The 144179-nt window shown below is 45.7% G+C and overlaps 1 protein-coding gene across 3 annotated transcripts; it reads right to left on the bottom strand.

Annotated features, from left to right (window-relative positions):
• Window positions 1-28905: 28905 nt before the first annotated feature.
• COL6A3 (collagen type VI alpha 3 chain) lies at window positions 28906-98050 on the bottom strand. Of its 3 annotated transcripts, XM_060301431.2 has the most exons (44): window positions 97963-98050; window positions 95829-96446; window positions 90002-90604; window positions 85801-86385; window positions 83523-84122; window positions 81669-82241; window positions 79634-80242; window positions 76297-76902; window positions 74347-74961; window positions 72513-73112; window positions 71533-71870; window positions 70370-70448; window positions 69224-69369; window positions 67565-67657; window positions 67000-67053; window positions 65946-66017; window positions 64775-64801; window positions 64640-64684; window positions 64467-64520; window positions 63951-64013; window positions 63287-63352; window positions 62799-62852; window positions 60565-60600; window positions 59905-59967; window positions 59346-59408; window positions 57958-58020; window positions 57007-57069; window positions 55516-55566; window positions 55291-55326; window positions 54748-54810; window positions 53432-53494; window positions 52135-52167; window positions 52017-52053; window positions 51902-51913; window positions 51311-51804; window positions 49608-49704; window positions 48289-48987; window positions 46999-47101; window positions 44422-44509; window positions 43968-44277; window positions 42309-42572; window positions 41177-41275; window positions 30280-30444; window positions 28906-29524 (listed from the first exon to the last, which is right to left on the bottom strand). In XM_060301431.2, the coding sequence occupies exons 1-44, from the start codon at window positions 98048-98050 to the stop codon at window positions 29484-29486; spliced, it is 9531 nt and encodes a 3176-aa protein (XP_060157414.1). In that variant the 3' UTR covers window positions 28906-29483. The 3 variants fall into 3 exon arrangements, with proteins under 3 accessions (XP_060157414.1, XP_060157415.1, XP_060157416.1); XM_060301432.2 differs by lacking the exon at window positions 95829-96446; XM_060301433.2 differs by lacking the exons at window positions 83523-84122; window positions 90002-90604; window positions 95829-96446.
• Window positions 98051-144179: the final 46129 nt, after the last annotated feature.

Raw genomic sequence — 144179 nt, 5'->3', positions numbered from 1 at the left:
TGACAACATTTCCCAGCTAAACTCTTATGAAAGAAAGAAATGAGATCTGGGTAGTGGACCCTGTACATCGAGTAGCTATTTTCCCCAGATCTTCCAGTGAATGACATGCAGTTGTAGAAATATTTTCAAACCAGTCACCTTACACAAAATTACAAGTATCTTTTTTTAATATTGTGGAAATTATAGAATCAAAGAGCAGAGTCATATAACCAAGTCTCCCTTCGATGCCTTTGGACATGTCAGTGTTCTGTCAATGAAACGAACGTAGTATCTGCTGTGCCTGTCTACCTGGGCTGTGGTGACTATCAATTTAGCCAAGATAATGAACCTGCACTGTGAAAGCCACAGCACTATGCATTTAAGGTGACCTTGACATCATCCGAGAACACCTTTCACGGCCCTGCCTCATTATCCTCAACCAGCTTGGGAACGCCATACATATGGGTGCAAACCTCAGGTGAATTGTAGTAGCAATAATTTCCTTAAAAATGCATCTACTACGGATGGACAGTTTGAGTGTTAAGAACAATTCATGTATTTTATGTTTTATTATATGAATTGCTCTTAACTTCCAAACTGTTCATATGTAGTAGGTGCAGTTTTAAGGAACTTATTGAAACTAGAACTACTGTATATAAAATAGATAAACAACAAGGACACAGGGAACTCTATTCAATATCTTGTAATAACCTAAATGGATAAGAATTTGAAAAAGAATATATATATATATATATATATATATATATCTGAATCACTTTGCTGTACACGTGAAACTAACACAACATTGTAAATTAACTATACATCAATTAAAAAAAAACAATTCATATAGCCCAAAACTTTAATAGTACTAATCCCAAGAGAAAGGTAATCCTTTTAATAGAACAATTTCTAATTCACAACCGAATTTGTATTTGTGAAAGTGCTTAAGCCGTAGTTGTGGCATCCTTGGGTTGGTTTGTCCAAAGAAAAGAGTTAGCCAATCACATTGAAAGGATACCTTTCATACATGTGTGGTCACACCTGCTAGTTTAGCACCATTCAATAACCAGAGAGATGACCAACACAGAGAATGAGGGTGTGTTTTCTCCAACTCTCATCTAAACACACAGAGCAGGGACCTGAGGTGTGTGAAATGTGGTGAAACAAACATAATAGGCAAAAGACCAGCACTCTTCATTCATCAAGTGTGTGACCTTGATGGGGCCACTCCAAGTCTCAGAACTTAATTTCCTCATCTGTAAAATAGGTTCATTGTGCATTCTCCACACTGCACCTTCTTTATAGAGCTTTTGTGAGGGTTAAGTGAAATAATGTATATGAAATTGCCAACGCCAACGCCAGGCTAGACCACAGGATTTTCCAAGACTAACACGGCAACAAATGTTTTCCTTGAGATGAACCATGGCTAATTCATACAAGACCAACTTCCACAGACGACTTCCACAGAGGAACATTGCCTTTGATCTCCATCTTACCATTCATGGTGGTGTCAGAGATTTCAGTCAATATACCACAGTCCCAGCATACCCACTTTGGGCTAAAATAAAACCTTGTTTTTGTACTTGGAAGTATAAGCACTTCCAAATAAACTGACTTGTCTGCATTTGCACTAACAAAATCCCAAATGTAAGAAGTCGCTTAAAAGTAGGGAGCAGTGAGACCATTCACTCTTAACTAAGATCTGAAATAACAGACATGCAGAGTAGCTTCCAGCTTCAGTGGTGATGTTTGTAATATACCTTTTTGAGTTTTATTTATTTTTAAAAAATTTTTATTGGAGTCTAGTTGATTTACCATGCTGTGTTAGTTTCAGGTATACAGCAAAGTGAATCAGTTATACATATACATATATCCACTGTTTTATGGATTCTTTTCCCATATAGGTCATTACAGAGTACTGAGTAGAGTTCTCAGCAGGTTCTTATTAGTTATCTATTTTATACATAGTAGTGTGTATAATATCTTTTGATAACGAAGAAAAATAGTGTTCTGTAGTAGAATAGTAAATACTAAAGATTTAAAACAAAAGAATATATATTGATCTGTGCAATTTACTAAGAACATTCCACACACCTTAGCTCAGTGAACCCCTTCTGAAGATGAGAAAACGGAAGCTTAGAGAGGTTAGGAAGCTTCCTCAGTTCTACGCAGATGTTCAGTGCTCAAGCCGAAACCCGAATCCAATCTGTTCCACTCCAAAGCCCGTGCCTTTTTTCTCTGACAGCAGACACTTTCCTGTACACCAAGCTGCCTCCAAGCTCTTAAGTCACCTCTTGCCACTTTCTTCCCTATTACTTGATAAAAGCAATGTCCACGTATTGAGGTTTGGGGAAGTTGTTCTGGCTTATACACGAGCTAACTTGAATTTTATGCTAACTAAAGCAATCTATCAAACGTACATTGTACATCTGCTTCAATCATTAAAGAAAAGGGTGCATTGATCAGAAGTAAAGAATGTCCATGTTAAAAATAAAGATGAAATGCCTCCCTTCCTGGGACGCCGATGCCGGTTCTCCTTCAGTGATAAGACTCCCTTCCCAGGGCCAAGGCCATGCTGACTCTCTGTGTACATGCTGGTCTGTTTTTCTGAAACCTTGAAGAAATGTATCCCTGACATTGTTTTTTCTTTCTTTTTTTTCATATTCTTTTCCATTATGGTTTATCACAGGATATTGGCTATAGTTCCCTGTGCTATACAGTAGGACCTTGTTGTTTATTCATTCTCTATGTAATAGTTTGCATCTGCTCATCCCAAACTCCCAATCCATCCCTCCCCCGCCCCCCTCCCCCTTGGCAACCACAAGCCTGTTCTCTAGGTCTGTGAGTCTGTGTCATAGATAAGTTCATTTGTGTCTTATTTTAGATTCCACTTACAAGTGATATCATATGGTATTTGTTTTTCTCTTTCTGACTTAGTATGATAATCTCTAGGTCCGTCCAGGTAGCTGCAAATGACATTCTTTCTTTCTTTTTTAATGGCTGAGTAGTATTCCATTGTATGTATATGTGTGTGTGTGTGTGTGTGTGTGTGTGTGTGTGTGTGTGTGTGCCACATCTTCTTTATCCATTCATCTGTCAGTGGACGTTTAGGTGGTTCCCTGACTCGTCTGATGCTCTCTGTTCTGACAAGGTATGCAACTCTGCTGAAAACCGTGCTCTTCCAGAACAGCTCCTCAGAGTTACCTGGGAGGCTGTCTTCCGGGCTGTAGTCCTCAGCTTGGCTCAGATAAAAAACACTGCCCTACTTTTGTTATAGACAGCTTCCGATTATTTTCATCAACTTTTACTGAAAATGCCTCCCTGAGCTCTCTCCACTGATGTTTCCCTGTCTGGTTACGATGAAGAGTACTCGGACGTGAGAGATGAGGATACGGGTCACACAGGTTGTGGAGTTAGAGGGGAATAGGACATGGCTGGGGGAAGCCAGGAAGCCCCATGGCTCGTGTCCAAATGGGGAAAATGCATTCAGAGGTATCCAAATGAGGCCAATGAGGCTACCAAGGAAGAGCCATCAGGTTGCTTCGCATGTGGGTCCGCTCACATCCTGAACAGGAGGATCTCGAGCTCCTTGTGCACTGGGCTCAGGTCATCTGCAGCCAGGGTCTGGAGCAGAGGAACCAAGACCCAGCGCTCCTGGAGGGGGCGGGGTCAGGCAGGAGTCAAGACCTCAGCCAAGACAGGGGTTGAGGCTGAGTTCCAGACTCAGGGTGAATGGCAACATCAGGCAGGGAAACAGAGCAGCCACGGTCACTCCAAGTGCGTCTCACTAGGGGCTGGGGAAGCAGGCATGGGATACCAGGCAGAAGAATAAGTCAGGATCTTGCCAGGTTAGGAGCCAAGGATGCTGACGGAGTCCCTGCCCTGGTCAGAATTGGCCCAGAAAGCATGAGAACTGATCCACCCAAGGCAGGAGGTCAAAGTGAGCCCAGCTAGGAAGGGTCAAGAAAGAAGGAACTCAGAACTCATCCAACCTGCATCACCTCTTCACCTCTGCCCTGTGACCACTGTGCCTTATTATTATTGCTGTTGTTGTTATATTATTAATATTATCACTATTATTAAAGAATTATATGTCCATTTATCAATAATGATTCATTGAGTTCCTACAACAAGCTAAGGGTTGTACCAGGTGGTGTTTATACAATGGTAAGGGAAGCAGTCTGGTCTCTGCCACCACAGAAATGTACAGGCCGTGAAAGGACATTGGTGATGGGCAGAGGGAGGATGAGATCAGGGTGGGGCAGATGAGTCACTCACTTTGGTCACAAAATTTAAGGGAGAACCAAAAACCTCAGCAATCAAGATAAATAATATTTAAAAACAAAATAAATGCAAGAAAATCCATGATTAACAATATATGAAAATATCAAATAAAACAGAATCTTCCAAGAGAAACACGCAGGGAAGAAACGAAAATCCCCTACTTTCCTGAAACCAGGGACAGTACTGCAGTGAGCCTTTCCTTCCTGCTTTTAAGTATGTTTATTTGCATTTTCAAAGGGAGTCATGGCTCTACCCTTAATTTGATCCTTCAAGGTTGCATTTTAATCAGGATCTATCACTGGAAAGTGTTCTCAGTTTCGTAGTTTACTAGTTGAGCTTAAGTAGCAATTGATGCTTCCAAGCTGCAAATTAACTACAGCCACCATATTTCCTACTCATGCAATGTGTCTACCCAGGGAACTCTCCTAACCCTAGCCCTTGGGATCCAGGCTGATGGAGACCCATGTTGTATTTACTTCCTCAATTGTAGAGGCAGGAAAAAGGAGTCAGGCCATCGCGCCCTCTTCCAACTTCTGCTTCAAAGTGAGCTTGCCGATTCCATCCACCTTATCGTTGGCCAAAGCCAATGATGTGGCGACTCCCAGCCTACAAGTGTCAAAGAAGGTCAACTGTACCATGGCTTGTGATGGACTTTAGTGACATCACAGCCACCCTCTGACCAACCAGGACAGTGAGAAATTCTTGCCCCTTTTGGCCACCATGGAGGAAGGTGAGCACCAGGTTTGTTGTTCCAACAGCAAAGAAAGAAATGACTGTCTGGAAGAGCAGAGAATGCTGGGCAGTCCACAAACAACAACCATGCACTGCAGTAAGCTGTTCAGCTATGCACCGTCCATGCACCCTCGACAGGGGCCTTCTCCAAAGAACAACACTCCCAGTTAATGTTTTCCTATTTGGATGTCATTTGGTTTGGGGTTTTGGTTTTTCTGTTTGTTTGTTTTTTTTTAATTAGTAGACTTTATTTTTTAAAGCAGGTTTAGGTTTTAAAAAAATTGAGCAGAAAATATTGGGGAGAATTCTCTTGGATCCCTTCCCCAACACACACACACACACACACACACACACACACACACACACACACACACACTTCCCTTATTATTAACATGGTGCATTTGTTATAATGATGAACTCAGTTGGTTGAGGTTCTTAGCCAGGGAAGAGCCTTAGTTCTCCTGGCTGAGGAGTCTGAGCCCTTGGTGGTCCTGCCTCCATGGAAGAGCAATCGTCTTCAGTGGACCTCAATCACTGTACGTGGCGGTTCAATGAGTCACAGCAGAACATCCCGCGGGCTGCCTCCGTACTCCTCTCCACCTAAATGTAGCAAACAGCTTTTTACCCTTGAGGGTCAGGATCAATCACGTAGGCACTGTAACCCTTCTTTGCTTTAATCCAGTAGCATGAGGAGTCCTGAATGGCCAAGTGGCAGCAATATTTCCTACTCAGTGGATGTACCATTATTGAAAGAATGGAAAGCTTACTCAGTCCTTCCTAGGGTACTGAAATCTTTAACCCAGAATATCCCAGAGTCATGTAACACAAAGGAGAAAAAGGCAGTCAGGTTATCGGGGATACTTGTGGGAAACTGCACATCCCTTTTCACGTCATCGTTCTTAGATTCATATTTATTAACTGCAGAAGAAACAGCAGCATATATTGGTCTCTGGCTAAGAGAATTTAACACAGGCTGAAGGTCAGCTGTTCAAAATCACAAGCCAGGACAGATCTGATCTTCAGTAAGACATTTCTTTTAATCATTAGGTTGATCACATATATTCTGGTTCTCCTCTCCTTCCCGAAACCTAGTAGGAAGGTCCTTCCTCACGCCCTGGGAGTCAAGTTTAACCTTGTAACTTGATTTGATCAATGACATATAATGGGAAGAGATAACTCATGCCAGGGTGTGAGTTGCCTTATCTTTTTTTTCCCTACCTCGATAACTGTAGACACATTTGCCAAGATGAAACCTCTGTCAGCCTAAGTCCAGGTTGAGTTGAACCTGAAATGTGAGTGAGAAATAAACCATTGTTATGTTTGGGCTTGTTGATTATGTCACCATAACCTAACCCATTCTAATTGACTCACCATTTCCTCTCTAAAGGCCAGTTGTTATGGGCCATGGGGTACATGATGAAAGTAGTGAAACTTCATTTGCTATAAAGAGATTCCCTTAATTTTTTAATTATTATTATCTTTTTCAGAGGGGGGCATGCTGCATGGCTTGTGGGATCTTACTTCCCTGACCAGGGATTGAACCTGTGCCCCCTGCATTGGCAACACGGAGCCCTAACCACTGGACCGCCAGGGAATTCCCAAGAGCTCCCCTTTAGAAGCAAGCCTGTGTGGCATCCTGTGACAATGAATAAGGTATTTGATAAGCCCGTGGATGGTGGTGCTGGCAGAGCATGGTAACCAGGAAAAGCAAACCCAAATTCAGAACAAGTGTCTGTTCCTAGTAGGACAAATCACTGCTCCCTTGTGGTGGAGTGAGACCAGTGCTATCAACCCTCATGGAGTTGTAGGTTGGTCCCTCAAGATGCCACATCAGGAGATCGGGGTCAGCCTTCATTGGCTGGCAAGTAGACCACACAACAGCAGCAATGGCCAGACTTGATGAAGTGGAACCCACGCCACGGTTTCCACACGTAGGCTTTATCACAAGCTCCAGGGCCACTTGGTTTGTTCAGCCATTGATCGCTGGAGGAAAGAAGCTAACGAAGATGCCCCAGGGTCTTTGGGTGGGCTTTCAGACAGGATGTGAATAGTCTGAGCTTCTGGGCTCATCTCAAAAGGTCCAACCTTTTTCTCCAGGTGTCGTTGTCTCTAATCCTCCAGGCATGCTCATTTTGAGTTGATGACTCTCACTCTGTGGTCCATGGATCAGTGTAGAGCCTCATCTTTTGCCCTGTCTCCCCTCTGGTTACCATGAAAGAAGTAAATGTGAAGAGGACATGGTACCTAGCACATGACTGCTGGTAGTTACCTTCCTCCCTGCTAGGGTGACTTCATGCTAAGTGGATAAGGGAATGGTTCAGAGTTCTGCCTGTAGGAAGGTTTCCCTTCTCTGCTGAGGACACCCCAAATAAGAGCTTAACACAGCATCCACCCACTGTCACATGGCATTGACACTTCTTGCAGAAACATCTATACACCATGTTCTATTTTTCCTCTCCGTAAACTGTTATCGGTGCGGGTTGAAGAGGTGGTGCCGTTGTAGCAGAAGTAGGAACATGAGCTACTTGCTCACGCCAAGGTCCAGTGTCTGCAGACCTGCTTGTGTTGACCCAAATATTCCACTGAAGATGGAGTGATGCTGAGCACATCTGACTAGGTGGGTGGCTAGGTAGGCTGGGAAACAGCTGGTCCATGGCTGGGGACCCAGGTGGCATTGCCACCCTGCACTTACTACTATGACAGGAGCTGTTTCCAAAGGAGAGTCTTTACAATCGTCAAGGGGGTGGGGATGCCTCCAATCTCCATGGGATTCTGTGGTGACTCCATCCCCTGGGGGGTTGTCACTGGCTCTTCACAGTTCCCTCATGTCCACGGAGCGTTTGGGGAGGACAGGCTATGTTGGACCAAAGACACACATAAGGGCCTCACAGCTGGTCCCCATATGCTGGTTCCATGTGTTTGTCTTATGATAAACTCAAAAGTCTTTAAAGAAAATAAGCGAATAGCTGTAAAAATAAATTTAAAAGATCCAAGGCCTGAAGTTTACAAAGTAAATTTTGGAAGAAATGGAAAGAGTAAATAAACAACCTAAAAAGCTTTTACATTTGAAAAGGAAAAATGAAGCAGCATAAACTGAGATTATGAACAACAAAGATACTATTAAAAAGGACTTAAAAATGACACAAAGTTTTGAAATGATTCAAGAGGATTAAAATAAAAATAATTGAAAGATGGAGGATTAGGGAATAAAGCTGAAAAGGGCAGAAAGACAGTAATGAAATAAGATGGCAATTCAAACTCGAATGCTTTACTTGACAAAGATGAACCCACTGAAGGACCCTTCAAATGGTCTACATGGACCCTCTGACCTCCAGTTTAGAGGGGAGACCAGGCAATGTCCTCAAGTTGGCATCCAATCAAACACTTTGGCTCCCTGCCTTTGAATACGCAAGGGTTTGGAAGCTGGAAGCCTTGGTGGTTGAGGCAGTTTTGCCCTCAGCGGGACATTGGCACATAGCCGCATGTGTCCCGAGAGATGTCCTAATAGCCTTCACTGCCAAGCAGCCAGCATGCACACATGCATTCTCCATTCCATGCATACGCGTTGAGTAAGAGGTCCTGTGGGTCACGAGGGACACACACATGAACTAATCCAAACCTCACTCCCAAAGACTCATGGAATCATTAGGAACAAGAGTTATACACAAACATTCCTGGAACCCAAATGTCTGCTTTCTTCACCCCCACTGACCTCTGACCTTGAGCTTTTCCCATCTGCATGGGAAAAGGGTCTTTGCTTTGGGTCCACACCAACTTTGAACTGATATTCCTACGTTATAGTTTTACTCAAATGTTTTTGGCTCAGAAGAGGTAATGCATTACATACAGAGCATTTCACTGAAAAAGTCAGACACCTGCTCACCAGATCTCTTTCCTGGTACCCGACCACGGGGTGCTTCCTGACTGCCACAGATCAGGGACACCAGACCTGTATCTGAGGTGGAGATTTGCCAGCAGAAAGGTTATTTATTGGGACATGCTCTGAGGATCAACTCTGCCATCTCTGAGAGTGGTCACAGTTATTAGGACGGAGGAGACTGTGGTGAAGACAGTGATAAAGAGGTGGGCAGATGACAACAAATCAAATGGAAGGGAGGTGTTCTCGTGAGGTTGGGGGCAGGGCAGTAACAGCCCCGGGAGGTGGTGATGGGGAGCAAAGATAGCAAACTCATCCTCCGGCACCGGCATCAATGGGATTCAAAAAAAAAAAAAAAACAAACCCTTGAAAGAATGGAAGCAGAGAGCATTCCCCAGAGCAGAAAACCAGTCTTCAAGTAAGGCAAATAGGAGAAAAAAAAAATCACTCTGAAAACTTTATTGACATTACAAGGGGAGTTTGCTGATGGTAGCCATGATTCAGAAGACACAGGGGAAAGGTTTGGGAAGCAGGGAAGAAGCGGAGGATGAAGAGTCTAATTGGACGATGTAAAGAGCGTGTGGGAGGAGACTGTGCGCAGTGATGAATGAGAAAACCTCTCATGAACAAGCGATAAGATATAGCCTCACACTAGCTAGTCCGGAGCTTCTTCAGAAAGGCTTCTGGGCTGCTTGTGAAACTTACAAGCAGCCATGCTCCTGCATGTTTCAACCAAGTAAGGCACTCTTCCAGACCCTACCAAAAGGAAAAGAAACCAACACTCTGAGGTGTCAGAGTCAAGAAACAGAAGACGGACGAGGCACCACTTCTGCCATGCCCTGCATTAAGCAAAGAGGAAGATGTGCTCCTGGTCTGGGCATCCTGCCAGGAGAGGGGGGAGGCTGGGCAGCCACGTGATGCCATGGTGCTGCTGCTGCTGTGGCCCCATTTCCAGAGGACTCTCTTTCTCCACATGCAGGCCACTTAGAGCTGGGGTCAGACACTTGGTTCTCGGGCCCAAGGATGACCGAGATGCTGAGCGACCTAAGGCCTCTGTTCACGAGCCCTGGGTTTTCCCTGGCTACAGACCCTTGGTGAGCTGCCTCTCAACTTCCGTTTGTGGTACCTGTGGTGTCTGTGCCACGGCAGGACATCTCTGAGCCAGCCATTCTTAAGCCCCTGACTGCCTAACGCAACGATCAAAACCACTTTGCTTCTACTGGTTAACAGTTGGTCTGGGGGTTTTTCCCTTTGCTGTGGTTCCTTGAGTGAGATATGGCTTCTGACCCTGCGGCTGGGGGGATCAGGTCACAGAGCAGTTGTCATAGAAGGGGCCCAGGGCCTGGGCAGATGGCCAAGCAGCATCTAACGCACAGTTTTATAACCTGAAATAGAGATTTCATTTATAAGTATGGTAGCAAAGATGAAGTTTATAAGGGAAAATAAAGATAGATATGAGTTCAGAAAAGTGTAGAGCCTCATAAATGAAAGGAAGATGGTGAGTACTTTAAAAACTGGCAGCATCTGTGAAAGTCACTTAATACGTAAAGAAATCTTTCGAATAGAACAATAAATAGGCCAAAAGGAAAACAGGCAAAGAGGACAAGAAGTCAAGACAGACTTTCAGACCATGTTGAATTCAAAAGCCAGTTTGTCCACTAGCAGCTGTGTGGCTAAGGGTGATCACAAAACCTCTCTGAGCCTCCATTGCACTGCCTACAAAATGAAGAGCTGTTAATAGGCTCCTTTCCTACCTCCCTGCTCCCCTTGACATAAACCTAACAGTTCTCAACAACAGAAAGTGGGAGGAGATTGTGCAGCTGTGCTGAGATATAATCGTGTCATTTCCCTGCTTACATTTCAAGACAGTGTCCTCTGCCTTCAGAGGACACTGAAGGTATGAAACACACACTCTTTTGAGTGACAGCAGGGCCCTTGAAGACTTACTAGCTGGCTTTCAGTCCAGCCTCATCTCTACCATCTCAGGAAGGTCCAGCAATAACAAAGTTCACGTCCCCTGAACACTTACTTCTCTCCAAAGCCATCAAGTGTTTGCACACACTCCCGGACACACAGCGTTCTTACCTCCATTGGAACAAATATCTTGTATCTTGTCTGTACATTGGCCTCTAAATGCTATTTAAGAGCCATGGCCAAGGTGTTTCTTTTTCTCGTCCTACCGCCTTTCTCAGGGCCCGACGGCAGCGGTGTGTCCATCGCGTGCATGCCTTTATCAAAGCTCTTGCCCACAGGGAATTCTACTCAGTGTTCTGTGGTGACCTCAATGGGAAGGAAACCCAAAACAGAGGGGATATATGTATATATATAACTGATTCACTTTGCTGTACAGTAAAAAAAAAAAAAAATCTTTTGCCATATTGCACTGAGAATATTTTGTTTTTAATTTTTATTGGGGTACAGTTGATTTATGTTAGTTATGTTTAACAAACTAATGTTGTGTTAGTTTCAGGTGTACAGGACAGTGAATCTGTTATACATAAACATATACCCACTCTTTCTTAGATTCTTTTCCCAAATAGGCCATTACAGAGTATTGAGTAGAGTTCCCTGTGCTATACGGTAGGTCCTTATTAGTTATCTGTTTTATACATAGTAGTGTGTATGTGTCAATCCCAATTTATCCCTCCCCGCCCTTACCGCCCGTAACCATAAGTTTATTTTCTACGTCTGTAACTCTACTGCTGCTTTGTAGATAAGTTCATTTGCACTGCGATTATTGTGTGCGTGTCTGTCTCCCCTACGTGACCAGACAGAAGACGACTCCAGCGTTTCCACTGCTGTCAACACAGAGTCCAGCTGAGCGACGCACACACAGCCCCAGCCCTGAGGGTCTGACGGCACGCACCAAACCAGTTGTCAGACTCACACGTACCCCCATGCACGCCAGCATGACTGCTCTTAGAGCTGTTTGGATTTTGTAATTACTAGGTATGATGATGACCAAAAAGGGAAAAATCCCCAAGGCTGGAGTGAGAAGGAGGAGCAGGTCTGAGCTTCCCTTCCAGCAGCTTCTTCCTCGAGGCACTTCGTTTATGATAACATCTTAAGCATTTGGCTCATGTGACAGGTCGGCCTCCTCTTTCCTCGAGACCCTGAATGCCCTCCAGGACACTCCCTGCATTGTATCATGTACTCTGTTTGTTCTCTGTGAAAACAGCCTTGCTGAACATAAGGAATCTGCAGACAATTCTGACAACTCTCACGGTCAGGCATGCATTCACCATTAGACCTGCAGACCTTGTCATCTGCTCTGTCCTCCTGTTGGGGTCACATCCAATGATTCTGAGGTCAAGTTGGGGTGTATTTCCAGGCCACATCTCAACGTCTTGCATAGTCGTATAGAGCAGAACAGACACAGCAACAATGAATTTTAACTCAGTGCCTCCAAACAGGAGATTGCAAAGTGGTGGCCCGAGTTGACTTGGTATAGCAGCGTATTAAAGCTATAAACCCGAATGCCCGTAAGGTGGACATTCCCCCCTCCACACCCCAAGCCCTAGCAGTCCCTCCCCTGGCCTTGCTCACCTATGAAACCTGCCAGGCCTTGAAGGTATGTGTGCCCATGAGACCACCCACCCCACATACTGAATGAGCTCCAAACAGATATGGGGGCTGGGACTGAGGGTAGGTCTCTGATGCATCATGGTGGCTGCTTTGGCTGCTTTGAAAGGACACCTTTCCTCTGCACTGCCCCATTCTGTCCACTTTGAAGGGTGGGGACCCCAGGGCCCAGAAGCCTAGGAAGGCGTGAGCCTCACTGTCACGGCGATTACAAGAGGGCGTGGCCTGAGAGCCCCACGCTGGTGAAGCTCTTCTCTGAAAAGCAAAAATTAATTTGGGGTGGGGTTGGAGTAGCAACTTCTGCCAAACAAGGGAATCACAGAGTCCCAGCGAGACCCAGCAGTGGTTCCTATATTTTCACAACAGCTGAGAATGGCTGTCGCAGGGAAGCCTGCTTCACCCCGCCTGCTATTTTTAGCCTCCTCTCTGCCACGCTGGCGAGGCCGTGCTGCCACATGGCAGGGAATGGGATCCATGTGTGCAGACTGGACCACTTCCAGCGGCCGAGTGTTCCCTTAAAAGGCATGAGAATGTCAAATCCGACGGCTACAGGGACAGGAGCGTGGACTCCAAGTGGACGGCGAATTTCCATCTCAGAGAGCTCTTTGGGGACCAGGAAACTAACAAGAGCCTGCGTGTCAGCATCCTTTCAGTGAAGACGGGTTTTCATTTTGAAACTGAAATCAGGATGAGAATTTGAGCTGATATATATGTTGCATTCTGGTCGTCCAAGGAAAGACTGCCCCTGTGTGATTCATTTGTGGCAGAGACTTGAGAGCCGCTCATGTAAATTCCCTTCAGACATTTACTTTACAAATCAAAGCTGTTTGGCCATTTGGTTAGAGCTGGATGCTAAACAGACCCAGTCTCAGCTCAAGCCTTTCCCAGGGCAATCCCACAGAAGGAAACAGTTTTCTGAATGTATTCTAATATAGAATAAAATGAATAGAATAAAGTAGAAGACAATAAAACAGAATTAGAATATATTCTAATTTAGGACCCTTATTCTGAATAGTATAAAGCGTGCATAAGTGTTTGTTTCTGGAAATGATTAATACTTATTTTTATTATCCTGAAGTTGTGTCTTATCATGAGTAGCATAAATTCCCTTGATGAGGTGGGAAATCTAACCAACTATTTATTGTATATAAATAAGGGCCAAACACTCTAACACCGAATCCCTCTCTTACCTCACTAAAGTAGAGAAAAATAACGATGGAGAAATGTTTGAAGTCTTTTTTCACCTACTGTTTTCCAAGCATTGCCATGGGTCACGAGCATTAGGTCTGGTGCAGGGATGAGTTAAGGCCACCAGAAAAATTCAGAAGGTGGGGAATTAGGCACGGACCACTGACACCCACGGTGAGAGATGCAGCGAAGCAGCTGCCTTGCTGATACAGTTAAGTTGACAGTCATGACTTTTCCTGGACCACAGTGAGGGAACCACAATAGACAGGAAATGTCAGGAAGCGCCATTAGTTCAAGTGCTTTCCTTAATGAAAACTATATAACTTTGTTTCTGCTGCTCTGTTTTGCTTTGGAAACTATCAGGAGTTAATTTAGAAGAATAAAGATTACGGCATTGGGTGAAGTACACACGGTTTGTTAAATGGCACATTGCTCTGTCGTGGACACACACTCACAAACCTACGCACGCACAGCAATGAATACAGTCAACCCCCATCCCCCTGACCAGAGTCCCACTGACCTTCGTCACGGGCCTAAGGGAAGTGGGCTTGTTTGTCTGGGAGTAACGTCAGTCATCTTGCAAATGATTGGCTCAAGGAAGGGCACCTCAGCCAATTCTAAACATTGGAATTCGGGCGGGAGGGAGCTGCTGGGAAACACGCTGTCACTCCCGAGAGAGCCACAGAAAGAGATGGTCTTCCTTTTCCATTAAATATTGCTGTGTCCAAGTGAGGGGACCATCTCATTACCAACCTGAGGGTGGAGCCCACACTGAAAATAGCACAGAGAGATGAATAGCAGCTGGTCTTTGATGACATCATTCAACCATCTTATTGACTGACCCTACAGCCCATGCTCTGGATTTCCTGTGAGGTGGGGATAAAAAATATCTTTATAGGCAAAGCTAATATGATATGGGGATTCTGTTCCTGGCTGCTGAGGCCACCTAATACGCCTGTCAACATCTGCACGAATCTTCTCAAGATTTCCCCTGCCCTCATTTCAGCAGCATTCAACACAGCTGAACATGCTTATTTTCTTGAAATAGTTGCTTTTCATACTTTCCAAGATACCATATTCTCTCCTGGTTCTCTTCTATTTGTTCCAGATGTTCCTTCTCAGACTCTGCCTGGGCCCCTCTCCTCTGCTCACCATCTAACTGTCAGTGTGCTGAGAGGTCTATTCTAACCTCCTTTCCCTTCTCTGTGTACACTCGCAAGCTGGGTTATCTCCTTTGGACCCGTGGCTTAGAATATCCTATGCTCTCCCCAAGTGCCAGCTCTATACCCTCAGCCCCAGTCACTGCCCTGAACTTCAACTGCCTTCTTGACGTTTTGACTCAGACGTTCAACTGGCATCCCAAATTATGATGCATGTGAGGGAATTCTTGATTTTACACCCGTTTCTAAAAAGAAGCAAATGGCACACCCAAAACACCATTTCTCCCTCATTTGCCCTCATCACAGTAAAAGGCATCTCATCAGCCATTTATCGCCCTTTCCTTCCCCGTGTGTCTAATTCGTAAGCAAGTCTTATTGACTTTGCTCCCAAAATAAGTCCAAACCCACCCTCTCTTCTCCACGTCCTCTGTCTTCTCCAACCAGGGCTGCAATTCCGAATCACCCCTCCCCGGTGTGCTCCAGGCCCACTAGCCACCTTGCTCGTTCTCCAACATGCCAGACTCAATGTGTCAGACTCAGAAGACCCAGCTCTACTCCAAACCCAGAACCCTCCTCCCTCAGGTCTCCCTGTGCCTGGCTCCCTCTTGCCTTTGGGGTGTTAACTTGTAAATCAACTCTTCAGGGGGCAGAATCAAGAGGGCATACTAGGAAGATGTGGAATTCACATCTCCTCAAAACTAAGGCACCTACCAGGTACCAGTGGGGGACCATGGACGCTTAAGGGGACGGGAAGAACCCCCAGCAACCAACTTGCGAGATCTTGGTTCCCAGGCTGGAGGTCGGGCCCAAGATCCTGTGGTGGGAGCTCTGAATCTAGACCGCTGGACTAACAGAGAACCTCAGACCCCAGAGAATATCAATCGGAATGATTCATCCCAGAGGTCCTCATCTCAGCACCAAGACCCAGCTCTATCCAACTGCCTGCAAACTCCACTGCTGCACGTCTCAGGCCAAACAACCAGTAAGACAGGAATATAACACCACCCATCAAAAAGAAACAACAAAAAAATATATTACAGGCAAAGGAGCAAGGTAAAAACCTACAAGACTAAATAAATGAAGATGAAATAGGCAACCTGCCTGAAAAAGAATTCAGAGTAATGATAGTAAAGATGATCCAAAATCTCAGAAACAGAATGGAGAATATACAAGAAGCATTTAACAAGGATCTAGAAGAACTAAAGAGCAAACAAATAGTGATGAACAACACAATTACTGAAATTAAAAATACTCTAGAAGGAATTAATAGCAGAATAACTGAGGCAGAAGAATGGATAAGAGAGCTGGAAGATAAAATGGTGGATATAACTGCCAGGGAGCAGAATAAGAAAAAAGAATGAAAAGAATTGAGAACAGTCTCAGAGACCTCTGGGACAACATTAAATGCACCAACATTCAAATTATAGGGGTCCCAGAAGAAGAAGAGAAAAAGAAAAGGTCTGAGAAAATGTTTGAAGAGATTATAGTCAAAAACCTCCCTAACATGGGAAAGGAAATAGTCAAGTCCAGGAAGCACAGAGAGTACCATACAGGATAAATCCAAAGAGAAACATGCCGAGACACATATTAATGAAACTATCAAAATTAAATACAAAGAAAAAATATTAAAAACAGCAAGGGAAAAGCAACAAATAACATACAAGGGAATTGCCATAAGGTTAAAAGCTGATTTTTCAGTAGAAACCCTGCAAGCTAGAAGGGAGTGGCAGGACATATTTAAAGCGATGCAAGGGAAGAAACTACAACCAATATTATTCCACCCAGCAAGGATCTCATTCAGATTTGATGGAGATTACAACCATTACAGATAAGCAGAAGTTAAGAGAATTCAGCACCACCAAACCAGCTTTACAGCACATGCTAAAGGAACTTCTCTAGACAGGAAACACAAGAGAAGGAAAACCTACAATAACAAACACAAACCAATTAAGAAAATGGTAATAGGAACATACATATCTATAATTACCTTAAATGTAATTGGATTAAATGCTCCAACCAAAAGACATAGACAGGCTGAATGGACACAAAAACAAGACCCGTACATATGCTGTCTACAAGAGACCCACTTCAGACCTAGGAACACATACAGACTGAAAGTGAGGGGATGGAAAAAGATATTCCATGCAAATGGAAATCAAAAGAAAGCTGGAGTAGCAATTCTCACATCAGACAAAATAGACTTTAAAATAGGGCTTCCCTGGTGGCGCGGTGGTTGAGAGTCCGCCTGCCAATGCAGGGGAAACAGGTTCGTGCCCTGGTCCGGGAAGATCCCACATGCCTGTGAGCCATGGCCGCTGAGCCTGCACGTCCAGAGCCTGTGCTCCACAACGGGAGATGCCACAACAGTGAGAGGCCTGCGTACCGCAAAAATAAATAAATAAATAAATAAATAAATTAAATTAAATAAAGACTATTACAAGAGAAAAAGAAGGGCACTACATAATGATCAAGGGATCAATCCAAGAAGAAGATATAACAATTGTAAATATTTATGCACCCAACATAGGAGCACCTCCATATATAAGGCAAATGCTAACAACCATAAAATGGGAAATAAACAGTAACACAATTATAGTAGGGAACTTTAACACCCCACTTTTACCAATGGACAGATCATCCAAAATGAAAATAAATATGGAAACACAAGCCTAAAATGACACATTAAACAAGAGGGACTTATGATATTTATAGGACATTCCATCCAAAAACAACAGAATACACTTTCTTCTCAAGTGCTCATGGAACATTCCCCAGGATAGACCATATCTTGGGTCACAAATCAAACCTTGGTAAATTTAAGACAATTGAAATCATATCAAGAATCTTTTCCAACCACAATGTTATCAGACTAGATATCAATTACAGGAAAAAAAAACCTGCAAAAAATACAAACACATGGAGGCTACACAATACGCTACTAAATAACCAAAAGATCACTGAAGAAATCAAAGAGGAAATCAAAAAATACCTAGGAACAAATGACAATGAAATCACGACGACCCAAAACCTATGGAAAGCAGCAAAAGCAGTTCTAAGGGGGAAGTTAATAGCAATACAATCCTACCTCAAGAAACAAGAAAAATCTCAAATAAACAACCTAACCTTACACCTAAAGCAATTAGATAAAAAAGAACAAAAGCACCCAAATGTCAGCAGAAGGAAAGAAATCATAAACATCAGAGCAGAAATAAATGAAAAAGAAATGAAGGAAGCAATAGCAAACATCAATAAAACTAAAAGCTTGTTCTTTGAGAAGATAAACAAAATTGGTAAACCATTAGCCAGACTCATCAAGAAAAAAAGGGAGAAGACTGAAATCAATGGAATTGAAATTCATTTCTAATAGAAATGAAAAAGGAGAAGTAACAACTGACACAGCCGAAGTACAAAGGATCATGAGAGATTACTACAAGCAACTATATGACAATAAAATGGACAACCTGGAAGAAATGGACAAATTCTTAGAAGAGCAAAACCTTCTGAGACTGAACCAGGAAGAAATAGAAAATATAAATGGACCAATCACAAGCACTGAAATTGAAACTGTGATTTAAAATCTTCCAACAAACAAAAATGCAGGACCAGATGGCTTCACAGGCAAACTCTATCAAACATTTAGAGAAGAGCTAACACCTATCCTTCTCAAACTCTTCCAAAATATAGCAGAGGGAGGAACACTCCCAAACTCATTCTACGAGGCCACCATCACCCTGATACCAGACAAAGATGTCTCAAAAAAAGTAAACTACTGGCCAATGTCACTGATGAACATAGATGAAAAATCCTCAACAAAATACTAACAAACAGAATCCAACAGCACATTAAAAGGATCATACACCATGATCAAGTGGGGTTTATCCCAGGAATGCAAGGATTCTTCAATATATGCAAATCAATCAATTTGATAAACCATGTTAACAAACTGAAGGAAAAAAACCATATGATTATCTCAATAGATGCAGAAAAAGCTTTTGACAAAATTCAACACCTATCTATGACAAAAACCCTCCAGAAAGTAGGCATAGAGGGAACTTACTTCAGCATAATAAAGGCCTTATATGACAAACCCACAGTCAACATTGTTCTCAGTGGTGAAAAACTGAAACCATTTCCTCTAAGATCAGGAACAAGACAAGGTTGCCCACTCTCACCACTCTTATTCAACATAGTTTTGGAAGTTTTAGCCACAGCAATCAGAGAAGAAAAATAAATAAAAGGAATCCAAATCAGAAAAGAAGAAGTAAAGCTGTCACTGTTTGCAGATGATATGATACTATACATAGAGAATCCTAAAGACGCAACCAGAAAACTACTAGAGCTAATCAATGAATTTGGTAAAGTAGCAGGATACAAAATTAATGCACAGAAATCTCTTGCATTCCTATACACTTATGATGAAAAATCTGAAAGAGAAATCAAGGAAACATTCACATTTACCATTGCAACAAAAAGAATAAAATACCTAGGAATAAACCTACCTAAGGAGAAGAAAGACCTGTATGCAGAAAACTATAAGACACTGATGAAAGGAATTAAAGATGATACAAACAGATGGAGAGACATACCGTGTTCTTGGATTGGAAGAATCAGCATTGTGAAAGTGACTGTGCTACCCAAAGCAATCTACAGATTCAATACAATCCCTATCAAACTACCAATGGCATTTTTCACAGAATTAGAATAAAAAATCTCACAATTTGTATGGAAACACAAAAGACCCTGAATAGCCAAAGCAATCTTGAGAACGAAAAACGGAGCTGGAGGAATCAGGCTCCCTGACTTCAGACTATACTACAAAGCTACAGTAATCAAGACAGTATGGTATGGTATGGTACTGGCACAAAAACAGAAAGATAGATCAATGGAACAGGATAGAAAGCCCAGAGATAAACCCATGCACATATGGTCACCTTATCTTTGATAAAGGAGGCAAGAATATACAATGGATAAAAGACAACCTCTTCAATAAGTGGTGCTGGGAAAACTGGACAGCTACATGTAAAAGAATGAAATTAGAACACTCCCTAACACCATACAACATAAATTCAAAATAGATTAAAGACCTAAATGTAAGGCCAGACACTATAAAACTCTTAGAGGAAAACATAAGCAGAACACCCTTTGACATAAATCACAGCAAGATCCTTTCTGACCCACCTCCTAGAGAAATGGAAATAAAAACAAAAATAAACAAATGGGACCTAATGAAACTTAAAAGCTTTTGCACAGCAAAGGAAACCATAAACAAGACAAAAAGACAACCCTCAGAATGGGAGAAAATATTTGCAAATGAAGTAACTGACAAAGGATTAATCTCCAAAATTTACAAGCACCTCATGCAGCTCAGCATCAAAAAAACAAACAACCGAATCCAAAATTGGACAGAAGACCTAAATAGACATTTCTACAGAGAAGATGTACAGATTGCCACAAACACATGAAAGGATGCTCAGCATCACCAATCATTAGAGAAATGCAAATCAAAACTACACCTGTCAAAATGGCCATCATCAAAAAATCTACAAACAATAAATGCTGGAGAGGGTGTGGATAAAAGGGAACCCTCTTGCACTGTTGGTGGGAATGTAAACTGATACAGCCACTATGAGAACAGTATGGAGGTTCCTTAAAAAACTAAAAATAGAACTACCATACTGCCCAGTAATCCCACTACTGGGCATATACCCTGAGAAAACCTTAATTCAAAAAGAGTCATGTACCACAGTGTTCATTGCAGTACTATTTACAATAGCCAGGACATGGAAGCAACCTAAGTGTCCATCAACAGATGAATGGATAAAGAAGATGTGCCACATATATGCAATGGAATATTACTCAGCCATAAAAGGAATGAAACTGAGTTATTTGTAGTGAGGTGGATGGACCTAGAGACTGTCATACAGAGTGAAGTCAGAAAGAGAAAAATACATACCGTATGCTAACACATATATACGGAATCTAAAAAAAAAGTGGTTCTGAAGAACCTAGGAGCAGGACAGGAATAAAGACACAGACGTAAAGAATGGGCTTGAGGACACAGGGAGGGGGAAGGGTAAGCTGGGACGAAGTGAGAGAGTGGCATGGACTTATATATACTACCAAAAGTAACATAGATAGCTAGTGGGAACCAGCCATATAGCACAGGGAGATCGGCTGGGTGTTTTGTGACCACCTAGAGGGGTGGGATAGGGAGGGTGGGAGGGAGATGCAAGAGGGAGGAGATATGGGGATATATGTATATGTATAGCGGATTCACTTTGTTATAAAGCAGAAACTAGCACACCATTGTAAAGCAATTATACTCCAATAAAGATGTTTTAAAAAAAACTTGTTTGAACTAGTAAATAAATAGACTTTTTTTTTCCCTCGAATATATAGAGGCTCCACCAGTTTTTTCGTATTGTCTCACTATTTCTTTGTCTAACCTTTCCTGGAAAATTTGCGCAGACACTGGAACGTCTGCATTCCTCTTGAATTCGAACATGCTTGGCTGGTTTTCTCTGCAGCTCCCCGAATCCCTTCCACTAGATGACTTTTTGTACCAGTAGCCTGAAAGTTTTCATAGACACCTCTTATTTAAGGCAGGAAAATCGTACGTACTTTCCAGGTTGAGTCTTACTTGGAAAGTGTCACCCTTATGCAGAGTCCCTTTCTTCTTTGTTTCCCATTACCCTCTACCAGGTGTCTTTGGGCTGGAGCGACTGGGTTTTTAAACACTCCTTCTTCAGTGTTTCACTCTCGGGCAATTCTATGCCCACCACGTGAGTCGCAGAATCAGGAACAGTGCGGAAAGGGATCACTGAACTTGTTCACGCTGGGCCTCGGGACCTCTGAAGGACTGTCCAATTCTGAAGTCCTGACTCCAAACAAACAGGAAGACCCCCCTGGGAATCCGATGGCACTAAGAATAGCACTTCAGCTCCAGGGAGAGACAGGAGGCACACACAACATCAAAAGTCAGAACCCTGAACTAAAATCGGAGAAGGAGCAGACCCCTGGGCAGCCCCTGGACCGGGGCCTAGCAGCTCAGCACCATCAGCAGACCCCAATTTCCCCGGAAGCCACACCCAGAAGGCCGGACTCCGAGAACCTGACCAACAGCCAGGTCCAACTGGAAATGTGACAACGAGGGAAATTTGGCAGTGTAATCTGAACAATTCCCTAAAAATGAATCACCGTGGGGGAGAAATCTCAAACTGATGTTGAGGGTTCAGGATATTGGCTTCCTACAGGAAGACTGGTGCCCATTCACACTCCTTGTGATTTTTTAAAAATTATGTAGAATGTTGTAAAGGGGGTGGGGGTGGGGGGGAGGAGTAGAAGGCACTTATATTCACAGATCCAGCAAAGCTGACGAAAGGATCGAAATGTGCTGATAGTACAGTCCAAACAGATGTCTCAATGACCTGGCCTCGGAGAACCAGGCACAAGCCCAGAATGGCTAGCTTTTCTAAGTCCTCCCCTGAGCAGCTCCGGATAATGAAAAAGAGATGGGAAAACTGTCATTAAAGGAAAGGGAAAGGAGAGAGGGACTTTCTGCCCGCTGAGAGTTTCAGAAGGTCTTAGAAAGGGACTGGGTAGGCCGTGCTTTGTGCTGGACGAAGATACGGAGCTTGAGATTAGATCCAACTTTCAGGGAAACAGCCCCTGGGGAATGACAGCGAGGATCCCGCAGGAACCAGTACACCTTTGGGAGCTCAGGGAGCGCTTCTGGGTCATGCTGACTTTCTCAGATACAGTCTCCATTAGGTCGTAACTGGGTGAACTGGAACACTCTGACCCTCTGTTTCATCATCTAAAGAACTAGTATAGTGACCGCTACCAGACAGCACTGCCTGAGATAATGTGGGTGAGGCAGTTAGTACAGTGCCTGACACACAACTGCTACTGGGTAGAGGTAAATTGTGTTAAGATTACACCGTCTTCTAGAACAGCCCAAAAACTCAGTGCATTACCCGAGTAGAAGTTTAGTTTTGCTCACAAAATTCAAAACAGGTGTTCTTTTCTGGCAAGCCACCTCCGTGCACACAGCCAGGCTGGAAGCTGTCCAAGGTTGCCCCATAAAGCACTGGGTGGACCCTCGGGTCAGGGGCACGCTACAGCGCAGGCAAGGATGTGGAGACCGTGGCACCGTCTGACAAAGAACAGGCCTCAGAAAGAGGTCCACAGCTGTCTCAGGTCAGGAGTGCAGCTCAGACCACGCTTTGCTGAACACAAAGTCAGCACAGATGATCTAACATCTGTTTGGTTCTAGTTCCTTTGTGGAAATAATGGGTAAAAAACTGTACACAGACATTACCTCAATTCTTGCACATTTTAGACCAAAATATACCCAGAGTCCACACTTCATTTCCTCTGCTGTTGCTCTGGTCTTGGTCACCATCGCGTCTCACCTGAATTTCTTCCATGGCCTCACCACTGATGTCACCACCCCATCACTGGTGTCACCGCCTCATTGCCTGAGGTCTTGTCCCCACAGAGCAGCTAGTGGATCCTGTGGAGTTCAAGGACGTTCCTGTCGGTCCCTTGATGGAGCTGCTGAATCATGGCTCCAGGTCACTGAGTAAAAGCCGGTAGATCGACCCGGGCCACCAGTGGCCCCTGGGCCCCCGCCCTCACTTGACAGAACCCAGCCCAGGGCCTTCTCCTCCATCCGAGGAACACGCTGCTGTAGGGGTCCCATCTGCCCTGAGCTCTCTCCTCAGTTACCCCCTTGACTCACCTTCTTCAGGTGTTTCTCAAAGTCTCCTTCTCAGCGAGGCCCACGGTGATCGCGCTACTGAAACATGGTGGCTGCCCCAGCACAGCACCGCCTGCCCCTTACCCCACCTTCCCTGCCCCAGAGCCTCGTCACCTCCTGCAAAAGCACTTCTACCGTTTGCTTCTTCTTCATGGTCCTTGCATTCTCTCTGTCTCCCACCAGCAGCATGTAAGCCCCTCGGGGGCAGGGACCCTGTCTGGTTTGTTCAACACTTTATCCTAAAAGCCCAGAGGAACACATACAATGTGCTCAGGTGTCAAATGAATTAGTGTAACCAACTGTCTCCACTGAACAAGGCAGAATTATGTGGAAATGGGATCTTAGCGTGAGATGCAAAATCAGCCTGATTTTCCAGGGGTGGAATGAACCCACTAATGACTCTTCCACTCTATTTTATAACTAACATCGGGGTAAAATGCAACGTCAAGATTAGGGCCTAGACACTGGGAAGGGTAAGTGCTGTAGTTGGGTAGGGGACATGTCTGGTGGCCAAATGGGGTTTCTAGGACCACAGCCCTCCCTCCAGTGGTGTCTGATTCTGCACATCTGAGCACCCCTGGGTGTGGAGGTAAGCTGGGGCCACAGGTGATGTGTGTGCCCTCAAGCTCTCCTAAAGTCCACGTTTTCTCTTCCTGGGAACCACATGCTAAATGCACGAGGGCAGGGTAAGAAACCGAGGGAACTGGAAAGGCAGCTGCGGTTATTTTTCTCCTCAGCTCTTCCCACGTCTTCATGCTTTACAGATGCATTTGTGTTGCCTGGTTCCCCCAGTAGGTCAGTTCCAGCGGAACTGCATTTCCAGTGCCTAGACCTGGATCTAGCATGTGACACATGTTCAGTAAAGACTTGTGGAACAAAGGAATGAAGGAAGGAAGGAAGGATGAGTGGTTAGGTACATCCACACAACACAGATTCTAAAACAATTAAAATTTATGAATAGTGCAATTCGTATATAAAAATATGTTCAAGTTGAAAATAACTGTTTGATAAGGGTAATGCACAGGTTTATTTTAGAAACAAATTTAAGTGTAGGAATATTTAAAGAACACTTAAATCACCACGCCAGAAACAACCTCTGCTTAAATTTTGTTGTATTTGCTTTTGTTATTTTCCTTCACAAAAGGGAAATATAGGTGTGTGCATGTGCACATATATATGAAACTATCATATTAAATATACAGATTTCTATCTTTTTAACATCATATCGTATATATCAACTGATTAATGGCATTGACCATTTACCAGCATCATGATGTATTTTTTAATTAAATTTTATTGGAGTATAATTGCTTTACAATTTTGTGTTAGTTTCTGCTGTACAACAAAGTGAATCAGCTATCTGTATACATACATCCCCTCTTTTTTAGTTTTCCTTCCCATTTAGGTCACCACCGAGCACTGAGCAGAGTTCCCTGTGCTATACAGTAGGTTCTCATTAGTTATCTATTTAATACATAGTAGTGTATATATATCAATCACATTAATGGCTATGTTTTTCTTTTGTTGGTGAAGCAGGATGTATGTAAGCATCCTTTTCTTGTTGGTCATTCTGATGATCTCGCATTCACTTTTGTCATTGCAAATAAAGCCATATCCTTAAACATAAATTTTTGTGCATCTCCGATTGTTTCCTTAGGATAAATTTACTGGGAGAAAAGTCATGATAACTTTAAATGCTGTTCACTCGCACACGCAGCTGGATGGGGCTAAGGGAATGATGGCTATCACGAGTGTGGTGAGGGTTCTGTGCATGTATTCATTTGTCAAAACTCATCAAGCAGCACACAGAAGTGGATGCATTTTATTGTACGTAACGTTTTTTTTTTTTTTAATGTGATGGGGTGAACCGACCCCACGTGAACGGTGCAGGAAGCAAGATGCCCACCATTCCGCCCTCTCTCGGGCTTTGGTTTTCCCAGTCGAAGCGCCCCCACTGAGGGGAAGACCTGGAAACTGCTGTAAGGACGGAGGGGATTTCAAGCAGCAGGGGAAGGAAGAGGAGGGGAGACTTGAGGTCGTTGTTGGGCAGAGGAACTTTGGGGCTGAGAGAGCTTGTTAAAGGGTGTGTGTGAAGCCAAACCATGGACATGTGATGAGCCTTCTCCCTCATCCCCTCGAGGAGACTTCAGTCACTAACGTGTGGCGAGGCAGACTCACACACACCAGTGGGGTGCCTTGGGGTGCCAAGGCTCACTTCTAGGAAATCGAGGGGCAGAGGAGGAAAAGCAGTGTTCAGCCTGCACTAGAGATCTGGGGCTCAGAGCTCTCCACTCATCAAGTTCCTACAAGAGGCTGGTGGTGGGTGCCTGGTGGATCCTGTTTTCCCAGAGTTGACGGCTAAGGGCCCCAGCTTAGAGCACAGTAACCAGTCACTAATGAGGTAAAACAGGGCCGAGGGAGAGGTGGGGGGGGGACTTTCGAGAGCAACAAAGCGCTTATGAAGAGGCCACACTCTTCCCTCACTCCCTGCGGCATCAGGAAGGGGTGTCCACCGGACCCTGTCCCTGAAGACAAAGAAACACTCAAGACTTGGAGATGATGGTCTGAATCATTCCTTCCCACCACCACCAAGTCAGGGGCTGGAGACCAGCTCTCAACCGACCATGTTCCTGACCCCTGAACCCGCAGGACCCCTGACCCCTGGTCGAGTGGAAAGACGGATGTGGCAGTTGATGTGGCAAGGTCATGGGCATTTCCTATGGATTAAGTGACCCGAGAAGGTGGCTGGACTTGAGCCAACTGGCTTACACTGCTCTCCAAGGGGATGCTCTCCTGCACAAAGACACCAGCACCGAGGGTCTGTGAAGAGGATGACCCCCAGTAAGGGGCTGTGAGGGGCAGAAGAGGTTCACAGAACTGCCAGGCTAGGGCCCCTCAGCTTCCGCCAGAGAACCGACATACACCCCGAGAGAGTCAGCACGGGACCCTACCACAGAAAGGAGTCAAGGAGAGAACAGAAGCCAACAGATAGTCAGCTCCAAGTTCACCTATGGAGCCTGGGAAGGAGCTCCAGCCCAGAACTCCACTGGCTTGGGGAGAAAAAGGAAGGTGGGAGGGAACAAGCCATGGGCTTCTCCACTCTAATCATCCAGTACCTGCGCTGGTCTACAGGGAAAAGGGTCTGCACAGCATCTGGGATTTAAGTTTTGAAATGAATAAGACCCAGCCTGAAGATCCAGTAGTAATGGTTTCAGTAACCAATGCCAGTGAGGAAGTGACAGCATTCAACTGAAATCTCTTAACTACAGCTGCTACCTTGCTGTTAACAGTAGATCGACAGATCAGAGTTGGGAACTGGTATTGGAAACCCTAAAACTGTGTTATGTGTTGAATTGTGTCCTGCCCAAAAAAGAGGTGCTGAAGTCTTAACCCCCAGGACCTCAGGATGTGACCTTATTTGGAAATAGGGTCATTGCAGATATAGTTAGATAAGATGAGGTTATACCAGAGTATGGTGGATCCCTAATCCAGTTTGACTGGTGCCCTTATAAGGAGATGACCATGTGAAAACAGGCAGAGATTGGACTCACATGCCTATAAGTCAGGGAATCACGAGGAAGTAGGAAGAAGCAAGGAAGGACTGCCCTATGGGTTTCCGAGGCAGCATGGCACTGCCAACACCTTGATTTTGGACTTCCAGCCGCCTGAGCTGTGAGCGAATACATTTCTATTGTTTTAAGTCACCTGGATTGTGGCACTTGGTTATGGCAGCCCCAGGACAAATGCACACAGACTGTCCCATCCACTACACCAGTGAAGCTGCCTTTCCCAATCCCCCTGCAAATGTTTCTCTGCTCCAGTGGGATGGGATGCGCTTGGCTTGACTACCCACAGCCTGAGGGGAGGCACGCAGGCCTGTTTCTGTGGAAGGGGGCTGCTCCTGTGGGGCTGGAGAGAAAAATCTCTAAGAAAGTCATAGAAGGAACATTTCCCACCCAGGTTGAGTACCTGTTTGAAAGGGATTCATGGCCATCACGGGGCCCTTGGTAGTTCCATTGGCTTGGCCTCACGCTAAAAAGGGGGCCCTTCAAAGGTGGGGAGGCAGTCAGCATGGCCTAGAGGGCGGACGTGGTCCAGGGGCCCCCTGACTGTGAGAGCTTCTCAGGAGTCCTCAAAGCCATGCAATCTACCCCGGGCTACCCTGATATTCAACCAGGCTCTCTCCATCCCGACAAGGTGCCCAACGTCTTGGATTGTGAAGTGCTGAGTCCTCCCCCAGATTCCTGCAGATTCCAGCAGAGGGGTCCTTTGCCCACAGCATCTTCCTTCCATCTCTGCCTTTGGCTGCATTCTCTGACACACCGACTCGGGGACAAAGCTCAGTTCTTCCTCCAATTGCTTTGCAGATGTGCTCACTTTGAGCTCATTTGTGAATTTAGAAATTGCACCCAAAGATCTGGGCGGAAATCACAAGGAGTGGTCTCTGTGACTTCCCAGCCTCTCCCCACCCATCTCCGTGGCTCTACACACCCTCTCTCTCCTCCTCCCTACCTCTGATCAATAGATTAACTGACAGATCCTTCCCCATCTTACATAAAACCGTTCTGTCCACACCCAAGGTCCCTAGAGCTCAGCCGGAAGCACTTGTCAGAGTAGATGTGTTTTATCAAACAAATTCAGTTTCCTTCCCAAGTGGAGTTCAGGTACCACCTAAATATGTATTTATTTGTTTCTTGTGTTATTTCTGAAGACAGGAGCAAAAGGGTCTTTAAAGAAACAAGAAACTTTATGCTTCATCTTTGAGACTCCAGAAAGGGGACTGGGGATTCCTGGGCCAGTGACATCCCACCTCTCAGCCACTGTAGGCAGGAGCAAAGGGAACCCCCAGGAAACAATTATCTTAAAGGGGCAGGGAAGGAGGCCACATCTCTGGGACACAGCTAGAAGTTAAAGGAGAGCATGAAAGCCAGCCTGGTTCTTAAGACTAGGAAGACTCCAGGGGCCCTAAGCAAGGAACGTGACCCACCCGGCCATGGAGAGCTGGATCCACCGGGTTTCCCACTGTCGACAGAGCGCCCTTGCCCCTTCGCTGGAAATCAAAGGGTGGTACCCAAGACTGGGGGCTTGAACGGGCTCCAATTCCCCTGTCCTGGGGTGATTCTGACAACAGGTGCTAGGGAAACGACACAGCCAAGAACACCAAACCCACACCACTTTCAATATACTTTATTAAAAAGTTTCTTTGTATAAATTTCCTAAAAATTTTAAAATTAAAATTAACACCCCCCCCAAAAAAAACAACACAGACACAACATTAGAGGAATGCCAAAAAAATCTCTATTATGACTTTCTTTACATCCTTTAATTAAGGCATTGGTCCCACAACAGTGCACAAAGATTAGGGGGTTTTGCTTCCCTCTAACTACATTGTTTGTTAGAAGCTCTAGAAAAAGGAAAGTCGCTCAAAATCTAATCCAGGAAACTGGGGGGGAAATGGAAAAGTTAGACTCTTGTTTTTTCTCCATACACAGGCTTTCCATCTAAAGTCATGCTTAATTAAGAGGGGAAAAAAATGAACCAAGCAGAAGTATATAGAGTAGCTGTGAAATTGGGGGTTATTTTCTAGATCTTACACTTGCCTGTAACAGGCATAACGTGAAACTCCAGAGGGAATTTGAATTTATAGGAATGTTCACATAAACACCAGCAGTGGATAACTATTACACAACGTTCAAAGTATACAATGTAATTGCCCGGAGACAAAGAGGGTTGACTCCACAGACACATTTAGCACCATATTGATAGGTCATGCAGCAGACGTTTCCTCCCAAGTTCGAGTGTAAATCAAAGCATGAAATGGTACAGTGCAAGGGAATCGATACACAGAGCTTCTACAAAGACGACTGGCGATGGCGGACTCCTTCTTCTTCAAGAGGTATGTGTCACTGGTCGGCCGCGCTTAGGTCCCAATCGCAGCAATGACTCCGGGCTTGATGAGCACTGAGCATGGATGGCGGGGGCGGCGGGTGAGGGTGGAAAGGAAGAGGAGGGGAAAAGTCACATTACTGACCCAAAAGGACACTGTATTTCTCATGAAAATATCCATGGCCTCTGGCTTTCATCACCAATCTCACTTTTCAGTTCATTTCCTTCAGTGGCTCCCCTGGAGCTTCTTGGCCTGGGGTTTGGGGCTTTCTGTGCCATCTGAGCCCTTTCTCTCTCCTGGCATCACCTGCCTGGCCTTTAAGCAAACCCAGCGCTCCCATTCCGCCCCAGAATCTCTGTGTAGCTGTTCTGATTTTATTACCAATCACGTTGCCCAGCATAATGGAGATATCGCATGGCCTGGCGGTCCACATTATCATTTAGAGGAAGCAAGATTATTTAAAGTTGAATAGACTATATAGCAGTTATTATTAATTGTTCATTATATTATTTTCCTAATAACCATGTCTGTTACAGTATTTTATGAATAACAGAAACTTAGTAATATTTCTGAAGGGTGAGGCGTGGTCCACCGTATGTTTCCTCATCGGCAAAAATACAAGGATACAAGTATGTTTTTAGGAGACCATAATAACTCAGAAAATTAACCCCGTGTGTTTTATTTGTACACCTTCCTCATCTGAAAATTCAATTTATCTTCTTTTTCAAATCTATCATCATCATTATCATTCAAATATCTTTAAAAGGTGAATTATTGGCCTGGGTCCCTTACCTGCAAAAACCACCAACACAAAAGAAGAATCACTTACCAGGAGGGCAAACCTTTTCACATTCATCCTGCGAATCAAATCTGTTTTCATTTCCACCACAGCCTCCATACCAGAACCTGGCGCAGCTTTCAGTAACGGAGTCATAGTACCATTTCAATATAAAGTCCCTGCAAGTTCCTTCTTCTTTTGGCAACTTACATATATCTTGAAGAACAAGATGGGGAAAGAGGATTTATGAGAACGTGTAAGTTACTGTGCTCCCAGCGTGAGGGGCTGAAGCTCTAATCACAGTGCCGTCAGAGAGAGAAAACAGAAGAATTTCCAGGAGGAAAACTTCCTTTACCTCCCCAGTCTTCAGTTTCCTCACTGTCAGGTGGACATAATAATCACCTACAGATCTGAGAGCAATAAATACAATCTTATCGATGAAAGGACTTCATAAACTACACTTGGAATCCCAAATGTTGGCAATTATTATTGGATGATTTCAGATTAAATGAACTGTGTTTTCCCCTTTCCAATCACTGGGTCACTTAGTCTCCGGTTCTTTCAATGCTCAACCCCCGGAGAAGAAACCTAATTTTAAAACCTTGGAGTTTTCTACTCCTTGCAAAATAACAATTAAGTTCTGTCAGAATGTCATTCAAAAACAAGACTCTCCATTTCACTACAAGCCAGGTAGATTAAAAACAAAAGTCAAAGTGCAAAAAGAAAATCCTTTATGAATATGTGTGTAGGGACTTCCCTGGAGGCACAGTGGTCAAGAATCCACCTGCCAATGCAGGGGACATGGGTTTGAGCCCTGGTCTGGGAAGATCCCACATGCCATGGAGCGACTAAGCCCGTGCACCACAACTACTGAGCCTGCACTCTAGAGCCCACGAGCCACAGCTACTGAGCCCACGTTTCACAACTACTGAAGCCCAAGTGCCTAAAGCCCGCGCACCACAGCGAAGAGTAGCCCCCGCTTGTCGCAACTAGAGAAAGTGCACACACAGCAACAAAGACCCAATGCAGCCAAAAGTAAATAAATAAATAAAATTTTTAAATGTGTGTATATGCACACATGTGTTGTGTCTGTGTGTGTGTAGCTACTACCTTTGTGACCAGTCAAATTTAACAAGCCAAAAGAAGAGCTAACACTGATGCAAAATTCACAGAAGCAAAAATGTCACATAGCAAAGCTATTCTGAAGACAGCATTCTTTTTCCAGTTAAGGAAGTTTTTGTTTTAAATGCATGCTTCTGATGCAGTCCAGCTGCAGAGTAAAAGCTACATTCTCCACCACGCCTGGAAAAAAAGAAAACTTTACAGTTCACACACAGTAAAACTTCTGTTTACAGTGTTTTCTGGCAAACTCTAGATCTGGCTGGAAAAGAGAAACATTAATATCAACTGTTATCTGAAAGTTTGAAAAACGTAAAACAAACCCCTGGAGTGGACAATGTTACATGTTTATGTGCGTAACTAACACCCGTGAATCACCAGCCCTCCCCACACAGGGCTGACATTTCCGGGGGCCTTTCCCCCAGCTCCATGGATGGCAGGGGTGGTAGGCATCTTCAGGGATGGTGGGTAACAAGAAGTAAAAGGAAAATCTAGGTCTTCAGGTAGAAAACCAAAGCTCAGGTCGAAAACCAAAGCTCAGGTCAAGCATAATGGACCAGACTTCCAGGCACAGGATTGAGGCTCAGAATTGGTCTAAGACGCTACCTGGTGACTCTGGGGAGGCTGTCACCCCCGCCCCCAGGAGGAAAGTGGTCCCACACCTACAGCATCTCTGAGTTGCAGACACTTTCAGAGCCCCAGAAGGTCAGCAGTGCTACCAAGAGCTTTTGAAGACCCAAATGAGGCCAGGATAAAATGATGACAACTTACAAAAACAACTTGCTTCCTCTCAGATGTGCCAACACTAGAGGAGAAGGCCTGGTTTGAAGGAATGAGGGGACTGAGCCAGGCAAGATCGTTCAAGCACCAACACACATCCCTTGTTTGCCGGTGGGTCCCCTGTTAGCGTGGGAACTTGGCCAAATGGTCGCCTCATCCCCTCCCCTTTCTTCCCCAGAGCATCCCCCAGTGGCCCAGGTTGGTTCCACTTTGTCCCAAGTGCACCCCGTCCTGGCCATCTGTGTTCAGCTCTTTGGGTCCTACTCCCCTGTGCTCTTCTGAAGCAACAGAAGTCTTCCCAGACCCAAGGACACCGGAGGCAGCCCAGCAGCAGGACCCTGCTCCCTGACCAACTGGCTTTTCCAATTTCCCTTGATTTTCACCTTCAGTCTCCGGTACCAAAGTACGGCTCTTGCATTCTACATCCTTTATTCCAGCAGGAGTTACTGCCAAGACCTTTAAGGTTTACTAATGGAATATGAGGATGCTACTACTCTGGACACGTAAATTCTTGGAGAACCAAGAGAAATATGTTAATGTGGGCCTCAACTTTATGCAAAGACAAGAGCCTGGGGTTCTCCATTTTTAAAGCATGAAAATGGGAGGTTTTCTGTTCTTAAGAAGAGAAAGTTTTAAACTCCCGTCATTTGATCTCTGAGACCCATGCAGGCTGGACTCACCCAAGCTATGTCTGCCTATGCTAGAACAACGGTGTCAAAGTCTACAACATTAAAGTGTCCTATAGTCCAAAGAAGGATGGTTGGATCTCATTGAGTTTTTCCCTAGAACAAGTCTTTGGACATGAGAGCTATGTATGTTTCCCTCCAGAAAGAGTTTTCCCCTTGGGGCCCAGCCCTGGGGGAGCCTGGGGTCCTTGATCCAAGAGAAGTGTCTGGCTACATTCATTGATTTTCTCCTCCTCATACTGAGAACCCAACCAGAGCCTAAGAGACCATGGGGAGTGAGAATTATCACCAACCTTTCCTGGTTCACTTTTGCCTAGAATAACAATGTAAATAAGCTTCATTTTATTTATTTTTTATTTTTTTATAAGTTTCAGTTTAGGGCTTCCCTGGTGGCACAGTGGTTAAGAACCTGCCTGCCAACTCAGGGGACACTGGTTCGAGCCCTGCTCCAGGAAGATCCTGCTCCATATGCCGCGGAGCAACTAAGCCAGTGCGCCACAACTACTGAAGCCCGCGTGCCTAGAGCCAGTGCTCCAAAACAACAGAAGCCACCGCAATGAGAAGCCCGCGCACCGCAACAAAGAGTAGCCCCCGCTCGCCGTAACTAGAGAAAGCCCGCGCGCAGCAACGAAGACCCAACGCAGCCAAAAGTAAATAAATAAATTTATAAAAAATAATAATAAGTTTCATTTTAAAAGAGAGACTTGAAAGGCTGCCTGATTCAGATCCCCATCTGGTGAAACTTCCTGGTGAAATAGTCAACGGTTACTGGGCTTCAGTGAGCTTCCAAACATGAGAGGAAACTGATGCAAGCGTGGTGCCTGGAGAAACCCTGTCCGAGGAATCCCACGCTCACAGAAACCACAGGAGCCAACCTACATTCTGGAACAACAGCCATGGGGTGGAAGGCACCCAAGGAAACACAGCCTACTTTTGCAATAAAGACGTGTGTGTGTGCACGTGTAATATTCATGGGAAAAACCAGGAAAGCTATGCATTGGATCATTAATGGTGGCCATAAATGGCCATCAGTGTTTGATTATGGGAATCATATTTTCCTTACATTCTTCTGTATGTCCTGAATTCTTCACAATGAATATCTATTATGTTATTACTAGAAAAAGTGTTTGAAACCAAAAACATGTTGAATTGGAAAATCTTGCCTTTTTTATCAGTTGAGATTTGTATAGTGTCTAAAAGCAGCAGTTTTTTTTAGTTCTGTGATTCTAAAATTATCATTATTTATTTCTTTAAACTTCTTTTTTAAATTGGGGTACAGTAGCTTTACAATGTTGTGTTAGGTTCTACCGTACAGCGAAGTGGAGTTCCCTGTGCTATGTAGTAGGTTCTCATTGTTATCTATTTTACACATATTAGTTAGTGTATATATGTCAATCCCAATCTCCCAGTTCATCCCACCCCACTTTCCCCCCCTTGGTGTCCGTACGCTTATCCTCTATGTCTGTGTCTCTATTTCAAAGCAGCATTTTTAAAGGCATCAATTTGACATTTTCCAAACCAGCAAGTTATCAGTATTTAAGTTCTTTCTTAAGCAAAATCGTGGGAGCTGAGAGGAGGGGAAAGGGTTTAGGCTGCAGTTGTGAATATGTGTAAATATGTTCCTCGTTAGTTTAATGGTTTCAAAACAAGAAGAAGGTTTAATTGCCTTAGGATCAGACATTGTTGACATGATATAAAGTGCTTCCAAACCTCTGAAACAGATACAATTGGCAGGAATGAATAAAACTTTCCTGTGTCTACATTTTGAGTGTGGATTGGCTCAAAAATTACCAAAGAAACTTTTTTTGTACTTTTAACTTTATTTTAAATGTAGCTGTAGTTGCATTTTAAATGTAGTTTCAGGTCTTGACCAATAGACTTTTATTTCATAAGACTTTTATAGCTCACAATAAAAAAATACCAAATGCCCTTGGAGACCCGTCATAACCCAAACATGGTAGCTGACTTAGCTACATTCTCATACAGCAGTAAACACACAGCCTTGAAGACGGCTACGTCTCTTCAAAGTAGAGAAAATATTTGTAGCCATTGAATGTACCTCAACTTGTGGGGTTAAGTTAGTTCTTTAAATTATTATCAACATAAAGTCATATATTTTCCCCATCACATCGTCTTATGGCAGCCAACGCTGTATATTCATGGTGGAACACAGCCAAGCAAATACTGGATTTCATCAAAGCTAAGACATCTTAATTTTATAATGTACTATTGTTTTATAATCCACTAAGTAAGAGAAAATGCTGCCAATAAGCCATGACATGTCATCAATGTCAAGTCACATTTCAATTTCAGAGGCACTACAATGGGGAAAATTATACATCTTAGAATCAACAAAGTAAGTAAAACATTGCTGAACTCATTTCCTTCAGAGCTGTGTAACTGACCCAGGAATGCCTGATCAGACAAAATATGGTCATTTCTACAGATTGCTAATTTCTAGGGTGAGTAGAAAAGAATGTTACACGTTGTGTTAGTTATTTTTATTCTCTTCTGCATTGAAACATTTCTTCACACATGGGTGGGCCAATAATTTAGGATTCATTCTTTTCTGAGTTAAATTTTTTTTTTTTTTTGCTGTTTAGAAACTTCAGAGTCTTAGCTTTACTAATCATATGCGTGTAAAATATTCATCCAAGTCTTCTTTGGCCAAAAATGAGAAGGAGAAAGAGAGAGATGGTAACAAAAACCTAAAACCAACATTAGCAACAACACAGCATCCTCAAAACTAGCAGCCACAAAACATACTGCAAAAATGCCTAGCACAGTCAATACTTTTTTAAGACTGTGATAAGCACTGAAAGATTTGTTTAATTGCTGCTAACTGCCATTTTCAGGCAGCAAATGTATCTCAGAAAAGTGGGTGTGCTGCCCTTACGTGCTGAGGAAAGCAAAGAGTGGGGTGGGATTTTTCTTTTTGCAGGGCTTGTTTTGTTGAGGAAAATACAAGTATTAACCATTTAAAATGGAAGCATGTAGTATTGCAAAGTCTGGAATCCTGAATGGTTAGTAATGGTGCTATTGGTTTGCTGTAGTAATCAACCTTCATCTCAAGCTGAGGCCTTACTGCCACACCTCACACTCCATGTGACACAGGGCCAGGCCTCAGATGGGGGACAAAGAATCCCCCCGCTAGGCTATCCTCCCATTACATGCCTGTGTCAAATTTCTGGTAAAGAAGTACCTATTAAATGTGAATTTCAAAAGGGGCAAATATTAACATATGAAAACTCAAATATTAGTACTGCTCCATCTTCTCCCCCTTGGATGCCATGGACCAAAGACCTTTTATCTCACAGGATTTTTGCCCACAAATTCCTGCATAGATTCAAACACTGGTCACCATGTTTCCTAAACCCCAAGTGGTAAACTATGACAAAATTCAGTTCCTAAAGATAGAATCAAAACCCAGTAAATCTTTTATTCATAGAGGTAAAAAAGCAAAGAAGAGTGTCTAGGGAATTCCCTGGTGGTCCAGTGGTTAGGACTCGGTGCTTTCACTGCTGTGGGCCCAGGTTCGATCTCTGGCTGGGGAACTAAGATCCCGCAAGCCGCATGCCAAGGTCAAAAAACAAAAATAGTATCTAGCATTTAAAACTAAGAAAGGAACACATCTCTGTAAGCACAAACTGTGTTTGTGCTTACAGAGATGAACTGTAATGAACTGGTGCTGGAATTCAACTGCATTCACGTCCACATATAAAGCTAGTTTTAAACTTATTTTTGCCTGAATTGTCTAGAAAATACATCTTTGGAGAAATAATGCATATTGTGGCCATTGATATTTAGATGTGAAATATACCTGAAACTACTGAGCAAAAATATAGTTAGTATATTTTTAAAGTTTCTTATAAACAATGATTTGTTGTTACTCCTTTTCTATCTGCAAAAATAGGAATATATTAAAATGTTTCACCCCCTGGAAAAAATTTCTAAGATGCCTTGATTATATGCGGGAGGGGTTGGTAGGGAGGAGGGAAAACAAGCTTCCATCTCCTAATCCTGTTTACCCATTTTCAATTTATACATTTTAAAGTAAATATCCAACTAATTTCATTGAAGAAGAGCATTCAAAATGGTGTGTGTGTGTGTGTGTACACCTACATATGTTCATTTAGCAGATGTTTATTAAGCGACTTCTCCAGGCAAAGTGCTGGGTTTTTTTTTTTTCAAAGCGCTGTTTTGTTACTTGCAGGCTAGAGATGAATTATGCAGAAACTTGTTCTTAAGAAGAGCAAGTAAGGGACTACCCTGGTAGCCCAGTGGTTAAGAATCCACCTTCCACGGGCTTGATCCCTGGTCGGGGAACTAAGATCCCACGTGCCGCCGTAATTACTGAGCCCACACACCTCAACTAGTGAGAAGCCCGCATGCCACAACTAAGACCCGATGCGGCCAAAAATAAAAATAAAGAAAATAAAGAAAAATTAAAAAAAAAAAAGAAGAGCAAGTAATTTATATTTTCAGGCTGACTTGAATCACTAGGGGGAAATACACACACGTGTGTGCGCACACACTCGTGAAAGGAAGGGTGAAAGAACATTCAAGTCCTGGGTTTGAGGGCTCTGTACTGATCAGAAGGAAGGAGAAAGGTTTTGGACTCATCTGTATGTAACTACCACCCATCGCCTTGAAGGACACAAAAGCCCCGGTCTCAAAATCTCTTTTCTGTCTGTCACATGAAGAGAGGAGACCTAAGTTTTGAAGGTCTAGATTGAAAACACCTTCCTATGGCTGAATCTGTGACTCAGTCTTAAAAAACAAGACAGCCCAGCCAGATTCTTGCTTAAAGATTGTGTTGTTTATATTAACTCAACACTGTTTATATATTCTTATTCCCTGTGGACCATACATAAGAGAACCAAAAACATCCCCAAATCTCACGTGTAATTTATTCCTAATCATTTTCTCTCAGTGAAGCACTGAATTTTCTAGAAGTTGTACTTTTCCCACACTCTGTGAGGGGTGAAGTTACCAGCAAGTGGCAAATAATATGCACAGATTTCAGGGACTTTGAAGTCAGAATGTCATCTGTCCTGACCCATATCTTTGGTGAAATTCTAGTAGGTCCATTGTGGCTTCTCTGAGCTCAAGCATCGTGTTGGGAGATGACTCAGGAAGGTAGCTGGGGTGCACTAGGGCCTGCAGGGAACCCTCAGTGCAGGGGACAAAGGCTTATCCATTGTCCCTTGATTATGAGCAGAAATCAAAGGAGTTGAGAAAACTCTAATTTAAAAAGATACATGCACCCATGTTCATAGTAGCACTATTTACAATAGCCAAGACATGGAAGCGACCTAAGCGTCCAGCAACAGATGAATAGATAAGGAAGACATGGTACATATACATAATGGAATGCTATTCGGCCATAAAAAAGAGTGAAATAATGCCATGTGCAGCAACATGGATGGACCTGGAGATTATCGTACTAAATGAAGTAAGTCAGAGAAATACAAACACCCTATGATATCACTTATATGTGGAATCTAAAATATGACACAAATGAACTTATTTACAAAACAGAAACAGACTCACTGACAGACATAGAAAACAAACCTACGGGTACCAAAGGGGAAAACGGACAGGGGAGGGATAAATTAGGAGTTTGGGATTAGCAGATACAAACTACTATATACAAAATAGATAAACAGCAAAGTCCTTCTGTATAGCACAGGGAACTATATTCAATATTCTGTAATAACCCGTAATGGAAAAGAAAATGAAAAAGAATATATATATATATACGTGTAACTGAGTCACTTTGCTGTACACCAGAAGCTAACACAACATTGTAAATTGACTATACTTCAATTAAAAAATAAGAAATCAAAGGGGTTGAGACTTGTTTTCTTCTCCATCCCAAACCACTATGCCACATCCATACTGGCATTTTTTTAGTTTGATTTAAAAATCATAGCATTAAAAGTTTTTATAAAATCTTTTTATACAACTCTTAAGTTAAAACTTAATTACCCAATCTACCATGAATTCTTGAATTGTTCCCATAAATTTATGTCAAGAGGAGAGAATTTCTTGGTTTTCTGTCAATCTTTCCATTGGAAAGGCAAAAGGAGTCTGAAAAACACGTGGCTGTCTCGAACACAGACCAATTCCTAAACTTGTTTCTAAAAGTAAACTATTTTAAAACATTTTGCAGCTCTATCAGTAGTTGGTTTTTTGACCCTTATCACACATCTGTGTATGTAATAGTTTCATAATTCCTGCATTGACTCATCATCTTCTTTCTAGTAACTCCTGATACCACATGTCAGTATGGGTTGTGGATGAATTAAAAGATAGATAGGTAGATAGATAAATGTAGATGTACAGATATAGATCAACCATGTATACATGGACACAGGGAAAGTCCATCAATGGAATAAAATACTATTCCAGCCACTATGGAGAACAGTATGGAGGTTCCTTAAAAAACTAAAAATAGAACTACCAGATGACCCAGCAATCCCACTACTGGGCATATACCCTGAGAAAACCATAATTGAAAAAGAGTCATGTACCACAATGTTCATTGCAACACTATTCACAATAGCCAGGACATGGAAGCAACCTAAGTGTCCATCAACAGATGAATGGATAAAGAAGATGTGGTACATATATACAATGGAATACTACTCAGCCATAAGAAGAAACGAAATTGAATTATTTGTAGTGAGGTGGATGGACCTAGAGTCTGTCATACAGAGTGAAGTAAGTCAGAAAGAGAAAAACACATATCGTATGCTAACACATATATATGGAATCTAAAAAAAAAAAAATTGTTCTGATGAGCCAGGGGCTGGACAGGAATCAAGATGCAGGTGTAGGAAATGGACTTGAGGACACAGGGAGGGGGAAGGGTAAGCTGGAACAAAGTGAGAGAGTGGCCTTGACACATACACACTACCAAATGTAAAATAGATAGCTAATTGGAAGAAGCAGCATAGCACAGGGAGATCAGCTCGGTGCTTTGTGACCAGCTAGAGGGGTGGGATAAGGCGGATGGGAGGGAGACGCAAGAGGGAGGGGATATGGGGATATATGTATATTTATAGCTGATTCACTTTGTTATACAGCAGCAACTAACACAACAATGTAAAGCAATTATACTCCAATAAAGATGTTAAAGAAAAATACTATTCTGGTAATAGAGAAGATTCCCTCTAGAAACAACTAAAAGAATTGAGAGCGCTGTATTTCCAAGTGGCCCCAAAGAGATGGGTGTGTGGAGTCAGAAACCACCCAATTTCATTTAAACACTGATGAGATACGATGCAAACTCTACAAAAAGGATGAGGTGGAGAAACAAGGGTCACTTTAAAACTTAAACTGGAAAGAGTAAAATAGGGAATCCTTGCCAACAGCTCAAAACATAATGTGTTGCTGCTTCTGACAATGCAGGGCATATCGAGAAAGCACAGCTGCTTTTAAATCTAGCACTGTAGGAAAGCAGCTGGGCACTCGATATACGGCTTTCGTCATAATCCGTTGCAGAAATTAACAACATAAAGAGATATGCCTTCCTCCTCCTGACTGTGGCCAATATATCAAAAACTAATGAACTGTCCCTATAACTCGTGGAAACCCTTTGCTTTGGGGTCTGTAAACAATAAGATATCTAAATACCCTTGACTGTGGAATTAGTACCAATATCTTTTGCAGAATACTCTTAAGCAAAGCATATCGGCTATTTCAATAACCAGTTTCCCACAGAACAATTATAGCTCATGTTCTCCTGAAGAAGAGGTTACGGGTCCCCAGCGTTCCACTGCCCAGGACAAAAGCAAGTCACAACTGTCACTTCCAGAAACACATCTAACTCATCATGGATTTCACATAAAATGTGCACATGCTTGGGGTCAGACACATAGAGAATGGCAGGCTAGACTAAGCCAGGGCGTGTGCTTAGGAAATTGGGACCAGAACATTGATCCCATGGGTCACTTCCAAACCCATTTATTTCATGGATTCCAGTCTGAATTGTCTTGTATTCTTCTAAGCAGTTTTTTACTAGATTAAATCACCAAGTGGATGAAATCTTATGCTTCGCTGCATCACACGCCGCAAATCAACTCGAGTCCCAAGATGAGGCACCAGGGAAATGACTAAGGGACACATGAGTTCCTGGCTACGGCTCCCAAAGCAGCCCTCATTCAACTTTTTCTAAGATCCTGGGGACAGGCAACTTGGAATGTGCGGAATAAGCCCAGGAGGGGCCACACAGAGCCACTTTGAAACTTTCTCCATACAAGTCTCTCCTGGTCTGAGAATTAGAACCCCAGCAGATTAAACTGTTCAGAAGAATGCTTTCTTAGTGCTACAGTGGACCTGATAGTTTCACAGCTCACCTGTTTTACTCCCAGCCAGCCGTTCTGCGGTCACCACTAGATTGATGGTTGAACTAGAAGCTGACCTCGCCATTTGCGGAGATGGAGGCTGAATTTTCTCTATAAAAGAAAAAGATACACCACTAATAGGTAACTCAGAAAATGAAAGGCTTAGGAACCCTATGGGACTGAGGCAGGCTTGCCGTTCTGGGTCATGTCTTATGTAAGGAGGGGCCACTGAAACGTAGAGACCCAAGAAGTCTCCACACACACTGCGTATGTCTGTTGTCTGCACGTTTGATTCATCTCAACGAGCAAACGGAGGAAATTTCTGAACCTGGAAGAGATCCTCCCATTTTTCCACATAACATCTTCTGCTTCCTTCCAAGGAAGCAGAGCCCTGGGGTTGAAGGGTCTTTGGACTCAAACCTTCATGGGTTGTATGGTAACTGATGGGAATTGCCTTTCCTCAGTCATAGTTCCTTGATATGAATAACTCTGGCCCAAGAGAAAAGAATGGGAGCCTCCCCTCCACGTCCCAGGAACAGCAGGGGGTCGAGAAGAGTCAGGGGTGGGGGTGAGGGTCCAGGAGAACTTGGGGACGGGGCTGGGAAATCATGCAGGCCAGGACTCGGGGCAGCAAAGGAGCCACAGGGCCAACACAGCAGAGGGCAGAGCCTGAGCACGATGAGACCAGGGGAGGGAAACGCTGGTGCCCTTTCGACTGTGCCTGTGGACATCCCGTGGCCCCTGGGATGAGACTCCCTAAGGAGCCATGACTCAGTGGTGTTTTCTGTTCACTGACCATGGAAACATGCTTCCGACACGGGACATGGTGGGCAGCCGAGACCCAGCCAGGTTCCATGGCCGTATTTCTTTCTCCCTGGGAAGGGGCTGCACTCGGGCCACACGGATCTGATTTCCTGCATCAAGTAGCCCAGGACCCCCAAGGCAGGACAACAGTTCACAACGAACCCATTTTCCATTTCGTTAAGTTATCAAGTTGGGTGCAACCGAAACACACAGGATTTCGCTTTAACCTTGTTGCTGTTTCAGAAAAGGTCAGTGAATAAGCACTGTTCCCTTTATGGCACCGTTGGATATGCCACGCAGAGATAGGTACCAACCTTCCTTAAACCGACAGTGCACTTACTTGTACTGAAACTGCCTTGGTAGATGGCTCTGACCTGAGACCTTAGGTAACAGATCACCGTGACATGGTACGTCTGCCCAGGGAGCAGGCCCCCGATGACGTGGTCTGTGACCGTGAGGTTCTGCTTCAGAACCGGGGACTGATCGTGGGCCGAGGTGATGGTGAGGTTGTATAAATAAGGGCTGGGGGGCTCGGGCCTCTCCCAGTGGAGTTTGACGCTGTTCTCTGTGATTTCAGACGCGTGGACCTCTCGGGGTGCCTTAACTGCAAGATGGAGTGCTGAGAGCAGGAGACAGAAAATAAAACCCTAAATGACTGTAACACACAGGCCGGAGATGAACTCTAAAAGAGCTATACCAGTACACGGTCGATCTGAAATTTAGGTGAGGCAGACAACTAGCTTCTCTTTCAAGCTCCAGAGAAATACTGATCTTGTAACCCACCAGCATATGTGAAACGTGAAATTCACAGTAATCAAAAATCTCATTGTTCATCGGCCAGGTACATGATTACCCTTTTTTTTCCTGTTGAAAATCTCTCTTATTAAGGAAATACTTTGAAACTGTGTGGTTCGGGGTGCTTAATCTGAAGCGTTCAAGACAGAACGAGGCCCCTAATTTAAAATATATTAAATATACATCATGGAACTTTAGGGTATGACATGAAATTCTTTCAAGGAATCCCTGCTTCTCTCTCTTCATAAAATGAAGACAATCTCCATTTTCTCAGGAGCACATACATCCTGCCTTCACTTTTCCATACAGTTTGTGACTCTATAGGAACTTCTAGCATCTTCTTTGTGGGAAAAATAAAATAACACAGTCTGAGTCCCATTAAGCCCACCAACCCCCAACCCCCGTATCTAATCCAGCCTGGAATGCATTCTTCCCAGGGGCAGTACCAGCACGTAGTTCGGTCTGTGGGGACAAAACAATCGTCTGGGCTCTAACTTTTCAATTTGCTAAACGCAACGCCCCAATGTTGCCACAGCACGAGGCTTGGGCCTCTTCTCTATGGGTACATGCTTCCCAGCAGGGACAAGGCTTCTGCAATTACAAAGCTCCAACCAGAACTTCGGGAGTCATACTCTAAGGGAGGCGGGTCTGGCTCCAGAACTATAGCACAGAAGCATAAGCTTCACCACTTAAGAGCTGACAGCAGGCTTTCTCTCTCTCTCTCTCTCTCTCTCTCTCTCTCACTCCCTCGACGGGGTCTAAAACCCTACGTCTACTTAGAACTCATCCCTTTAACTGAAGACAGTTGCATTTCCAGGAGAGGTGGGTGGTGGCCGCCCACTGACACCCCTGAGAGAATGAGCCGCTCCCATGCTTGTCCCGATGGGGGTTTGGGGCTGGGGTGGGGAGTGGGAAAACGGGCAGCAGAGGCGGCGGAGGGGTGGGTATTTCACCTGCTCTTTGCTTGGAACTCACCAGCCTCACGGCGGGCGGGGGGTGGGGGGGGAAGAGAAAGATTACTTTCTAATATAGATAAAGAGGGATGTTTTGGTAATTCCATGCTCAAACCAGCACCTTTCAAAATACATCATCTAGATGTCAGATTGCAGATCAAGGACCGTGTCTGGATTGCTTTGTAAACAGCCTTCAAGGGACAAGCCCTGGACACAGTAAATGAGACATCCCAGGTAGGTGGCTTTCTTACCCATGGGCTTAGCAGTGGCTGGCCTGGTGGCGGCCAGTTTGGCTGCCTGGGGCCTGGGGGCCTCGGGCTTTGCGGCCATGGGTTTGGCAGCAGCAGGGGGTCTGGCAGGGGCCGGCTTTGCTGCTGCGGGCCTCGCGGCCAGTGCGGGTCTGACTGTGGCTGTCTTCGAAACCTCCGGCTTGGTGGCCTCAGGCTTGGTGGCCACAGGCTTGGCAACTTCGGGCTTGGTGGCCTCGGGCTTGGTGGCCACAAGCTTGGTGGTCACAGGCTTGGCGACCTCGGGCTTGGTGGCCACTGGCTTGGCCAAGGGCTTGGCGGCCTCGGGCTTGGCGGCCTCAGGTTTGGTGGCCGTGGACTTGACAGTCTCAGGCTTGGTGGCCATGGGTCTCCCAGCCACGGATCTCTCGGCCACAGGTCTCGTGGAAGCTGGCTTTGAGGCTGGCAGGTTTACCACTGTTATTGGTTTGGTGGTGGTGGTCACTGGCTTTGCTGTGGTCACTGGTTTAGATGTAGGACTTGAAGTAACATTATTCGGAACATTTCTGTTAAAACATATTAAATATTATTTCAACTCATACATATTTTCTCCTGCTATCTAAAATAGACACAGACATAACTCCATGCGCTATACAAAATTTGCTATCTCACCAAAATGCATGCAGTGGCTTTTACATATTACATATAGCATTGCATATACTAAGTTCCTTCCTTTTAGGATCTGTGCCACAGAAAGACATTGAACAGCATATAAAAAATAGAATTATTAAAAATGAAGCCTCTATTGTACTATAAATACACCTGAAATCTTAGTTTCAATTTATAAAAGCTGGAAGAGAGCAAAGAAACAGAAATAAATATTGTCATAATAATAATACTTTTTGTTCATAATAAATAGTAAAGATAAAATATTTAAATAATGCTCTAATTATAAAAATTGACCAACTGAAACGCATACACCAAAAACTAAGATCAGTTAATAGCTACGCGCGTTATAAGAAAGTAGCCGCTCAACCAGATGCTGTGTTAAGTGAAGCTATATCTACGGAATAGACAGACATAGAGAACAGACTTGTGGTTGCCCCGGCTGGGGGGGGGTGGCTGGGGGAGGGATGGAGTGGGAGGCTGGGGGTTATCAGATGTAAGCTATCATATACAGGATGGATACATAACAAGGTCCTGCTGTATAGCACAGAGAACCATATTCAATAACCTGTGATAAACCATAATGGAAAAGAATATTAAAAAATGTATATATGTATAAGTGAATCACTTTACTGTACAGCAGAAATTAACACAGCATTGTAAATTAACTATACTTCCATTAAAAAGTTTAAATTAAAAAAATAAGCAAGATGCTGTGTTGAGCTGGAAAATGATCAAATCGGCATACGCTTTCATTCCTAGGGCGTGTTGTATATTTTTGTTTGTATTAATTTTTGTGTATGTGGTTGTTTTTCTCACAATTTCTTGATTTACTGTGAATCCCTAAAGAGAACAGCAATATAACCATCAGACATGCTAGCGCAGACCCAATTTTGTTCATTACTTGCCCTGAGATGAACATTCATTATTTTATAGAAATGTCATGCTATATGGCATAGGCAGTATACTTTCAAGTTGCTGTCATAAAACTTCAGATACTAGGTTGCTTTGTTCATTCTGTTTTCCTAAAGATAAAGTTGAGCCAACCTGATGGAATGTTCCAGGGAAATTATACAGATAATACAAGGCTAGAAAAACAGAACCTGTGAACCTAGATCAAGCAGAATGAGCATCACAGCACCAGAGAAGGGTCACCGCTGCCTTGGGAATGATTTTCAACTTACTAGGCTGAAATGTGAAGCGTTCCCTCTGAGGACAAAGGCAAGAGCTGAAGGAGTTAAGGGGTGTAGGGAGAAGCATGGGCGGTTGGAAGAGGTCACCCTGGGGCTCAGCCAAGCGTAAGGCAGGCAGTCACTTTACAGGGATAATTCGAATCTGCATCTCATCTGAATGCAACAGACAAAACCTCCCCTTCTCCCAAAGCATGATCCTCTGTGGCCTTCTCTTGAGGGACACAATTGCTGGTCAGTGCCTGACCTCACTTCCTGCCACCACGTCCCCCTTGCCCAGCCCTCTGTCACACAGCCACAGTGCCCTCCTGTCTACTCCTGGAGTTGGCACCGACGATGGCACTGGACATAAGGCCACGGAGCATATGCCGAGCAGCCAGCATCACCATGGGCACTGCAGCCCCACCCACCTCCCATCCATCTCATCGGTCTTCCTAGGAGACCATGCATGCCCCGTCCCTTGGCTAACACCATCACCTGTGTCATTACAGCATTAATCATTTTGAGAGACAGCGAGTCCATTTCTTGCTTAATGTATCCAATCTTTCTGTATGAAATCATTGCACACCAGTTATAGTAGACTGTTGGGACATATGGCCCCAGTGGCCCACTTTCTCTGTACCCACACCCTTTGCAATGTGATGTGGCAGGTTCCCCCAACAAGCCCAGCTCCCCACTCTTGAATCTAGCGAGGCCAGCTTTGGTCACGCTTTGGCCAATAGGATAGGGCACAGGTAACAGTGTACCAGCTCTAGCCTAGACCTCAGGAGGCCTTGCTTACCTCCACCTTCTCTCACGGAACCCTCCCAGTCTCCTTGTGCACAAACCCACGCTTGCCACATGAGACCACCCTAGACCACCAGTCCACAGCTGACCAGCAGCTGACCACAAGCATGAAAATGAGCTCTGTAGAGGCCAGAAGAACTGCCCAGCTGAGCCCAAGCAAAACCCACCAGCCCACAGAATCTCAAACTACATAAACAGTTGTTATTGTAAGCCACTAAGTTTCAGGTAATTTGTTACACAGTAAAAGCTAATGGATACAACAGACTCTTCCCCTGAAATGCTCCACGTGACATTTGGGAAGTCACGTTTTCTGGATCTCAACATCCTCACCCCATAAAGTTAGGCGTTGGCTGAAGGACCTCTGCATTCCCTCTAGCGCTCTAATTTCTAAGACAGTTATTATAATCACTTACATTTGTTTGTAACCAAACTGCACAAGATTCTTTGCCGGTTGGTCCCCTTGGAACCAATCACACTGTTTCCTGATATCTGGGGACAGGTAAAAAGCATCTTTACCTAGAGAAAAAGAGAGAAGGAAATATTTAAGGGCATGTGAACCACATGCAAATTAAAATCAATCTGCTAAGGCGTTAAATGGATCACGTATAGGTAGTTCGTGAATATCTGTTGAATTAATTCATTCTTCCAGACAATCTAAGTCCAGTGATTCGAAACATGAAGCATAATGGTGCTTGATCCATAAAACGTCTCAAGCCAGTATCTCCTATTTGGCAATATTTGGGTGATTAAGTTAAAGGTAACACTTCCTCAATGTGAGGGAAGACAGGAATAGAAGAAAAATCAAGTGCAGAATGTACCAAGTTCCAAGCTCTTGGACATCACATTATAATAGAATTACTTTGAACATTTTCTCAGTTTAACAAAACTTCTGTTTTAATTGTCCGAAGACGGTAATAGTGGCTCCTGGGTGAACTTGCTGGCCTACCCTCGCTTCACATTTTTCCCCTAAAACTTTAGGGAGACAGGTCATACTTTATAAATCTCCCTCATTTGTTAGATGCTTTTCTGCGCCTGACTCCATCAAGGCAGTGATGAATGACACACCTCCTCCAGGATGTGTAGTCTACTGGGACCACATACCCATAAATGAATGACCAACGGGCCATGTGATAGATGTGGTAAGGACAACATCCTGATTAACAATGCCCGAGCCTTGGGAGTGGGGACCATCACAGTGAGCAGGGGGTCTGGAGATAATTTTTGAAGATGAATGCGGGTTTGTTGCTGAAGAAAGTGGAGATCATTTAGTGGAGGGAGAGCCATATCGGGTAAAGGCTCAGAGGTATCCAAGTGTATGGTTGGGGGCTAAGCCCAGATCAATGCTGCTCCTTCTAGAAGCTTCCCTGATCCCCATCAGGGCACACTCAGTGTGACATAACAGCGTATCATGTCATGCCTAATGAATGTGCACTTGACCCCTTCACCCACCTAGACTATAAACTCCCAGGGACACAGTCCATGGCTGGGAGGGGTCTAGTCAAGTCTGGTTGAATAAACGAGTGAACAAGGGCAGGATTCCCGTCTGTGTCAACTGCCAACCCCAGCTCCTAACAGTGTGTCTGGGATGTGGTAGGTGCCAGTATATACTTGTTGAATGAATGGACGGGTCAACATGGGCACACTAGCTATCATTCCCATGCCTGCAGCCCCATCCCTGGGGGCCAAGTGTGCGCAGGACTTACTGCTGATGAAGGATGGCAACAGCCTCCCGAAGCGCATCAGAGGCTCTTCGTTGAGCTCAGTAGACTTGTCCATGAGTTTGAAGAAGATGTCGTTTGGTTCACTGGCGAAGCTGTACAGCTCCTTGACGTTCACCTTCCTACCAATGCCCAGGATCACGAAGAAGTAACCCTTGCATTTGGCCTGCAGGATGGCTCTCTGGGCCTCCTGCAGCTGCTGGTTCTGCACCTCGCCCGTCAGCATCAGGACCACGAGCTTCAGGTCCCGTGGGTTGGGTGCACTTTCAAAGATGTTCTCAATGGTATAGTCGATGGCGCTGCCCAAAGCCCTGGTCCCCTGGAGCTGTGCCATCCTGCTGCCGAGGAAGGCCAGGAGCTTCTCCTTGGAGCCGTAGTCAGTCAGGGAGAATTCCACCTTCACGGGCGGCATGCTGGCGTTGCCCACGGACTCATAGGGTGCCTGCTGCACGACCGCCACTCTGGCGAAGTGCTGGGAGGCCTTGGGGTCCGGGCTCATGTCCAGCTGTTGGACCAGGTACTGTATGTACTTCCTCATCTCATTGAACTGGAACGGAGTGGTGGACTCGGAGCTATCTAAGATGAAAGCCATGTCGATATCCACGTCGCTGCCTGCTGCTCTCCGGTCCCTGAAGGAAGGCCTCCAGTTGCCAAATCCACAGGATGGGTCGATGTTGCAGATGTCTAGAAAGAAGCATGGCAGCCCGTTTATTCTGTGACTCTCCTGGCGAGATACTGCACATCAGTCTGCAGGGAGCCTGGGGTCATTAGAATTGTCACATAATGTAGAAACCTATGTATACCTTGCTGACAATATCATGGCCAGATTTCAGTTTTCATCACCTAGCACTTACTAGAGGAAACAAATCAGGCCGAAATCCTTGTTAACATACTGTGGCATTGGCATAATGAAAGAAAAGGAAAGAAAAGAAAACTACCTTTGCTTCCTTGCCACTCCTTGAAGAAATGTGTTCCAGAAACACATCACCAGATAATAAAACAAAACCAGATAATAAAATTCTGGACTCCAAGGTCAAAATATAAGCAGAGCCCACTTCCTCCTTTGTTACCTATGGAACTAATCATTCTCTTCACAGAGAGAGGCTCTGTTTGGGGGCAGTCGGCTTTAAGGATGGAAACTACTCACGCAGCATAGACACTGGTAAATACAAGACTATGTGAATCTTCATTTAACTTAAGCTCTTTGTGCAGATGATGATTATTCACTCAAATGTCCCTCTGTAGATAGTGTGTTTTGCAATTGCAGCCGGACAGATTTTTTTTCTCTTAGAGAAGCACCTTACCCAAGCAGACGTGACACGTCAGGACTTTCTCCAAGAAGTCCGTGAGGTCTCCACTAGCTGGTAGGACGAGGGCATGACCCACCGCTGTGTTATTGATCTGGTTGAAACAAAAGGAAATCCTTAGTAGGAGTACACAGGGTAAGTTACCATTTGAAAATGCAGCCGAAGAATACACATCAATTAAACAAACACAATTATTTAATAAACACATCAATTAAATAATTATTTTAAAATTAAATTAAATAATTATTTAATAAACACATCAGTTAAACAAACCCCCCAATAGATCAATATCTTCTCTTTCTTGGGAAGCGGGGTTAGGAAGGAAGGCACTGATTATGATAGGAAAACAGATTTTCTCCCAATGAGATGAACCGGAGTTCAAATCCCACTCCTGCTGGACCTGAAGCACAATTATTTAACTTCTCTGGAATTCAGTTTCCTTAGCTGCAAAGTGGAGATAATGGTAAATTCCCACGAAGTTATTTGGAAGATTAAATTGGATAATGTATGTAAAGTACCTGGTATAGCCTCTACCAAAGAGCAGGGACCTAAATGTCATTGTTATCTAGCAATAATAATAGCGACTAACAAATATTCAGTCCGTCCCTCTCCCATGGGCCCAGGTCTAGAAAGGGATTTAACAACAAAGCAAGTTATGAAATCACTTCCAGAAGACTCAGAATGTCCTGCCCATCACAGCCCCTGGCACATCATCATTAAATTGAATAAATGAATGAATATTTGACTTTTTGAACTTGCTGAAACTATGCTTTTTAGGAAACATGCGTGGTTCTGGATCACTCAGCCCTCACAAGGGAGATGTATACATGATCCCCTAATAGGAACGTAAGGCTGGTAGCCCAAGCCGGAGCCGAAAGCCCAATACTATGTTCTCCAATTGGCCTGGAGTTTGGCAGAATAAACCCTAAGAGATGGTGCCAGTGACCCAACTGTCTCTTGCTGACGTGGCAGTGATAAAACCGTAGAACATCCGGTTTGGAAAGGAAGACGCTAGGGACCATCTCATCCACCAGCCCCTGTTACAGGTGAGAAATCTGAGGCACAGAGAGCATAAGTGACAGGGCCATGTTACTTTCGGTGACTTAAAGCTAGAAGGTGGTTGGACTGGCACTAGAGCCAAGACCTCCTCACTCCTGGTCCCGCCGTGTCCCTTCCTACCTATCATCCACCCATCCTGGACTGCAAAGCCACAATCAGCACTGAGTAAATATTAATTGACTAATTAATCTTTATATATATATATTAGTGGTATAACAATTATACAAGTCATTTAAGCAAAGAATAAGGAAACACTTAGCTGCTTCATAGGCTGAAGCTAATGCTTCCTCGTCCTATGCTTAAATAACTTGTTTCATTGTTAGATGCCAGCCTGGCTGAGAAATACTTGAACAGGGATGCAGCTTGGGTGTTGGGCTGGCTGATGTCTGGAGAACCTCCCAAGGAGACTGTAGGCCTCCAGGGTCAGCCTGGGAGAGTCTCATCCAAGAAGCAAAGAGGGACCTAGTGGGAATAAGTCATGGGCATTTGGATGTCCATCTAGTGCCAGAGCCATCAGGATGTTCTGGAAGTCTCGCAAGTGAGACCAGCCTCATCTAGAAGCTAAGGGGTGCAAACCCATCAGGGAGGGTACAGTTGCACCCAAGCACCTTCTCAGAGTCAGAGATGCCCAGAGCACAGACCTGCAGGGCGTTGACCAGCTGCCGGTCCTCCTGGCTCGTGAGGAACAATGGTGTGATCCCAGCATCCGAGAGCTTGAGCACGGCCTCCCTGAGCTGCGGGGACTCCCTCGTGGGTTTATTGCTGAAGAAAACCGCCACCTTCCTCATCAGGAATCCATTCCGCACCCGCTTAAACGTGTTTCTGGCCACGAAGGACATGGCAGTTTCCAGACTCTGCTGCTTGGACGTCAGAGCCACCTGAAGGTTCTTGATCTTGTCCTGGAGAATGGACTTCTTCTTGGAGTCAGCAAAGCGGATCTCCGTGGTGACCTCATTGTTGTAGGTGACCACGGCCACGCGGGCGCCCCGCGGGCAGTTGCTCTCGGCGATGGTCAGGTCATCCACGATATTCAGGACCACATCCCTCATCCGGCTGAATGCATCCTGGGTGACTCCCTCAGAGGTGTCCAAGGCGAAGGCCAGCTCCGTCGGGAAGACAGGGCATTCCAGGGGCCCTGTGGGAAAGGGGAGGGTTTTCACAGACAAACTACTTCCTGGAAAAGGGATCTTCTGCTTTCCTTGGAAGGAAGTTCAATTACTGAAATGACTTACCGTAGCAGCAAGCTAGAAGAGAACAGAGAAGAGAGTGAAAGCCTGGTCCACCAGGTGCGAATTTCACACATAAGGATAAAAATGAGGCACAGACGGCAGAAAATCGTGTACTTACGACATTTATCTTTGATGCTCTGGACCAGGGCACATTGCTGGAAAAGGAAAGAAGATGTAAGAGAACAGACAGAGAAAGCTCACAGGGCAAGGGCTCGCGAGGCACACATGCAACTTACGTCCATCGAGTCACCTCTGCTGCCTTTGTAACCCTGCAAAACAAGGACGGGGGCTGAGACCTCGCAGATGTGAGGGCTGTGGAGCTTCCCACCAAGGAACAGCCCGGGGCCCACAGACGCATGACAGAGAGAACAAGGTGGGCCCTGACTGACCTTGATCATTTACAGGCTCTCCCTATAAATTTGATTTAACTGCTCGAAGAGCAAAGGAGAGACTTTGAGGACAGAAGTGTTTCCCCTGTAAGATAAATAGCTCCATGCCCTGGAATCCAGGATACTCATTGCAAATCAACGTAAGTCACACATTTGAACTTGAGTCTAAACGCTGTTCTCCAGAGAGAAGAGCTGCCTTTCCCCTGCTGGCTTCCTACATCCTGTCAGAGGAGGGACACCCAGGAGTCACTTAGCTACCCTGAGGCTCCAGGTCTAAGCATCCCGGGATTCCACCCCAGGGATACATTCATGGCTGCCCTCGGCATCTCATCCCAATGTGTGGCCACCGAGGGTCAAGCTGTCACCTCATGGGCTAGCCAGCATCTTTCCATCCAGTGGCCCCTGCTCATCCGTCCCCCACTTCAACTGGACTAACCATCTCCCGTTAAAGGCTCCTCTCCAGATTCAACACCTGACTCTACCATCTTCTCCTGGGTTCAACCAATCCAATCCTCTAACCTTTCTTTCTAAGGATGATTTTTCCACTTCCTGAGTTATCTTTTCCATTCTTCTGTGAACCTCATCAATTTCAATGTCAGGAGACAGTACAGGAAGAAATTCAAGCAAGGAAACAAAGACATTCATGATGAAGGATATGGAAGGGTTGGAGAAAGGTGCCCTCCTGGCTCTAGGTCGCTAGTGGGGTTTCAACCACAAATCAGTAGCTCCCTTGGGGATTTTATAGACCAAAGGGAATCTTCCCCAAACCGAGGTCTATACTATACTCCTTCCACAAGATGCAATCAAAAGGTATTCAAATGTGTTCTCTTTAGTTTGTCCTCAGCACAAACCTCAAGCAAACCTACACCAGGAAATTGTAAAGGCAAATTACGATACACCCTAGATTATAGAGTTCCATGTGAAACTTGCTTTAAAATTTTCTTGGTACACTAAAGCTCAAAGGCTCTTTTCTCCACTGTGGTATCAGAAGGGAAGTGGTTAAAAAACAAACAAAGAAACCACAACAACAAAAATGCAGACAGCTCTTTTGGGAGGAAAAGAGATAGTGGAAAGTTTTCAAGGAGGACCATGTGTAAGGCACCCAGCCCTCGGGCAGCTTGATTGGAAATGGGTAGGTACTCACAGATGGTCCTGCGTAACCAGGGTCTCCCTTCTGTCCAGCTATCCCTGGAGGTCCTGAATTTCCCTAGAAGCAGAACAAACATTGCTCAATTGTGGCAGAAGATGGAGACTTCTCAGCTTCTGCAGTTGGAAGGGGTGGTGGAGATGATCTTGTCTAATGTCCCCCATCACCACAAGGAATCTCTCACTTGAAGAGAACTTAAGTGTCTCCAAAATTCAGGTATAGGAACAAGTGGCCCTGACAAAACCGATGTGCATCTCCCACAACTCTGTTCTCTGGCAGGTCAAGGTGAGATAGATGCTTGCCTGAGAGCCTTTAATAAGACCACTATGGATGCATAAGAAAGCAGTAACTGACAATTAATTAGCTCACTTTTCGATGTAGATAACCAATCCAATGTTTTAAAACTCTACCGTGAGTAATAAATGATCTAGTTTGAATGTCCTCACTGAGAAAATTAACAGGATAATGACAATGAATTTCACTATATTTTAAGCTAAATATAACTGTTAGAAGCCTTTACCCGATTCTAGGCCACAAGTTGCTAATTCAAGACTCAGGGCAATCTTAAAAGGATGAGTAAACATCCACTATGGAGAATAATCCAGAATGAAAAGTAGCTTAAGAAAGAGGAGTCTGGGCTTCCCCTGGTGGCGCAGTGGTTGGGAGTCCGCCTGCCGATGTAGGGGACACAGGTTCGTGCCCCGGTCCGGGAAGATCCCACATGCCGCGGAGCGGCTGGGCCCGTGAGCCACGGCCACTGAGCCTGTGCGTCCGGAGCCTGTGCTCCGCAACGGGAGAGGCCTGCGTACCTCAAAAAAAAAAAAAAAGAAAGAAAGAAAGAAAAAGAAAGAGGAGTCTTTTCATGGTGGGGAGGCGAGAGAATACATGGGCTCAGCCTGGCTTGCCCCTGAACTTGGAACCCTAGTAAGCACTTCGTGCAGCTCATGAGATCCTGTCTCCACACCATCTGGCGGGCATGACCAAATATGTCTGCGCAGACTTCTGATGTCATTCATTGTGAGACTTGAGTCCCCCGGCACCATGCGCGGAGTGGACCGTGGGCTAGTGACCTTTGAGACGTATTAGACGAGGGGGCCCTCCAGACCTCCCTCTAAAGGGAGCATGACCAAAGGAAGATAGCACAGACACAACCGCAGGGTGTCCTGAGTACATCCCATCTAAGGTTTAGGATTCCTCTACTCCCACCCCATACTATCTCTGGCCAGGTTGCAAGTGAAGAAGGGTAACTTTCAAAGAAGCAATGGAGTCTTCAGTGCTCAGACCGGCTACCAGGAAGGTGCAGGCAAACTTACCCTTCGGCCTCTGATGCCTTTGGGTCCCAGGGCTCCGTCTGTCCCCGGCTCACCAGGATTGCCCTGGGAAGAGAGCCAGGAAGCAGCACATTAAGCTCTGAGAGGCAGGTCTAGCTGAGGGTCCCTGGGGGCCTCTGGACCACACTTCCCAGCGTGGCCAAATGGCTAATTTTGATGGATTTTTCACCAAGTTACCGGCACAGCTGTGGCATTTGCAGACTCAGTCTAAGCTTCCTGAACTTGGACTTAGAAGTTACATTAATGATAACGTCATACAGATTATACTAGCATCTTAAGGTTTATAAAGTATTTTATTGCAGTGCCACTTCATTTAATCCTCACGAGCACCATGACAAGGGCATATTGTCATCTCCATGTGACTGATGAGGGAGTGTCTTGGAGAGGGTGGGCCTTTCCCAAGGTCACTTGATTAGTAAGTGTCTGACTGAAGACTAGACCCAAGCTATGGTGACCTTCAGTCCATGGTCACATCAGACTCATCCTAAAACAATGATGCTGTTTACCCCCTAGGGGAATATTTACCTTTGGTCCTGGGTACCCGGGAAATCCTCTTTCTCCCTATAAAAAATAAATGACTCAATATTTGATCCCAACTTAAAATCATCTAACAAATTATTCTCGAGCAGAAAAAATATATCCGTAGCATCGCCAAGAGAAAAAATTCACTACATTACAATTCAATTTTGAGAGATAATTCTTTAAAAGTACAGCATGTCAGAAGTTCAAGAATCCTCGGCAGACACATACTTTTTTGCCTCTGCGTCCTTCACTGCCAACTCCATCTCGTCCGTCATCTCCCTAAGAGTGGAAAGACAGCGTTACTGCAGGTGCCCCTGTCAGGCACACCATGACCTTCTTTTTCTAAAGCCCTGAGCAGTGGGTCTTTGTGTCCCTGGAATGTTCCCAGATCAAGGTACAGCTCAAGGAAGAGTTCCTAGTCTTATCCCACCCTCCAGTGCAAATAAGACCGTGTCTATACTAAAGAACACTACAAGCTATTGGTAAAGATGCTGTTTGGTTGTAGAATCAAAGACGCATGGAACCAGGGAATCTTAGAGTTGATCGGACTCTTTGATCTATGCATATATGAGTCTTTGTTTCTACTTCAAAGCAAGAACGCAAGACTCAGTCTCGCACCCTCCTGAGTCTTCTGTGCTCAGCCCTTACTCCCCTCTCCCCGGTGCCACTTCCCTTCCTTCCAGGTCATGCCTCTAGACTGTCTTCCTTCCCCAAACCCACTTCCCTGTACTCGGAGATCTGCCCCTATCACTCTCTCCTGGGGGGCTTTCCAAACTGGACACTGTTGATTATTTCAAAAGAATCAAAAGAATTTGCATGAAATATACATTAATATCTCTAAAACATGCACAGAACATGCTCTTTAGTTAATTTACAGTTTTAAACAGCTAAAGAGTTGTTGGCCCAAATTTATAGAAACAGAATCAGGAAGAGATTTCATTCAATGGTTTGAGTAGATTTTAAAGTCTGGTTTTTTTTCCCCTCCGCTTCTGAGACAGTAATAGCCATGGATTTTTAAATTTCAGTTAGCTGTAGGGAAATTACAAACACAAGAAAAGTAGTTTCAAGCTTTGGGGTTGTGAATCAGATCAACCTGGTCCATTTAATGTAGTTTTTAGGTGTAATGACTCGTTTTACAGAAAAATTCCCAATGTACTGGAGATTTCTTTTTCCCGGATAGAAACGTATGTTACAACGTTATTGCAAGACAGCAGTTAGGGTGTTTTTAAATAACTTTTTAAAATGAATTCTCAAAGTTAGAATTTCCATTGCTGGGATGTCTCCTTCAAAACAAACCGTTTCAACCTGAATTGAGATCTTATCAAAGCCCATTCCATTTTAAACCAAGGACGTTTATTTCTTTGCAGAAAAGCTCCATCTATTTGAGCTCCAAAAGCATTTGCAAGACCTGAAATGAAGGTGGTTCAAGGGTCAGTAAACCACCACATTCACTTCTCAGAAAGAAATCAAGAAAAAATGTCTCTATTCACTCCTCCTCCAGTGAAATAAAAATTAGTTTGAAACTTACAAGCAGCAGGTTTCACTATTTTCAATCACATCCCCAGTAATATAAGAAGCAGCTACCAAGCTGTCTCTTTGTGGAACCAACCCAAGTTGCAATGACAAAGCCCAGCCCAGCACAAGGCCACATCCCCCTGCTTCCTGAGCACCTCAGCAGAGTCAGCGGCAGCCTGGGCCCCGTGCACGTGTTGATCTTACCGTCTCCCCACGAGGACCCCGGTTCCCGATGCTTCCTTTGGGTCCTGGATCTCCGGGCTCGCCCTAGACATAAGAAACAGGGCTGAGACATCTGTGGGTCTGGGACAATTTAAAATGTGATTCCAAGCCCTGCACTTGTTCTGGGTGACATCATCGGTAGGGCTGCCACAAGCTGCTAACTTCACCTTTTAGATTTTGATGTTAATGATTTTTTAAACTGCAACGTCCACGTGTGGACTCCTGGAAGAGAATCCAGGAAGGCTTCTGTTTGTTCTTTTCATCATCATGGCACGGGGATGTGCCAACGGGGAAGAGAGAGAGAGACGGGATAGAGGAAGGCGTGGAGTCAGCAGTGAAAGCCAGTGGCCCCACGAGGGGCGGAGAGGCAAGGCTGGAGTCACATGAACACACTGCTTTCCCCAAGAAAATGCTGCCTCTCAGACTGGTTATGCTGAATAGTCGTTCTCAAGGCTCACAGAAAGGCAGCCTGCATATAGCAAGCTGCTGTTATCCAAAGCAGCCGGGCTCTGGGACCCTTGGATTAGCTGCACATGGCCAGCGGGGCTGCTGTGCACAGCGTCAATATCTGGAGAATATTCAGTGCAATACGGAAGTGGTCCTAGTGCCGCTGGTGTGCTCCAAGGGCCCTGGGGATGCTGAGCTGTCCTCACAAGCCTGTGCTCGAAAAGATAGGGCAGTTCAGCAGCGGCTGGCAGTTCTGGTTATGAGAACGCAGGCCGACCCACTGCACACAGCCCATGGGTGCCCTCAAGGCGGGGACAGTGATCCCACTGGCGCAGCCACTGTCAACAGGGGAGGCCTGGTGGAAAAGACCAGAGGGGAGGAGAAGGGATATGCAAGCCAAGCAGCTGGACAGACTGACAAACGAGGGAGTGGTGACATGGTGTCTGGCCAGGCCCAGGCCTGGGGAAACACGAGCTCCAGACAAACCTTTCTTCCCAGGGGCCCGGTTCTGCCACGTTCTCCAGGAACACCTGAGGTCCCCCCGCTTCCCTGGAGCATGAGGAGAGGAGAGAGTCAGTGAAACATTCACCCTCAGAGCCAAAGCGGCGGAAGCCCGCCTCCCGCAAGCCCCACCCCACCCCCTGCTGCTCCTGTGTGGAGGTCAGATCCTGCAGCTCTCTGCCACTCTCAGCCCTGGAGACCCCAGTGCAAACGTGCATGGAGATGGCTTGTGCAAACCTAAAATATGAGTGTGACCAGTTTTCACAGGTGTGCACACGTCTCAGTAATTAACGTTCACCTCCTAAGTTACCAACTAGGGGACAAACACCCGGATTTATGTGGCTTTACCTCCTCTCCCTTTCCACACCTCCACAACGAGCACCTGACTTTACAGGTTTGGAAACCTATACACACTTTCTCATCGAGTGAGTGAATAAGTCAACAAAGGAACATAGGTCTTCAAAAGCAGTGCAGCCTGCAGAGCCCAGAAATGACCCTGACAGATGCGGCAGATCCAGGTGGTGGCAGCTGTTTGTACTGTTAACTATTTGAAGAGCTTCAACTCACCCGTGCACCATCTTAAAGTCTTGACTAATCAGAGCTTAAATAAATATTTAAAACGAAATAGGTATTTATCAGATTTCAAACTTGGGAAGGACTTTCCAAGCAAATAGGGGCTCTCACAAAGTTCCTGCTTCCCCTGTAAAACATTCTTGCACGTCTATGTCGCCCCAGGCCAGTTCATTGCCAGTTTATTAGTCATTTACTAATCTCTGTAACAAATTATAAGATGGCTTCCTGTTCCTAGTAGACCCAAGGGACACCAGAGTATGGGCACCTGGTCCTAGCTCAGCTACACCACGTTTCTGCTCATCATGGATAACAGCCAAGATAGATGTTGATGTTTGCATTGACAGCAAGTTTAAGGGACATCTTCCATGTCGAACTTGAGGATGGGGAGCTCCTTACACAAATACCAAACTGCAGGGGCAATTTCCAGGGGCCAAATATGAAATAACACAGAGTAATCTGAGAATTTTGGTCGATTCATCTGACTTTCTGCAGATCCACCCTAAGACTTCTGCAAGGAGGCCCCTCCTTCCTTTGCTCACCTCCCAGGTGGCCTATGTTTGGAAGGGGCAGCACTGGGACTTAGCCCCTGGAGCATCAAGAAAAACGCCCTCTAACTTCCTCAGGGTGAACGAGCCAGTTGCTCCGAGGACTGAGGTTGGCCCCAGGTCTGTGCTGCCAAAGAGTGGGGCTGAGGGGTCTGTCTCCTGTTCCTCCCTTCGCGAAACATGGAACTCTCACCCTGCTGGGGCAACATGCTACCCGTTTAGCTAAAGAGAGGGGTGGGATCAAGACAGACTTACCCGAGGTCCGAGAATGCCTTGTTCACCGATCAGGCCTGGAGGACCGATGGGACCAGGAGGACCCTGAAAAAGTAAAATGCCAATGGAAGTGCCGTGTGGAGGTGGCACACCGTGACTGCCATAGTGTCTACACAACGGAATATCATTCCACCATGGAAAGGAACCAAACACTGACACCGGCTACAGCATAGATAAACCTCAAAAACCTGGTGATGAGTGAGGAAGCCAGACACAAAACCTATTACATGATTCCATTCATATGAAAGGCCCAGAATATGCAAATCCACAAAGACTGAAAGGAAGTTAGTTGGTTATCAGGAGCTGGGTGAGGGGCATGACTGCCTAATGGGTACAGGGTCTCCTTTGGGGGACGATGAAAATGTTTCGAAACTAGATAGAGATGATAGTCTTGCAACATTGGGGATGTGCTAAATGCCACATTAAAAGATGAATTTTGTGCTCAATTTTGTAAAAGCAATGGTCACCTCAATTTTTTTAAAATGGTAGGGCATCTGGGAACATGTCACAAGGCACGCAACCACACCGGGGGGGTACTGACCTGTGCACCTCTGGTCCCCTGCTCTCCCACAGAGCCCTGCTGGCCGGGACCGCCCTTGTTGCCCTTTGAAACAAGAGAAGATGGAGGGAAGGGTCAGCCCTCTGTTCTACAGTCACATCTGCACAAGGGTGCAGGGAGGCAGTCACAGCTGTACCAGGGGTCAGAAGTGAGAGCGCCATAACTCCAGGGAGAGACATTCAGTACTTGGAGCCACTTTGCACTCTTAGGATCGATTCTCACTCTTCCCTCACCTTTTCCTCAAGATGACTTCATGACCTGAAGCTATTTGGGACCCAAACCTGTCTTGCACAGGTGAGAGGACAGAGCCACCAAGACAGGTGACTTGCTGATGACCAGGTAAGTGGGCACATCACGGGCAAGAGGTCCCCAGGACGCTGCCTCCCCAAAAATCTCCTTTCCCTTCTCCCCTCCCCATCGTCACTTTCATTTTGATAATCATTTCCACCACCATCATCATTTCTGCAAGTCGTATAGAAAAGGCTACATTTAAGGAGATGGTAGAAAAGATGGGAGCTACAAGCTTTGATGGTGAAGGAGAGAGTAATTTTTAAATTGTGGGTGGGGTGGGGACCCTCTCCCGAGAGCACACAGTGACTGACATTGTGATGACAGCAAAGAGATGGTGACTTTGAGGCTTACCTTAGCCCCTGCTGGTCCCCTTCGGCCAAAGCCGCCCTGAGGAAGAAATCACACCAACGGTGAAAGGGAGGCAGGGAGGCTGGGGGAGGCCAGGCTCCCTGGGACTTAACCCGCACCTTCACGACACCTGCTGGGCCCCAGACACTGTGCCTACCCAGCCCAGAGGAAACTCTTGTGAAGGGACACCTTTCCTCCTGCACTCCCCTCCTGCCCAGCCCTTCCACGCTGCCCTTGTCAATCCTCCACATGGAAGGTTTGAGGATGACTTCAGACCTGCCAACCAAAATAAGGACCCCTCGGGCTGCACGGCCCCAGACAGTTTCAAGTAAGGAATGTGAATCAGGAAGGTCGACCTGTCTATTTTTCTTCCATTTTCCTAACTGGAGGGAGAGGTAAGACGTTAATTATAATGGAAGGGAGTCCCAGACTCTCCACACTGTCCCGGCCAAATATAACACACACTCGGTTAAGTAAAGTATTCAGCGTGGGCGTATGTGAACCTAAAAGCCTGGCTGTACTTGGTCTGGGCTCATGACTTGGCAGTATCTTCCCCGATGCTCCAGAAGTGAACCTTAGTGCAAATAAACGTGGGCTCGCTCTTAAGTAATCCATGAATTCCCACCTCAAGGCGGCTTCCCCTTCAGTGGAAAGGTTTGGGGTGGGAATCCATCCTGGATATATCTTCGCAAGGTTAGGGGTTGAATGCTGGAGCCTGTAAGGCACCAGCCTGTTACAGGCTTGGCCTATCTTCTGCATCAACCCAGGAACCACCTTCTCTTCACCCAGTGAAAAGCCCCATGATCTTCTGGGGCCACCCTTCTGCCCTGCTTCACTGTAATAGCAGCTTCTTTAATGGAGGACCTTGGCCTCCTTCCAGGGATGACACATGGACGAGAGGGGGAGGGGCGCGGCCAGGCCACTCTCCACAGAGTAGCAGTCTGCCTGCCGCTTCCAAAGGGGACCTCACCGAGTATGACCAGAGGCCACCTGCGCTCAGGCCACGTGAGGAGTGAGGTAGCCCAGGGGAAGGATGCCTTTCATGTGGGCATGAGCCTGGCTTAGTGATATCGTAAGGGAAGACAGCCCCAACTTGACCACACTGATTTCAAACCCAAACTGGCACCCTGTGCATAGAATTAACACAAACTGTATGCCTGACTGTATTTTAAGTCTCTTCATGGAAACAAGCTTTGGCTCTACTCACGAACTAAGTTGTTCAGCACATAATAACAATGGAGTGTTTTCCTCATGTTTTTTTTTTTTCATTGTAGAAATCAACAGCACTATTCAAACATAATACTCAAAAGCTTTTAAGATAGTATTTTCAAAATTTAAGTTTTCTTCTGAATTTTCAAAGCAAGGTTATGCCCATAGTATATCATTTGCCTAGGGCCGAGAGTCATTGCTTTTAAAAGCCCTTGTCAGCACACACCTTCTGATCGTCCACTGCAGATCCCTAACCATGTGACTGCCATGGGGGAAAGGGTTGAGGGGGCCCCGATCTGGCCCCCGTCCCCAGCCAGGTGCTGAGCAGACACCTTTCTCAGGCACCCACCAGCGCCCTGAACCAGCCGTGAGAATTTACAGACTTCCAGACACATCTCCTCCCAGCTAGGAGGTCTGAGCTCCGTGTAACCCTGGGCCCTGGAAGCACTCAAACAGCTTCCCAAAGATCATTCATCTCCCTTTGGCTTCAGCAGTTCTTCAACAAGACACAAAGACGAAGCGTGCACTGAGCGGTCTACAACAGGCATTTCTGAAACGTCTTGAAAAAGCAATTGCGAAATGCAATTCACTAGAAAATTGACTCTGGTTTCACTGCTGGAGTTACAGCAGTACGAGAAAAACAACTATCAAACAAAACAAACATACACCCCATCAGCCTCCCCGCCCTTTATCCCCTCACTCCCTCTGTATTTGTGTTTCTGTTTAGATTTTTTTAAACATTCAGTGGGATAAAGCCCAGCCAAACATTCGAAAGCAGCAAAGATATTACTTTTAAAAGCGTCTATTCAGTATGTTTTGGAAGGGGAGGGAAGCAGGCCAGGGAAGTCCAGAGTGAACAATAAGAATGAAGGGTCTGCAGAAGCAGCAACACGTGGGGGACAATCGTTTCCGAAATGGCCTTAAATTCCCTAAATAAAACGTTGCTGAGCAGCTCTGCCCCAAAGGGTGTCTAGCAGAGTTAAGTAAATATCACCACAGAGCCCCCGCAAACCCCAAGAGGCACTCACGCTTTTCCCAGGTTCTCCAGGCGCGCCAGACACCCCATCTGTCCCAGGGAGACCCTGTCATGGGAAAGAAAATTAACGTAAGATTCTCGTCTGCAAAGAAGAGCTTGTAGCTCAAATATCACACAAGACGCTGGGGAAAAGGAATGGATACACACAGGGCCAGTCGCACACTCTGGGGGTGCCTTAGACCCAGGTGCACTCTGCCCCCCACAAGGCTCAGGCTTGATGAGCACTTTCTGGAAATATCTATGGGGCACAACTCTGCCGAGAGGAAGCCCCTCTTGGGAGGGGCTGTTGCTGTGTCTCTTGGAGACCGCTTTGCGCGTGTGCACACTGGCTTCCCGGGGCTTTCTGCTCCCAACCTCAGCCTTGTACATCCACAGCCTTAAAGACCACGTTGTGGCCTCCGGGGCTGGCAGTGAACTAGCTTGACTTTAGTTTCTCGGGCTCTCGGCACAGGGGGAGTCTAGGTACACAGAGTGCTGTACCATGGGGCCGATGTCTCCGGTTTCTCCTTTGGGTCCTCTCTGCTGGCTGTCCTGTCCTGAGTTACCCTGAAAAGAGAACAGGTCGGGGAATAAGCCACGTGTGCAGGGAAAGCCACTGCTGCTGGGTCAGTGACTAGGAAAATATTAGTGGTGGTCTGAATGCCAGTCGCTTTGGCCACATCCCATCTCCAGATAACGCCTGCCGTGGGGTCAGCAATCACTCTGAGCCCCAAACTGGGGGGGAGATGGCTCTTCCTCCCCACGGGAGGATGGTGGCCAGGCTCCCTCTTGCCTTGTCCTGGTCTGGACCAGAAGAGGCTGGCCCAGCGATGGTCACTTGTTGACAGGTTTTATAGACCCATAAAGCAAGAAAAACTGAAAACTCTTCCCTTTTCCTAAAGTGAACTTAAAGTGTCCTGAGACCACATTTTAGGGAACCTTCTCGGGTCTTCACATAAGAGGCTTTGCAAAGACTTATCTTTGCAGCGAGAGGGCAAAGACATCTCCAGCCACCCCAAAATTCTAAGAAAAGGGCAAACCACATATTTTGCCAACATGTTTTAAAGCAATTTCAAGAGTAAAATTCTTCCTTTCAACCCACTTCTCCCCACAAACCCTTTCCCCGGACTCAAGTCTCAAATCGGTGACAAGGATTTCCCCTTACCGGATCACCTCTGATCCCAACATCCCCTCTTTCTCCTTTGTCTCCTTTGGGTCCTTTGTCACCCTAAACAAAAACCACAAGCAGAGACTGAGAATTAGATGAGTTTCACATAGTTATCTCACCCTCAAAATTGCGTTCTTCCAATCACAAATCTTAAAAAGAACAGTGTTTCAGCATTTGCATTTACTCATTTTCCATGAAGGTAAAATTATTTCCAGATATTTCAGGTAACCCACAAGTATTTATTGGGGACCCACTCTATGCCAGGAGCTGGGGATCTATTTCAACAAAACACACTCAGTCCTTGCCCAATGGGACTCTCCAAACAAGAAAAATATAATGTAAATATGTCACAGCTGACAAGGGACATAGGAGATGCCGAGGATGCACCCCAGGAGGAGGTCAGGGAAGGCTGCCTGGAGGAAGCGGTCTTAACATACACAAGTAAAAGAAATAATCCCTAAGTGAAATGTTCATAGTTTTTCCATGACAGTAACAATGCAGAAATATACTTACCCTTCTTCCTGCATTCCCTTTCTCTCCAGAAATACCAGGCAATCCTTTGTCTCCCTGCCAAAGACAATGATAAAATGTCATTCCTGGCACAACTTCTACCACAGACTGAGGTGTTAGTCACTGGAATCTTCAGGACCAAAAGTAATTTGCACTCAGAGTCCAAAATCACTTACATCTTCACCGTCAAGACCATCCAGTCCAATTTCTCCTAATTCACCCTGTGAGGGGACAAGACACACAGGTGAGTGTAAAATATGGCAAAACACTGGGAAAGTTTTAAATATAAAAAGAAAAGCAAGCTTAAGTACCTTCTCTCCTGGGAATCCACGAGAGCCCTAAAAGGGAAGGGAAAGAGGAAACATTAGCTCCTTCCCGGAGGCGAATAGAATAGGCTAGAATAGGCTAAGGGCTCCCCTCTCCCCGTCCCCAACTTAAAAGTCAGTGCCTAGGGCTTCCCTCTGGCTCACTGGTTAAGAATCCGCCTGCCAATGCAGGGGACACGTGTTCGATCCCCGGTCCAGGAAGATCCCACGTGCCGTGGAGCAACAAAGCCCATGTACCACAACTACTGAGCCTGAGCTCTAGAGCCTGCGAGCCACAACTACTGAGCCCGTGTGCCGCAACTACTGAAGCATGCACGCCTAGAGCCCGTGCTCTGCAACGAGAGAAGCCACCGCGGTGAGAAGCCCACGCACCGCATCGGAGAGTAGCCCCGCGAACCACAACAAGAGAAAAGCCTGCACACAGCAGCAGAAACCCAATGCAGCCAAAAATAAAATCAATAAAATAAATTTATATTAAAGAAAAGTCAGTGTCTGAAAATTCAGTGTTAGAGATTCGTCTGTTTGGCTAGCTCTCTCTCTATCATGAGGGGATCATAAAACTAACTTGCCTGGACCTGAGCACTTGGGTAGTGTTGGCTCTCTGGCAGGAGGGCTGGGCCGTGAAGGCCCGGGACAGGAGCTCCGAGGAGGCCCCTTTATAACATTGCAGTGGCCTGTCTCTCAAACGGCAGCAAATTGAGGAGAAGGTTCATCAGCCCTTGACTCCAAGTATGTCACACACAGAACCTTCCAGCACATGAGTCCTTTCCCTCTGTCTCTGGCCCCCTCCAATTCCCTCACTCCTCCCAGGTCCAGGGGCTGAAGCTGCCGGGCACCGGCCTTCTCTCTGCCCTGGCCCACATCCTGTCTGTCCTCATCAGTGTGTCCTGACTGCTTCACACTGCCATGCGAAACTGTTTCTCCAACCTCAGGCTCCCTTCCCGGCACGGCGTGCGCTCCTGAACCCGCCAGGCCCTGGGCTGCCTCTGTGAGAGGCCACTGGCTGTCTGCGCTGAGCAGAGAAGCTGGGGCAGGCATCTTCCTTCCCCAGGAGGCACTGGAGAAAGTGTCCCCCTTCTGTACGCGCCACCGACCGCCCTCTCCCCGCTGGAGCCCGGTGCCACGGTCCCCCCCACACACGTGGGGGTCACTGTACCTTTATGCCCCTCTGCCCGGGGCAGCCCTGGAAACCTTGAGTGCCGTTCACACCAGGCGGGCCGCGCTCACCCTGTCAGGAGAAACAGAGGCATTTTGCGAGTTGGAACTTCTTGTCACGTGTCTCCACTGAGTAGGGAGCTCCGTGAAAGGTGTGCATTAGGAAGCAGTCCACTGGCTGGCGGGCTGATGTGCCAGGCAGGGCCTCCAGCAACCCCACCCGCGGGCCCCGCAGGCCGACCTCTGCCCAGGGCCTTGAACCTGCAGTTCCCTCCCCTGGAGGGAGTGGGGTCTGGGGCACCTCCTGGTGGGCGGAGGATAAGCAGGCCTCAGGGTACTGGGTCTGGGTGGGGGCTGGGCCCGTGGAGAACCCTCGGGCTGGCTGCTTCTCCATATGGTCCTGGGCTCCCAGCTCTCCAGTGGGGTCCAGGCTCAGCCCTGACACGCAGCACTGCCGGACGGGACCTTGGGGGCTTCAACTCCTCCCGCTGGGGCCCTCTCTCCCCACCCCAGGGCTGGGCCTTGTTCTAGTGTCTCAAAAGTTCTCAAACCACTTCTGGGCAGGATTCTGCTTCCCGAAGGCCCCGCTTCAGGCTCTACCCACCCCCAAATGGACCCCTTGGTGACTGGTAACCCATACCGGCAACTGCCCTCTGGGAGGCTGCCCTCAAAGGGTGTCACCGCTGCAATCCTGACTGGGTTTCCCCTGCACCCCGGCTCCAGCGGCCTCTCATCTCTGCCTGGATGTCTGAATTTGGTAGATGCTGGGTTTGCCATCCTCAGTGGTCCTCTGTCTCAGGAGCCATTTAGCCCCTCCCTCTGAGATGGAACACGTAAAAACCTGCACTTCCTACGCACACGTGTCATCCTCAGATTCTCAGCCTGGTCTCCATAGTGTAGAAATCTGAGTCAAGTTGTTAAGAAAGTTAGAAAGTAATTTTTTTCTGATGGAAAAGACTGGAAACGGAACAGATGAGGAGCCCCACAATTCAATCCCAACGTGTAAAGAACAAGGAGGGAATAAAGACTTAAGGAATAAAACAACCTTTACTTACAGGTCCACCCTCGTCACCAGGATAACCTCGATAGCCATCCTCTCCAGGAATACCCTAGAAGAAAGTCAATCGTTTCCTTGGTTAAATGCTGTGGTTTTCTCTGTTTCCTATTTAAGCATCTCTTCACCCCCCTTCATTTGGTAGAGCGGTGCTTTCGGTGTCCCTGGAACGTGACAGTTTCCTACTCATTATTTCAGTGCAATTGTTCTATCAGGATATTTAAGGCTCTTGATCTACCAAGAAATCCTGTGCATTTCCTATAACTTAGAGGCAAATGGGAAGCATCCCTGCTGGCCATCCTAGTGAGGCTGCCAGTCAATGATGCCACTGGTCTTAACATAATTTTATAAAATGAAGAACCAACACATAAAAGAACCCAGTGGAAAGGGAGGAGGGAGCAGACACAGGGACAAGGTCTGGACCTCAGATCTGTCCTACAGCACAGCTAGTTCCTTCGCCTCCCTTTTCCATCTCCCCACCATCATAGCAGAGAAATTCCCCAGCCAAAGTAATGACGGCTCTGAAATCTAGTCTCAGGCGTAAGAAAAGGGTAACACCACCGTACCTTCGGCCCAATGCTGCCAATGGGCCCTCGGTCTCCTCTTTGTCCAGAGCATTTGCAGGGAACCCCACAGCAGGCTTTCTCGGCAATGTTGTCCTACCAAGACAAAAAACGAAGTTCGGATCTCAATAAATGTCTAGAAAAAAGGCATAAATGTGCCGTCTGAGGACTGCGGCCTCCACAGCAAGAGATAGTCACCTCCTATGGCAACTCCCTTGAAGGCTTAGCCATGGGTGGGTGATACAGTGTCACAAATGGACTCTGAAGAACCACCAAAGATAATGCATCTTATTCACAATGTCACCTCAGGCTGGGCCTTATTTCTAGAAGTTTCCAACATAGATATTCAAGCTTCAGATGTTAAGTATAGCTTACATTTTTTTTTTTTTTTTTTTTTTTTTTTTTTTGCGGTACGCAGGCCTCTCACTGCTGTGGCCTCTCCCGTTGTGGAGCACAGGCTCCAGACACGCAGGCTCAGCAGCCATGGCTCACGGGCCCAGCCACTCCGCAGCATGTGGGATCATCCCGGACCGTGGCACGAACCCACGTCCCCTGCATTGGCAGGCGGACTCTCAACCACTGCGCCACCAGGGAAGCCCAGCTTACATATTTTTAAGCTCCAGAAAGCAAAACCTGACAAACCATTGCAGACGGCCAGGATGGAAGGTGGTTTCAGAGCAGAGACCGTATGCCCTTCCCCAGAACCCTGGTCAGAGTCACGGAACATGGCGTCAGCCTGGAGGAAGCCTGGGAGCAGCTGCGGGGTGGGATCCCTGCCTCTGAGCCACAAGCACTGCACCGCCAGTCACCAATGACTCCAGCGCCCATCAGACACCCTGGACATTCCCTCCCTTCCCAGCCCCCGGCCTTATGCGGGAAAGCGCACACCCAAAGTACATTTCTACCTGCTAAACTCATGATGGTCAATGCCTTTTCTGGCAGTGAATTTCCTAGAGCTTTCACTTTCTCCCATGCCCTAGGTTTGTCAATTAACTCAACTTCCTTCCACTCAATAAAAAACTCCGAATTGCAGCCCTGGGAAGAAGGTCAGAGGGCCGGAGGGAGTCAGCTCGTCCCACAGGGCACCGCTGCCTCCTCCAAAGAACCTCTGAGTTGAACGCTCAGCCCCCTCATGTCCCAAAAGCCCCCAGCCTCACCCCCAAACCCAGACGTTAACCCCACCTGCTGAGAGGCTGAACCCAAGAGGATTAGGAAGCCTATGGGGAGCCCTCATTTGCTCCAAAGGAAACTAGAGGAGAAGGCGACGGAAGCCCCTTTCCACCCAGAAATGGTCTTTCATTTCCTGCATATTCTTGTTTTCCCTGTTTCCTGTTTACAGAGGGAAGGGTCAAATCTCAATGTATGGCTTCTCAACAATCTTATAAATGAAAAGAAGTCTCTTTAAAGGGAGCAGAGGAAACTCTAAGGCGACAGCTGCCTCGACACCCATGCCCGGGTGGCCGTCTTTCCAGTTCTCAGATAGCTCCATTTCCAGGACTCATGTTATGGCAACAAAGTAGGTCCCAAGTAAATTACATGAATTAAATTGCCCACCCAGCGGTCTCTCCTCCGTTTGCCTGGTGATGACGGACTGCGTTATCCTGAGATGCCCAATATTGTGCTATCTAAACCAGTTTGTGTGTAGATACACAAAACACTCACAAGTTGCTCCGCTAGTTCATAGTCTAGGTCCAGCAAGTTCAGTCTCAGGGGCCGGTTGTACGTGAATCCTCGCCCAAACTCCAGCTGCATCAGCTGCTCCAAGTTGGCGACACGTTCAAGGCCCACCAAGATCAGAGCTCGGACGCCTGGGGGGACAGGTACACTTAAGAAGCCTTACCTAGGCATTCAAGAGCCTCAGTGCTTTTCCTCCTGACTCTCTTTTATTTTTTAAAGAAAACTTCAGTATAAAATTTGGCCTTTAACTGAAACTTGCTTAATCACACAGATTAGCTGCTCCGAAGAGTTGAAATACTGGAACTCTGGACTCCTCTGAGCAATTGTTTCTGATTTGTCAGTAAGTAAATGGATTCATGTAACTCTAGGAAACACCACCATGAAGTTTATTCATCCATAAATTCTCAAGCTCTGGTCTTACGTAACACAGGTATGCTGTGGGAAGAATTGAAATCCCACATCTCCCAAGTCAGATGATAGCAGTCTCATCTCCATTGCTCTGGAAAAGCAAGCTAATAAATAGAACATCCTTATGATAAATTTGCTTCAACAAATTCTCCTTAAACCTCTAGTGTGGACATCCACTTTTTTGATAGCCAGTGCTACCAAATTCCAAAGCAGATGAACAAATAGTACACCTGATAACAGGTATCATTGCAAACAAGTCACCTTAAATTTGGAAAGTATGCTTTCCAAATTTTATGTGAAAGTGTATCTTTTCTTAACGTTGGAGTATTTTTGAGCTGTGATAACTGCAAATGGAAAATACAGCAAAATTTTTTGCTATAAAATTAATTCCTAGCTTATATAATACAGCCAAATGAATCAAAACTTCATGTTCTTTTACAAAAGCATCATGCTTTCTAGATGTCCTACCACAGGAATGAGCCTGAGACCCCGTGGGGTCTGTGCCAGGACTTGGTAATAGAGCTGTCTGTGTAAGTATGGGATCCTTGCTGCCCCATCCTGTAGCCCCAGGCAGGTGACAGAAGACCAAGATGCCGGGATGAGGTGTCCTCCAAGAGAAGCCGCTTTCCCAGAGGGTCCCTTGGTGGAGTTGTTTCTCTCTAGCCCAGCAGTGCGCCTGCCTCACCCAGGTTTCCTTCTCCCATAGAAAGCCCCAGAACCCACCTTCTTGTCGGAGTTTCTCCGATGCTCTTTGTAAATCAGCCAGATCTCCATCCACCCCATCAGTAAAATGAATGACCACCTGAAGATAAAAGATACGTCAAGCGCCAGCCAAAGTAAAAGAAACATCACAGACCCTTGAGAGAAGGATTAGCCAGTTCAAAGCCTCCACTTTACAGCAGAGGAAACTGGGGGCCAAGGTTGAGAAACAATCACCCCATGTTCATAGTTCCTTGATACTGTGCAATAAATGAGGTATAAAATAAATGGGTATAGGGTAGGACTTGATTGATTAAAAAGCACAGTCAACAATGGGTATAAAAAGTTTATCTCATTATCTTATTTAGGAGATGTAGTTTCTAGAAATCATGTGTATGCGTGGGTGTGTACATGCGTGCGTGTGTGTTTGTGTAGCCCGTGCTCCAAAATTCATATTTTGAAGTCCTAACCCTCAGTGCCTCAGAGTGTGACCATGTTTGGCAATAGGACTTTTAAAGAGGCCAATAAGTTAACTGAGGTCATTAGAGTGGGTCCTCATCCAATATGACTGGTGTCCTTCTAAGATGAGGCGATTAGGACACAGAGGGAAAAACACGTGGTGACAGAAGGAGAAGATGCCGTTTCCAAGCCAAGTTGAGAGACCTCCAGAAAAACAACCCTGACGCCGCTCTGATCTCAGACTTCCAGCCTCCAGGACTGTGAGAGAATAAATTCCTGTTGTTTAAGCCACCCAACCTGTGGAACTTTGTTATGGCAGCCCTAGCAAACTGATTGTGCGTGCGTGCGTGCATGTGTGTGTGTGTGTGTGTGTATGAACCAATACAGAGAAAGAGAGAGATAAAAGTAAATACAAATAGAGAACATAATGCATTTAATGGTCAGGACTATGATTAAACATGAATTACTCACAAATTCAATGCATTCAAGCTTAATTACTGATTTCCAAGATTTTTTTTAGAGCTTTAGTAAAACTAGAAGAAGATATTCCATTTCAGCCCAGTTGATAATAAAGGACTCTTACATACAGGCATCACCAACCCCATCAAACATGAAGAGCATCTATAGAAGAACCGTTTGGGGAGGGGGCTTCCGGGCATCGAGGTTTGCCCCTGCCCAGTAAAACCCAGAGATGGCCCAGGAAGCGGAAACGAGGCAGCCGTCCTCACCTTCACACTGTCTGGCGAGGCCTGCCGGAACTTGTTCTGGTAGAGCTTCAGCGTGTCCGCAGTGAGGACGTAGGGGTGCTGGGTGCGCATGTTCTGGAACTTCTCAAACAGCTCTGGCTGGTACTCGGCAAAGTCAAAGGCCTCCACGGGGCCCGAGGGCGCGTTGGCCACCACGGACACCCGCACCGTGGGCGGCTGGCTGCCGCTGCAGCTGATCCTTTGCATTTGGCTAATTCTATTCAGGATGGTGTCCACCTTGGACTCAAAGCCCCTCTGAGCCACAAATATGTTCTGATCTCTTGAACCGTCAAAGCCCAGAATCACATCCAGGTCACAGACTGTAAAGGGAAAAGCAGGCCGTGAGCTCGAAGTCGAGCTGCCGAGATGTGTTCAACCTACAGGCACAGCTCGGGGCGTGGACCAGGATGCCACGCTCAAGTGCAAAATGGGACCTTCTGTGCGTGAGCTCTGAGAAGCAATTAGATCTGCCTCTCTCACTGGGAGAACTCACACTGACTCTTCGGAGCCAAAATTGTTTGCCATTCAGTATGTTTGCTTTCCTGATATTAATCAACTTTGGCAACGTATACAGTCAGTGTCTATCTAAGTGCATCCCGAGTTTGTGCTTTAGACTAAACACACTTGAGAACGCAAACCCTCTGATCTCAAATAATTGATCTGATAAACCTACAAACAGAAACAGGCATCAATCAGTCTGAATTATTTAGGGGATTAAAGAGTAGGGGATGGGGAGTAAATCTGGTAAGAGCAAGAAAAGACAGACATCCACTCCTATCCTGGAACCACATCCGATCACAGTGGTAGGTGACAACCAGGACCCAACCCACGTGGATGTAAGTCAATGCCTGACACACCAGATGCTGTAGGAGCCCAGAGGCCAGCGCTGGGGATCTGGGTAAACAGGTAACTCACCAACATCGACAGGACATGGTTGAAAATATGCACCTAAAGGGCATTACCTTTGGAAACATCAGGCACACCAGGACATAAGGTTTCATGCATTGCGTCATGCAGAGTTTCCAAAACCTGCTCGCTCAATTCCGACAGCTCCTGGACGCTCCCCACTCGGAACGCCGTGGCACTGTTGGACGCGATCTTCCCAACCTCCTCTGAGTCGATGTTCTTCACGCCCACCGCGAACACTTTGACGCCTCTCTGGGTGAGTGCCAGGCTCGCCTCCTGGGCATCCTCCACCGACCTTCCTCCGGTGATCACAAAGGCAATCTGCGGGACTCTCTGATCCAGGCGACTGCCTGCCTCTGGTATGAAGTGATTCAGCCGCAGGTGCTCCAGGCCCACGTTGGTGTTTGCGTGCCTCCCCCCTTTGTAGACCACCTTGTTGATGGCATCAATAATCTGCTCCTTGGTGGAAAAGTCCTTCAGGAAGAATTCGTCGGTGGGGTCAGAGTTGTACTGGACCAGCCCCACTTGGATGGAGTCTCCCCCTTCATAAACCGTGTCCACAATTTCAGACACAAAACGGAGCACTTCCTGGAAACTGTCCCTCCGGAAATTGATGGAACCATCCAACAGGAACACGATGTCTGCTTTCTTTTTCTCTAAAGACGATTACAATGAAAAAAAAAAAAGGAGAAATTTGGTTTCTATATCCAGAGCAAAAACACAAAACATAAAATGATTAAAATAAGGCATTCCTGTAATTCATTCACAGTGGACACCTTGGACTCTGTTCCATGACTCTAGAGTTCCTGAATTCACAGTCCTCAAAACACGTTTAGGTGATAAATGATAAATCACCTAAACAAAAGGAAAGGAGACATGAAAACTCAGCGGAACTGAGTCCCAGTTATCCCGTGCAAAATGAGATTATGCCATGGATTCAACAGTCCGTGATATCAGGGGTTTTAGGAAATGCCACTACACACTTTCCTCCTGGTCAAAAATAAATGATAGTGTCTGGAAGGAGTTGGGGGAGTTGTGCTAGAGACGGGGAAAGGGAGGGCTGGGAGAAACAGATTGGAAAATGGGAAGCAGACTCCATGCACCTTTGGAGGATCACCAGCCAGCATGCCAAGAGCTTTGCTGGAGCCTGTGACACTCAATGACATTTGGAGATAATTCCCTGGTTCCAATCAAGGGATCAAGACTGGAGTAGAGAGAAGGGAATCCGGAGCACTGTGAGATGTTCCACCACCAGCGCAGAAGGAAGACAAGAAAGAGCTAAGTGGAGTGCAGATGCCCCATGGAAAACCAGCCCTAATCATTTGCTCCAGATGTCTGAGGGGCTATCACCTGGGGTAGGAGCTAAGAAAGACGTGGGTTGGTGGAGGGACTCCGTTTGCTCTTGGCAGCCCCAAAGGTCAGACCCAGGAGCATGAGGTCAAAGCTATAGGTGGACAGCTCTAAATTCCCGATGATACCAGTCCAAAGAAAGAGGGTTGAGTGGACCAGGACCCCACCAAGGAGAGAGGCTGACTTCCAATCATGTTCGGAGGGGTGTAGATTGAACAACTTCAAAGATGCCATTTTATTCTGAGAGCCAGTGAGTCTGTGGCTAACCCTCAATGCACTTTTATAGAACCTTTCAATGGGGCTATGATTAGCCTCGTGGAAGCTCATGGAAGAATCAATGACCATATGCTTTCTGAGATGCGTTTCCTTCTATTCCTCCTACAATTTCAACTCAATTATTTTTCCCGTATTTAGTTTCTAATTGTATGGCAGCCACGACCCTGAGAGAAGAAAATTATTAAAATGAATGCTAACTGCTTTTTTTCAATTAAAAAAAAAATTGGTGTCCCGCTCTGCCGTCACGGGTACCACAGCTCATACCTGGCCGTGAGGGAGAGGGCATGTCCACTCCTGGAGGTGCAGGGGTGACCTTGGAGGGTCCAAAGGAGTTCACGACCCTTTCTTCTATGTTGGGGAGCTCTCTGAACTCCCGAACCGTGAAGACTAGTCTGGAGTCATTGGTGATGGTCTGCAGCTCCGTTCTGTCGATGTTTCGGTCTCCTATCCCTAAACTCACAATCCCCGAGGAGCTTATCACCTGGGAATACCTGGAAATATCGTCCTGGGATTTGCCACCCAGAAACAGAACCAGGTGTTGGGGCACCCCGTCTTCTATCCGGCTCCCGGCAGACTTGACAAAGAAATTCCTTGCCACGAATTCCAGAGCTTTGCCAGTGTTCAGCGGAGACCCCCCTTTGAACCTCAAGCGACGTATGGCATCCAGCACGCTGGCCTGGGATTTATAGGTCTTCAGGTAAAACTCTGGGAAGACATCATTGCTGAACTGCACGACCCCAATTCTCACTTTATTAGGGCCAATGTTAAGTCTCCGCACGACCCCGCTAACAAAGTCCCGAATGTGTGCAATGCCATCTGGCCTCACACTGTCAGAGCTGTCAATTAGGAAGACGATGTCTGCAGCATCACTCTCCAGGGCTGTGGATGAAAAGGAAAAAGGAAAACTCAGTACAAGACTGGCACGCATCTGGTTTCGTTTCTGAACTTTGCTCTATGTTGCACCAAAATATCAATTGACATGAAAATTATAAGCCGATGTGCATGTGTTTATCTCTTTGGCTTTTTTTAATCAATCATTACAAATTGGGCCTTTTGCATCAAAACAATTTCTGCTTCTTGAAATATTTTAAGTTCTCCAAAACTTTCTCTTTCTGGGTTTACTCAATTTTAATTTTGGCTTTGGTGTCTGGGTTACAACTCATTTCAAAAATATAAACAGCACTTAGAAACGAATCCTGGGTTACCATAATCTATGAATCACGAACTGTTACTACCAGAAGGGATTGAGATCACCAGCATCAACATCTTTGTTGTGCAAGAAAAGAGACAGCTGAGGACAAAGGCCCTCACTTCATCCAAGGCCACCACTTAGCTAGTGACAGCCCGGAGAATCCCAACTCGCTCCAGCAGGCCACACCATCATTCCTGGTGTTTGATTCATAGTATTTCTTTTTCTCACATATCTCTAGCATTTATACGAAGTTTTTATTTTCACTATTATGCCCCTATTTTCTTTGCATGAATCCATTTTTAACTATAAAATTAATCAAAAGTCCTAGGAAAGATGAGCCATGGCTTCCTATTGATTAGAATTCTAGGTACTTCTTGGATGCCATTTATTAAATAGCTCATATCTTGCCTCTCAACAAATTCAACATTTGCCTCATAAATCACTGGCTACTTATAGTGGAAACATAGCACAGCAAAAGCTGAGCAGGTCATGGAATTGAACCATCTATCTTGAGAGAGAGAAAAGCTGGCCAGGCATACACAGCCAGGACTTGGATTCTCCAGTGGCACATAAAAGATTTCACAGAACATCAGTATCAGAGACAGCCACGCCCTGATCATATCTGAACACTGACAAAAAGGAAACAAAAATCACCGGACACTCCCCATCCTGGATCATAGGTGTGACCACTGCTTCTGTATCAATTTCAGCGTTAGCCGTGAGATTTGGTAAGATATCCAATCATAAAATTACTCCTTCTCGACAGCATTCGATCCGGGACAAAGTCCCATTTCCTCAAGCCATCTATGATGAGTTCAAGTCCTATCATAAGCCCTTCCTAACACCCTCCCGCTGAGATGCCCTGTGGTTCACCAGCGTGTGTGTCCTTCCTCCCTGCCACAAGCAATAGACCCAGCTGATTCAATCTCAGGTGTCCCGTTATTTTAATTTTACTTGTGAGCACCATGGCCTTAGAGCCTGTTATTTTTTATATTTTTTTGAAAAGAAACGCCCAACCTTACCTGGAGGAAGGTAGGGCGTGCTGGCCAGGAGCTGCTGAATCTGCTCGGAGGTTAGGGTTGTGATGGGTGTCAGCAGTTTCTGCTCCAGGCTGGGCAGCTCCCGGAAGGTGCTCACTGAGAACACGTATTCAGGGCTCAGGGAGATCTTCAGCAACTGCTCCTGGTCTGCGTTCCTTGCGATGGTAAGTGACGCCACACCGAACTGCTTGAGCTCTACTGCCGATTCGTCTACCTCATCATCAGACTTCCCGGAAGAAATGAGGACCAGGAACTGAGGGACACCCTCTTCAATCCGGCTCCCCAGAGGCCTCTTGAAGATATTCTTTGACACGTACTCCAGGGCGCCCCCAATGTTGATCTGCCTCCCGCCCTTGGGCCGCAGCCGCCTCACCGCGTTCTGCACCTCGTCCTTGCTGGAGTGGGCGTTCAGCAGGAACTCCACCCTGGGGTCCTCGCTGAACTGGATGACGGCCACCCGGGTCATGTCGAAGCCCACGTCCAGGTAGTCAACCAGCCTCTCGATGAGGGTACGGATGTACTGAAACTCGGGGCCGGCGCTTTGGGACCCATCGATGAGGAAGACCACGTCCCTCTTGCCGCCGACACCTGTGAATCAAACGTTACCATAGGGCTTCAGCTTCACCGACACCAAATTCTTAGTGTTAATGAACAGCCTCCCAATTTGTCAGAGAATTGCCACCTGACCGGTAAGGTATCCTAATTCAGACTATTTGAGTTAGAATACCAGTCCCAGGAGAGAGTCCTGGGCATTTCAGTGATTAAAAGTCAGAGGGAAGAGGAGGAAGCAGCAAAGGGCAAGGAAAAGTAAGTCAGCAGGAGGAAGAACCTAGACACGCAGGAGCCAGGTCTAGACCGAGTGGGGATGGGGTTTGGGGAAGGAGGGGATCGAAACTGTGACAGATGACACTCATAGGTCAAGTGGGACAGTGCCCGACAACTGACTACTGGGATTTGCCAGATGGAGGGACCTTGACCAGAGCACCTTCTGTGGAGCAGAGAGAGCAAACAACAGGTTAGGGTGTGTCCAGAGAAGAATTGTAGACAGCAACACTTTATAAAGGAGCCTGGAGCACTGCTGCAGGTGGGAGCAGGGCATCAAGGGAGAGTTTTTACGAGAAAAGAAAAGGCATTGCATTTGTATCATGAAAGGAATCACCCAGTACGTCAGAGAACTGATGATGCAAGAGAGAGGAGGAGAGTTGCAGGTGACACCCTTGAGTAGGGAAGTGGTGAGGCTGCCCAGGGAAGCAGTGACAGTTCACCCAAGTAACGAGAGGAAGCTGAGACATGGACACTGATGCTGGGACAGACAGTAAGGCTTCTGGAAGTTCTTTTCCAATTTACTTATATTTTCTCAGTGAAATGGGAATCAGGATCACCAGCTCAGAGTAAGCTGAGGGAAGAGAAGTGTAGAAGAAGCAGGAGAAGGAGAAGGTAGAAAACAGTCATCTTGAAGAGCGGGAGAGCCGATAGACCAGGAGTCGTACTGTTGTAGAAACATAGGCTTTTGTGTATAAGTGAGCTGCACACACACGATGACAGCATTTCTGAAGTGTCTTCTTGGGAGTACCAGTACCTCCAATGCACCATAAAAAAAGATGGTGGGGGGGATAAATTAGGAGTTTGGGATTGACATAGACACGCTACTATATTTAAAATAGATAACCAACAAGGACCTACTGTACAGCACAGGGAACTCTACTCAATATTCTGTAATAACCTAAATGGGAAAAGAATTTTAAAAATAATAGATATATGTGCATGTATAACTGAATCACTTTGCTGCACACCTGAAACAAACACAACACTGTAAATCAACTAGACTCTAGTAAAAAGTAAAAAAAAAAAAAAAAAGAAAAAGAAAAAGGACTGCTGCAGCCAAACAAGTTTGGGAAATGCTGTGTTCCCTTATTGTACTGGGGATACACAACACATATCAATTAGGGCCCAACCAAAACCAAAAAGACCCTCACTTCATTTATCCCACTGCCTTCCCAAATTTGTTTGATGGCAAGCCCTCTAGAACATTCCAGGGAAGCCTTGCAGGGCGAGCTGCACTCTGTGTGGACATCAGCGAGGGAAGCAATCCCTTTCTGCAGCACCGTGCCAGTCACCCTCCCTCCCTCACCCACCCAAACAGCACTGCGTCCTACATCGACTTTCCTCTCACTTGCTTTTACTCTTCCCTCCCCCTTCCCCGCGAGCCCTTCCTAGTTTCCCCTCCCCAAGCCTTGATGTGGACGGTTCTGTAGAATGTGAACCACACGGGAGTGAGGATGCATGTGCCTGTTCACCACTGTACCCTCCCCACCCGAGTGTCCAGGGAGGGCAGGCGCTCTGTGGGCATTTTGGGAAGGGTGGGTCTATCTGAGCCCCCTTCCTTCTGAGCAAGTAAGGTTCCCTCCACTTTCCAGTTCATTGTATCAGGCCTAGGAAAGGGGAACAGGAAGGAGGAGATAGAATAAGCCGAGGTCATAACAGCCAGGTGGCCTTCCTGTCAGTTAAGACACTTACTTCTCTGCACCAAGCAAAGACACAGACCTACTAGAGAATGGACTTGAGGATATGGGGAGGGGGAAGGGTGAGCTGTGACAAAGTGAGAGAGTGGCATGGACATATATACACTACCAAACGTAAAATAGCTAGCTAGTGGGAAGCAGCCGCGTAGCACAGGGAGGTCAGCTCGGTGCTTTGTGACCACCTAGAGGGGTGGGATAGGGAGGGTGGGAGGGAGGGAGACGCAAGAGGGAAGAGATATGGGAACATATATATATGTATAACTGATTCGCTTTGTTATAAAGCAGAAACTAACACACCATTGTAAAGCAATTATACTCCAATAAAGATGTAAAAGAAAAAAGCAATCTTGACACATTGGGTCTGGAAATAACAATGTTTCAGAGACTGTGCTCTAGCCTGATAGGCCACCTGTGGTCAAACTCCCTCCTCGATCACAGGAGGCGGCCAGCTGGACCGACCAGGGGAAGCCTGGACCCGGCATTGAACTGGAACTATCAATTAGATGGCCTCTCTTTTCGGTTGGTTATACAGAGCCTTTATGCAGAATTAGGGGTCTGAGCTGAAAGCCAAGCCTACGCCCATCTTTGAGACTTGAATTTGGCCCAAAACATGAATCTTAGCATCTTCCCAAGCCATTTCTGGCACCAAGCCCACGTGGTTCCTGATTCTTCGCGTAACTCTGGTTTTCACTCCCTACAGCTGAGGAAACAAAACTGAGAATACTTTGTAACACACAGGCCAAACAAGTAGCCCCAGATAGTTCAAGGAATGAAGAGCCAAAGAATCCGCTCCTTACCCGGGCTCGTTACAGGGACCACAGATGCCCGCAACCTGCTCAGCTCCTCGCGGCTGAGCTGGGTCACCCTTTCGGAGATGACCTGTTGGATGGTCCCCAGCTGCCGGAAGGTGGGAATGGCCACCGCGAAGTCCGGGATGAGGGAGATGGTCTGCATCTCGGTGATGTCAGCGTTCCCGATGCCGATGCCGATGGGCACGGCCCCTCCCCTCTTCAAGACCACCGAGGGGCCTCTCACATCATCCCCAGACCTGCCGGCCGCGAGGACGACCAGGAGCTGGGGGATGCCTTCTGCTATGCGGCTCCCGGCGGAGCCAATCAGGATGTTCCTCAGGACGAAGTCCAGGGCGGCCCCGGTGTTGGGAGTTGGCCCGCCCAGCAGCGTCAGCCCGCGGATAGCACTGACGACGCTCTGCTGGTCCATGTAGGAATTCAGGTAGAATTCGGGCCTGGTCCGGTCGCTGTACTGCACCACAGCTACGCGCACCCGGTCCGCACCCACGTCCAGGCTCTCCACCACTCTCTGGACAAACTCTTTCAACAGCGGGAAGCCATTCCTGACACCGTCGGAGCCGTCGATCAGAAACACCACATCCTTCTCACCTGAAACTAGAAGGAAGACAGCCCCTGTGACTCACACGGGACACAATAGGGATAATTTCATACCAATCTGTGGTGGACCGAATAACTCCTAAGATATCCAACTCCTAATCCCTGGAATTTATATGGAAGAAAATCTGCAGGTGTGATTAAATTAAGGGTTAGAGGCGTGGGGAGATTGTCCTGGATTATCCAGGTAGATCCAGTGTGATCAATCTCGTGTCCTTATAAAAGGGAGATAAGAGGATTAGAGTTAGAGGGAGAAGAGGTAAGGATGGAAACAAGAGGCCAGAGATATGAGAAAATCTGCTGGCTTTGAAGATGGAGGAGGGGGCAGTGGACCAAGGATGCAGGCAGCCCCTAGACACTGGAAAAGATAAGGAAGTGGGTAATCGGCCAGAAACTGCAGAAGGAAAGCAATGCTGACACCTTGATCTTAGCCCAGTAGAACAGGTTTTGGATTTCCGACCGCTAAAACTTAAGATAGTAAATTCATTCTGCTTTAAGCCACTAAATTTATTGTAATTTATGAAGGCAGGATTAGGAAACTGATGCACCAATACATACAGGTATAGCCCTTTCACTTTAGAACTTTTCCACGTTTGAACAGTATTGTTAAGTTTCAACGTTGTCCTCAAGAAGAAATGTTGGGAGCAGGGAGAGAGACATGGTCGGCGGAGTCTGCACAACCATTAGCACTTTATAGATGAGAGGTTTCAAATGATGTACTGCAAGTCACAGCGGATAAATGGGGGAAAATGTAACCCAGATGTCCAGGTTACAACCCGAAACCCACAGCGAACGTGCTCAACAGCCAATGTAGAGAAGCTCTAGATGCTCTATTTTCAATCAAAGGGATCATATGTGAAGTTAATTACTCTTTTTGCTGCAGTTTTATCACCAAATGCAAAGTGGTTAAGCATGAAGTCATGGTAACAAAGATGAGTACTGAGAAACTTTAATGCAGCGTTTATAATGGGAATGTGCCTGCCTCTCTTCATGCTTTATGGTTTTCATGAATGCAGAGAATGAATTATGACACAGGGATACCCCCTTAAAATAAGAAATTGGGGAACTACATGAAGATGAAAACCGTGTTAGCTCTAATGTGACCGTGTTATATGGCTTTTATTATATATATAGTAAAAACTGTGTTTTTTTTTTAAAAAAAGGATTATTTTTAACCACTGATATAGCTAAATTTTATAATGTCCTTAAAAATAATCACCCTGATTCTCCTGTTTTGCCCTAGAGAGCAGTTAGAGAGTCACCTCGGGGAAAGAAAAGCCATATTCCATTGTTCCTGCAGAAATCACCTATCTTTCTTGGAAACCCAAGGAGGGCTTCTACCCGGAGACCAGGAGCCAGCCGCCTACCATCGACTCAAGCATGGGACAACTGGGCTGCAGAAGCAACCAGAAGTTCTATGCCTTACCTGGTGCTGGCGCCCCGTTTTGCACCGATTTTAAGAGGTTTACAATCTGTGGTTGAAGGTCTCCAATCTTGGGAAGAGACTCTGCAGCCAGGATGAAGGCAGGGGATGGTACCATCTGCTCCAACTCGGCAGGGTCTGCGTTCTTGGCCTGGAGGATGAAGGGCACCACACCGCTCTGTTTCAGGTTGAGAGCTGGCCCGTCCACACGATCGGATGACCTTCCTGCCACCAGCAGCACCAGGAACTGAAGCACTCCATCCTCGACCCGGCTTCCAGTGGACTTCACAAAGATGTACCTCTGCGCGTAGTCCAGGGCATAGCCCAGGTTGAGGGCTTTGCCCGTCTTGATCTTCATTCTCTTCACGAGATTCAGGATCTCGGGCTTGTTCTGGTGCTCATCAAAACGAGACTCCACCCTGACATCGTCGCTGTACTGAGCCACCGCAATCCGGGTCCTGTCAGGTTTCACGTCCAGCTCATCAATGACCTTGTAGAGGAAGTCGCGGACGGCAGGGAACTGGCCCACGAGATTGGCTGAGCCATCAAAGAGGAACAGGACGTCTCGCTTGCTCTCTACAAGGAAGGAGAGTTAGGACACAGTGAGGGACAAGAACACAACAGGCACCAAACTGACCTGAGCCCAGAACCACCAGCTTTTGGTAATGGGAGTTCACAAAATTCATCTGGTATCACTGCACCAGCAAGGGAAGAGAAAACCCACACCAGGTGCCTTTCAAATGCCCCCTTTCATCTATGCACAGGATTAGGACAACTAGATCGGTCTGCCCAACCTAACATCATGCTTCCTCAACAAAGCAGGCCAAGGAAAAGCCCAGAGGGTCCTGTTCTTATATCAGGTGGCAACCACTCTAGGAGAACAGACAGTGTTTTCAAATTGTTATAAAGAGAACTATTGAAAATATGGTCCTGTTGTTCTTCTGCTTAAAAATGGATCTGTCTCTAGTGACAAAGGCAGATATGGGATATCCACCTGACACATAGACATGCTCTAATTAGATTCTCTTTTCATTAAATTTGAGCTTATGGGTTAGAACCCAAAATAGTGTCCAGTGTCGGTCTGTGGGTCAGGATCTCTGTCAGTGATTTCCAATCTGCTGTGATCAGACAACAGAAAACACGGACATAGGGGGCTACGGCATGTCATGTGAACATTATTTTCAGCACACACGGTTCTTAGAACTATTTTGATTATGTTTCAGTGGGATCTATCTTGCTACCCATCTGTGATGTCAGCGACTGGTAGATCTAAGAGTCTGTATCTCATCACCCTAGTAATTTGCAGTCATCATCATCACCCAGACTTCCTTTGGAAACCGTTTTCCATTTTGCCATCACATAAAGATACAGCCTTCATTGGGCTTATGACAAATAATTTTCTAGATACAGCAGATTTGGAACATAAAAATATCATATCAGGAAAATCCTTTCCATTTTTAAATGCTCCCAGTGCATACGCATGTATGAAAGGGAATCCATCTCTCTCTCTTTCTCTGTTTTTCTCCCATTTCCATCTGGATTTGCTCACCAGAATCTTCAGAGGTATTGGGGCAAAATAAATAAATAAGTAAAGCTTCTGAATCAAGAGTGGGACAACCAGGACAGAACGTAAACTAGATTTTCTAGACTTTCTTTCATGGGCAAACATCCTTTAGACAGAGCATCTAAGCTTGCTGGTAGAGTGTCTCAAGCCCCCCCTTCAAAATCCTTCAACTAAAGAGAGCCCATCATCTTTCTATAGCTTATTGCCACGCTCTGGAGTTCAGATCGGGCCATCTGCCTGCCAACGTGGTGTCAGGGGGGAAGAGGGAGCCCGGAACAGTCGGAGAGCGTTACCTGGCTGGGCGAGTGGTACTTCCTCCACACCTCCACTAACATAAGTGGTTAGGGGCTGAATCAGCTGCTGAGGCAAAGCAGGCAGGGAGCTGAAATCATCCATGAGATACACCAGGCTCGGGTTAAAAGCTATCTGCTCAAGCTCTGCCTTATTGGCCTGGCTAGTGCCCACACAAAATGTCAGGATGCCTGCGCGTGCTAGGGCGTTGGCAGCTTGCAAATAAGAGTCCTCAGACTGCCCGGCTGTGAACAAGAGCAGGAGTTGCGGCACACGGTCCTGGATCCTGCTGCCGCCAGCTTCGGTGAAGTGGTTGTCATGGACATAGCTTAGGGCTGCACCCGTGTTCAGGCCCAAACCCCCCTTGAGCTGCAGCTGCCTCAGGTGAGCTAGCAATTCTGACTTGGTCTGGTAGGTGTTTAGAGAGAACTCCGTCACCGGAGTGTCACTAAATTGCACTAAACCGACACGAATATTGTCGCTTCCAACATCAAGGCTGTTAACTACATTCATGACAAAGTCCTGCACGTAAGGGAAATTGGTCTTTCCAACGTTGAACGATCCATCCAAAAGAAAGATGATATCCCTTTTGTTTACGTGAACTGCAGTGGAGCACAGAAAACAAAGTGAGACATACACAACCGCAGAGGGCTTCCTCATGTGTGCCCACAGCCCAGGCACACATGCCAACATGTAGAACACAGAGAACATCAGTGAGGCCAAGCACGTCCATCTCGTAAAATGTGGCATAAAGCTGCTTATTTCCCTCCAGTGGGGGCTGGTGTTTGTGAGGAGAATTGATAGCCGACATTACAAAACAAGTGGGCTCACAGAGAGATACGGTGCCAAAAGCTAGAATGTTTACAACCAACAAAAGTGATCAGAACCCTTGAAACAGAACACTCCTTCCCTGGAAATGAATTCTGCAAGGGTGTTGCTCCTTCTGCACCACTCGCCTTATGACCACGGTCAGAGCCAGGTTTACCTGGGCGAGACTGGGTCCCCCTGGGTTTCCCTCTACACAGTTACAGATAAATTTCCACTTACAGATCGATTAGAAGGGTGAGCCCAAGTTAACCTGAGAACATGAGTTCCCTAAGGCTAAAAAAAATCAGCAAAATTAGGCTGTTCTCATCTTGAAATATTCCTAGGGAGGCCCACTTGTCACTCTCTACCGATTCTCCCATAGAAGAGTCACGGCATTGGCGGGCAATAATCCAACCAGTGCCCACGGGATTCCTCCTGAGTGAGATCACAGGGTCACGGAAACACCTTAAAATGCAAAGAGACTCCTTGCTATGCTTGGCTGACGTTGTGCTCATGAAGAATCGAAAGTACAATTCTCAGATCGGAGTGTTTTCCCCAACACATGCTACCAAATGCTTTCCCATCTCTTCCCTGACGTTTCACTAAAATGGAAGCCTAACAACTACTTATATCCTACGTTCTGTCAAATTGAACCTTGGCTCTGAAAGTGTGGATTAGAAGTCTTAAGGAAATAAAAGAGAGAGAGAGAGTGGATTTTAGAAGACCAGAGAGCTTGAGGAGAAAGCATGCATCCATGCACCGTGGGACATGCACCGAACATCCTTCCAGGGGTGAAGCTTGTGAGGCAGAAAAGCTTGTTTCTGTGATATCCATCTTCTTTAAGGACGGTGAATTGCACTGATTCAATTCGTAAGCTCATTGACTGTTATCCTGTCTTTAAAAATAACTGTTCAGTGATAACCGTAATAAATGAGGGGTTTGGAGGACCACTGGGTTTTTATCTGCACACGCATCCCCTCACTATGCTTCCCCATTGAAGGAAATCCCTTAAAGAGAGAGGACAGAGGATGAATGCTCAGGTTTGGACCGTTTAGAAGTAAACTGTCTACTTGGGAAAGGAAGAGCCAGGCTTCATCTTGGTGGAGGTGGGAGGGGGCTGGACAGGAGTCACCAGTAGAGACAGAACACTAAGACCTCAAGAGGGATCAGAACAGAAAGGTGATCTCTCGGCCAGAAGCTTCAAAGACAGGCAGTCTCTGGTCCTATAGCCTAAGTCACACGATTCTTATTTTATGACATTTTAAGACATACAGTTGTATCACATGGTATTTTAAGTCATATATTTCTCAAGTCAGGGTAAAAGGAAACCCGAAATAAATCTTGGTTGCTATGGTTTCCATCATTTAAAAGGTGTTGCTCAGCTGAACACAAATAAAACTTGGGTTTGCTTTTTCCCCAGAGACTCTGCCTGGAGACAGCCCTCTCACGTGTCTGACACCCTCCCCACCGCACCTTCAGTGGTTCCAGTGAGGGTCCTGAGAGGCGCCAGCAAGCCAGGCAGCACACCCTGCAACGGGGCGGCTCGGAACTCGGCAGGAATGAACACCAGGGAGGAATCGAAAGCGATCTCTTCCAGCTCAGCCCGGTCGGCCACCTTGCTCCCGACGGCAAAGGCCATGATGCCGCTTCTCTTCAGCTCCTGGGCAGGCTGGCTGACTTCATCTAAGGACTTACCACCTGTAATCAGCACCAAAAGCTTAGGGACCCCCTCGGCGGCCCGATAGCCGGCCGTCTCCGTGAACAGGTTGTTCCGAACAAAGTCCAGAGCAGAGCCTGTGTACGAGGCCGAGCCATCCATGGACTTCATCTTCCTCACGGCGGTTATGACCTCCCTCTTGGTGGGGTAGGTATTGAAATAAAACTCCGGCCTCACTGTGTCTGCATACTGAGCCACTGCCACCTGGATATAATCCTGTCCGATCTCCAGCCTCTGGATGACCTTGGCAACGAAGTCGCGGATTGCATTGAAGCTGACCAGTCCCAGTGCAGAAGAGCCATCCACCAGGAAAACTATGTCCCTCTTGTTGATTTCAATGACTGTAGGTAGCAACGTGACAAGGTGAGTAGAATAGCCTTACGCATCACATTCAGTATGACTCTCTACACAGCTAACACCACCCAAGGGGAGTTCCCTTTGCCCTGGCCAATGTCAAGTCCACGGGAGCCCCTGAGGAATTTGTCCTAACACACACATTAGTTATAGCTGTGCTAGTTATAGCTTCCCTACGGCTGGCAAGTGGGGCTCCCCAAACCCCCACCCTCTCTTAGTACTTTTTACAAAACAGTTGCACAAAAATCAACGTCGATTTATTCAACACTTATTTACCCTATTGTCACTAAAAATGTCAGCAAGCTCTTTTCTACCATAAATCTATAGCTTGGGTTTTCGAGGTGAGAACGAAGCCATAGCTCAAATAATTAAAGAAGCAGTCAGCGTCTGCTCGGAGAGCCCTGTGCTTCACAATCCTGATTTCATGAACGCCTGCTGCCAAGTGCAAAACTTGAACAAGCATAAGCACCTCTATTCCTTTTGGTACCCTTGTCCCTGCCTTGATTTTTTCAGGCAAGGGAAAAAAAAAAACACCAATTATTTGGCATCCTAAACTTATAAAAAGGAAATCAATGTCAAAACTAGGAAGTGGCCCAGAAGTATTTGCATTTAAGAGAGAGGCGTTGTGCAGGTCCCACGTTACATGTTAAGCTTATGACAACCCAAAGACAACTCACAAAGCAAAAACACCTTAACAAGATCACTGCCTCCAAGTGACTATGAACTTGTGTCCACCTGCTGTATCGACACCCAGGCAGCACACCTGAGTCTCGGGAACCGAGGCTCGTATCGGACCACAGCACCCCATCCAGAAAACGGAGAAGGCTTCCAAGACTCGTAAGATCATAAATGGTTCAAGCAGAGGCAGGAGTGTTTGCAATTTATTAAATGATCATCTGCATATGAGGAGACCTCATTACCCCCTGCAGTCAGATGGATGGCACGTAACACTTCAGTTCACTTGACGTTTGATTATATTGACAGCACTGGTCCAAACTCTCCTCTTTAAGAGAAAACATGTTAAGTTACCGTAGATACAAAGCATTCAGGGACAGGCACGTGGGGACCACTGCTTTGGCATTGAGTCGTGGTGTAAACGGTGAACTCCAAGTCCTCCAATTCTCCATCGAAGCCTGCAGACACGTGGATTCTCCCTACCTGGGGGGTGCTGAGAGACCCTGAGAGCCACACCCCCTGCTTCCTCCCTCTCCCTCTCTCCATATACACCTAAAAGCCATATACACAGTTGTGCAGCTAACCACATGTGTGCTTTCTAGACACATACAAGGAGAGTGAGCTCACCTGGAAACACCCACTCTCACAACGCGCCTTCCATACCGTGGATGTAGGAGTTGAAACGATAAATGCAGAGCTTCCTGAATTCACTAAGGTGCATGCAACACATGGATAGATGGAGAGGAAGGCAGATCCCTTTCACCCCCAGGTCTCTGGGCTGACTCACCCCCACCTCGTCTCCTCCCTCCCCCTCCAGTAAGAGTTCTCCTCTTCCTGCTGCGAGATGCCAACAGAGCCGTCTCCCCTCTTTCACACGGTTCTGCTGGGGCTGGGTGTGAACGCCCTTACCACGGTGACCCTGAAGGTCCTGTAACCAGTCGGCTGCAGCCCTCACCCCTCTATTGACCCAAGGACGCCAAGCCGCCTGCAAGCCCAGGACCGGTGGCAGTCCTCGCTCTCCCACGCTCCTGTTCCCAAGCAAAATCTCCTCCGGCAAACGTCCAGCCCCCATCACCCTTCCTCGCTGCTGTCTTCCTCTGCACCTTCCTCTTAGGGTGACTCAAGGCTACTCCTAGGTGATTCTTCTCAGTGACTTGGGGACCCTGACCTCCAATAAAGCAGGTCCTCCTGTCCCCCCCAGCTTCACTGAAAAAGATAGAAGCCACTGGAGGACTTCACCCAAGCTGGTGATGTGCGCGCCCTAACCCAGAGGCTTCTCCAGGCTTCCAGGCATCAGTGAGCTCCAGCCCCGCCTCCCCCGACAGTCCTGGGTGCGGCCGGGTTCCCTCGTGCTGCACGACTGACCGCCACACCTGGCACCTTGTTCCTTCTGCTTCTGTTCTGCAGCTCCTCACAGCAGCCTTCCCTGGCCACTTGACCTACAGCTCTCTTTCCCCCTTCTTTCCCTGACAGCCCCCTTTAGTGTCCTCATCTGTCACGCTCTGGGAGTAGTTTTCTGGTCGTTGGTTTACGTTTTCGTGATCTATCTCCCCATTATACTGCAACGAGCCAGTGGCCACATCAGTCTGGGTCCCCAGTGCTTGGCCTGGTGTCCAGCACATACCTGAGAGCTAAGAATATCTGTTGAATATTTACAGATGAAGCACAAAGATTAAAGACGGTTTTGTAAGTGAGGAGTGAAAGTCAGCTAGGGAAAGCTGAAATAAGGGCCTGGACTGCCATAGATAAAAATGAACTTGAAACTTCTCCTGGAACAGAAATATCCTTTCATCCTCTGTCATCAATTCAAAAAAAACTGGAGCCCAGAAAGTCTGTGTGGGCTGCCCAGGATCACACAGCTCGTTAACATAAGACCTGGGACCAAAGGCCCACTCTTCGGACAGCAGCCATGGCGCTCTCTGAGTGTCTACAAAACCTATGGAAGTCATTCTTTTGTTTCCAAAACCATGCAAGCCCAGAGAAACTTTAATATTGATAGATTGTATTCCAATCAGAGGGAAGTCTGGAAATATCAGGAGAATTTTCTGGATGTAATTTTGCATCAATTCTTAATTTACCCCCCCAGCAATATGCCTAAAACCATTAATAATAAAATCCCTGACGGACGGGTGAGATCACCAGTGATGTAACCTGGTCCACCTGGATCTGCCAGATTTTTACCTGCTACAGCATCAAGCACCACTGGGTTCTTACTGAAATTTTTAAATACACTTCCCACCTCCCACGTCCGTGAAATGTGTTTTCTTATGTGACTTGCTCAGCTTTATATGTTATTTTAAAATGACTCCAGTCGGGCTCTTTTGCCAAAGGCCTCCCATCTGAGTGTATAATCTCTCCGTCAACAGAGCTACTCTACAACTCAGTAAACACAGGAAAAACGGTTTTCATAAACATCCCCCCAAGCGAGTGCTTTGTTATTTCTTACCTCCAGAAATGCCACTCCTGCTACGCATCACAAAACTGACTTTGGGGAGACAGTTCTCACATGTCAGCACACTCTCACGGGCTGACTTTTAGAGCTCAATGCCATTATCCTGGAGTAACTGTCTCAGAACCATAATGACCCCCAGAGATCCATTTTTAAGATGACTGCATTATAAGTAGATCATACGACGATGTTTAATAACCAACGTAACAGGCTTGTCGAATTAGCCCTAAAAGCACACTTTCTTGACAACTCATGCTCTAAAAAGAACTTTCCACTCAATCACAGATCTCTGTGTTTTTTGGAACACTGCAACCGTCACAGACACCACATCCAAGAGCTAGCTCATCGTGGAAGGACTCGGCTGTGGGTACTTACAGGTTCTCCCGAGGCGAATCATTCTGCAAGGTGCCCACCTGACTGCTACAAAAACACACACAGACAGCCCACTACCACACAGATGGTGAGAAAAGCATACGTACCTTGGGTGACAATGGTTGGCGGTTGCAAGACAATGTGCCTTTGGGCCACGCCAACAATGTACGGCAGTAATTGCTCCTGGACGAGCCCAAAGCTACGGAATTCCGGGACAGTAAACACCAAGTTGTCATTGGTAGCTATGTGCTGAAGCTCTGCCTTGGAGGCGGCCTGGGCTCCGAGGCCAAACGAGAAAATGCTAGCCTGCTTCAGTGCTATGACCGCGTCTCGGATTTCATCACTAGAAGGCCCAGCACTTATGAGGACCAGCACCTGGGGAACCCCTTCCTCCACTCGGCTGCCCCCTGCCCGGGTGAAGTGATTCTCCAGCACAAAATCAAGGGCCAGGCCGACATTGGCCAACTCCCCACCGATGAACCCCAGGGCTTTCACTGCGTCCAGAACCTGAGCCTTGGTGGAATAGCTGTTTAAGGAGAACAGCGTTCTGGGCTCATCGCTATATTGGACCACCCCCACTTGGATCTGCTGAGTTCCAACTGAGAGTCTCTCAAGGAGATTTACAAGGAAGTCGCGAATGACTGCGAAATTGACACTTCCGGTGTTGTTTGATCCATCAATTAGGAAAATAATGTCAGCAGAGTCTTGTGCTTTAAAAGAGAGAAATGCAAAAAATGTGAAAGCATTAGAACAAGTGACCACATGCATCGTTCAGTGTTCTGACATGTTTCTTGGGAAACCAATAAGAAACACGAAATATGGACAAACAAAACACATGTTGATTAAGGAATGTGAAATTCTCTTTTAGTTCTGCATTCTGAATGGATAAGAGGCAACTTCTTAACATCATTTCTTAACAGAAATGATGGTGTTTAGTAGGGCATTTGATATCAAATTTTCTTCTGTGTCATCTTTGTAGTCAAATTTCAACACATATTCAATTTCTGGGTATATTCTGAAAATTTCTACTAAATTTGGAGGGAACTGTAGCTGCATGGAATTATGCATTACCGTACCTACAGGAGAAAGTAAAGGAGTATATTAACAAAGGTCCAAAGATGATTTCTAATTTGAGGACGTTTCTCTTATAATCCTCAAGTCATTATAAGAATTTTCTTTGTCCAAATCCACAGCACAAGACAGAATCCCAGATTTAGGGTTTGGTGATTCATCGTCCCAGTATGTTAAACACTTGATTCCTTGAGCAACTGTTGTTCCTTCTTTTTTATTTAAAAACCAAAGTGGCTGTGTATCTACCACTTTGGGAATACGAAAAGGAGAACTCAAACAACATTTATGGTTTTGATTCAAAAATGCTCTGATACATTTTGGTTTGATTTTTGTTTCTCAAATGACGTTTGGTTGCGTGAAACTCAAATGCAAGTCTGGGATTCAGCTAAGTGTTCTCTTCATTTATTTTTGCCATTGCCTCTATATTCAATCACATAATGCAGAACAATGTTAAGCAGAGTGATATGAAACCAGTCATGACATAATTATCCAACCTTATTTTTATGACATCATAGACCGAGTGCCTGGCAAGCCCATGGGCATCTAGTAAACCCTGAATCAGAATTAGCTCCGGAGTTATACAACTGGACATAAAAAGGCTGACCAAGATCTCTTTGCTCCCCACAATGGCAAACATGACACTTCCATTCTGTTACTGAGAATAGGGGTTTCACAGAAGCACTGAGCAAGGAATAGCAATCAATAAACTATGAACCTGGGTGGAATATTTCAAAGGCTCATCTGCTAGAATGTTTAAATCTGGCTGAGTTAAACGATATGAAAAGTAAAATTATTCTAGCAAATATATTTTAATAACCTAAGTAGATGTTAGGAATAGGAAGAGATTTTATGTGAGCATATATGGTATTTATATTCTGGATTTTAGGAAGTTATGTTTGGAGTATAATTGTCATATTATATATACAATCATTCATTCTGATATTTTTAATGACAGTGAACATTTTATACATAAAATTAATTTTTCCTGGTACCAACAAAATTGCTTTTATTTCCACAATGGAAACAGGAAACAAATCTTGTCTCATGGAATTAAGGAATTTTGCTATAGTGAAATGATGTTCTTACCCAAGCTCTCCCCTTGGGGAATCTTAGCCAAGGATGGCTGCAGTTGGGATTACTGGAATCAGAACTGCTCTCTTTCTCCCCTTACATACATGAAACCCCTAACAGCAATTTTGTAGAGGGATTCCTTTCATAGGGAAAGATACTAATGTGAAAATATCTTGTAAGGTTTTATAAGATATTAACTTAGCGTTTGCTAAGAATTGCAAAGCATTTGCTACTCTTTAACCAAACCGTAAGGTTCCTGAAGGATCTTATGGGATGGTGCGGTGTCAGCAGTGTGAATTATGTTGCAAGCCATAGAAATGGCCCACATGGTGCCGGGAGCTCCAGGTTCAGCAAATCATACCACAAAATTCCTCAACACTTCCCAGGCCTAAACCAATGACCCTGAGGGACAAACCGAGACCTTTAAAGGAAGGACTAACTCTGAACCTAAGATCAATAAAAGAAGAACGATCCCTAAATCACAGATGACTCATTCCTTATTAATTTATTACTTACTTTTTGATTGCAGTTCACAATAGAATAAATAAAATAAACAAACACTGAGGGAAAACCCTTGATTACTGCTCTTCTAAAAAGCTGAACCACAGCACGTCATAGAAAAATGTTGGATAATTTGTCATCACTGAAAAAACCACGTTGTCCTCTTATGCACACAATGATGGGACACACAAGGGCATGCTGTTATCCAGGAGAGCCGAAGCCTCAGACAGACACAAGAGAGACCGGTTCCTGTGTACAGCAAGGCATACCAGGGATCGATATTAACTCTAAGAGGAATCAGGTCTTTCTAAAATTCAAAATGTGAAGTTGTCTGGTTTTCTGCTTTTATGGCTCATGTATCACACCATCTGTGGCATTTTCTATGGAAAAGTTTCGAAACAGCCATGGAAAAATCATAGGTTCCTTCAACATCGTTGGAAACACTACTTTCCTGAGCACACTGGTGTGGGCACAATGCTTTCCTTAGCTCATGGGATGCTTCCTTTTTCCAAGCAAAATTTAAAAGATCACATTTGTATTTCCTATGCAAACACAAAACTGCAGATAGGTTTTGCGAGTTTTCTAAATCTTTATATTTTGCAAAGAAAAGAAAGTTCATCCTCACGGATACATAGGTCACCTTTAGCTCTTGCTTTAGAAAAGCTTTTGTATTTTATATCCATTGATAAAAGGGATTTAAAAAAACACAACTTTCAGTGATTACTTGAGTACAGTTCATTTAGAACAGCGCCATCATATATATATTCATGGGGAAAAGTTACCTACCTAGTGGGCAGGAAACGGAAAGAAGTGGCCCTAACTTATTAGCAGTCTCCATAATGCCTTCCTGACTACCTTTCCCAAAAACTATAAGCAGAGAATTTTTATTATTATTATTATTATTTTGCTATGGAACATGCAGTGGGACATGATACTGGCAGAATTGCAGAGTGAAGTTAATTAGAAAAGACAACATAAATGGATTAATATCCCACCCCGGTGCTGCTAGCGGCTTGGACACTAGAAGACAGAGATGCTTTCTTGGCATAAAAACAAAGGTTTTGTCATTTGTGTGGAAACAGACTATGTTGACAGGCTCATTTAGCATTCATATGGTAATCTAATCGTTTATCCATTTATATAACGGTTAAACATAATGGCAAACTCATCCACCCTTTTTCCTAAATTGGCCAAAACACCAATAAAGAGAAGATGTTCCATTTCTCACCTGATCCCTTTCATTGTTTTTGACATGGAAGAGTTATTATCCCTATATCCAGAAAAGCAATGATTAGTGAATTATTGATGCTGAGCACATTGTAGCCAATGGAAAAGGTCATTAGAGCTGCCATCTTGTAACCTCCTTGTAACCTGCAGTGCTTGGTTTGGGGTGCTCTCAGGGTCCACCTTCTTTTCCTGTAATCTGGCAGGATCGACACTAGTGTCATAATGCAGAGGTGAGACACATCATTTGAAGTAGGGAATGCTATTCAGGTTTAATGCAAATGATCCAGACTGTGCATCACCCCTCTCTTAGAAGTAGACCCACTGGTAGGGTCATGAGCCCTCCCACCCCTATCAAAGCTGAAATCACGGATGACCATTGGGGAAACCATTTTAATCTCCTGAAACGCCTCGGGGTTGGTTAGTTCTGTAACCCTTCTCTTAACCACGATCTGCCTGCCCGGCTCCTACCTAATGACATCTACCCATCTTGCTCCCCACTCCCTGTTTTCAGAATCTCTCTTATGAAAAACTGATGTCTAGTACTATTTGCCTAAAAACACCATTATTCTGATCATAATCCAGAAAGCCTTTCTGTGGACTCCTCCTCAACTGCCTCTAGGTCTCTTCTGCCTCATCCTGGCCCCTGCTCCTCTGGCTTTCCAGAAGTCTCCCAGCCCCTTCCAGCTCTCATCTGCTTCCCCGCCCAGCCAGGTCCCCAAGGCGGGCTATTTCAGGAATTTACTAGCTACCGTCCTAGCAATGATAAATTTCCTTCCCAAGAAGATCTTCTTGCCCCTCTATCATCCTCTCTTTGCAAGCTCCAACCTTCAAAAATAACTTCGATTCCTCCAAGCTCCCAAGCACCACTGCTTCTCTCCCTCTGCCATCTTCTCTTATTGGATGATTGATGCCTACTCAACCTGAACACTCTCAACGTCTCCCCTTTCCACCTCAGTATCTTAGAAATATGACATCCTTCTCCTCCTTTCCCTTCATCTTGTGGGACACACATCTCTCCTTCTGGAGCTCATCTCTCGCTTGAGCTCTCCCACCCTAGCTTTCTGCCCATTCTCCTAGAATTCTCTCCTACCCACAGTCAGTTGGCGACATGGACTCATTTGGGGACACAGGGAGTTCCCTCTGTCCTACTCGTCGCTGATGAGGAAGCCTAGCCCTGGTCAGAATTGCTGTGGTGCAATACATTTGAAATATACCTGTGGAATTCCTTCCCTATCAGTCTTTAGGCACTTAGCACTGGCAAGAGAGCTAATAGGTGTGACTGGTTAATTGACTTGCCGGACAATTAGCTCCATGCACATCACCATGCATGAACACATCCATGTAACGTCGCTGCATCATCGGTACTTCCAGAGTGGCACTGATGAGGACCATTGGAATCTCAGAAGCATCTCTATGGGCACAGCCATGGTGACAGCGTGGAGGAGAAGTGGGAAAACCCACTCCAGAGCCAACATGTAAGGGCCTCCAGCTCTAAAACTCAATTTCTTCCAAATAGATTTGGACTGGATCATCTCTAAGGCCTCTCACAATTCTAATTCCATCAAATCTCTGAAATAAATCCCATTGAGTCAAAGAGAGGAGCTCTGCGTGTTGCTTCACTGGACCCAAATGGACCCCCCCCCCTTCCCCCTCCACTCAAACTCTTTCAGACACGGAGCTTTCTTTAAAGGAAACAGGCTCTCTATCCCAGGAACAATGAAGGGATTTTTGTTAGATACCTGTCCAGCCACGCTGAGTCTGTCTTGTCCAAGGAAGGTAGAAGCAACCTCTTGTGGGGTCATAATATCAGGATGTGCTTTTTTAGAGTTAGAATATTAATTGTCTCAAAAGCAAAGAATTCCTCTTGAAGGTAGATGAATTGCTCTGTTTTGGAAGGAGACTACAGAGAATATTCAAACCTTTGTTTTTAGACCTGTGAACAGGCATCTCTTCCCTAATCCGCCCACCATCTTTTAGCCGTAATATTGCCTTAATGCCAGCGGTTGCCAAGCTTATCTCCAAAGAAGAGCGAGGCAGGCAGCAGCTTGGCGATGTTGCCATTACCTGTGATGTCTTTAAGGGTCTCTGTGCCTCCAGCCCTTTCTGGAGTCATGGATGAATGCACACAGGCCACTAAGTTTCCTACTATGTCATGAAGTGAGGTAAAATTCTCTAGGTTGAAAATATGCATATTGAGCGGTTCACTTGCTGTTTCTTTTAACGCTCCTTCATCTGCATCCTCAACTCCAATTGCAAACACGTTAACATCAGCAGATTTAAGTTCCGCTGAAGGCAGAGCAAGGGCATCCTTCGAGTGTCCATCAGTTAACATTACAATAACCTGAGGGACTCCATCACTGGCCCGGCTTCCGGCAGCCTCAGTGAGGTGATTTTGCATTACGTATTCTAATCCTTTTCCAGTCTGATTGCTTCCCCCAGTATAAGACATGTTGGAAACATGGGAGAGGACTTCTTGTTTAGAACGATACGTATTTAACAGGAACTCGGTATCTGGGCTGCCGTTGAACCAGACCAGAGCAAAACGGAAATCGTTTTCTCCCACAGCTAAAGATTTTATAACATCATATAGAAACTCTTGAACAAGTTGGAAATGTTCCTTTCCAATGCTCCAAAAGGAATCCACTAGAAATATTATATCGGCAGCAGCACCATTTTTGACATCTTTAAAAAAAGACATTGGTTTAGATGTTTCTCCTGTTCAAGAAATGACTTCCATCAGTGCAAAGTCTTCCTCAACTCATTCAGTTTCCACTCTGCTGTTACTAAATAATTTACACCTCATGTGTGAAACAGGCGGGGACGCTGACTTACCTGAGAAACAGGGACCTGGACACATGGACCCAACAGCTGCCGGTGCCCAGTCATTGACCCAAGTTCCATATGCAATGACTGCCATACATGGACCAGTAGCAGGTTCCACAATGGGGAAAAACATTCCCTGGCATGTCCTTTAACTCTAGATGATTCTTTGTGGTAGTTTGAACCCCAAGACCCACCTGCTCAGGTGGGAAGGATATCCTACCACAGGTAACCAAGCATCATCTTGGAAATTCCTTCCTCAGCTTTGGGTCTGAAACTGGGCCCCGACAAGATAGAACACTGAAATCTACTACAGTTTTACCTCCCATGCTTTGGGTAATTTGCCAGAAAAATAAGTATTATAAATACATCTTAAGAAGACTTGTATAACTGTAGGGAAGGGCAAAGTCTCATTTTTTCAGACTTTTTAGCATGAAGAAAGGTACCCTAACTCATCACTACATCTTCAGAGCCATCAAGCCCTCTTAGATGCTGAACAGTATTCATCTTTTTCAAAGATGAATCCAGTTCTCTCTTAAAAGTAGGAGCAAGAGGCTCCAGGTGCCAGGCTATGGGTGGCTGGGAAGTGCCCTGCTGCACTGGGCCAGGCTGGCTGTGCACAGCAGGCCCCTGGACTCTACTCACCTGGGGCTGACCCGATGCCCCAAGCCATGCTCCCCTGGCATTGAGGTGGTCCTCACCAGGCCTCCATCTAAGAACTACCAGGTCCAGAGGGAGAATCCCCATCAGAAGCTCAGCTCTCCAAGCAAAGGAGAGGGACCCAAGTCACTCCTTCCCAGCTCATAATACATGAACCATTTCTCATTTTTCTAGAACTCTGCAAGCAAGTTCTTAATAGGATGAGTTGGGATCCATTTTTAAGTAGTTTAGGGAAACTGATATTTAAAGATTTGATGATTCTGGATGAAAAACGTCTTTTCCTGTCCAGACTGAGAAAGAAATGGCGACATTTGTGTTTGTTTTTGTTGTTTTTTCAGGGAAAATAATTTTTTGCTCTCAACCATTGTCTTCCCTGGGTTTTATGTGCTCAGACATCAACCAGTGCCAGAAATGTGGGAAAGCTCTTCAGACGGTAAAATATTCTCGACGCAAACTTTCTGCTCACACCCAAGGTAAAAACAAACCACTTGCAAACCACCGCCAAGATATCAAACCCAAGTTTCAGTAAAAAGAACCTCTCTCTCACTGGATAAAAAGGAGCAGAAAGTCTGTAAAATAAATGAACATCCTGTAGTCAATGGCTTGGCTATCTCTTCAAAGCTTATCTAAGCTCTATATTCAGCACATGATGCCTAAGATCTAAAATCAGAGAATACTGTTCCTTTTAATGAAATGAAGAGATGTTTCTGGATCTTACCTGCTTGTTGCTGTGCACGAGTAAAGGAAAAGCCTGAGAAAAAAAGGCAAAAGATGGCCACTAAAGGCAAATGCCGATGCTTCCTCATTTTGATTTTGTCTAAGCACCAAGTGAGAACCTACGAGAGAAAACAGGACAAAGGAGAATGATCAGGTATTGACTCCCCGATTACTAACGAATGAATCAAACATTTGTCCCTTTTATGAAAAATAGTTTTGACCAAACATAGACATGAGAATTTTTGAATCTAGTGATTGTAGGACTTTGGCCATAGCTAAAAATTGTGCAGTTCAACTTTTTTTCCTCTCAAATTGAGGCAGGCAAAAATAGTATATCATGAAACAAATGGTAGGATGAAAAAGGGTCAGGAGAAAAGGTGCTCAGAGGCACAAAGGGGCAGTTTGGTGACGCCCAGCCCAACTGTCAATCGTGTCTAAAGGAATCCCGCGGGGAAGCTTCCATTCAGGGAGGGAACAGGCTTCATCCAAATCACAACGTGTGCCAACACAACCATGGCAGCTGGAACCATTTCGAACCTTGCCCTCATTCTCTGTTAATATTTAGCACTTTTCCTCCACCAAAAACCTGCTGTGTGTCCAACGCCAATCACAGGATGGAGCACACCCTGGGGTACTGAATTAGCAAGATTGAAGCCAGTCATGAGGGCTGACGGCCACATAGCGTGGTCTCCCATGCAAATTTAACTGCCAGCCAGCCGGGCTCAAATCTGGATGGGCGCAGTGGGCTGTGTCACCATCACTTTTCCCTTCAAGCAAACACCACCTTCTCCCCATGCCACATCTGAAAGCACCCTGACCCACACCAAACCTTCAGGTCAGCATCTTCACCCTCCAATCTTCAGTGACAGCAGCTTGAGGGTCTGCGCTCTTCCTTATGACCCTCCAGAGAGCCAGCCTAGGTCTTCTCCACCTGGGCTTAGGTCCCCTTGCAGGACATCACCTCTTTTCTCTTCCCCTTGATCCAAGTCTCTGGTTTCCCCCAACTCTTTCTTAGGTCTTGGGTATATGACCTGTGCAGACCCACTAGACCCCATGCTTGATTTAATGATTTGTTGTTGCTGTCTTAACATTCTTAATAACTTTTGGACAAAGACGCTTCATGTTCATTTTGCATCGAGCCCACAGATTCTGGAGCTGGTCCTGGCTACAGCTGTGCATGTGTATCGATGACTCTTCTTACCCTCACCCAGACTTGGCAGGGGTTCCCTGGTCAGAGCCTTGGGTAACAGCATCAGAGAGGAGGGGCGTGCCGGTCAAAATTATTGGTTATTTTTTCTTGTCCTTAGTTTCAAGCAGTACTATTTAATATTGAAAATTATGTGGTATAGACTACAGTCAAGCGAGAAGTCCCATTTGGTTTAAGAAACCTAAATATTTTCATCTGGAGAGATTGGGTTACCATCATAATTTACAGTTCATTGTTAGGGTTTGAAGATTAAGAAGGTGGCCTTGGGAATTACAGCATGAAAAGGTAATCATCATCAGTATAAATAAAAATCAAAAACCTCTCACTCTGGGGCATTTTTTGGTAGAAACAGAAAAACAAATCCTAAAATGCATACGGAATTTCAAAGGACCCAGAAGAGCCAAAGCAAACTTGAGAAAGGAAAAATAGAGCTGGAGACCTCATATTTCCTGATTTCAAATCATATTACAAAGCTACTGTAATCAAAACAATATGGGACTGGAATAAAGACAAACATGTCAACCAATGGAATAAAATAAAGATCCGAGAAACAAACCCTCAAGTATATGGTCAAATAAGCTTCTATAACAGTACCAAGGTTACACAATGGGGTCAGGATAGTCTCTTCAACAAATGATGCTGGAAAAACTGTATATCCACATGCAAAAAATGAAGTTGGACCCTTACCTTACACCACTTACAAAGAACTAACTCAAAATGGATTACAAATGTAAATGTAAGACCTGAAACTACTATACATTTAGAAGAAAATATAAGAGAAAATCTTCATAATATTGGATTTGCTAATGATTTCTTCCATATGACACCAAAAGCACAGACAACAAAAGCAAGGACAGACATATGGTACTATATCAAACTTAAAAACTTTTACACAGCAAGGGAAACAATCAACAGAGTGAAGAGGCAAGCTACAGAATGGGAGAAAATATTCACAAACCATATATCTGATAAGGGGTTCATATCAGAACACATAAAGAACTCCCACAACTTTACAACAAGATCTGATTTAAAAATAGGTAAAGGACTTGAATAGACATTTCTCCAGAGAAGACATACGAATGGCCAATAAGCATATGAAAAAACACTCAGCATCAGAGAAATGAAAATCAAAACCACAATGAGATAATTCAAAAAGAGTCACGTACCACAATGTTCATTGCAGCTCTATTTACAAAAGCCGGGACATGGAAGCAACTTAAGTGTCCATCGACAGATGAATGGATAAAGAAGAGGTGGCACATATATACAATGGAATACTACTCAGCCATAAAAAGAACCGAAATTGAGTTATTTGTAGTGAGGCAGATGAACCTAGAGTCTGTCATACAGAGTGAAGTAAGTCAGAAAGAGAAAAACAAATACCGTATGCTAACACATATATATGGAATCTAAAAAAAAAAAAGTGGTTCTGAAGAAACTAGGGGCAGGACAGGAATAAAGACACAAACGTAGAGAATGGACTTGAGGACATGGGGAAGGGGAACGGAAAGCTGGGATGAAGTGAGAGAGTGGCATGGACATATATACACTACCAAATGTAAAATAGATGGCTAGTGGGAAGCAGCCACATGGCACAGGGAGATCAGCTCGGTGCTTTGTGTCCACCTAGAGGAGTGGGGTAGGGAGGGTGGGAGGGAGGGAGACGCAAGAGGGAGGGGATATGGGGATATATGTATATGTATACCTGATTCACTTTGTTATACAGCAGAAACTAACACACCATTGTAAAGCAATTATATTCCAATAAAGATGTAAAAACAAACAAACAAACAAAAACCACAATGAGATATTGCCTCACATCCACTGAGATGGCCACTATCAAACAAACAGTAAACAAGAAGTGCTAATGAGGATGTAGAAATATTGGTACTCTTAGGCACTGTCGGTGTGAATGTAAAACACTGCAACCACTTAGAAAACTGTATGGAGGTTCCTCCAAAAATTAAAAATAGAATGACTATATAAGCCAGCAATCCAGCTTCTGGGTACATATCCAAAATAATTGAAAACAAGATTTTGAAGATATATATATATACACCCAAGTTTAATGCAGCATTATTCATAATAGCCAAGACGTGGAAACAACATAAATGCCCATCAATGGATGAATGGATAAAGAAAATGTGGTATATACATATAATGAAATATTATTCAGCCTGAAATAAAAGAAAGAAATTCTGTCATAGGCTACAACATGAATGAACCTTGAGGACATCATGATAAGTGAAATGAGCCAGTCGCAAAGAGACACGTACCGCAAGATTCAACTTACATGGGGCATCTGAAATAGACAAACTATTAGAAACAGAAAATAGAATGGTATTCGCTAGAGGGACGGGAGGTGGGAAGGAGAGTTAATTTCCAAAGGGTACAGAGGTTCAGTTCTGCAAGATGAAAAAGTTCTAGAGATCAGTTACACAACAAGGTACATGTAGATAACACTACTGTACTATTCACTTAAAAATGATTAAATTTGCTCACTTGCTCTACTCTGGGAATCTTCCAGGCCTTTCTATCCAGTCATACCTTTCTTCTCCACACTCTGCTAGACCTATTCCTGAGTTTGTCCTTTGAAAAAAAAAAAAAAAAAAAGCACATGCAATATTTGTGGTCTAAGTTTTCTTAATTGAGGATATACAGTTTAGAATCGTGTAAATTCTATGTCATGTGTGTTTTACTACAATCTTTCAAAGGATAAGAAAAGTTACCTGAGATTTTTTAACGTGTGGATTACTCCATACATCTAAAATGTGGCCATCAGTTTAACAGGAATGGTATAAATGTGGCATCTGTTTTTTGAGGCATGAGTCTTTAAGAGCTAAAACGGGAAAACAATACAACAGCACATATCTTCTTAAAGCATATGTATGTGCCCCTATAATTAAATAACACAACATTTGTCCTTGCTCCTAAATAATATTTGGAAAGGAAGAAGAAAAGAAGTATTTGGCAGCAAAATACTAAGGTTTGGGGAAGAGGACTTCAGTCCCAGGAAACTGAAAAGAATCTGATATGAACACTGAGATGTGGTACAAAAGTTATTTCTACCCCAACCAGTGTCATCAGAGCTACAAAATCAGGTCTGCCTAAGGCCTAGGCTTTTGTACCTGCTTGAACTTCCTACCTTGACCTTCCTCTCACCATAGGCCTTCCATGGGCCTGGTGATTCTATTTGTGGTTGTCCATTGTATATATAATTCAGGAATCCCATTTTCCCCTCATTGCTAAGGAAGACAATGTTAAGGGTGGTCTAAGGTTCTCAACCTTTCCATCTAGAGCAACAGAAATAATGACAGCCAAGGAAAAATCTGTCTGGTTAATTAGCGACCTGGCCTTGGCAGGGGACTCGTGTCTAGATGGACTTCTTAGCAAGATGCACAGAGGGCCAAGGAGCCCCTTATCGAAGGTGTCACCCAAGGACGTGGATGAAGTGGGCTCAGTCCCATGATTTTTCCTGCCAGAGATCAGGCCCGGAGGGAGGAGCTGGGGTCCAGATCCTGTGGCCCAGCTGTGAGGAACAGCAAGACAACAGAGTGTGGGCCCCAGGCCAGCCCAGTCAGCCAAATTGGTGGGATAGAAAAAGACAAAACCATAAACAAGAGAATGGATTCCAAGACCCACTGTTGCTTTGGATTTTCCAGGGAGGTCAAACCGAAAGTATCACCTGTGATAAAACAAATTTACCCTGTGATTCAAATTCTGAAAGCTTGAAGATACAACCCCAGCACCTAATACAAAACCACCTGTCAATACAACTTTCTCTTGGAAATGTATCAACAGGGAGAAGGAAAGGTTTTTCTGATGTTCAGAAGGTCAGTCATCAAGAGAACGTATTTCTTTCTACAGTGTAGTGACAGCCAGTGGTGATAATGGTGCATTCCAAAAACACAGCCCAATCTTCTTGGCTTGAAACAGTCAACACGTGCTAGGCACGGATCTGCACGATACAGGAGGGCAGTGCTCAGCTCGCCGTGCTTTGGTTCCCCAGCGTCCCCAAGTCCTGGCCAGTGCTCAGGGGAGTCCCCTCAGGCAGTATAGAAACCCACGCTTGGCTGGTTGGTCTGTTTTCTTCACTGAGGATGAATGCCCAAGCCACGGCCCCCAGGTTGCCCCATTGCTCTCTAGAAATCCTGCAAGACCATGCTCTACTCTAGGAGTCTTCTAGGCCTTTCCATCCGGTCATACCTTTCTTCCCCACACTCTGCTAGACCTGTTCCTGAGTTTGCCTTTTGAAGAAAAAAAAAGCACATGCAGTATTTGTGGTCTTTGTAAGTGTTCTTAATTGAGGATATACACTTTAGAGTAACGTAAAAGTACATCATACGTATGTTATTCTTGATTCTTTCCATTAAAATTGAACATCAGGTTTCTTTACCAGCAATAAGCATCCTACTAGAAAACTCTTTTGTGGGAAAATTGTCAGCCCACATTATTTAAATTTTACTGGATTCTTTCCAGAAATATATACTGTCCTTTCCAAGACAGCCTGTAATATTCTAATTGGTCGAGAACTTTTTTTAAAATGTGGGATCCACAGATTTTTTTTTAATATGGGATCCACAGATTTCCAAGGATCTGCCAACCTCCCCCAAAAGTGTACAACATTGTTTCTGTGTATGTGGGAGTCTCTGGGGATAGCATCCAAGTTCACATGTGATTCTAACCGCCTCTATTCTAACTCCCCACTAAAGTTCAAGCACCACTCCTTTGAGAAAAAGATTTGATGCAGTTCTTCCGGGAGGTCCAGTTCAATTGTTTTAAACATTGGATCCGTGCACAAGAGGCAGGATTTAAAGTAGCATTTTTGTTTTGGAATGAGGGCAAAAAAATAGGATAGGACCTCACTGCAAAGCATTGGACAATGTAATACATGTGGAAAAAATAGGACATGACCACTGCTGAGTGTGGGATGGGACGAGCTTCAGGCTTCTCTGCAGACAACCTTGACAGAGAACATGGGTGAATTGTGCACTGAGTAGGTTTCACTGGTTTTGGTTTTGTTTTGTTTTTACTACCCCTATACTGTCCCTATACTATCCCTATACTGTCCCTATACTATCCCTATACTATCCCTATATCCCTGTGTGGGATCTCTATTAACAAATTCCAAAGTTTGGTAGTCTTTGGTAGAGCTCAATAAAATCAAAATCATGATAGAACAAAGTCTTAATGTCTTTCTGAGGCACTAATGAGTTACTTCAACTATTCTCTAAGGAAAATGAATTTTAAATTGGTTGAAAATTATATGTAAAGATTTTTATTTCCAAGATCTTAATCTTATAAAAGAGTAGACCCCTAAATGAATTCCTTCTCATTGGGACACAAAGTAATGAAAAAACATTCAGTGCACTGGAATTATCTTTTCTAAAACCTATCCAGATGTTGAGGAAAGGGAAAGAGGGGAGAGGGGAAGTGGGGGAGGGGAGGAGAAGGCAGAGGGGGGCGCAGGAGGGCAGAGGGGAGAAGCTCTTCCAACCCTGAAAGTGAAGCACAGAAAATGATGTTTGTTGGATGATGAGTTATCCAGGCTCCACTGATGATTAATGGACTCACATGTTCAGTTGAGCTGAATTCCCAGGTGGGGAAAAGGCCTTTAGATCCACACACTTTTCCTGCCACAGGGCTTAGGAGCCAGTCATGGGGCTCAAGCGTTCCTAGACCAGCTGGTGAATATTTGTTAATGTTTTTGTTTGCAATTAAATCTCTCCTAGTGTTTACCATGCCATGGCATCCCACTTTTTAAAACTGCAGTTCCTGGCAACAAAGCTTGGAGAATTTTTTTCATTTAGATTTAAAAGACGTCAAATGATCACCCAGTTTGTCCATTTTAATAAGGGGGAACAAGTCACCCTCCCATTACCCTTCCTTAACTCTCCCTCCCACCCCCAAGAAATAGAGACAAAAGAGCACAAGTCATATTTTCTGGGCCCCTGTCTCGTGGGTGGGATTTCACGCCCTTCTCCCAGGAGCCCAATGGCTGCACTGTCCCCCATCTTATAGCTGGGAAACTGAAAGCAGGTGAGGTATAGCGTTTTGCCCACTGCCACATTAAAAAAAAAATTGAACCAGAATCCTAATGAAAGTTTGTGTTTCCAAAGCCCAAGGGAAGAACCCCAGGAAACCCCAAGAGGATGTGCCGGATTTGGCCCCAATCTCAAGGAAACTCCCGACATCTTTCGGGGAAAAAATACACTAAATTTCTTTGGTGGTGACACACCACAGATTCTGTATCAACAGACGCCATTTGTCTGCTGCTGATCTTTCAAATATGAAAACAGTCAAAATTGGCTGCTTGAGACCCTCGTGTTGGGTGGGGTGTCAAGCTGCTTTGTGTCACAGATTCTGTCCTAAAGGCAATAGATTCAATCAGAGAAGTTCATGAAATTCTTATCTTTCTATTGAGCATTAGTCATTCCTTTTTTCACTCGGCCTCATTCTGAAAAGGATTTGAGATGCCTTTTTCCTTTCTGTAGCTGTCCACTTGAAACTTAAAAAGATATCTCTTATTATGAAGACTGCTCTACATGGGCCTTCAACTCAAAATTGTATTCAGAGTCCAGTGACATTCCCCAGCCATTGTGCAATTCCATGAAATTAGTTTTCATTAAGTCTCCTCAGAAGCTTTTTCATTTTCCATGTCTGGAAATCTTTTTTAAGACAGACACACACATGCACACAAGGCAATCTTTTTCAAACAAAGACTTAAATACATCCAGAGCTCCCATTTTGAAGTCATTTATTTGGTCTTCTCCAAGCACTGCTTTTTAGAATCAGGCTGGTCCTCCTAACAAGTTCTAGGACTTCTGTTAACTCCTAACTGTCCCATTTTAAGTGGGAGCTGCAGAAATAGTGGAAGACTGCAGCGACAGAACTATGCCCACCTGCCGTGAAATGAAAAGTCACATTTCAGTAAACCCTAGGGGTCTCTAGCTTGCAACCACCCTAGTTCTCTCTCTTTTTCTTACCCTTCTTCTCTTTCCTGCCTGAATCCTGGGAAAAGAGCCCCCATTCTTGTCCCCAGAGAGGAAGCTATGAGAGGACTTAATCTCCTCCGGTTAGCGAAGGAGGAGAGCGGAATTTAACATGTTATTGCTACTTGAAAGAGCTTTGGGGGAATCCTCAAAAGCAATCCATTTGGAACAACTCTAAGAAGATTCCTCCAAAGAAATGCATCGGAAGCTGCTCTTCTACAGTTTATTTTACAACTTGAATCTCGCATTTCCATTCTATGAAATTGTGCTAGAGAAGAAAATAGCAGCCACGTGTACACATCTGTAAACAATTATCTGCTCGACCCAGGCTCTGAAGGTGTGTTCTGTGAGAGCGATCCTGTGTATTGACTTGGTCTCACTGCCACCTACTGGTATCCTTGTTAGACACTCAGAACTGGGCCCAAGATCTTTGGCTCAAGTAACACAGTGTCTGTTCATGTCTGGGCTATTATAGATAGTGCTGCTCTGAACATTGGGTGCAGGTATCTTTTCAAATTAGAGTCTTCATCTTTTCTGGATATATGCCCAGGTGTGGGATTGCTGGTCATGTAGTAGTTCTATTTTTAGTTTTTTGGGGGGGTTTGGGGGGTTTTTTTGTGGTACGCGGGCCTCTCACTGTTGTGGCCTCTCCCGCTGCGGAGCACAGGCTCCGGATGCACAGGCTCAGCAGCCGTGGCTCACGGGCCCAGCCGCTCCGCGGCATGTGGGATCTTCCCAGACTGGGGCACGAACCCACGTCCCCTGCATCAGCAGGCGGACTCTCAACCACTGCACCACCAGGGAAGCCCTATTTTTAGTTTTTTAAGGACCTTTCACACTGTTCCCCATAGAGGCTGTACCAATTTGTATTCCCACCAACAGTATAGGAGGGGTCCCTTTTCTCCACACCTTCTCCAGCATTTATTATTTGTAGACTTTTGGTATCCATCAACAGATGAATGAATAAAGAAGTTGTGGTATGTGTGTGTATATATATATATATATATATATATATATATACACACACACACACAATGGAATATTACTCAGTCATAAAAAGAATGAAATAATGCCATTTGTAGCAGCACGAATGGACCTAGAGATTGTCATACTGAGTGAAGTAAGTCAGACAGAGAAAGACAAATACCATATGATATCACTTATATATAGAATCTTAAAAAATGATACAAATGAACTTATTTACAAAACAGAAACAGACGCACAGACATAAAAAACAAACTTATGGTTACCAGGGGAAAGGGGATAAATTAGGAGCTTGGGATTAGCAGATACACACCACTATACATAAAATAGATAACCAACAAGGATTTACTGTATAGCACAGGGAACTATATTCAATATCTTGTAATAACTTATAATGGAAAAGAATCTGAAAAAGAATATATATATATGCATATGTATAACTGAATCACTTTGCCGTACAACTGAAACTAACACAATATTTTAAATCAACTATACTTCCATTTTTTTTAAGTGTCATTCTTGTTTATAAACAATGACTGTTCAACAGCTCACGCAGTAGAACAGAGCAATCCAGAAGGGGAGGGTTTGACTGAGCCTTGACAAGTCAGCCTCCTCCCGGAATGAGGTCACGTGAGGATGTGCCGAGCACCGTCTGGGGTTACCTTCCTTCTCCCCATAAAGGCAACTTGAAGAACCTCCAGATTAACTGCCCAGATATTTGGAAATTTATTTAAAGACGTATTCCTAGCGTCCAAGATAATGAACATGAAGCAGAAAGTTCCATATCTGCTATAGTTGGAAAAGCTAGACACCACGATGCACATGTAAAAGACATTTCACCCTCTTACATATAAGCTAGACACCACGATGCACATGTAAAGGACATTTCACCCTCTTAAATATAAGCTAGACACCACGATGCACATGTAAAGGACATTTCACCCTCTTAAATATAAGCTAGACACCACGATGCACATGTAAAGGACATTTCACCCTCTTAAATATAAGCTAGACACCACGATGCACATGTAAAGGACATTTCACCCTCTTAAATATAAGCTAGACACCACGATGCACATGTAAAGGACATTTCACCCTCTTAAATATAAGCTAGACACCACGATGCACATGTAAAGGACATTTCACCCTCTTAAATATAAGGCAGCCCCACAGAGCACTTCCTCCATTTTTCCTGCTAATTATAAACATTAGGCAGAGATTAGTTCAGATTTAATGTTAGGGCAGAGAATGCCTTAGAAGACGCTTCAGAAGGAATTGCACAAACACCCATTCCATTCCTGCCCCGTGACACACACAGGGCCGTCGGCTCCAGGGTAGATCCCTGCGCTATCCTCCCTTCCTGCCTTGGCCATGGACTTTTGGGGCTACTGGCCTCTCCAAAACCATGGTGTTCCATTGTAGAACTGTTCAAACACAGCGGCTAAAGTGTCCTCCTTTCGTAAGGAAAAACTAAACATCTCGTTTTCTAGTCTGATTCGTGATCAAGTCTAGAAGAGAAAATTATTTAAAAGAGACTTTTTAAAAAATGACATTGAAACCTCAGATAACGTATCACCCGCACTGTATTTAGTGTAATATCTGGGAAAAATTCTACTTAGTTCCTGTCTCTATCAGTAAAGGTCAGTTAATCTCTCCCAGACTCACTAATTTTACGTGTAAAATGAGGCTGATTGCCTGATGCTCTAACCGGCAGTGATTCTGTGACCGCTTTCTTTCATCTATTACCCTAGGCTCTGACCACCGGTGGGTTTCCTGCTGTCCCCACAAGAAACAGAGAGGCCCGCAGTGCACGGCGGGGCAGCCTGTGGGCTTAGCTGAACTGGCTCTGGGTGCTGGCACTGAACTGCTGAATCAAATGATGAGGATTCCAGAAGAGAAAAACCAGTTTCCTGGAATGGCTTCTCTTGAGACCTGAGTCATCTCCAGCTGCTGTTCAGTTCTTAATTTTGAAATGCAACCAACCCACGAGCTCTTCCATCTAGCGGCCAATTCTCGATGCTCTGGGTCCATGAAAACTGAAGGTATGGGTCAAACCAGGGGGATTTGACAGAAACGTTTGCCATTGTACCTTTCCCCAGCCATTCCTACCTCGCAAATGTTTCTCTGTACTTCATGAGTCTTAAAATTCAGGAGGACAGCAGGACTACGCTATGCAAAACGCAGCCAGACCCCTACGAAAGACTAACAACCTGCCTCTGGGAGAGGGTTTGGCAGAACGTTTCATATTTGTCCTACTTTTCTGCTTTGCTTTCTCCTTCCAGATTTTTTGAAACAACAATTACCTCTCTGCTAAACAAACTTAAAATATGCTACTCTATAAAAGACTGGCCGATGGCAAAAAGTGCCTTTCTTCACGTGAAACTCCAAAATATACTCTTGAAGACTTGTACTCCCTTGATATTCCTGGCCTTAGACACCTACCTGGGAGAACACGTGAGCATGTGCCGGGGCGCCCAGGAAATGCTGATTTTGCTTTCCTTCTAGTACTGGGACCTCAAACCAGCAATTCACCTCCCTGTGTTCCATTTCTTCATCTGAGGTGTCAAGGGCGTGGGGAGACCATCCACCAAGGTAGTAATTTGGGGATATTTCCAGTAGCCAAACGGAAATCATATATTTGCCGACCAGAGGGCAGGGCCTAAGTCTTAGTCATTTTTGTCCCCTCCCTCGAGCCAGAGCTCCACGCCCTGGAGCACAAGGGGGTTTATTAAGCTTAAAGGAATATGAGACGCATAGACCAAGGGCAGGTAAGGAAAAGTTTGGGAGTTACTGGATTAGTTCATCTTAACAACATCTCTTCCAGTTGTAAACTTCAAAACTCCTACAGGGATACAGCATTGCACGAATAGGCAGCCTTGATCTGGTTCTGAAACACCTTTGTGTTCATTCAATTTAAACTTTTTTCTCAGTAGATATCAGTAAAACGTTTCCTTTCAAAGTTCTTGCTTGGTTCATGCCCTTGTCATGAATGTATTTTAGAAAGCAGAATGCTTCATTGCAAGCAGAAGTTCACCTCAATACATGCATACCTGAGCATAAGGAAAAAATAAAATTCTAAATGTACATTTGCTTCAGATATTACAGTCACATTTTTTAAAATTCTGTATTGGAGCGGTCTCCAAGTGAGTCCCAAAGTGACCCACAAGCTCTGTTGAGATGTGTATCAACAGATTCCCTGTGGTCCCGGAAACCCCACCCCAGGGACTCCCTACGATGCACGGAGATTTTTCTGGAGCTCAGCGGGATGCATTGTCCTCTAGAGGACGATGCATCTTTCCTCTACGCTTTCGGGAAAGACTACACCAGGACAAAGGTGCTACTTCACAATTTCATCTGCTTCCTAAAATAGTCTGATGAGACCAGAAGGTACTAAAATTACGTTTTCAAAAATTAATATAATGAATTCCTGAAAAGAACCCCTCTTTGTAAATCAGGGTGCCGCAGGTGATCCCTGAGTGTGACACGGCCATCACCCATGGTTTAGAGGGGACAGGCAGTGTCTTTTCTTGAAAGGGTAGGATTATCTCCTACCAGATTTTTGGAAAGAGGGAATCCATATCTAGAAATGTGGGTGAAAAGAACCTTTCCTTGTCTCGCTCAAGGCTGTCTGAAGAAGCAGGAAATTTTTAAAGCTTCCCTACTTAAAAACCTGAATCATTTTGAGCTTTCCTTTCCTCAGTGAGAGCTACTAATAGGATTTTTTAAATGCCAGGTCACTCCTCAAATCGTCAACTATTTATGCAGCAGTGGTGTGGTTTTTACAGCCTGCTTTCCACAGCTAAGACACCAAGAAAAGTTTGCTCCTGTGGGTTTCCGTGGAAAAGCTGCCCGGGACACAAAGTCCCCTTCAGATGGGAACCAGCCCACTATTCTTCTCCAAGAGATAACAATTCCTCAGTTTCTTCCAAAAAGAACAGTGACAAGAACTAATTTTCAAATAAAACTTTTGCCTAAAGTGATTAGCATACCTGCAAGACAGTCTCATGCAACAGAATTCGTGACCTGCCTGTGTATTTTAAACCCTAAATGTGGAATCTCACATAAAAGTGGGTAATGAGGGCTTCCCTGGTGGCGCAGTGGTTAACAATCCACCTGCCAATGCAAGGGACACAGGTTCGAGCCCTGGTCCAGGAAGATCCCACATGCCGTGGAGCAACTAAGCCTGTGCGCCACAATTACTGAGCCTGCGCTCTAGAGCCCACGAGCCACAACTACCGAGCCCGTGTGCCTAGAGCCTGTGCTCCGCAACAAAGAAAAACCACCTCAATGAGAAGCCCGCACACCGCAAAGAGTAGCCCCCACTGGCCGCGACTAGAGAAAGCCCACGCGCAGCAACGAAGACCCAACACAGTCAAAAAATTAATTAATTAATTAAATTTTTTTTTAAAAGGTGTGTAATGACAAAGATCCCTGTAACCAGTTGTCTAAATACTCTGAGCAACAGCACAGATGAAGCCTCCATGGCAAAAGTCTACTAACTTTCAAAAGGGAAGGAGGTCTGATTTCAAGCCGGCTTTAGCGGCGGCATCTGTAACCTCCTAACCTAAAACTAAGGTCAGGTGGGGAGCCTCCCTTGAGTCATGAATCCATCATCAATCATCAGTTGAAGAGAGGGGTTTCTTCCTACTTTATCATCAGTGTTGTATCAGGTTCTAAGGCATGAAATCACAGAAAGCACTTATGATGACAGAATGAGCTGCAGGGAATCCTCAACACTTTGAAAATAGAGGGAGGTGCAGAAATAAAAACAATTCTATTCAGAAAGATAGGAATTCTTCTTGCCTTACATCAGAAGTAGCCTTAAGACCCCAAGTTTGGACGTTCACCATACATCCTGTCACCTAAGGACCACAAAGCATGGTGGGGTGGGGCACACACCCTCCCAAGGGCTGGAAGAGCCTGGGCCAAGGGCTAGCATTCTAGAGACTTCCCCAGCTGCCTCCCAGGAAGGTGGGAGTAGCTACACCCTCCAATTCCCCCACTGGAAAAGGGCAGGACACCCACGCTCACCACCCTGCTATGGGATTCTTCCCCAAGTTCTCCTCTCCACCAAGTATCTTCTCAACGGCTTCCTCACTGCCGTGAGCGGGGAAAGAGAAAAATAAACCTTATGGTGATGGAAAACCCATGCCTCCTCCAAGAAGAGACGAAGACCACAAGACCATAATTCGTATAGCTTGAATTCCTACAAAACCCCTCACCTCCCCACCCTTCTGCCTTTACCCTCAGCAAAGCCCACACAAGATTGGGACTGACATACATACACTAATATGTATAAAACAGATAACTAATAAGAACCTGCTGTATAAAAAATAATTAAATTAAATTAAAAAAAAAAAAAGAATGAAGCAAAACGCTGGTGCCGTCCCTCCAGGCCTCCATCTCCAGAGGTGGCCTGGATGAGGGATGCCTGCTCAGCTGCTCTGGTCACAAAGCCAGTGTCGGTCCCTGGGGACCAGCTCTCTTCTCTGGCACGTCTTTCCCTGTTAGTTGGTGGAGGCCCCGGGAAGCATAATCCAATTTCCCCATCACTTTTAATAGAATATGATAGGAGGACACTGTCTTCTGGGAGAGCAAATCAAACAGTATGTTCCAAATCTAGATGTAAATTAGCTCAGGATCCTCCAGTGCTGGGCCATCTGCTTTCCTGAAATGGTAAAGATCTGACTGCTGTCTGAGCCACCTACTGGTGCTGTGGCCTCAGCAAGTAATTGAGCATCTCAGAGCCCCTAAGCCTTCATCTTTAAAGCCAGGGAACCACACCTCAGTGCCTCCTAACCGAGAATCTCTTCCTTTATCTTTAGCCCAGCAAAGAACTCAGAAGTTTCAATAATGTCCAACAGCCAACTGGTGGTTTTCAACATCATTTTGCTTAGGAACAAAAAATACCTGATTTTAAAGCCACTGCAGTTTTTTGAAGTATTAAGAATGGGTCCCCTGGGAAGTTGGGGGACCCCAGTGTGAGAATAGTCTATCTGCATGAGCTCTGAGCAGCCCTGCAGCTCTAGGACCCTGCAGTTCTCGTGTGGAGGCAGCTGTGTGTAGGCTGGCATGGGCCAGCTCCTCTGAGTCCCCACTGGGGGGGACACTCCCCTCCGCCTACAGCAGCTTGTTTGTGGGGTCCAGACCAGCCTTTCAATTCGCTCCTTGGGCAGGCTGTGAAATGCCAGTTTCTGTTTACACCCCCCCAGTACCCCTCTGGGGCCTCCTAGGGACCCCACCCCTGCTTCAATCCTAATTTTCTAACACGGTAGCCCCTGAAACAGGTCCCCAGAGTAGACTGGCAACTGTCAGATAACACTTTCCATCCTGGGCGAGAGGGCCGGAGCCCCACCCTCCTGGCTGGGGAACAGGCTCCCGGCCTCCGGACTTGGTACTTGCTCCACTTCTGGGCAACACAGGCCAGCCCGTGGCCCTAGGGGCCCTGCCCTGTCCACTGGGCGTGCTGCCCAAACACCAAATTCCTTCTCCTCCTCTGACCCCTGCAGCTCCTTTAAGCAACCCCAGAGGACTGAGGCTCCAGCAGTAACTTCAGATTCCTGAAAAGATGGAGCCCCGATGGTAATAGCTGAGTAACTCTTGACTGGGTCCTGTTCCTGGACACCAAGGTCACCGCAATCCCCCGGAGGTGACAGATATACCCAACCAGCCCACGCCCCGGGGACGTGGGAGAACTCAGAGTCTCCCCACGGTAGCTCTCGAATCCTCGGAAAGACACATCTGCGAACAAAGCAGATTCTCAGATTCCAGCTGAGCTGCAGTTTATTTATGTCCAATAAATAAACCGTGAGCCGAAAAGCACCGCAGTCAGGAGAGCAGAGGGTGATGGGGGTGGGGGGGAGGTAGCGGGGGACACGGCACGACTCGTGGGCAGCCGGGGCCTCGGCCCAGCTAAGGAAACCCAGGTGGCACAAACAGAAAGAAAAGTCGGCTGGATCTTCCAGAGACCAGCGGCGTGTACAGAAAACAAACTCTACGGGAGCGAACCTGAGAGCCATCGAGAAATGGTCAGCGGGGTTTAAAGCATTTCCCTCTGGCCACAAACCCAACACAGGGGGAACAGGGGTGAAGCGGCACTTACCCTGAGCAAACCTGGAGAAGCGTGTGTCCCTGGGCTTCGATATTCAATTATGTGCGAATCTGACACGTTTTCCCCACTTGGCTGCGTCTCCTTTTCCTTCTGCAGGAGAGGGGACCCCGAGCAGGCAGAGAACTCCCCCTGTGGTCCTTGCAGGGGGCTGCTGAGCGGGAGAGCTGAGCGGCCTTTGGTGGAAGACTGAGCTCCAAACTGGACCGTGTCCAGGGATACAGTCAAGGCTCCCTCCAGCCCCTCCTCTCCCCCTCCCCACTCGGGCCTGCCCCACACTGTAAATGAAAACCAGACTCTCACTCTGTTGCTTCTGGCCCAGCCACGGGCTGATGTCACCTCGGAAGGCTGTCTTCACCCTACGAGCCCGTAGCTGGATGCCTGCAGCTCTTAAAAAAAAAAAAATCCACCCTTTCTACTCATCACTTTAAAACTCTTAAAAAAAACTCTTAAAAAAAAATCCACCCCTTCTACTCATCACCTTTGGGGCTGGGTCCCTGGCCGCAAAGAGAATGAATTTTGGAATGTTTCTGTGGGTCTCCATGGTTTTGCTGCAGTGTTTTCCAACACCATCTGAAAGGAAAACAGGAAATGCAGTCTCCCGCCTCCCCCTCACCACGCCCTCCCATTTCTTCTTGAAGTTTCTGAATTGAGACTTCTCCTAATAACCTCCCCTTTCAAATATAAAAAACCAGCCGTTAAAATCACCTTGGCGTTCTGCTAACCAAAGTTCTGTTTGCTGGTGAGAAGACAAGGAAAAAAGACTACTTTTTTTTTTTTTTTTTTTGGTAATTCTGTATATAATGATTCTGATCATGAAGCTAATGGTCCCAATTCCAGGACACCTACGAGAGGAGCAAGAACGGTTATCGTGCTCAGAATTACAGGAAAATTCTTGAGAAAGAATTTGTGTTTCCTCAAGGCTTTGTACCTTTCCCAGCACTTTGATATGCGTTATCTCTTGTACCAGGAACGTCTCCACCTGTTAAAGACATATGTGTCATGTTTTCTTAAGTGAGAGTATGATCTCATTTTACAGATGAGAAGAATCTGGGTTCGTAGCAGAGCTCAGATCAGAACCCTGACCGTGGACACCCCCAAACTGCTCACTGTTCACCCATCGCACGGCCCCCCCTTGAAAATTTGGTTCATGTGAGATACCAAGAGACATCTGAAGAAACAAACTTATGGTTACAGGGGGTAAGGGGGAGGGAGGGGTAAATTGGGAGATTGGGACTGACCTACACACACTACTATACATAAAATAGATGAATAACAAGGAGCTACTGTATAGCACAGGGAACTCTTCCCGATACTCTATAATGATCTATATGGGAAAAGAATCTAAAAAAGAGTGGATATATGTATATGTATAACTGATTCACTTTGGTGTGCAGCAGACACTAACACAACATTGTAAATCAAGTAGACGCCAATAAAAATTTTAAAAAAGAGAGAGAGAGAGACAGCTGAAGGATACTTTTGACTTGGAGATCCTTCCAAAGCCAAGTTTGAGGGTAAAGGTATCATTAACTCCTTTGCACAGACGATGTCCTTCCAATTTAGGGAGGAAGGGGAGATGGTACAGGAGAGACAGTGCCTGCTCCCCTCCTGCAGCTCCAGGGTCCCCTTACTCATCCACAGGAAGACTCAACCCCTCTCTACACCCTGGGGGTTCAGCTCAAAGAGTGTCAGAATGGGGAGGGAGACCTGGATTGAGGGTTTTCCTGTCCATCACCTGTAGAGGAAGAAGAAATGAGCAGAGGCTCTGAGTAGGAGCCACATTGCCCGTGTGACGTGTGGGAAGACAATGTTCTCATGCAGGGCAGCCCATCTCCCACCAGAGTCCCCACTCCACGTGGCAGGCGTGGACTCGGACCCGAGGAGCTGGGACATGTGCTGCCACTCTATCGGTTGGCATCTGCAAGTTCAGCTCTGGAGAGAACCATTTCTCCAAGGCACATCGCCTGCTGCAAATTAAGGCAACGTTTGATTACAACTTTCTGTCCCAAGCAACTCCGCTCAGAGAGGTTAATGGAACAAGTGTGGCCTATGTACTTCCATTCAGTGGTTCCTTTTCCCAAATACCGATACAACTATTGCTTTTCAAGATAGCTAGAAATACACATTCCTTGCTATTAGGAATTTCTACTATTTCAATGGCAAGGGTGATGCATCGTTTAGAGCAAGACTTAAAGAAATAAAAACTGCTCAAGCAGGAACGGTTCTCTGTAATATTTAACTGTAACTAATCATTGACAATCTAGACCCTCACCAACACTGTCTGTGGCCTCAGAAACTTCTGGAAGCTGGCAGCTGTTGGTGAAAAACCTCCCACATCCTCCCTTGAACACACCAGAGAGAGCATTATGGCTCCTATGGTTTTCTCACTTAATCACCGGGATTTGGGATTCTCGGTGAAATGACCAGTTCCTCCTGCCATCTTGTACCAAGAGGAAACCATCTCAAAGGTGAGAACTGACCTCAACATCAAGGGTCCTGGGTCTGGGCCTGACCACCCAAGGGACCTTACAGAATCTCGCAGTCCAGTTTCTTCTTAAATGCTGTGTTGAACCTGGGTACCTCTTCCCATTTCCTTCTGCACAAGTTAGAAAGTTACAAACCCTGTTTCCCAGGCTCCGCTGTAGTTAAGGGCTTCCCTAGGCACTGCTGTGATATATAGGAAGGTGGGGAGAGGCATGGTGATTTCTCTACTACTTTGGCTGGTCTTTTCCCTCCTGGCAAGTATAGTGCGGAGGCCCTAAGGGAGCCCCTTCCAGACCCCTTCCAAGGCTGGAACACAGCACCCTTTTTGGAGGACTGCTCTTTCCTGCTGGAAGCTGCCTCTTCTGGAGGGGCTGGGATGAGTGTGGTAGGTCTAAGGGAGACGCCAGCTTCCCAGGTGCTGAGGGTAAGTTGAAGGGAATTTGTGAAGGCAGCAGCCGCAGTCAGACCCCTCAGCCCAGCATCCATCCGGGTGGTGGCTGGGGAGTGCCCCTCCCCCGTCTTCCTTCCCTTAACCCTGGATTGCCGGCTGTGATCCGAAACTCAGGCTCTGCAGTGCAGCCCCCTGCTTCCCTCCCTCCCAGAACGGGCCAGAGGATCAAGCTGGAATGCCCTGGGAATTACTACTGGAGGCCCCGCCTCAAACCCACTCCCCTGGCCCTTCCTGATAATTCCTGGCGAAGAATCCCCTTCTGCTCACAGTAGCAAAAGCGGTTTCTGTTTCCTGCCTGGAACCCCGACTGGAACAGATGTATTACATCAGCTCTAAAGCTTCTTTCAGTTCCAACAGCCTGTGCTTATATATTTTATATGACAGAACAAAACGAAAATAGCACTATGCCCAAATGAGATTGTAGATGTAATATTGTATTTAATTAGTCTCTGGCTCAGTCATACATAGATTATTCTGTAACTGGTGGCCTCTCTGCCTTTGAGTCTCTTCCCTAGAAGACAGCTTTTAGGGACTTCGCTGGCGGTCCAGTGGTTAAGACACCATGTTTCCATTACACAGGGTGCGGGTTTGATCCCTGGTCAGGGAACTAAGATCCCGCATGCCGCATGGCGTGGCCAAAAAATAAAAATAGGAAACAAAAAAAAGAAGATGGCCTTTATTGGTCTTCTTGTACTTCTGTCTTGGCACTACTGCTGATAAATTCTCTCTGCCATCTGCAGACTTCACCACACTAACACACGGAGTCAGCCCGCACGGACACAGACTCTTACAATGAATCGCAATGTCTCAGCTATACTATCGTACGTGTGGAAGTCTACACTTAAATGGAATTTTAGTACATTTTTAGAAGAAATGTGAAATCATTTCTCCTCGAGTGCCATTTCTCTCTTTTAATTCAACATAGTAAGTCCGTGCTGATGGAGAGGAGAATGTACATAACACAACTCGTATGATCCTGAAATTGTAACTGGTATCTCCATTGAGAAGGACCACTGGGGAGCTCATGAGAATCTTAAGAAATTTCCCTGGCAGATGCCTTGGGAGGAAGGGGTTGAATGATTCACACCCAGCTCACAGGAGTGAGCTTCTCTAAGTGCATGTGAGCTGAGCCCTTTTCCACTTTACATCTTTAATAACCCCCTTCAGATCAGTTCCCTACTGCCACCCCCAACCCCCATTGTCATAACAACCAGCATCCCATAATAGACACTGGTAGCCCTAACAGAGTTGACGGGAGCTGGAAGCCTGCCATTGTGACTTTGGTCTCCAGTTCAGAGATATGTGATCCGGGGGCCTGGCCCTCTGAGCTCACGGTCCCTTGACAAGTCGGGAGGTGCCTCGATGGCTTCCACACTGGAAAGGCCTGTTCTGGGTCACAGCCAGCATCCCCGAGTCCTCAGCCCCCAGGATGCTGCTCGAGACCAAAAAGCTCTTCCCAACAGGCGACCATAGCTTCGGCAAATAACAAGCAGATGCTTTTCCCACAGCATTGTGGGAAGCATCCCACAAAGAAGCATCCCAATTCTGCATAATTATGTCCCGATCTTAAAAACTCGTAAGAATCCCAAACTAAAAGGAAAAGCACATTGTCACCAACCGCACATTAATTTTCACAGAGGCATTACTATTTCAAGAGATGAAGGATTGTGAGTCCAACCAATGGGGAGGATTTGAGGTTTCCACTGACCCTGCAGCTGGAGGGCGGCTGGGATTCCTCATTCCATCCCCATGCCGGCTTTCAGCCTCCATAAGCAGCACCGTGGGAAGTGGGCCACCCGGCTAGGAACGAGGCCCTAGTCCTTCTCTGCCACTAATGAACTGCAGGTCTTGGGCAGGGTGGCTCAGACTCCTCGTCTGTAGACCAAGGGCAGCTGTGCGCCAAGGTGTCCGGGACGATCCAGCATCGGTCCCTGGGAAGCTGGGGCTGCATCAGCACATTTGCCTCGGCCTGATTTCCAGCCTCTACTTCCTCCTTGGCCCCGGACTGCAAACTCGGACTCTCCACCTCCAGATTCAGCCCCACCCAACCCCAGTCTCAGGGGCAAGGACGGAAAACATGGTGGGCTCACTGCCCTTCGCCCTGCTCCCCATGTACTTGGTACGTGTGCATTGACGCAATCCTCCCACCACTCTGGTCTACTGTTCAAATAATGCCGTTGCAGCAGTTTTTGAGTCTAAAGCTAAACGACACCTCACCTCCAATTACTAAAATACAGCAGGCTGCCTAAAGAAGATGTGGTACATATATACTTACTCAGCCATAAGAAAGAACAAAATAATGCCATTTGCAGCAACATGGATGGACCTAGAGATTGTCATACTGAGTGAAGTAAGTCAGACACAGAAAGACAAATATCATATGATATTGCTTATATGTGGAGATCTAAAAATGGTACAAAGGAACTTACCTACAAAACAGAAGTAGAGTCACAGACGTAGAAAACAAACTTATGGTTACCAGGTAATAAGGGGGAGGGGGGTGGGGGGGATAAACTGGGAGATTGGGACTGACATACACACACTACTATATATAAAATAGATAACTAATAAGGACCTACTGTATAGCACAGGGAACTCAATACTCTGTAATGGCCTATATGGAAAAAGAATCTAAAAAAGAGTGGATACATGTATAACTGATTCACTTTGCTGTACACTTGAAACTAACACAACATTGTAAATCAACTATACTCCAATAAAAATTTTTTAAAAATAAATAAAGTATAGCAGGCTACAAAGGAAAATATCTGCGGGTCGTGGAGGGACATCTGTTGTGTCATTTGTCTAGACCGGTGCTTCCCTTATTGTGGGAAAGGCCCTTTCCCTGCTTTCATCATGTGCTTCAACAGGGAACCGCCATCTTCCTGCAGAACCTGCCAGCACCACCTCCACTGGTTGATGCAGGGATGGGCATGTGACACAAGCGGTCCAAACAGCCCTTCCCTGGGGTTTCCAGCTCACTCCTACAGCCGGCCCATCTCAGGATCCCAGGAGCTGCCACATTTCCTGCCATGGGGAGGAAGGCGGCCAGATGGAAGGAAAAAGAGAGGAGAGAAGGAGAATGAGTGCCATCAGCTTCCTGGCTCCAGATGCCCCAAGACTGAGCCTACACCCTTGTTTGGTCTCATCCTACCCATCCCAACTCTCCCTTTGATTATGTGAGCCAAAACTTATTCATTTTTACCCTAACTCGAGTTAGGATCTCAAGACTTGCCACCAAAAGAGTCTTGCCTGATGCACTAATAAAAATTGTTCACAGGGCAACCTTCTAATTTAAGTCCTAGGCTAGCAGATCAGTCAGTCCGTTGCAATAATGACCGTGGCAATTCTATGATTACATCTGCTGCAATAAAAATGTACCCCGTCTTTATTTTCCCTGATTTTTCTTCTTTTTTTAATTGAAGTATAGCCGAGTACAACGTTCTGTTAGTTTCAGGCTTACAGCAAAGTGATTCAGATATATATCTGAATATATAAACATTCTTTTTCAGATTCTTTTCCATTAATTCTTTGATTTTTCTTAAAGCCATTTTTCTAATCAAACAGACAGAAAGTGTTGTCACTGAGTGTCACATGGACTCAAAAGCCTGCCATGGAAACTAGAGATTCAGTGGATTCTCCAAAGCCTCCACCCAGGAAGACACGGGGGAGGGCTTTGCATCCTAAAGAGAGTTTTCAAATTTAAGTGCACGGGAAACACCTCGTAACAATACACGTTCTTGCAAAGAATTGCCTAACAAGAGGAATGTTATATTTACCTTGAATAAGTAACTTTGGGGGAACGTGTTAACCGGCTCCGTTTGGGGGAATAAGAAGATGCACTGAGTAGAGGTAATCTGCCAGCAGTGAGCTGGGTCTAGGAAAATCTGTGTAAAATTGCCCAGTTAAAATTATAGCATTCTTCCTAGAACTTCGTGAGCTGTAAACCATGCTCAGCTGATTCATTTTAAGGATGGCAAACCCGACTGTGAGAGCGGCCAAGGAAGTTTTTGCGGTTGATTGGAATTCAAAAATTCTAGCGAGGAGATGTTTGGTCTTATACTTATCAGACGACACTAATTTTGACCCATTTCTCCAGCTTTGAGATATAAACTCCCATTCATAAAGAATGGGTGCACTGGTTCTTTCTTTAACAATCCTAGCCTTAGTCATAAAGTCAAATGTCTCCTCACTTTAGCTTCAGGTCATCTCCATTCCTTCATTTATTCAGCAGACACGTGCTGAGGGGCCTTTGTGTAGAAAAGCGCTTTGTTGGGAGGCGGAGGTGAGCTGGGATGCGTCGGACAGGAAGGCTTCCCTCCCGGATCTTATGGTCCAGGTGAGACCTAAAGGGAGCCCAGAGAAAATGCTTGGGGAGGCCAGGAGAGGGCGCCCTCGTCTCCATCTGGGAAAGTTCAGGGATTCCTAGAAGATGTGACCTCTGGCTGCGGGACTTGAGAACGCGACATTGGTGTGCGGAGGCAGGTCCTTCAGGAACAGGAGGTTCCAGTTACTTTTCAAGAGTGAGTTGAGGCTACTTGGGAGTCTGAGTGAGGAGGACACAGCCCCAGATCCCTGCCCCATGAGACTCACGCCTTCCTCACCCCAAGAGGAACGGGAAGTTTAATTCCAAGAGCAACGAACTCCAGGTCCACGGACACCGGGCACAGAATAGGGCAAGGGCGAGACCCTGAACTAGCATGAGGGGACGTGGTAAGTAAAGTTAAAACAATAGAGATTTATTCCCTCTCAGTTCTAGAGGCTGGAAGTGCAAAATCCAGTTGTCAGCTGGGCCACGGTCCCTCCAAAGCCCCTAGGAGAGGATCCCCCCTTTGTTCCTCCAGCTGCTGGTGCCCAGGCATTTCTCTATCCAATCTCTGTCTCTGATATCACACGGCTTCTCCCTGTGTGCGTCTGTCTTCTTATAAGGACGCCAGTCATATTGGATGAGTCCCCCTTCTCCACTGTGATCTCATCTTAACTAATGACATCTGCAACAACTCTGTTTCCAAATAAGGTCACATTGTGAAGCAGTGGGGGTTAGGACTTGGACATCCCTTTTTTGGGAAACACAGTTCAACCCATTACACCCTCCCAACAGAAAACCAGAAAGTTCCTCCGTAACGAAATTCACTGGACCAAGAAAAAAGTCTGAGAAGATAGGCAGGTCTTCACACCACTGTGGAACCCATTATTCAACAAGCCCCTTACCTGAACACAGATAAATTAATTAAACTTATAGGAAACAAAGACAATGCAGGGAGCAAAGTTTTCTACAGAGTAATGGTGAGCATTCATAGAAATCCAAGGAAAGATATTGCATCCATGAAACAAGAAAAGGATGCTACCTTTTAAATGAGAATATTTAATATTTACTGGCTAAGAAAGCGTTTAGTAGTTAAAAATACCTTAGCAAAATTCACTTATATGTGAATTCTAAAAAAGTTGACTCACAGAAGCAGAGAGTAGAATGGTGATTTCCAGAGACTGGGTGTTGGGAGAAATGGGGAGATGTTGGAGAGATATTGGTGCAAATTCATTTATAAGTCGAATAAGTTCTGAGGATCAGAACAGCATGGTGATAATAGTTAATAAAACCATATTGGACACTAGAAATTTGTTGAGAGAACAGATCTTAAGTGTTCTCAGTACATACACAAAAAAATGGTAACTGTGTGAGGTGATGGATGTGTTAATTAGCTTGATTGTGGTAATATGCAAAATAATATCATAGCAAAACTAAAAAATTCGATAGAAGTTTTTGGACAATTAACAAGAGGGAATCCCTCAGCCAGTATGACAAAAATCAAAGAGAGAGGAAATAAAACAGGAAAGACAAGAAAATTACAGGCCCATCCAGGAGGCCCAAAATCTAAGAAATAGAAGCACAGAATGAAAGAACAGAAAACAACAGGGGGGAAATTATCAAATAAATAATATGAAAAAAAATCCCAGAATTGGAGGGTCTGAGTTTCTGGACAATGAATGAAACAATGAATGAAGAAAGATCCTTGCCAAGGCACATTCTTGCCACATTTCACAAAACACTGACAATCAAGAGAAGATCCTGAAAACTTATAGAAAGTCAAAAAGGCAAAAAGATTGGGGGTTTGCACAAAGGATTAGGAATCAGAAGACCTATCAGACATTCTCAAAACTAATACCAGAAACAAGGAGACAATGGAGAAATGCCTTCAAAAGTCTGGAAAAGGACTTCCCTGGTGGTGCAGTGGTTAAGACTCCACCTGCCAATTCAGGGAACACGGGTTCAAGCCCTGACCTGGGAAGATCCCACATGCCACAGAGCAACTAAGCCCATGCACCACAACTACTGAGCCTGAGCTCTAGAGCCCATGAGCCACAACTACTGAGCCTACATGCCACAACTACTGAAACCCGTGCACCTAGGGCCCATGCTCCGCAACAAGAGAAGCCACCGCGATGAGAAGCCCGTGCACCGCAACAAAGAATAGCCCATGCTCGCCGCAACTAGAGAAAGCCCATGCGCAGCAACAAAGACCCAACTCAGCCATAATTAATTAATTAATTAATTAATTAAAATGTTAAAAAATTTTTTAAATGTCTGGAAAAAAATAAATATTTCCATCCTAAAATGCCACACCCAACTAATCAAAGGTAAGAGCAAAGACACCATTATGTGAGATTTCAGAAAATTATTTTCCAGTACCTTTTCTCAGGAGTCTACTAAAGGATGTGCTCCACCAAAATGAGAAAGAAAACCAGGAAGAGGGAAACAAGGGTTCTGGGAGACAGGGATCTAACAGAAAGGGCAGGAAAGGGGCATTTCCAGGTAGTTGGTATAAAACAAGAGCTTGTACAACCAGCTTGGAAGTTAACGGGCCAGGACGAGAACAAAAGGTGGGGTCCAAAAGGGAGGCCCCCAGGAACTTAGGAAACAGATAGATTCATGTTGTGTTGGGTGATTATTGAAAGGAGTTTGGGGAAGAAATACGCATAGGTACAGAGACTAGCACAACAAAGAAGAGGTCACTAGTAACTCTCCTAAAAATGTAAACACGGAAGAACTGTTTAAGCAAAACACATGATAAAATTATCAGTAGGGAGGGGGAATGGTGGACCTAAGAAAGCTGAGCACTCATTTCCACGGAAGGAAGTCAGAAGATACCTGTGAATGAAAAAGCTGAGAAGAACAGTACAAGCATTACACGTAGATGGAGACAAGTATCAGAAGAAAGGAAAAAAGAGTTAAAATGGTTTCAGGAAGAGGGTAGGACAAAGGGTTGCTGGGTTTAGTTTGTTACAAAAAAATTTTTTTCTCCCCTTTTTGAAAAAGAGAGAAAAACAAAATCAGGAAGAAAATCAAGTAACTTAGCTCTAGGTTTAGTACTTGGTTTCCAAAATTTCTGAAGATGATTAAAGGGTAGAAAATTCTGAGCAGGATCCCTAACACCAGCATCAAGTTAATATGTCCCCAAGTACTACTTTTTGATTTGGAGGAATGGATTTTTTGGCTTAAAGTTCAAAACTTCGGGGCATAAATTTATATACACATTTCCATCATTTAAAAAAAGAAGTGTTGACACACTTTCTTAAAATCCAAAACTTCATAAACAGCCTTATCAGGTAACTATGAGTAATAACCTGAACATAACCAAAGGATGTTTCACCGTTTCTGAGGTCTCAGCTTCAAGGATTTGTCCTATAGGAGGCTGAAGCAAGGAGAACCTTCATCGAAAAGGCTTTTCGCTCATCTATTCTTCTACAACTGAGTCTCTGTCATGATTAAAACATTGTGTTTTGTGAAACAGAGTCCAACCTCATCACAAACCAACAGCAAAGCTCCTCCCTGGTGATCTGAAGCGAATGTTTATGGCGTAGCGTGGGGTACTGCATATGGAGCATGGCTGCATGCCAAAGAGAGCAGGGCTGTTTACAACTCATGTCTGATATTTACATGGACTGAGACGTTTTAGCTGTGCCATGCCATTTTGTCTTCAAAAGGTGCCTTTAATGTCTTCTAAGACAAAAGGCTTATTCAGGGAAGGGTTCCAAACCCTTCTAAACATTGCTATAAATATCTTATTTTCATTAATTCTAAATGAGCTGCCATTTCTGTGTTCCAAGGAATTTTCCTTGCTTAGAAAAGAAGGTCAAAAGGTAATCTTGAGAGCTGCTCCCCAAATGTACCTTGTTTTATCATTGAAATTCACTGCAGCTTCTGTGTTTCAAAATATTTGAAACAACACACATAAAACAGCTACTAGTGATTTTCTCGGGTACATATGTATTGTGTCATTATTTAACTCAACAAACGCTTAGTAAGCAGTAGGTACTGCATCAAATGTAAAGGTTCCATCTAATGAACAGCCCACTCCACCATTTAAAGTCTATCTGAAATTCCCAGTATTCTCTGTTTCTTCCCTTGTTTACAAGATAGAGAGGAAAACATGCTGGGTGTGGTAGAGTATATAATTGTCCCCCTAATATTCATCATCTTCCCCAGTAGAAGAGTATGCGTTCCCTCCAATGGTCATTGATTTACAGCATCTACCTTCCTGCAGATTATAATTCTCATCCCATTGTCAAGCTAGACCACATGACTAGTTTGGGCCAGTGGAGTGTGTGAGGACATGATATAGAAGAAATGCCTCACAGATTTCTGCAGCCCTCTAACTCTTTTTTCATCAGCTACAAAACCAGTGTGTCCAAGAGAGAAGCTGCTTCTCCAAGCTCGAGGACGCATGGAATAGAGCTGCTACAGCCCACCCATAGCCACTTTTATGCAACATGACAAAAAGAATAAACATCAATGTTGAAAGCCCTATGATTTAGGGATTGTTTGTTATCACAGCAGAACTGACTACTAGACTAGGATAGTAGTATGACTGCAACAGGTATGTATGTACTCCAAAGATGGTGGAAGATAGTCTGTGCTTTCTCTCTTCCTTAAATACGTCCAATTTTGTGTCCCTGTCATCAGATGGTCTGTGCTTTCTCTTTTCCTTAAATACGTCCAATTTTGTGTCCCTGTCATCAGCACATGCTTAGCTCTCCAGGTCGCTGTTGGGGGGCCCAGTCTCTGAACAGTGGGGCTCGAGATCAGGAAGCCTCATCTGCTATAGTGTCTGAGAGATCTGTGGGGATGTCTGCACCCTCAGGTGATAATGACCAGCATTGAACAGACCCAACGCCAAGGGCATCACATGCTTTGCCTCCTCTGACCTCGTGACAACCCCATAAGATACCACTGTCATAACTGGCATCTACTGATGAAGAAACTGAGGCTTGAAGCAGTTAAGACATTTGCCCAAGTTCACACTTCTAATAAACAGTAGGGCACAAATTTGTACCCAAGCAGTTGGCCCCTATACGTTCTTCCAAGGGGGGAGATGAAGAAAGACATCAACTTGATACAGAGTTTAGTCCTAAGGGTGCTTGGGAATCAGACAGACAGAGTCCCACAGCCCCAGCCCCTCATTGTGCTTTCTTCCTCCATTCATAACTTTTTCTCAAAACTCCTCCCTTCTCCCTCCTCTTAAAATATCCTGATGTCTGCTGAGATTAGTTCTGGAATAGAGCTGGAAGAAAATCAAGCTTCCTCAATTCCTGGTGTGCGAACGAATGCCTTGCCAAACAAAACCACTTCTCCTCACAGTTTAATTGGATGCTGTCGGTCAGCAAAGGAGACAAATGCTTACGCTCAACTTGCTCTTCAGTCTAGCCCCATGAGTCTGTTCAAACCACTGGTGCAAGAGAGAAAGGAAAACCTTCCCTCACGTCAAAATGTGTCAATCCATAGCATTAGGGGATTTGAGAATTGAAGGTCTCCTGAAAGAGCATCTAACACAAATTCTTCATTGTACAGGTGAGGAAACCGAGGCCAGAAAAGACTCATCAGGCCACAGGAAGATCTGGCTGCAGAGCCAGCCCTGGAACTCAGGCTCCAGGCTCCCCAGCCCTGCAAGTCACAGGGTTCCTCTTGATGACTTTCTCATTTTTCTGCAGTTCTCCCTGTGGGCTGATACATTCTCTCACCCTTAACCACAAACTGCCTGAAAAGAACATTGAGTTTTTCTCTATCCTGCCTATTTTCAGCCTCCAAATGTAGACAGCTTTTCACTATCTAAATCTTCATCAGAAGATACACTGTGATGAGATTTTTCTTTCACAGAACAACTCAACCCTGGTTTTTTCCTCATGTCATCTGCAACACCTAAGTGGCTCTGAGTCAAATCCCTGCAGTGCTCCTGGGAAAAGAAATGAGTTTTTTTTTTTTGCCTTTCCTTGCTAGCTTTCTAGCCCCGGGTTCATATCCAGGAGTAAGACATTTGAAGTTTTGATGCAGCTTTTAAGAAGACCGTTTGGGGTCACAGGTCTCCCAGGTAATGAACATGTAGGTAGCCCAAGTCTGATGTATAAAAATTAAAGTCAGAATAAGTATAGAGTTGGGAGCAAAATTCTTCTCTTCCGTTAACCCCAAAATAAGCATGAGTTTGTCCCAAACTTGGCAAGCACTTTTAGCAAAGGTTGCTCAACAGCCCCATAGGATGCTGGGGGTTGTCAGTACCCTTAATTCACCCACATCCCAGGAGGGAAGCACCCAACAAAGCAAAATTGGCCCCATGGCCCCGTTGGAGCCCATAACCTCAGACTGCTGTGCTCCACCACCTCTAGCCCTTGCTCCCCATTCCTCTGTCTCCATAGTACCTGGCTTTCTTAATGTTCTTCCAGTACCAGCCAGAGATTATCCCTTGGGCTTAATAAGGCCCAGATATCAACAACTTGTTTATTCATAAAGGAAGGAAGAGTGTCAGAGAAAGAACAAATGTAAGTAAAACAAAATATTTTATTTTTCTTATTCTTAATGGATATAATAGATAACTGCTCAAAGTAATAATTGAAACAATATATTAGGTGGTTATAGCATATGGATGCAAAATAAATAACAGCAACAGTATAAGGGACAGGTGGAAGGAAATGGAAATACTCTGTTATAAGATACCTGCACTGCCTGTGAAACAGTATAGTGTTATTTGAAAGTGGACGCAGATTATCTGTAAATGTGTACAGTGAACTCTAGAAGAACCAATAAGTCTTTTTAAAAAGATGTGTAATTGATATCCTGAAGCAAGAAAGTAAATTAAATTATATAAAATTCTTAATTAAAACCAGACAAGGCATAAAAATGGCCGGGGATGGGGGTGGGGAGGAGAACTAGAGAACAAGTGCAATAAACAGGAAACAGTTGCAAACATGGTAGATATTAATCCAGCTGTATCAATAAATGGGAGCAGTCTAAATGTGCCAAGTAAAGATAAAGGTTGTCAGAGTGTATTTTTAAAAAAGACCCAACTATATATTTTCTATAAGAACCCCAACTTAAATATAAAAACAGGTAAATTGACAGTAATAGGTTAGAGAAAGATATACCATGCTAACATTTATCAAAAGAAAGTTGGGTTAGCTATATTAATTTCAGGCAAAGCAGACTTTAGAACAAGAAATATTATTAGGAATAAAGAGGGGCATTACATAATGATAAAGGAGTCATTTCTCCAGGGAGAGAGAACAATCCTTAGCATGTATGTACCTAACAATAGTGCATCAAAATACACTAAGCAAAAACTGATAGAACTGCAGGGAGAAATAGACAAATCCCCTACTATAGCTGGAGACTTCAATTCCCCTCTTTCAGTAATTAATTAATCAATCAAATAGGTGAAGATATAGGTAACCTGAATGTCACTATCAATAAACTCGATCTAATTAACATTTATAACATGCTCTATCAAACAACAGCAGAATAAATATTTTTCCCAAGCTCACATGGAATATTCACAGAGATAGACTCTGGGCCATAAAACACACCTTAGCAAATTTAAGAGAATATAAATCATACAAAGTATAAAATTAAACTATAAATCAGTAACAGAAAAATAGCTTGAAAATCTCCAGATATTTAGAGATTATACACACTTCTAAATAACATGAGTCAAAGAAGTATCAAAAGGAATTAAAAACATTTTAAACTAAATAAAAATGAAAGTATAATTTATAAAAAGCTGTGCAAGGCAGTGAAAAGCAGTGCTTAGAGGAAGATTTGTAGCACTAAATGCATATATTAAGAAAGAAGAAAGATCCAAAATCAATCATCTAAATTTCCACCTTGGAAAAATAGAGAAAGAAAAGCAATTTAATTTTCTTCTTAGGTAGAAAGGAAATAATAAAACTTAGAGAAGAAATTGATGAAATTGAAAACAGGAAAAAAATAGAGAAAATCAACACAAAGCCTAGTTCTTTGAAAAGATCAATAAAATTGATAAACTTCTAGCCAGCTAGAAGCTGAAAACCAGGAAAAAAGAAAGAATACACAAATTACCACTAACAGAAATGAAAGAGGTATCATCAGTACTGATCCCATGGACATTAAAAGAATAATGAAAGAATACTTTGAACAACTTCATGTCCACAGATTTGGTAACTTGGATGAAATGGACCAATTCCTTGAAAAACACAAACTACCAAAACTTACACTAGGAGAAACAGATCATCTGAATAGGCCTATATCTATTAAGGAAATGAAATCAATAGCTAATTACTTTACAAAAAAAAAGAAAGCACCAGTTCCAAATGGTTTTACTGGTGAATTCTACCAAACATTTAAGGAGAAATGATTCTAATTCTCCACAATCTCTTCCAGAAAATAGAAGCAGAGAGAATACTTCAAAACTAATTCTATTAAGTCAATTCTATGGATCCTAGTACCAAAACTAGATAAAAAGATTATAGGGAAAGCTAGAGACCAATGTCTGTCATGAACATACATGCAAAAGTCCCCAACAAAATATTAGCAAATTTAATCCAACACTATATAAAAAGAATTATACACTATAACCAAGTGAGATTTCTTTCAAGAATGCAAGTCTGTTCAACATTTGAAAATCCATAGGCTAAAGAAGAAAAATAATATGATCATACCAATTGATGCAGAAAAAGCATTCAATGAAATCCAACACCTATTCATGAAAAAAAAACCAAAAAAACTCCCAGCAAATTTGGAATAGAGGGAAACTACAGAAAATCTACTGCTATCATAATCAGTGATGAAAAACTGGACATTTTGCCCCTATGATCAGGAACAATACAAGGATGTCTTCCCTTGCCATTCCTACCAACATCACACTGGAAGTCATAGTTAATATAATAAGACAAGAAAAGGAAATAAAAGATACACAGATTGAGCTGGAAGAAATAGAACTCTTTGGTCACAGATGACATGATTAAGCAGTTAATCCCAAGCAATCAACAATAGCATCAAAAAGAATAAAATACTTAGAAGTAAATTTAACAAAAGGAGTACAAAATTTACACTCTGAAAACTACAAAATATTATTGAAAGAAATTAAGGAAGAATTAAATAAATGGAAAGATAGCCCACATTCATGGATTGGAAGACTCAATACTACTGAGGTGGCGCTAGTCTCCAAACCAACCTAGTGCAATCCCTATCAGAAACCCGGCTGATTTCTTTGTAGAAATTAACAAGCTCATTCCAAAACTCATAGAAGTTTGCAAGGGATCCAGACAGCCAAAACCATCTTGAAAACATAGTACAAAGCTGGATGACTCACTTTTTCTGATTTTAAAACTTAGATGGTATGGGACATGCATAAAGACAGACATATAGATTAATGGAATAGAATGGGGTCCAGAAATAAACCCTTACATTTACGTTCAATTGATTTTTAACAAAAGTGCCAAAACAATTCCAAGGGAAAAGAATAGTCTTTACAATCATCCGTATTAGGACAACTGGGTATCCACATTCAAAAGAATTAACTTTGACCCCTATCTCCTATCATATACATCATACACAAAAATTAACTCAAAATTAATCTAAGAGCTAAAACTATAAAAAACTCTTAGAGAAAGACTAGGGGTCTTTCTCTTCGCAAGACTTCGCAAACTTGGATTAGGTAGTGTTTCCTTAGATATGACCAAACGAACAAGCAACAAAAGAAAAAAACAGATAAATAGGACTCATCAAATTTTTTAATTACTGTGCTTCAAAAGACATCTTCAAGAAAGTGAAAAGACATCCCACAGAATGGGAGAAACTATTTGCAAATCATAAGGAGTGATGAGGAATTTGTATCTAGAATATATAATGAACGCTTAAATTCAATAACAAAAAGACAATCTAAATTTTGAAATGGGAAAAGTATCTAAACCGGCATTTCTCCAAGGAAGATGTACAAATAGCCAGTAAGTATATAAAATGATACCCAGCATCACAGCCTTCAGGGAACTGCAAGTCAAAAGCACAATGAGATACCCCTTCACATCCACTGGGATAGCTTAGATGATAAGTACTGGTTAGAATATGGAGAAAGTGGAACCCTCCTACACTACTGATAAGAATGTAAAAATCACCAATTTATTGAACACTTGGGAAAACAGCCTGGCAGTTCCTCAAAAGGTTAAACATAGAGTTACCATATGAGCCAGCAATTACATTCCTACAAAAGACCACATATTGTATGATTCCATTTATATGCGTTGTCCAAACAGGCAAATCTATAGAAACAAGAATATTAGTGGTTGCTTAGAGCTGGGGGGAGGTGTGGCAGGAGAATAGAATAGAATAGAATAGAATAGGACAGAATAACACAGGTCCTGTGCATCAACCAGGCAGTCAGCAAATGTGGGGCAGAGCGCAGGGCAGTGGCACCACCTCTGGCTTGAACAAGGGGGCTTGGATGGTAGACACAGCTCTTCACTGTCTGGCCACGGGACTTTGAGCCAGTTACCCCATCTGAGCTCCAGTTTTCTCTCTAGTAAAATGAGAGTAATTGTTCCATCTTTCTGGTCTCACAGGGTTATCGTGGGGGGTGGTGGAGAGGGGAAAATGAAAGAGATTCAAAGGCCCCAGGAAGTCGTAGCAGGTGTAACAGGTAACGAGCTTTGCCATTTCACAGCCCCTTTCTGTCCTTTCTGCCTTTCTGCCTTTCTGCCTTTGATGGTCACTTCCTCTGGGCAGCCATCCTTGCACCCCCAGAGCACCCTGCCCCTAACAGGGGGCTGCCAGTGGGTCTGTGCTCAACTCCCAGTGTTGTCACTTCTGTGCCCTGCACACGGGCTCTCCCCTCTCTGCACCCAGCACCCTGCTGACAGACAGCACAGGGAGCGGGGAGTGCCAGGCACCCTTTAGGGGGAGGCTGGAGAGAGATGGGAGACCACGGGGAGGAAGGTGGGCTCCCCGCCCCTGCAGAGGCTGTCGCAGGACCAGGAGACGATCAGCAGGTGGGTGGGGACACCGGAAGGTGACTGGGCAGTGAGTAAGTGTGGAAGCAAGCAAAGGAGGGCCAGGTCACCTCCCACCCGCCCACCGCAGCCACACACCGGGAGGGGCCGAGCACCGGGTTGGGGTCGATGAAGCATCTGGAGCGGAACAGACAGACAGACAGCCGTTCACCAGAACTGGCACAGGCACACCGTTTCAGTGCCCCCTCAGCCCTCCCTCCGGGGCAGAATGAATGGGCTACTCACTGAGGAAGCCGTTGGCCAGAGCGGCCACTGATTCATGGTTTACAGGCAACGGTGAAATCCTTTTTCCACCGGCTGCTACAGCCCGGATGCTGTCAACAGTAACTGTGACCATGCCCGTGGGTCCCCACCTCGCCCTCTCCTCCCCTCACGCCTCCAGCGCTGAGCTGAGACGACGCAGAAGCTGCCCCACCACTCCTCACCCACACAGCAGCCCTGCTTCCTGAGGAAACACACAGGGAACACTTGAAAAGATACACGGACGTACGTGGAATCTGCCAGTCGAGTTCTGAGACAGGGGGTGGGTGGGCTGCAGTCCTGCCCAGAAAGACCGAGAAGGGGCAGAAAACGAGACCTGCCTCCCCAGCAGCAGCAAGGCCAGACCTGATGGCAACAAGCCTGGAGGCGTCATTCCTTCATTCACTCATTCATTCACTCACACAAGCAAGCTTTTCCTGAGGGCTCGCCTGTGCCAGGACCTGCCAGGGCTAGAGACACAAGGCGGCCCTCAGCACAGAGGAAGGGCTTGGAAAGTCTCAGGACATCCTTTTATCACTTCTAATTCCCTCCAGGTAGCAGTAGAGATGCCTGGTGATCAGACCTATTGTTGGCTGCCACAATCAAGATGCTGGAGCCCAGGAAAAACCCCAGAAGCGCTCCCCTCTCAAGAATTGTGCTGGCCAGGCTTGGACCTGTTGGGATGGGTGACACTGCTGCGCACTGCTCAGGGATAAGGGCTCTTACAGCCACACCTTGAGCTCCCTGCTCAGCCCCTGGGGTCCCTGTGTCGGGTTGTGGAAGCCCATCTCCCAGCGGCTACAGGTGTGGCTGAGAAAGGTCCTCTCTCACCTGCACCTCTCTCTGCCCTTGACTAATGGGATCCACCTCCCCAGAAGTGCCAGGAAGTTGTTCCCCTCCACCCTACTCCTGAGGGGAGGCTCAAAGCCAGAGACCGACAGAGGCAGGGGTGCAAAGCGATACAGGACAGATTCGACGGTGAAAGCCCGCGTGGCTGCACGTCCTGAACCCATCGAGGCTTCCCTTCCTCCCCTGTCCCCTGCTTCCATCCTCCCATCCTCACAGGTGTGCCCTGGGCCTCCCCTTCATCAGTCATTTACAGGAGAATCCATCTCGGTCTCTGTTTCCAGGGAGCCAGCCCTAAACCAGCTGTGAGCCCGAACGTCTGTATCAAATCCCAGCTGCACCAGGCCACCTGGGGCCAGGTCTTGACCCTCCCCAAGTCTGTTTCCTCCTCTGTAAAGTAGGGATGGGAAGTACTTGTCCACATGGGTGTCATACAGATTACGTGTGTGCGTTAACGCACCTGAAGGTTAGGACACCCCCTGCCCGAAGAAAGCCCTGTGGTGCCCATTGTTTTCCACTCTGTGTCAAGTAGGCGGCCTGCTCTGAGCCATGTGGCAGACACCAAATGTCCATCCATTCACCTCCTAGAGACCATCACAGTCAAACCAGCTAGGTACCGATTTTTCATGTCCAGAATTTTCATTTGGGGGTGTCTTATCCAGTATCTGAGGTTGAAAGTTCGTTTCCAGGGAGAAAGTTTGAAGAACTGATTAAGTCTACCCCAAAAATAAGCATATAAATTCGAGTGGCCTTTGCGGGCAACTTTGAGCAGGGCAGCGATTATAAACCTGGCTCCTCCCCAGAATCACCTGAGGACTTACTAAAAGGCTAGCTCCCCTCGAGTGCCACCCGCCACCCCTAGTTCAGTCATTTCTGGGACTTGCATCCTTGACAAGCCCCCAGGGTGGTAGGCTCATAAAAGCTTTCCTGGAGAAGATACCCGAACCGGGTCTAGAAGGATGTATAGGAGTTTTCTAAAGGGGGAGGTGGTGCAGAGAAGGGCATTCCAGGCAGAGGGGACAGTGAGAGCAGACAGGGGCCCTGGAGCTGCATGGTGGGTGCAGAGGTCTATGAGCATTTCTGCATGGCAGGAACGTGAGGGCGGTGGCAGGTCCTGGGATGAACTGGACCTGGAATAAGTGACTCATGGTGCCCAGGATGGCCGTGCTTCTGTACCGGCCACACTTGGAGGCTCTCACAGGCCCTGGGGATGCTCCCATCCTGCCAGCTGTCCTCATCCTTGTGTCTTCTTCTGTCCCCACATCACCCAGGATATAATGAATGAAGCCCTGCAGGGGGACCAGGCCTCACGAGTCATCTCCATCAGGCCACTGGAACCTAACAGTGACCCCAAAGACCTCGGTGTCTTCCAGAAGCTTCCCTCCCTGCCCTCCCTCATCCCATTAGGAGCCTGAGGGGCTGTGTCTGCCAGACAAAGGTGGAGGCTGCTTCCCTCAAGAAGGCAGGCCTCACATCCCAAGGCGGGCATGTCCTGCCCTCCCCAGACCCTCAGAAGGAATGCAGAGAGCTGGCACCTTCTCCAGACACCACAGCTGCTGAGATCATTTGCAGGAGGGATCCTTGAGAGGAGGGGTCCAGGCAGGCGCATCAGAACGATGCGTCGTTAATCCTTAAGTATTTACCAGGCATTTGCTATCTGCCAGTGGCGGCTCGGAGCTGATGACACGGCCCCAGCCCCGGCAGAACTTAAAATATAATAAAACACAGGAATAGACCCAAAAAAGTGAGACTGTAATTTGGATTATTTTTGTCATACATCTCTGTTTTAAGTGAGTAGTGTCAAAATGATTGGAATTGATCTGCGTAACGGAATGCTGTGGGCATGTAATGGTGTTATTTAAATAAAAATACTACAGCACCCGTAGGGGAGGGAGGGAAGGAAAGAGGAAGGAAGAGCAAAGAACAGCCCTTATCCAGGGAGAGCCCTTCTGTGCCCCCAGACCAGGGCTGCCCCTTGCCCTTGGCCAGAGAGGAGCCCAATGTGCCGGCAGAAAAAAGAACTTTCAAACTTCAAATCACTTTCAGCGTCAGCTGTTCTGCTGATTAGATTTCCTCCTCATCGCGGTCTCCAGGGTACAGAGAGCTTTCCTCCTGAAAAGCTCACAGCTCTTCTTTCCTGGAGTGATCCATCCTCCCGACAATCCTGTTAGGAAATGTGTCAGAAAGAGGAATATGGAACCGAAACTGAATGAGGCCGACGGTGAAACCTTAACGTATGTTATTCCATTAGCTCTGCCATGAGTTATGGCAAAGTGCGATGAAACGTACAGGTTTTTAAACATCACTTTCACTATCCCAACCTGATAAAAGGAATTTACGGTGGCACGACAAGCTATCCCCTCCTTCAGGCCACCCGAGGAGATCAGACGATTTCAGGGGCACCTTCTGAGGGGTGACGGAACTTGTGGCTCTTCAGTCTGGAAGCCCAGCTTCACCTCACCCCAAGGGACAGAAAGCCACCTTCCTGGACTCTGTCAGCCTGACCCCACCAAGAGCCTTCTTTACATGCCCTCAGCTGCTTCAGGGCCCAGCTCCAAAAGGCATCACTGAGACTCTGCTACAGACTGACACTTCAAGAAGTTTGTCTCAGAAGCCATGTGATTGGTTCCTTCTATAACTAATTTTCAAAAAATAATTACCTCTCTTGGTCTTTATCTTATAACCCTTTTTTCCTGCTGATCTCGCCTTTTCTCTTATTTTAAATGCTTTCTATAAAAGGATATGCGTGTGCACACTAAGGAACCTCAATTGCTTTAGGAAAAACGTCAGGATATAAATGATCAATTATTATATTATTATATATTATACATAATAAGATACAATACAATATATATAACTTTATACTATATATTATACAATTATAAGTGTTAAATATATATTATTATATTAATTGATTTATTGTTTAATTAAATATAGTAAGTAGTTTCTCAGAAACCAGTTCTGTACAATCTTTACTGGGATATTTCCTCTCTGGAAGTGCTGGTCGAGGTATCCATAGCTTTCTGGAGCCCTGAAGGATTTCAGGCCAAGGCCCAGCTGCTGCGGGCTGGCCATGTCCTTCCTTCCCCACAGGTTCCATCTAGCACACCAGGGGGGTTAAGGAGATCACCCTCAGCTCTTCTCACCCAGGGGGTCCACACACCTGAGCCCAGGTTCCCAGGCTGGCTCCAGATCTACCAGTTTTATCTGCAGGATAGGTAGATAGATGACAGATAGATGGATAGATAGATAGGCACACACATAGACAAACATGAATACACATATATGCTCGTGCATCCGTATGAATGTCCACGTGCAGTACAAACCTCCCACGGACAAGTTTGGGGTTCCTAGATGCTGGCCTCCCTCTCTCTCCTGCCACCCCTCTCCAGAATGCTCTCCCACAGCCCGGTTCTACAGTTCCATGTGGTTAAGGCAAGGTGGGAACCAGGGGACCAAAGGAGACCATCCCACTGCCTTGCAGGGGTGCCAGCCCCATGCGGCCGGAACTTCTAGGTCTTCAGGAGAAGCTGGAGATCTCATTCTGTGTGACATCTGGATTTTTAAAGCTTGGGGCACATTTTCTTTGAAACAAAACACGTGCTTCAGGCCTCCGGTTGTGACCTCTGTCACAGAAGGGGGACAGCTGGGATCCTGAGACCTGAGGCTGGGTCTCAGTCCTGTCCTCAGCGTGGAGCCCCCTCCTCAGCTCCTCAGCAGCCATGCAGTGGGGCCGGGGGCGGGGCAGTGGTCTTCCAGTGCCCCTTCAGCTCCACGCTGCTGGGTCTTCCACTCCTTCCACCCCCCAAAATAAATTCTTGTCTGACAAATTTTATAACTGCCTCTCGGTGTAATTTATTTGAGCATCAACTAAAGTATAAATGTGTCTATTCAAACAGGGCCTGGCCAGTGAAATTTTAACCAACTACCAGATTTCCAACTGTTTTCCATTGACCCATATATTAAAATAGTAGAAGCCGTTGGTCTCATGAGGTTTCTGGACAAGCCTGAATTCAGCAGGAATGACGCCCCAGTTGTGGAATTTCACTAAGCAACAGGCCCCAAACAGAAAATGTCAGCACTTCTGAGGAATAATGCAGTGTTTCTGGTCCACTGTCCCCCACCCCTTTTCTTTATCCTGTGTCTGCTCTTTTATTTCTACGATTCCTTTTAAGTGTTCACATGTGGTGTTATTACTATAATTTAAGGAGTACTCCCTTCCCTAAAATGACCCTTTTTGACTGACTACATGGCCTAAACTTATCGTGCTAGCCCCTTCTCTGGAGGAAGGTTCTGCTCTGTTGAAATGCCCACCTTGGAAGGGCAATGAACCCATGCTTCCTCACTGGGATCTGGGTGTTCAATGAGTGAACCATGGGGATATCAAGGCATTGCCTGATGGCCAGACAACTGGTCAACCCCAGAGGATGGCCAGCCCAGGAGGGAGAAAAGCCAATGTCAAGGTCCAGCCACGGGTCTGCAGGCCTGGAGAAGGATTCAGGCACCAGCATCACCCAAAGGGAGCCATAGAAGTATATCCAGGAGAAGGCAGTCTGCCACTGTACCCACTCTGTGCCACACAGAACGTAAACACCTGCTGAATGAATAGAAATTGAAAGATGCCCCTCTTTCACACAGTTTATTATGCCTCCTTGTAGTGTCACAGAGCAGAGTGGCCCCCTGGAGATCCAACAGGTGGCTGTGTCCCTTGCCTTCCTCTGTAAGACTCTGCAGAGAACTCACTGTCCAGGGATTTAGGCTGGAAAAGGGGATGTGTTGGAAGTTTAGGGAGTATACTGGGTTGAATGGTGTTTCCCCCAAAAGATATGTCCATGTCCTGACCCCCCGGACCTCAGAATGTGACCTTGTTTGGAAAAAGGCCTTTGCAAATGTTACTAAGGATTTTGAGAGGAAAACGTCCTGGATACCCTGCATGGGCCCTAAATGCGGTGATCAGTGCCCTTATAAGGGACTGACGAGAGACACAGGGAGAAGGAGGAGGAAAATGGAGGCAGAGACCAGAGTGATGTGGCCACAAACAAAGGAGCACCTGGAGCCACCAGAAGGTGGAAGTGAGGACGTTCCCTCCCCTAGTGCCTCTGGAAGGAGCACAGCCCTGCTGACGCCTGGATTTCAGTCTTCTGGCCTCTAGAACTGCAAGAAAGTTAATTTCTGTTGTTTTAAAACTACCAAGTGTGTGACGATTTGTCAGAGCAGCGTGAGGAAACCAATAGGGAGAGCTGCCCTTGCAAGGGGTTTCATGGGCCCCCTTGTCCAGTTAGGGCGTGAGCCTGTTTGAGGAGTGGGAAGGTCAGCTGCAGAGACAGATGGAGGGGAGGGGTCTGGTCTCTAACCAACACACTGCTGACCTCCAGGTCACCCATACACAGGGACCTTCCACCAGCATCCCGAGGACCCAGATTTGAATATGTGCCTGCATGAAAGTCAAAGACCAAGGAAAATCAACAAATGTAGAAAAAAGGAAACAATAAAGAGAGCAGAATTAATCTTTAGAGAAACCATATTTGAAACCTCTGAGAAATAAGGTGAAATAACATATTCTTAAAATGAGACTTTTTAAAATGAGACAGAGAGACAATGGTACCCTACAGGCAGTTCCTTCCCAGAGGGAGAAAGATGGGCTGCCCGGCCCAGTGACCCCCCCCCCAAATTTACTGGTCAGGAGAGTCACTACAGCAAAGAGAGGAGGACGCTGGGAAGCAGGAGGCCACAGTGGCCCGTGCATCGGAGCAGAAGGTGCTGCCCCCGTAGTGGTCTCTGAAACTGCCCGTCAGGCGACAGAGCTACGACGTTGATCCTTTGTGGATCTTCTCCCATAATCTCTGTTTCTTGTCTTTTGCACTATTTTCCAGGACATTTCTTCTAATTCTGACACTTGAATGAAACGTTTTCCTATATTTTTAATCTTGCAGCGCTCTCTTGCTGTGACTGTTGTATTCTCATAGCCCTGTGCTCCTGTTTCATGGATGCATTATCTGTTTTGTAAAAAATTCACTGAAAACATTAATGAATCTGAGCTTGGGTTTGAGTTTTTGTTTTATTTCTTTCTACTTGTTTTGTTCTCACTGTTGTGTTTTGTGTTTTTTCTTTGAGTGTGTCAATTGGATCATCTGCAAAGCAGCAGAAGATGGAGTTAGAAGGTACTGAGACTCGTTGGCAGTAAAGCCTGTGACGACGAACTCAAGGGATGCAGAAGCATTTCCATCTTGCCTCCAGATGCCAAGCCCACCCATCTGTGAAGCTGGGGCTTCTCCCTGCTCCTCCAGCAGGTCACATGGCCGGAGATGCCCACTGGACTAGGCACTGGTCTATGTGGTGGGTGCTCTGGGCACCTGCTCACACCACTTACTCATGCCCTCTGGTCCCACTCAGGCTCCATCCCAGCTGTACCATCTCCACGTTAAAAAGGACCACCCTCGACACACCCAGCTTCATGACTCAGTGGGTCGTAAACAGATATGAGTGGGACCACCAACCCTGTGTTCTTAAAATCTTCAAGGACAGCACTGATCATGCCAACCTACATGCCTTCCACAATGTGACACTAATTTTTCTTGCTTTGTTTTGTCTTTTTTTAACATAACAAAACAACCATTTTATTTGCTCATAATTCTGTGGTCAGGAATCTAGACTGGACTCAGATGGACAATTCTTCTGCTGGTCTCACGTGAATGCGACACCGTTTTTGATTCACACTCTTGGCTGAAGTGGAGGGAGGGGTAGCTGCTGAGGTTTCTACTTGGTCTTCTCTTTTCTCTATGCTCCGAGGACCCAGCACATTGCTTACACCACCACCAAATAGATGGGTCTCAATGACATGTTGGGGGATGAATGTAGTATTGAATGCGAGGCAGTCATAACTGGCCATTTCCTTTGTCTTCATGTGCACTGTTGCCTCCCTATTTTCAACAGACTGGATCATCACGCTAGTCAGGGCATCCCCTCACTGAAACATTCTCCAAAGTCACCACCATTAAAATTGTTGGCATCTGGGCCACAACCTGTGCCAGGGACTAACCACAGCCCACATACAACTTGGGATGGGGTCTCCCTTGCCGGCCAGGTTGTGAGTGATCTAGTCCCAATTCTTGGACCCTCTGCAAAGCAGAAGCAAAGGCAGACAAGAGATTTATTGGGCATCACACCTGTGAAAAACAAGAGGGAGAGGGGACAGGAGGAAGCAGGAGCGCCTTCAGATGACGATGCAGGTCTAGCTCTTGTGAAAGGAGAAGGGGAAGGGAGGAAGACAGGGTAGGAGAAGCCCAAGACCAGCACGCAGCTCTGAGGACATCTCATCCAGCCCATCAGGGAGCTCGGCGGCAGACATCATCCGGTATCCCACACTGGCCAGAAACGGTGAGCTTCGTACCACCGCTGTTCACCACAAGCTGCAGGTGCCAGTGAAGCACAGAGCATCAGCTTGAAGGTGGCGCAGGGCCTGAAGACTCCCAGCCAGAGTTGCCGGCGAGCTGCCATCTTGCTAGGAGGGGGATCAGAGTGGCACCCCTCTATGGCTGCCACGTCCGTCTCTGAATGCTCTTTTCTTCTGCATTTTTTTATGGGTGTTTTTCTTTGTTCCTCTTCTTCACGTTGCCAGCTTTCCTTAAATTACTGGCTTGTGTGTTCATTTATTGGAACAGGGCGATAGTCGCTGTTTGGGAAAGGGGCTGGCAGCTGGCAGACCTCACAATGGGTGATCAAGTTGGGGCAAACGCTCCCTCAGGACCTCGGACACAGGGTCCGGAGGAGGGCTCAGTAAATGTCACATTGCCAGGACTTGGCTCTGGGGTACCCAGCAGAGGCCATGCCAACTTCAGTTCTCCCAAAACGACTCATTAAATTTCCTTAGAGCAGAACCCATGGTCGATTGGTTGGTTGGTTGGTTGGTTGGTTGAATTTGCAGGGGGAGGTGAGCTGGTCTGGGAGGGGAGCAGGGTTAAATGCCAGGTATTCCAAGTAGGGGGGATTAGGGGTGCACTTCCATTTAACCCCCCTGTTTCAGGGCCATGGTCTTCTCCATACGGGCACCCTGAGTCCCGGGCATCTCCAGGCTCCATGGGGCTGACACCCCCTCCTTGGGTCTGCCCCCTGCACCAGACACCTCCCTTCTCTGCACCTTCCCCGAGTGTGTTGAGGCTCCTCCACCAGACACCTCTCCCCTTCTCCACCCTCCCCAAGTGTGTTGAAATCTCTCATCCTCTGAAGGCTCTCCTCCCGTTCTCTTTTTCTTTGTGAGTTTATAACTTTCAGCCATCCCTTTACTATCGTTTAGTGGAGCTGTAGGCTGGAGACAAGACAAAGGCGTGTGGTCCTCCCTCATCTCGACCTGGAAGCCTTGAACTAGCATGGTTATCATAGGCCATCGCAGACCTTGTTCTGGAAATAGATAAGTCATACTATTTCTATTTCTGCGCCTGCGATGGTGAAGCTTTCAAACCTTCCTCTCTTCTCGCTGCTTCCTACCTCTTCCCTCTTGACCCTGAGCTCCCATCCTCACAGTCAGCCGTCCTCCCTCTGATTCTAAAGCAGGATTGGGAGCTTCATGCACACAATTCCGTGCACAATCTCATCCAGAGAAAGGTCCCAGCTGCCAAGACGTTCCTGGAAGCAGCAGTGACAGTCACCTCTGTGTCTCTCCAAACCCCTCAGCAGAGAACAGTCACAGCTCCCACAAAACTCCCTGCAACAGTGGCTCAGGCTGGCCTAGGACAGACCCTGGCCACCCTAGGGTCTCCTGGACACAGTCTCTCCAGCAGGTTCCCTCTGCACCACTGCCACCCCGGGGCTTGCCCCCGGCTGGGTCCTCACCCCTCACAGCTCAGCAGCTGGCCATCCACTCGCCAAGCGTAGACACCAAAGCCAGCATCGTCCTGCTTATCGCTGAAAGGCAGCTTGGCTGGGGCACCTCGGGGACACCAGACATGGCAGAACCATTCTGACCCCTGCTGCTCTCCAGCCAGAGGCGTCCAGTGAGGAGAAAAGTGACCAGTGTCCAGAGGAGAGGGCTGTGCCAGTGGTGGAGGGGACAGTGTCCAGGAGAAGCCTCAACACGCACTTGGAGGCCGAGCCTGGGGGAAAAGACCAAAGGGGCCAGGGACACCCGTACTTGGCACTGTCCCCATCCTACACGTCCCTCCCCCACGGTCAGTCAAGGCAGAGATAAGATTCACACACATTAAAAGTTCAACGCATTAGACTTTTTCATGCCAGCACTGAAGGGGGTTTCGTCCCAATACTTCCCTAAAGCTCCAAAATTTGCATTTAATTATATGCCTAATTATACAGCACACAATTCATTCCGTCACGGGAAGTGAGACTCCAGTGAACATTTGAGCAGCGCCGTCAGATCCATAATGCATGCATTCGAGAGGAAAGGGGTTCGTAAAGCCACTGCTGGCTTGGTTCTGGCCCAGCGGTTGCTTCACCCTCCCCACTGCCCCTACATTTCACACACCTGCTGCCAGGGCTTCCCTTTCTTCTCAGAGAGAAGTCTGTGTTGTTGCATGGGAGTGGCTGAGGCCCCCTCAGGGGAGAGGACTTCTCAGCCCCAGGAGACAGTGTGCCCTGCATTGGACACAGCAGCCACCCAGGACAGGGCGCTTCCTTTTGGGGCTCTGGTGTCATCGCCTGGGGAGCATGATGTCTCTGTGGGGTGACCCCCAGCTGGAAAGAGGTCAGGGGGCAGGGTGGGCAGATCCTGGCCGGGGCCTCCAGCACCTGCCCTTGCCCAGGCCTCAGCGCAGCTGATGGACCGAGTGCCGTGTGGATTGAATTCCTCGTAGAGGAAACACTGCGTTTTTTCCACGCGTGGAGCAACACCCAGTTCGGATTCTCCAGCTAAGATTTCCGCACACGTTCATTTGGGCTGGGTTGTTACAATGTTACAAAGGCAGCTGAAATGCAGCAAAGATATTCAGGGGATGGGTAGAGGCTGGTGACCCTACCAAGAAAGCAAGATACAAAGCACAGGGAGGCAAGCTTGGCCAGGACCCTGTTTCCTGCTGGGGGAGAGAAGGAAGGAGGGAAGACACTCTGTCAGGGTGTCAGCTTGACAATAAGATGAAACATGCAAGCAGCCTTGAGCCAACTTGGAAATCGATAGGGATCAGATGTTTCCAACCAACGGTGGTGGTCGTTTTTATGTTCCTGCCATGACACACTTTTTAAATATTCGTATTTTTTCCTAACAGGCTCTGTTGGTCCAGTCCTTTCAAGAAGCTGAGGCCAAGAAGAGATTAAACGTGTAGGAGTCACTGGGGGGCACTGTGGATGAGGGCAAGGGGAGGGGGCAGCGCGAGGTGGGGCCCCTGCAGGCTGGGATGCTGGTGTGACACCCGTGAAAGGAGAAGAGGATGGCGGAGCCTCCAGCTCCATCTGTTCCAAGAAAGTTTCAGCCAGACCGCCGGGAAGTCTGAGAACGAAAGTCTCCATTGGAGAGGGTCCCACAGCTGCAGGAACAGGCCTGGGTCAGGACCCCACGTGCTCAGCCACCGCCTGCTAACAGCACATGGTGTGACCTTGGTGAGTGAGACCCCCCTGCCCCGTAGAAGGGACCCGCCCCCCACCTTCTCACCTC

This window comes from Globicephala melas, chromosome 7 (assembly GCF_963455315.2).
Source record: "Globicephala melas chromosome 7, mGloMel1.2, whole genome shotgun sequence".
In the NCBI taxonomy this organism is placed as follows: domain Eukaryota; kingdom Metazoa; phylum Chordata; class Mammalia; order Artiodactyla; family Delphinidae; genus Globicephala; species Globicephala melas.
The sequence above is the reverse complement of the archived record's forward strand: the minus strand, read 5'-3'. Positions and strand labels throughout refer to the sequence as shown.

Excerpts from the sequence above, each read along its gene's own strand:
- COL6A3 (XM_060301431.2), bottom strand. The coding sequence starts at position 98,050 with ATGAGGAAGCATCGGCATTTGCCTTTAGTGGCCATCTTTTGCCTTTTT. Across the intron at positions 84,123-85,800 it reads CCTCACTGGAACCACTGAAG|TTCACGTAAACAAAAGGGAT; the intron begins GTGCGGTGGGGA and ends GCTCCACTGCAG. Across the intron at positions 57,070-57,957 it reads CCGGGCCCCTGGGAAGAAAG|GGCGAGCCCGGAGATCCAGG; the intron begins GTTTGTCTGGAG and ends TCTTATGTCTAG.